The sequence below is a fragment of the Sphaerodactylus townsendi genome, linkage group LG10, assembly GCF_021028975.2.
Source record: "Sphaerodactylus townsendi isolate TG3544 linkage group LG10, MPM_Stown_v2.3, whole genome shotgun sequence".
Taxonomy (NCBI): domain Eukaryota; kingdom Metazoa; phylum Chordata; class Lepidosauria; order Squamata; family Sphaerodactylidae; genus Sphaerodactylus; species Sphaerodactylus townsendi.
In genome coordinates, this window is record NC_059434.1 from 68,970,788 (window position 1) to 69,113,301 (window position 142,514).

General features: G+C 42.1%; 7 protein-coding genes across 15 annotated transcripts; 6 read left to right on the forward strand and 1 right to left on the reverse strand.

The window, feature by feature from the left end:
* The first annotated feature begins 4,106 nt into the window (after window positions 1-4,106).
* TRMT10A (tRNA methyltransferase 10A) lies at window positions 4,107-23,061 on the forward strand. 3 transcript variants are annotated; one of them, XM_048509207.1, is made up of 8 exons: window positions 4,107-4,201; window positions 6,334-6,564; window positions 8,069-8,231; window positions 12,670-12,741; window positions 13,177-13,251; window positions 14,672-14,821; window positions 16,549-16,654; window positions 18,457-23,061. In XM_048509207.1, the coding sequence occupies exons 2-8, from the start codon at window positions 6,365-6,367 to the stop codon at window positions 18,624-18,626; spliced, it is 936 nt and encodes a 311-aa protein (XP_048365164.1). In that variant the 5' UTR covers window positions 4,107-4,201; window positions 6,334-6,364; the 3' UTR covers window positions 18,627-23,061. The 3 variants fall into 3 exon arrangements, with proteins under 3 accessions (XP_048365164.1, XP_048365166.1, XP_048365165.1); XM_048509208.1 differs by having other exon boundaries at window positions 4,129-4,201; window positions 6,325-6,564; XM_048509209.1 differs by lacking the exon at window positions 13,177-13,251.
* Window positions 23,062-26,107: 3,046 nt separating this feature from the next.
* On the reverse strand, window positions 26,108-59,005 carry LG10H4orf17 (linkage group 10 C4orf17 homolog). Of its 4 annotated transcripts, none has more exons than XM_048509204.1 (9): window positions 58,884-59,005; window positions 40,116-40,330; window positions 36,878-37,072; window positions 36,655-36,722; window positions 34,013-34,168; window positions 31,988-32,069; window positions 29,022-29,187; window positions 27,613-27,656; window positions 26,108-26,531 (listed from the first exon to the last, which is right to left on the reverse strand). In XM_048509204.1, the coding sequence occupies exons 2-9, from the start codon at window positions 40,249-40,251 to the stop codon at window positions 26,311-26,313; spliced, it is 1,068 nt and encodes a 355-aa protein (XP_048365161.1). In that variant the 5' UTR covers window positions 40,252-40,330; window positions 58,884-59,005; the 3' UTR covers window positions 26,108-26,310. The 4 variants fall into 4 exon arrangements, with proteins under 4 accessions (XP_048365161.1, XP_048365159.1, XP_048365162.1 ...); XM_048509202.1 differs by lacking the exon at window positions 58,884-59,005 and adding an exon at window positions 42,920-43,081; XM_048509206.1 differs by lacking the exons at window positions 27,613-27,656; window positions 58,884-59,005 and adding an exon at window positions 42,920-43,081 and having other exon boundaries at window positions 26,432-26,531.
* Window positions 57,755-72,775, forward strand: LOC125439881 (alcohol dehydrogenase 1A). Its single transcript, XM_048509201.1, has 9 exons — window positions 57,755-57,882; window positions 63,649-63,750; window positions 64,844-64,982; window positions 66,133-66,220; window positions 67,269-67,488; window positions 68,742-69,005; window positions 69,480-69,615; window positions 71,399-71,537; window positions 72,075-72,775. Exons 1-9 carry the CDS (start codon window positions 57,865-57,867, stop codon window positions 72,097-72,099), a joined length of 1,131 nt encoding a protein of 376 aa, XP_048365158.1. The 5' UTR covers window positions 57,755-57,864; the 3' UTR covers window positions 72,100-72,775.
* A 13,121-nt stretch (window positions 72,776-85,896) lies between these two features.
* On the forward strand, window positions 85,897-103,198 carry LOC125440306 (alcohol dehydrogenase 1-like). Of its 2 annotated transcripts, none has more exons than XM_048510061.1 (9): window positions 85,897-86,157; window positions 91,450-91,551; window positions 93,995-94,133; window positions 95,169-95,256; window positions 95,828-96,047; window positions 98,266-98,526; window positions 100,103-100,238; window positions 101,102-101,240; window positions 102,762-103,198. In XM_048510061.1, the coding sequence occupies exons 1-9, from the start codon at window positions 86,086-86,088 to the stop codon at window positions 102,784-102,786; spliced, it is 1,182 nt and encodes a 393-aa protein (XP_048366018.1). In that variant the 5' UTR covers window positions 85,897-86,085; the 3' UTR covers window positions 102,787-103,198. The 2 variants fall into 2 exon arrangements, with proteins under 2 accessions (XP_048366018.1, XP_048366019.1); XM_048510062.1 differs by having other exon boundaries at window positions 85,900-86,042.
* Window positions 103,199-105,518: 2,320 nt separating this feature from the next.
* On the forward strand, window positions 105,519-114,684 carry LOC125439868 (alcohol dehydrogenase 1-like). The gene is made up of 9 exons (XM_048509178.1): window positions 105,519-105,665; window positions 106,320-106,421; window positions 107,093-107,234; window positions 109,088-109,175; window positions 109,265-109,484; window positions 109,619-109,879; window positions 111,438-111,573; window positions 112,803-112,941; window positions 113,922-114,684. Exons 1-9 carry the CDS (start codon window positions 105,648-105,650, stop codon window positions 113,944-113,946), a joined length of 1,131 nt encoding a protein of 376 aa, XP_048365135.1. The 5' UTR covers window positions 105,519-105,647; the 3' UTR covers window positions 113,947-114,684.
* Window positions 114,685-115,087: 403 nt separating this feature from the next.
* LOC125439871 (alcohol dehydrogenase 1-like) lies at window positions 115,088-125,431 on the forward strand. Of its 2 annotated transcripts, none has more exons than XM_048509181.1 (9): window positions 115,088-115,773; window positions 118,736-118,837; window positions 120,174-120,315; window positions 120,865-120,952; window positions 121,042-121,261; window positions 122,114-122,374; window positions 122,704-122,839; window positions 124,239-124,377; window positions 124,591-125,431. In XM_048509181.1, the coding sequence occupies exons 1-9, from the start codon at window positions 115,756-115,758 to the stop codon at window positions 124,613-124,615; spliced, it is 1,131 nt and encodes a 376-aa protein (XP_048365138.1). In that variant the 5' UTR covers window positions 115,088-115,755; the 3' UTR covers window positions 124,616-125,431. The 2 variants fall into 2 exon arrangements, with proteins under 2 accessions (XP_048365138.1, XP_048365140.1); XM_048509183.1 differs by having other exon boundaries at window positions 120,174-120,219.
* A 6,305-nt stretch (window positions 125,432-131,736) lies between these two features.
* LOC125439870 (alcohol dehydrogenase 1-like) lies at window positions 131,737-142,164 on the forward strand. Of its 2 annotated transcripts, XM_048509179.1 has the most exons (9): window positions 131,737-131,871; window positions 134,889-134,990; window positions 135,594-135,735; window positions 137,268-137,355; window positions 137,667-137,886; window positions 139,166-139,426; window positions 140,409-140,544; window positions 141,042-141,180; window positions 141,452-142,164. In XM_048509179.1, the coding sequence occupies exons 1-9, from the start codon at window positions 131,854-131,856 to the stop codon at window positions 141,474-141,476; spliced, it is 1,131 nt and encodes a 376-aa protein (XP_048365136.1). In that variant the 5' UTR covers window positions 131,737-131,853; the 3' UTR covers window positions 141,477-142,164. The 2 variants fall into 2 exon arrangements, with proteins under 2 accessions (XP_048365136.1, XP_048365137.1); XM_048509180.1 differs by lacking the exon at window positions 137,268-137,355 and having other exon boundaries at window positions 135,594-135,721.
* The last annotated feature ends 350 nt before the right edge of the window (window positions 142,165-142,514 follow it).

Below are 142,514 nucleotides of genomic sequence, written 5' to 3' on the forward strand. Positions count from 1 at the left end.
CTGGAAAACAGAAGTCCATTAAGTCGCTGTTTGTAACCCTGACTTCACATAACGTAGAATAAATGTTTAGTTGGAGATAAATATCACCCACATATTTATTGTTTTTGTAATACTGTTGTTCAAAAAAATGTTCTGATGATCAACTGTTGCTTCCCAATGGGGGTGGTTCTCTGTGTTCATTTATTTGACAATGTTTACATTTTGCCTTTTTGCCCTTATAAGGCAGCTAACAAATTAAAACTTACACACACACGAGATTACATTCTTTTATTTATTTATTTAAAATGTATATCCCGCCCTACCAAGTATCTTCACCTTCCCCCACCCCTTTGCCAGCAGTGATCTCAGCAAGTAACACTAACCAAATGTTGGCTCCAGAAAACGACCATCCTAAGTCTCATTGCTGCTGTGGATGCAACAGCACATCTGTGCCACATGAGTTTTTCTCAGTCTTTTTGCCTCGGTCCTCTATCATCTCTCTCTCTCTCACACACACACACACACACACAAAACAAAGGGCTTTTTAAAAAATCAGTAATTGCTATTATCTGATTATCTGACAAGGGGAGAATGTCTCTCTTGATTCTCCAGGCCCTCTTTATAGTTTTCTGCACAACCACTGGTTCTGTGGGATGGCTTTTCAGCGCCAATGCAAATTATTACTCTTCCCAGAAATTATTTGATTGGGAAAGATCAGACTTGCACAATATTCTCTGTATCTAATCAGACAATACAACTGCCAATTCAAAAGCCAGGATGAACTTTGGAATAACTATACTGTACAGTGTACATTGACTAGTATAGAAAAGGGAAACCAAGATGATTAAGGAGTTGAAGCAATTTTCCTATGAAGGACTTTTCAGCCTAGAAACAAAGTGGCTAAAGAGTGGACAAAACAGAGGTTTACAAATTACACATTAAGTGGAGAAACTGAAAAAGAGAGAGAGCTACTTGTCCCTCTCCCATAACACTAGAAAGACCCCTGTCGTGTGGAGTGGTAAACTGCGGTACTACCGTCAACGTTCTGTTCACGAACTGAGTTCAATTCCAGCAGAAGTGGATTTAGGTAGCCAGCTCAGAGTTGACTCAGCCTTCCATCCTTCTGTTGGTAAAAGGAGTACCCAGCTTGCTGGGGGTAAAGTGTAGATGACTTGGGAAGGCAGTGGCAAGACACCCTGCAAACACAGTCTGCCTAGTAAACATCACGATGTGACAGCACCCCATGAATCAGTAATGGTCTGGTGCTTGCACAGGGGATTACCTTTACCTTTTACCATAATACTAGAAGGCAGGAACACCAAACAAAATAAATTGGCAAAAGGTTCAAGACAGACAAAAGGAAATATTTCTTCAAAAAACAAAATGCTTAATTTTGGAGTTCACTGTCAGTGAATGGCCATGAGCACAGACAGAAAATTAGGTTAGACTGATTTATGGAGGATAAGCTACTAGCCAGGCTGGGCAAAGTATGCAGGTTATCACTGACCTATTACTGAAAGCCTTTCCTAGTTGTCTGTTCTGTCCTCTACACCCCCTTCCAACTCCATGCACAGGGAATTCACAGTACCGTCCAGCATCCAGGACCCATTGAAACCCTTCCCAATGTACCCCCAATCTGCCCATCCTTCATCTGAGCCCAGTGATGTAGGTATAGATTTCTTATGGGAGGGGTTTCGGGGGAAAGGCCACGCCCCACCTGCCCCTGGGGGGCCCTGCTCCTGGCCTCAGAGTCAAAAAAACCAGAGTCCATACACTTTATTGGGGGGTGGGGGCTGAACAGGCACCGGAGCATGGAATCTCTGTTCTCTTGAGGGAAATAGGCATCATTCTTCTGGTGTGGCTTTTCACTGGGGAGGACCAACAGAGTCAGCAGTATGCATACCCTAAATGCTTTCAAAAGTTGGGATTGTTATACAAGAAAGCTTCTGTGTGAAATAGAGGGTCTTTGGTCCAGGCCAGAGATGACACCTGCAGCAAACTATAAAACATAAACGAGGATTGCCAATGGGGTCTTAACACAGTCCAGTTGGCAGCCTTTGGTGGGGGAGGTCTGTGCATCGTTGCCACAAACCTCCACTTCCCCGGCTTCAGACTCACAGCAACCAGTGTTCCATCACCCATCTGCAGCACAGGAATAGGTCCAGGGAGCACAGGTCAAGAGTCCTGCCCCCATGCTCTCCGTCTATTGGGGGTGTCTGGCTGCAAGAGCAGAGAGAACTGTGCACAGCCAAGCATTTGACAACACAATCACCCTCTGGGGATGTGTGCCCCAGCCCTGATGCATCACACACCCTTGTGTTCAGGGGCTATGGTGCATGAAGGCGCTTTTGTTCTTTTGTTCTGCAAGATGCTAGGCACGAGTGTGAAAGCTGCCATGTCTGGGGTGGTTCCCATCCACGGGGGTGAGGGGAGGAGGTTGGGGGAGTAGTCCCTGTCTTACCTGTCAGTGTGCATCCACCCACTGAGTCCTGGCTGAGAAGTACCTGTAAAGATCATGAACTGGGAGAGTTCAGCCACAGAGTGTCTGTGCTTTGCTTTCCCAGTGGTGTTGATGTCAAAGGCTAGCCCTGTGGCACTAACAGCTCTCTCTATGCTTCTCCTGCCACCTAAGTGCCAGGCCACTCACTCTAAGCCTACACAGTATCTCATGCTGAGCACCCTACTTTCTGAAGTGTGGAGCTTCCTAGTTGGGGTTTTTAGATGTCTGAGGTGGGGGATTTGTTCCAGACAGATGCACAGTCTGCACTGGGGAACTACTTGGTTGGTTGGTCCTATGGACCATACCTATTGAGTTGCATTGGTGGTGGAGGGAGGGAGCATTTTAAAAAACGTATGTATTAGATTTGAGTCCACAATCACCTCACTTATTGCACTACTTAAGATATTGTACAGCTTACTGTTCAGCGCGGTCCTATAATGTTGCTTTTACGTACTGCAGACCAGTACTGCACATACTGGGCATCATTACATATTTTCTGCAATTTATTTATTTATTGGATTTATATCCCGCCCAATCCCCGAAGGGCTCTGGGTGGGTTACAACAAGCTTAGATCATTAAAATATAGCACTCAGCTCAAACTGGCTGAACACATCATTAACAACCAGCAACCCATGCTGGAAAATGATGCTCTTCTCAGTCAATGGGAGGCAAACCTTTTCTTGCCCAAAGTAAGTCTCCAACCAGGGCCTGCAACAAACCAAGATCTGTCCTCATATACACTCATTCACTTGTTCCTTTACCAATGTTATACATGCCCTCCAATTCCAGCAGTGCCCTTCCACTCGAACACTGCACATATAGCTCAGTCTCTCCTGTCTGCTCGATCTCCCAGGCTTCAGCTGTCCCTTCCCGACTGACAGCTCCCACTTTTTATCCAGTCTTCGCTGAGTTCTTCAATTTTATTTTTTTTGTTTCACATCTCCCGCCTGCTGCAAACTCCGCTCCTCTCACCTGCTCTCAATCTGCCGTTTATTACCAACCGCTTTCTCTTGTATAGTTCCATTATTTCAGTCTTTATCTTGCTGATTTTTTTTATTTATAAGAGAGTATAGGGGGTTTCCACTCTCCTAGGTTTAAGTTTAAGGGTTGTGAGTTGAGTTGGAATCGGAGCTGCTGAGAGTGCAACTGGTCTCATAGAGGCTTAGATGGAATAACTCCTAAAATGCCGCCTTTTTTCACCTTCACTCAACTGAATTCTTCGTGCACCCTTTCCTGAAACAGGGGCTCTGCCAAAGGTACTTCACCCTCAAATGAAGCTGTTGAATTGATCTGAAATTAATTCTGAAATTAACCAGAATGAGGATCTTTGACTCAGTCCGCCCATTTATTTCTCTCTCATACACTCAACCCTTCCCCCCCCCCCCCCCCGCCTTCCCGGTGCCGCCTATTGGAAATGTAAATCTTTCCCGGGCCTGTCTGGGTTTACAGAGCGCCTCATCACTGGCGCAGCCTTTCCTATTCCGTACCCCAGCCCAGCCGCGCCGTTATGCGGCTGCGTTTCAAACGTCTTACTTCAGCGACCGTCGACGTGAAATCCTCAGAATTCCCCTCCCAGGCCATGTGTCTTCCTTAAATGGAAGAGTTACGTCATTAGAATGCGTCGCTCTGCGTCCTGTCGCCGTGAACGGGCGGAAGTGAGGAGGAGCGCTCGCTGGGCTGCCGAAGTTCGTTGGTGGTGGTTGTTGTCTGCACGCGCGCAGGTGAGCAATTGTCCTCGCGCCCTGTCTGGCCAGCGCGCGAGGCTGTTCTTCTCCATCCCCTTCTGAAGGGCTTCAGGCGGAAAGATGTCAGCAACGGTCTCTAGGAAATGAATAATTATTAACGAATTCTAACAACGTGGCTTGTTTGGGTCCTTCAGCCTTTCACTTTTCAGTTACAAACACAAAGGCTATGGAGCCTCAACGACCGTTGACTTAAAGAGTAATTTTCAGTGTAAATCTAAACCAAGTCAGGCCATTCTAAATCCAGGTTCAGAACAGTGTATAGGGCTGTGCAGTAAAGCCAAGACCTGATAAAATCAGTCTAGGTTGGGCCCTCCAGGTCAGATCGATGTAGTGGCAAGTACTACCTCACAGGGCAGTGATGGCGAACCTTTTCGAGACCGAGTGCCCAAATTGCAACCCAAAACCCACTTATTTATTGCAAAGTGCCAACGTGGCAATTTAACCTGAATAACCTCCTTGATCAGGGGCCAGCCTGCTGTAGCCCCAGCAAGTCCCACATCTGCCACTCTGCACCTCTCTAGCATCTCTGCCGCCTCTGCCCCCCCCCTTCCGCCGGGTAGCAGCCACCTGTAGCACAGGTACCAGGCCCACCAGCCGAGTCCTCTCTGCTCGCTAAGATGCATACACATCAAGTCCAGCGGCCCAGGCCAGCCTAGATGTGTGTGGGGGGAGGGGGCGATTTCAAGACAAACTCTGTGTGCGCGTCCCCACAGAGAGGGCTCTGAGTGCCACCTCTGGCACCCGTGCCATAGGTTCGCCATCACTGTCACAGGGTGTTTGTTGTGAGGGGAAAAGGGCAAGGAGATTGTAAGCCCCTTTGAGTCTCTTACAGGAGTTAAAGGGGGAATATAAATCCAAACTCTTCTTCTTCTAAATGGTTTCTTTCGACCAGCTGTATGTTCAAGTCAAGAAAAAAAGGCATCTGTTCCAAATTTTGGGGATATAAAGAAAAAACTAAGTTATAGCAGTAACCACTGCCAGGTAAAGAACCATTTGTCATTTTTTAGAAGTCACACTAGATAACTAAGGGGGAGCCCCTCCCCCTGAAAACTAAGACCATATAATCCCAAATATGACACAGAAAGAAGGGAGCTCAGATGCCTAAATACCCCTCCCACTTGTTTTCTGGGGTCTTCCTTGAGAAAGTGACATTAGCGTGTGTATATCTGTGTGAGTGTCACTTGAGCTGTGGACGCTTATCTGGGGAACCAGATTAGTTTGTGCACTCCAACACATGCTAGCTGGGTGACCTTGGGCAAGTCACAGTTCTTCGGAGCTCTCTCAGCCCCACCTACCCCACAGGGTGTTTGTTGTGAGTGGGGAAGGGAAAGGAGATTGTAAGCCCCTTTGAGTCTCCTTACAGGAGAGAAAGGGGGGGTATAAATCCAAACTCTTCTTCTTCTAAGCCCAGTAAAGGAAATGTACTGTCAGCCCTCAAATTTTAAGCTGTATTATGTACATTTTCAATTACATGATATATAACATTTATCAGCAGGTGCATTATATTGTATGGGATAGACTACCTACTATTGAGCATTTAGTCCATTGTTTGGTTTATCCAAATTTAGTGGTAAATCACTTTGTTGAGTCTTTAGCTTTAACTATCCTTTGTCATTCCAGATTGTCATTATTATTAATTTTAGAATTGTATGACTAGCTTCTGTTGAACACATGAAGCTGGCTTACATTGAATCAGACTGTTGGTCCAGCAAAATCAGTATTGTCTATTCAGACTTGCAATAACTCTCTAGGGTCTTAAGCAATGGTCTTTCACATCAACTGCTACCTGGTCCTGTAAGTGAAGATGACAGTGAATTGAACCTGGGACCTTCTATTTATCAAGCAGATGCTCTACCACTGGGCCACTGCCCCTTTCCCTTCTCTGTAATGTTAGGTGCTTTAAAGCTTTTGAAATGGGAAGAAGACTTCATGTTTCTAGGGACAACTATTAGTGTTTTAAGTTTGCCATTGATCTTCGGCTGGCATTATGTAGTCCTAGCTTTTAGTGTACATGAGTTTGTAGCCATTTTTTTAACTTGTTGTTTTATGTGCAAGCTAGGATGTAATCATTTTTTTTAAAAAAAACCTAACACTTGTAGTTTTTTCAGCGAACAGCCAGAAAAATATTCAGAAGAACTAATGTCTTCAGAAATGCCACCAGAAAACATTGCATCAGCCAAGATTACTGATGTGGAAGAAAACACAGAATCCAGCATTGATCTGAAAGCAATGAAAGAATCAACACTGAAAAAGATGGAGGGTATTGAAGCTATGTCGAAAAGACAAAGAAAGAAGCTGATGAAGCAGAAACAATGGGAAGAACTGAGAGACTTGCGCAAGTATGATTGGTCCTTTACTACATGTTCAATGTATTGCCTTTTTAATAATGCTGAGCTGGTAACAGGTTGTCTACCATTATTCTTCCCAGAAAAAGGCTAGAAGTGATATTCAGACTTGGATTTCAACTTCTCCATCTCTGAGTCAGTATGATAAAATATGATAAAGCATACTAGAAAACCATCAGTACCTTGATGAATATATTTATCTGCTACTATACTTCTTATGCATGTAATCTACCAGCAGTTGTTTCCTCAAGTAATCTAGCAGATATAACATATTGGTGAAACCTGAGAAGGGAAGTCTTTGTTTCTGATTTTTGACTCTCCCCTACCAAGCGTGGCAGGAGATAATGCAGTTCTGCTCAACCGCATGATAAATATAGTTTAAAAAGAGCACTTTAGTTTTAAACTACCTCCTTTTAAACTCTTCTCCATATCTTCTGTGTTATAATTACTCTATCAAATTGGGGTTTTGTTGTTGATTTTGCTATTAGGATAATCATAAATTATTTTACCGTTCTTGGCAGAGGCAAAGCTTGTATTCTCTTACCCTCTACTCTACACAGACATACTTTGACCAAAGTTGCTATCAATACAACATTTGCCATACTTTTCTCTGGTTTTCAGTCAGTGAAACCATCGTAATAATATCCCATGCCTCAAACTTGCCATGATGTTGAAAAAATCACTGAGTTTTGTGTAGACTAAAGCAATTTTCACTTGGTTGTCTGCCTATACAGTTGGGAAGTGGGTTTTCCTCCTACTTCCCCACAGCATTGTAGTACGTCCTAATGTTTCCCCAGCTTTTCCCCAATTTTTCTCAAACCTGCTTTGCTCTGAAGTTTAGGGAAACATTACAGTAAAGACTGCTTAGTGTGCTGCAAGGGTGGAAAAATAAGATTTTCCCTTTCTATATGGCAGCCATTTACTCACCTTGCTAACAGGGGGCTTTTTACTTTAAAAAATTAGCACTAGAATAACATAGATATACTGTAGCAATAAATGTAACGGGTTCTCTGAATTCTCAGTATTTGTTTTTTAAAAGTCTCCCTTGTATAAAGAGAAGTATAAAGTTAAAAGAGAAGGACATATCTCTGCAATGGAAGAGGCTAGAGACAGTTCAAAGGAGTGAGGTGAGAACAAAAGTCTAAAGAAATCATTGTTAACAAATGTGAATTCTCTTCTCAGTAAACCACTGGTATAGTTTTAAGAACATAAGAACAAGCCAGCTGGATCAGACCAAAGTCCATCTAGTCCAGCTCTCCTACTCGTAGTGGCCCACCAGGTGCCTTTGGGAGAGAGTTTTCTTAGGATAAGAGGAAAAGTATGTCTGGGCTTCCACAAAACTTCATATCTTTTTCTTTAAAGTTGCAGTCTAGTTAGTGTTTCAATGTTTCCTTCTAAACAACTATATGTTACATAATTCTAATGTTGTGTAATTGATTTGACTATATGCTGCTGTATAATGTAATAATTCTTGATATTTAATATTACAACGCTTTAGGAAGAAGCGGAAAGAAAAACGCTTGAAGAGAAAACTGGAGCGCCGATCTGAACTGGAATCAAGCAATGACGGAAGCATCTGGAAACGTCTGCATCGGGACGTTGTTCCTAGTACCCTTCGCCTCATAATAGACTGCAGTTTTGACAGTTTAATGGAGCTGAAGGTAAATGAAAAAAGTACTGGGGTGTTGTGTGGTTTCTGGGCTACATGGCCGTGTTCTAGTACCATTAAGTGCAATTTGTTCTGGCTGCTTTGGCTTCAGTATAATCAAAGAATTGCATAGTTTGAGTCAGTGTCATTCTGGACATTCTGCTTATTAATTCAACCCGGGCAAGGGAGAATTTTCACAGATCACTCAGCCTTAGCTGTCTATACTAATAAAGAGCAATGCAAAGTTAATAAAAGAATTTTCACAGATCACTCAGCCTTAGCTGTCTATACTAATAAAGAGCAATGCAAAGTTAATAAAATCTTGTCACGCAAATTTTATTTTAAAGAAATATGGACAACATGTGTCACTCCTCCTTGGTGAGCACCACCAAGGAAGCCTGCCTCACACTTAAAAAGCAATTTACATGTTGTTTCTAGAAATCTTTTCTATTCTTTTAGGATAACTCTACTGAATTTGATCATGAATGGCAAAATATTTATTCTAATGCTTTAAGGAACTATATGTCACAGTTAGGACAGGAAATTTGGACAGGAAATGTAAATCTTCACTCAACTGAATTCTTCTCTTAAAGTGGTTCTGGTTCTTAAGCTTTCTTATACACACAGGTTCTAATTTACTTCAGCTTTCTCTCCCACAGGTTTCAATTTTTAGTTGTTACAAACACAGACACTAGATTCTCTCTGATCCACACCCTTTCTAGTTCACACAACCACCCAAGTCTTAAGACTGGAAGGACTCTGGCTCAACACTCGCCACCTTCCCTTTCAGTCCCCTGTTAAGGCCTAACTGGCACCTTCATGGACTGGTCTTCTCCTGACTGGGCTTTGAACTGGGGTTGGACAGACACTAGTCTGGACATCCAAGTTGCCAAGCACCTGAGTGGCGGATTCACCTTCCACCAAACCCAGGGCTTTCCCTTGCACTCTCAAGCCTCCTCAGCCTGACTAGAGCAATCTGACTTCTTGTCAGAACACACAAGCAGCGACAGATCTCTCTTCCTGATCTGCACTCTCTGCTCTAGATCTTGGTCCAAGCACAAACCAAGGGAAAAAGATCCTCAGCACTCCAGCTGCCTCCTTTTCTTCCCTGGCAATTTTCCTCCAGCCAATCAGGACTGGGTAGGACTTAACTATGTCAGGGCAGTCTGTCACTGGAAACCACTTCCAAATATGGGCATTTGTCACAGGAGACTCAACGCAGGTTACAAACTCCTTTCTCTTCCTCTCCCCACAGCAGACACTTTTTGAGGTAGAGACTGAGAGAGTTCTGAAGAGCTGGGACTAGCCTAAAGTCATCCAGCAGGCATCATGTGTAGGAGCAGGGAAACAAATCCAGTTCAGTTAAGAGTTTTCCGCATGTGGAGGAGGGGGAATCAAACCTGGCTCTCAAAATTAGACTTCACCACTCTTAACCACTGCATCCTGGCAGGTTCTTGGGCCAACCAAGGATGAAATGGCTCAGAATGTTCCCAAACTGTATTCTAAAACAAATTCAGTATAACTAAACAAGGGAAGGGAAAGAAAAGCAGGCCAAATGGAAACATAGCCATTGCTGCCCTCATCTGTAGGCCAGGTGGAACAGCTCTAGCTTGTAGGCCCTGTGGAACTGAGATAAGTCCCGCAGGACACTAGTTTAATTTGACAAAGCATTCCACCAGGCTGAGGCCAGGGTTAAGAAAACCATGACACTAGTTGAGGACAGCTGGATACTTTTCAGGCACAGGACAACTGGCAGGTTATTATTAGCACAGCAAGTCAGATTAGAAGAAGAAAAAGAGTTTGGATTTATACCCCACCTTTCTCTCCTGTAAGGAGACTCAAGGTGGCTTACAAGCTCCCTTCCCTTCCTCTCCCCAGAACAGATACCTGGTGAGGTAGGTGGGGCTGAGAGAGTTCCGAAGAACTGTGACTAGCCCAGGGTCACACAGCAGGAATGTAGGAGTGCAAGAACACACCTGGTTCACGAGACAAGCCTCCGCCACTCAGGTAGAGAGGAGTGGGGAAACAAACCCGGTTCTCTATATTAGAATCCACCTGCTCTTAACCACTGCACCACACTAGGGCAATGGTGGCGAACCTATGGCACAGGTGCCAGAGGTGGCACTCAGAGCCTTCTCTGTGGGCACGCGCGCACAGAGTTTGTCATGTGGGGGGGCGAGAAGAACTAAAACGTGATCCTTTACCTGGGAGTAAGCTCAGTTATTGGCAGTGGGGCTTGCTTTTGAGTAAACCCTCCTAGGGTTGTGATTCACCCGTTCGAAGTGTTGCACGGTTGCTTCACCAAGCTTACTCCCGAGTAACACGTGCCGTAGAGCCAACCGTTTTTCCTAAACTGAAACCTCAGTATTTAGGTTAAATTGCCGTGTTGGCACTTTGCGATAAATAAGTGGGTTTGGGGTTGCAATTTGGGCACTTGGTCTTGAAAAGGTTCACCATCACTGTGCTAGGATGAGACAGGTAGAGTGCCAGTTACCTCACCTGGTGAAGATGAAAAACTTCAGGCCTGGTGACACTTGTGGCCTGGGCCTCCATAGAGGCCCATAGAAATGGAGGCATCCAGGGTCACATCCAAGTTCTTTACAGAAAGCTTAGGTGTTAATTGTACACTATCAAGGGCCAAGTGCTGGCACCTGTCCCTGCTTCCCCCTGGCCCAGCTACAGGACCTCTGTCTTAATTGGATTCAGCTTCAGTCGGCTCTGCCTCATCCATCCTGCCACGGCCCCCAAGCAACTGGGCAAATTATTTGGGCCAATACTTGGCTAGCTGCTCATAAGCAGATACCGCTGGGTGTCATCAGCTTACTGGTGACAACTCAGCCTGAAATTCTAGACCAACTGTACTAGAGGGCACAGTATATGTTAAAGAGCATTGGGGAAAAGATTGCTCTTTGGAGGACCCCTCATACCAAAGAATGGTGCAATGACGTCCTCTCCGTTAATGCTTCGCTCTGTCCTCAACTCTGGAGAAAGGAGACCAGCCATTTCAAGGCTGTTTCCCTAATACCGTCGCTAGTAAGGCAGTGGTCAAAAATCATGATTGACCAGGTCAGATGCCGCTGTTAGACTGAGAACAGCTAGCAACACTGACCTGCCTTGATCTAGTTGTCTCCAGTGATCATCTGTGAGAGATACAGAGACAGAGCAGATTACCAACTTTTAGAATCTTTCATGAAATATTATCTCTTTAGAATCTGTGAATGAGGCTCCCAGTTGATTAGTTCTTAAATTGCTCCCTATAAATTTTCGAATTTAAAATACTGGATTCAGTGTATATTACTATATATTATGCTACATAAATAATCACACAAAACAAATTGAGCACCTTCCATGCTCTATCTAGTAAGGGTACATATTGTTCAATGCAAATCCCAGCTATCCAGGAAGGAAAGCTGTATAGGAGATCAAAATGGGCTTAATCTTTTCTTAAAATTTCACTCATTTGGACTGTTATCAAGAATTAGAATACAGTAATCTCTTATATAATTATTATACAAGTCCAGTATATATTAGATAATGGGCCAAAGGAATAATGATGCTTTCCTGCACAACCTGATACGAGGGTTTTTTTTTGTCAGCTAGTATCCATTTACAGAATATTTTTCACTCTGAAGCTAGATAACATTTAAATACATTTGGTTAAAACTACCTTCTGTAAAGTTTTGTAAAGTTCTGTAAAGTTTTGTAAAGTTCTGTAAAGTTTTCAAATTGATTCTTGCTTTCTTATTAGCCCCAATGAACTCTGAAAACATTTTCTGTCTTTTATTTCTTACCTAACCATTCAAATTGACAAGTTATCAAATACATTCAGTATTTTACGCGTGGTCATCATTTTCAGGCTTCTGGTTTTCTAAAATATGGAAGCAGTATTGATATCCATCTCTGTAAGTTATGCTTAATTTCACCATAATTTTACACCATTATTTTCAAATAACTGATCTGGATTCAGAGTCAGCTAAGCTTGTAAACATCTGATAGGCTTTGTGGCGCACTCTGAATTCTGTTTTTAGTCTCTTGGTTTATATTTAGATCCATGAGTTTAGTTTTAGGTTTATTCATCTGATAACCTGACACCTTTCCAGATTCAAAAATACATTCTAGGATAGCTTTCAAAGATTGTAAGACATGTAGGCTGATGTTGTGTGTATTTTTGCTACCCATTCCTATGTAACATATTCAAAATGTTTACATTAGAAATAGTAAAAACAAGACAGTGATAAAAAAATCTTTGAAAAGTACTTTACTATTGCTTTGCATGGTTTATGGTTATTGACTTAACTTCTGTTTTACAAAGATAAATGTTGTTCAGAAATACTGTTCGCAGTTAAAAGTTTCCTTTCTCTCTCTTTAGCGTCTCTCTGAATGTCTTGGTTAAAGCATTTTAAGGTGCTTTCTCTGAAGGACAATATAAAAACAAATTGTGTTGTATATAGGATGTCAAGAAACTGCACAAGCAAATTCAGAGGTGTTATGCCGAAAATCGTAAAGCGCTCCATCCTGTACAGGTATGCTAGTGCAAATCTTTTTTTCCTAATTCCCATAAAGTGACTGCTTAGTGATATACATGATAATATGACAGCAGCCACAAAAGGGAAATGTCCTGATTTTCAATGTTGACCCAGTTTGACAGTATTTTTTATCAATATTACATTAAAGACAGAATTAGCATTTCTTTATGGACAAATGACAACACACAGGACCATATATTCCAAAATGTAGGTATAATTTTTGTCATTATTATATTAATACTTTAAGTGTATTGAGGGCCACAGTTTGCACTCAACATGTCTGAGGCAAAACCGTTCTGTGAGATTGACTTAAAGTAGGAACAACTTGTTTGAATTCATCAAAAATAAATTTGTGACTGGAAAGGAGTGGAGAAAACAGGTATTCATTTAGGACTCAAATATTACATACTTTCCCCCTTCCATCTTTCAAAGTTTTACTTGACAAGTCATGGAGGCCAACTGAAACACAACATGGATGAAACTGACAAAGGATGGATAAATTGGAAGGTAAGGTTTATATGTATATGTATATATAAATTGTACTGCAGATCTTCTTCTGTGCTTATCTGTTTCCCTTTCAGTATGCAATGAATCAATAACTGACTACTCTGAGGCTACTTCTATATGGCTGAGGCTCTAGATGACAACTAAAGATTGACAAACTTAGAGCACTGTAAAGTTGCTTGTCTGAAATGACCTTATCATAGTTTTCAACAGTTGAAGGCTAGTCTACACCCAGACTTTTGTTGCTCAGCATGAAGGATAACAGGAACCCATTTCTTGAGCAGGAGATACTTAGTTTAAATGAATAGAGACTATGTAATGTGGAAACCTTTGAATTCTCCCTCAGGGTAGTGAGCCCAAATGTAAAGTAGCTGCCCCAGAGAAAGCCCAAGTGCAGGGGAGAAGAGGGGTAATAAAAATACAGTGGGAATGTAGAGTGACAGGCCTGTTCCACATGGGCCAGTGAAACAGCTGCACACCAGCACACAGGATGCTGGTGGAGCCCCGGGACCATTTGCGTGATTCTGTTCAGGTGACCCTGGAGCAGCCATGGCCCGTGGTTACATCATATTTCCTGTTAAGCCTCCCAAATAACATTGCATTTCACAAATAGCAATCTCCTTGTGGGTCTTGGCCCAAAACCTATCTGGCTGTCCTTGACCAGGGCTAGGACCCCACAGGACCTCTAAGATGAAGATGTTCTGCCACTCTTATGAAGATCACAACAGTTATCTAAACTGACTTCCCCTTCCCCCTTTTCCTCCTCCCCTTTTTTCATTCCCTTTCCCCTCCCTCTCCTCTTTCCTTTCCCTACTTCTCCATCCATTAACATCTTTTGGTTTCCACCAGGGACGTAGGTAAAGGGCAGTTCTCGGTTTTAACCCCCCCCCCCCAATTGCATGTCTGGCGGGGGTGGGCACTCCTGTGCGCCCACACAGGCACAGCTCGCACCACACACTTGCAAGCTGCAAGCCAGCTGGAGCCCGGGAAAGAAAGTCTCGCCTCTTGCAAAGAATGTAAGCCCAGTGTGGCCCCACCCCCTGAGCCCCACTTTCCTGAACCCACCCCATAAAAATTCTATACCTACGCTCCTGGTTCCCACACTGGGCTTACATTCTTGAAACAGTAACTTCTTTGGATAGCAATTATTGATTGCTACTATTCTAGTTTTCAATTATTCATCTGGCATTAATTATTTTAATCGTAATTTTATCCTGTTATCCACTTTGAACACAGCTTTAGTTGGGAAGGGTGGTATAAAAACATTATCATTATTAATTTTATTCTGCAACAAAAATGTAATAAAATCCAGCGTGTACAAAAGACTCACTCCAACCATTAAGTGCACATTTAAGTCAGCCTCATATCCTTGGATTTTAAATGTATTTCCTTTAATATTTTTGCTTGTATTTATGTCTTGAAGGATATCTATATTAAACCAGAACACTACAGTGAATTGATGAAAAAGGAAGACCTTGTGTACCTTACATCAGACTCTCCTGATATCCTGAATGAACTAGATGAGTCCAAAGCGTACATCATAGGTGGCTTGGTGGATCACAATCATCACAAGGTATGCCACTATGGCTTAAATCTAATGCAGATTTACTTGGGAATTAATATATATGAACTTGCTGAGACTCACTGCTGAGTACACGTGCTTAAGATCATGCAGCATAACATTATTTTAAGTTGTTTTGAATCCTAATTCCATGATATCAAAAGGGAGGAGGATATCAACTCTCTTGGTCTTTCAAGTACCCTCTGTTTCCAGGTGATAATAAATCTGTCAACTGATTTATTTGTGGAATTCATCAGCAACCTTTCTTTCTTCAACTACCAATCGAAGCAGTTTGCATACACAAATTCTCTGTGGCAGTTACTGGGAGAGTGACAACATGGAGATGCAGAGAGGTTACACTAACAGCAACTGAACTAGAAGAAGAAACACAGACATTTTTCTCCCCCCTCTTGTACCTGCCTTGAAGTTTTGGGAGAAAAGAGAAGCAGCTAAATGCACAACAACTGCCAGATAAATCCTGTGCTGGGAATGGTGAAAGAAAAGCTGGGACATGAAAGAAAAGAAGAAAATATGGAACAAGCAGGGAATGTTATCATCAATGTGGTCTCTGAAGCAAAGCAGGGCAAGCCCACCGCTGCCACTAAGCTTGTGAAAGGAATTCCCAGTTTTGCCACTTGTTTTCTTCATCCAGCCCCATTCCCTACGAGAGACAGACAATTCTGTTATCAGTTGCTCATGTTGCAGTATGATCCTTAAAACAGTTAAAGCAGGGTCAGCAATGTATCTGTGGCTGCCACAGCTATTAGGAGAGCATCCTAATTCTGATTCTGTTATTTTTAATCATGTTCGTTGCAGCACTGCTAGTTACCAAAGATAGTCTCCTGAATAATGTAGCCCCTGACCAGAGCGAGACACAAACTATGGGGAAATATTTATAATGTGAAGTTAGGGCAAGCTCTTGATTAGTTGAAATTATTATTGTTTGTTTACTTCTGTTAGAAATCTTAAAGAAGATTAAATCAGGTCCGGGCACAGATCAGGGCTGTTTTTCCTTCATTTTACCAGAGCTATAGGATTAGAAGCTCTCCCAGATGCTGGATATAATCCCTGCACCATCCTGGCAATTTTTTTTTACTTTCCTGTTTTGTTTTGTAAAAGAGGTGTGGTTTTGCTTTATTTTTTAATTTGTGAATAGTAGATTCTGCTTATTTGTTAAAATATGTGGGTATTGGAAGATGGTGAGGGAAGTGGGGCTGAAGAAAACTGAATTGAGTCGAGTTGCTAAACTGTCATACAGTGACTTCAGGGAAACATGCAAAAGGATTATACATCTTGCCAGTATAACCTAGTTACCAAACATTTTACTGAAGTTTGTTGTAAGTGTATGAGCTTGGATGCTAAGTCTTGCTTTCACTTGTGCTGCTCTGTGGGGATGGTTCTTCTGGAGCTAGAAGCTGCTGCTAATACAAAAACAAGCATCTCTCCATGAGCTGAAAGACCGAGTCTCAGAGAAAAATGCTGCGCAGTAGAGGACTACTTCTGTGATAAAGCAGGTTACAAATGGAAGTGAGGCTTAAGATCCAATCCACAATTTGTAAGCAGTAATGGAGCTTCTCTTAATAATTGCTCTGTCATAAAATGTGCCTATTTATATATAGATAATTGTAGGAACATTAGGAAGAAAACTCAAATAGTGAAGCTCTGCAAAGTATCCTTGAAATACAAACCTAACTTACCACTGCTGATCAGATAAGTTCTATCCTGTGTCTTCTCTACAGGGCATCACATACAAAAGAGCACAAGAACTGGGAATAAGCCATGCGCAACTTCCCCTGGGGATCTTTGTGAAAATGAACAGCAGGAAAGTTCTAGCAGTGAATCATGGTAAAAGATGATGTTGAAAAAATGAATGTTTCAGAATGCCACAGGTGTCAAAATGTGCACCACATATATCAGCTCTGGGGCTCTTGCACATATTTCAAGATTCCTTCAAGTGGTAGTGATTGCCATCTGTTCTCTTGTACAGCAGAGGCACGGTTTACTTCTCCCCAATTTATTCTTGGTTATTGAAACATTTCAGTAAGTGTGTAAGGGTAGTTTTTTCTTGGTTACAGATGCTGCCTACATGAGATGAATGTCCTAATGGGTGACTTTCTAGTGTTTCTTGGATTTTTAGCTTCAGCTTTTGCAATTTATTTGCTTTGTGTTCATAAACTGCAGGCAGAAATACTGTCAGATTGTGGTGTATGCTGGTTTTTATGACAGCAAATTGCATTTCTATAACAGCTGTGTTTTTCTTTCTTTCTTGTATCCTGGACTTCAGCAACAGTCCAACAAGATTTGGGTTTATTAGATTGATAAACAGTGTATACTATACTATCCTGCCCATTTACATGAGTTATAATACCTGACTGATGAGAATACCTGACTGATGAGGCATTTATTCATTTCATTTTTAATTATTACTTTTGTAGGCTGCCCTTCCCCTCTCGGGCTCAGGGCGGCTTCCAACAATCCACAAAAACACAATAATAGCATAAATATCAATAAAACAAAGAGTTAAAAACTACAAATACCAATCACAACATCAATAACAACAACAACATCGTCATAAAAACTCAAAGGCAGCTTACATTCAGTATTATATAATTAGATTCCTATGGCTATAAACGGGTAGGATAGAACAGTAGAGGAGAGGGAGGCCATAGATGGTACTCCGTTGCTGCCTCAACCATAAGCCTGGTGGAACAACTCTGTCTTACAGGCCCTGAGGAACTCTGTCTTACAGGCCCTGCATCAGATTCCACAGGGCCTAGGCCTCATCCAACAGAGCATTTCACCAGACTGGGGCCAGGAACAAAAACGCCCTGGCCCTGGTTTGACCACCAAATCTCTTTTGAGCAAGGGATAACTAGCATGACTGCAGTGTTCTTCAAAGGGTATAATAGGAGATAGGCTAGCTCCATACCGCTTAGGGCTTTAAAAGTAAGTACTAAAACTTTGAACATGATTCAGTACTCCACCTGGAGCCATTGAAGCTGGCAAAGCACTGGTTGAATGTTCATGCGCCGTAGCATCCCAGTTAGAACTTGCACTGCTGCATTCTGTACCAGTTGGAGTTTCCAGAGCAGCCCTGTGTAGAGCGAGTTACAGTAGTTTAGCCTAGAGGTGACCATTGCATAGATAACTGTGTCTAGATTATGGATCATTTTAGCTAGATTATTTTATCATCTTTATCACTGAGTCTCAAGGTAGATTATAGGATACAAAACTGCAATTGGACAGCGTAAAATAATGTGGTAGGACCAGAATTAGAGAACAGTGAAAAGAGAGAACTATTTCTGGTCCTGAATGTCAAGGGCTGAAATTGTTTTAGCAATGAGAAAAGGCAGATCCTCTACCTTAAAGAATCTAAAAAAAATTTCTGCACACTCCTGCTCAAGGTCTTCAGTATCTGAAAAACGTTCTTGCTCCACCCCTATCTGCACCTCTTCTGAATCGGGTGCCCATAAGGGGTCCGGTAGTGGATCATCCCCCCTATTGCTGGGTGAGATGGAACGAGCTCTAGTCAGAGGCAGATGGCTGGAAAGGGCAGGTCTACTTCCCTCCTGGGCAGGGGTGCCTTTCCAGGAACATCCTTTATTCAAAGAGAGGGAGTATCTGATCTTTCTATCTTTTGGTTGCAGTGTTTGAGATAATACTTGCATACTTGGAGAAAAGAGTGTGGGAAGAAGCATTTTTCACTGTCTTGCCACCCCGGAAAGGAGCCAGGCCACTGAATGAAATAACTGATGCCTCCATACACAAGCTAAAAGAGTCAGAAGAGGTTCAAGATGAAGTGTCTAATCGTGACTAACCTGCAGTGAGAATTTGCATGAAAGTGTCATGGACTATGAGGGGAGGAAACTGGACTGAATATACATGGGTAGCATACTGTGTTAATGATGCAGAATTGCATAATTTGGCAATTGTAAGTGGCCGAATCTGAGCTGTATATTTGTTTTTAGAATATTTGATCTTTAGTAACTTTTTAGCAAATGAAATGACACTTTCCCAGGCCTTAATGTTTCCCAAGGAAGCTGATACTTATTTTCCTCATAAATATTACTATTTATTGTCTTATAAATATTATTATGTAAAATTTGCAGTAGGTTGTTCGTGGTGATGAATAATGCCTTGACTGTAACACTTTTTAATGTGTTCTTCTGTGACTGACATTCTTAAAGCTGCTGTGCTTTGGGGGTATTTTGAAGTGTTTTGGGGCACACATATTCCAGTTGGAACTGTAATGTCTGATTTCTTTCTCAGAAAAAAATTGAGAGAAGGCCTTTGATATACATCTCCCTCTTAATCTTGGTGCAAATTTGTCAGGGCAATACTGAGATTTGTTTTGTCTGTTTACTGTGCTGGAGATAATCCCACAACAGTTCATCTAAAGTCCCTTTTTGTTGTATATGATCTTCTTCCTGCAATACAGTCTTTCCTTCACTCTGAAGGTTTGTCACAACCTGAACCCACGCTGCAGGCACATTCCAGCAGGAGTGACATATTTAGGGAATAACTATAGGATAGGCTCCTTCCATGTGGCCGGAGATCTGGGAGCCCTAAGTACCAAAACAAACTTTGAAACTTTCATAACGACTTGTCTCAATTTCCAGCATGAGCAGTGTGTTCAACTACATTATGTTAGATGCAGTCTTTCTGTGGGATTGTAATGTTGCAGGTGTTGCAGGGCTAAATGTAAGCATAACTGTAGATCTTCAATATGCTTCAGTTTTCAACCATTCAGATTTGCAATAACATTCACTTTGTTAGATGACCTTGGCATGACCTAGCCAAGTTGAACACCTTCAATTCCACTTAGTTCATTTAGGTAGAGTTGATCAATGTGTCTACTGAAATTAACAAGATTTACAAAGCGCTCGACTTCAGCTGGATTGTACCCATAATTCAAAAGATTTGCTGGATGAAAATATTATGGACTATGTAATGTCTGGATAGAATGGATTAGGAGTGTTTTGCCTTGATTTTAGATCATTACTTTTAAAGAAATGTATTGTTCTAAATCATAGCCCCTTTTGTCCTTCATCGTCACTATCACCTTTTCCAGCATGAAATCACCAAACAGGAGGTGACCCAAGAACCTGTCTGTGAAGAGATTAGCTTTTGTGAGAGAATCCACCATACAGTTCTTTAGCCAGAAGTTCCTTCCAACCAGCACTTTGGCTGCGTGAGCTCTTGTGCAAAGTAGGGTGATGTCCTGGGACAGCAGTGAACTGGGCCGTCCTTTGTATTTTAACAAGGAGCAGTAGAGTGTACTCAGATCCATCTCCAGATCCTGAGGCAGGTCACCGACGCTAATGACAATTGCCTTGGAAAAATTGAACTGCACAGCAGATATTCTGCTGGTGAGGGAGGAAGCCTTGTGAGGGTGCATTTATTCTTAACTATCCAGCAGATGTTCTCACCATCTTTAGAGAAGATAACCTCGGAATGCAGAGCCACCACCAATGCATCAACCGGGGCACCTTAATGCCCTTCATTGTGTCCTTGGCTATATTGTGCCTGGCGAAGGCCACTCTGTTTTGATCACCTCATCAAAAAATTCTGGGAAAGGGCAGTCTGAAACCTGTCTGGTAGGTTACTTAAAGCTCCTGGCATCTAACCTGTCTTAGGCCACAGAAGAGGGAAGGGGGAGATCAGGCTCTTCCATTCAGTAGTTCAAGGTGGCAATGACCTTTCTAAGTAGCCTGCCAAAGTGCTCAGTCTGGACAATCGGGTGGAGTCCTCCTGTGATTATGCCTCTTCTCCTGACCACTTGCCCTGTCTGAACCCAACACATTGGAAGATTTTAGGGACAGGGAATCCTGCAGGTAAAACTCCTGGTTGTATCGGTGACATAGCTAGGCTCATTTTGGAGCGAGCTCTGGACTGTTAGAATGCTCCAAGCCAAAGAAAATAGCCACATTGGCATTATTTTCTCCCCCCAGGACCCAGAGTCTGCTGTTTTGTTGTAGCCCATCGTTTATAAACAGAAGGATAGCTTCCCACCACCTCATCAAGTGGGTGAGATGGGTGGGTCTATCCATTGCTCAATCCTGCTTGCTTTGGTCGGGCAGTGTTAAGGGGCCTGATAATTCCTTGCAGGGGGAAAGCCCCCCTCCCCAAGTTAGGTCCTTGCCATGGAAGCCAAGGTTGACCCAATTATTAGAAGCTGGCTAGAAAAAGACCAGAAATTATGGCAGATCTGCCATGTTGACGCTACCTCTATCCAATTGCCTTAAGGCCCAAAATGGAGGCTGACCTGGTGGGGTCATCCCACAAGGAGCTAAGCTGGACCTTCTGTTCCATCCCAGGGTAGGCATGGCTGGTTGTGCATTGGCTGCCATTGTGGCCAATGCACAATGCTGCTTGTCCATTGGCAGGCACTGGCCAACAGCAGCTTGAGGGGGCAGTATGCTTCCAAGCTGCTAATTGCTTTTTCTTTGGAGCAGTTAACCTAGGATAGTGAACACTTCCTGTAGCCCCTGTGCTAAGGATCTCTGGAAGCTAGGGATCAAGAGATTCTGGATGCCTCGTCCTTATCATTTCTGGTGGGCCTTTTTATGTCCCCTCCTCTGGGGAGTAGACACTGTCCTTTATTCATTTATTTATTTAATATTTCTATTTGTACCCTGCCCTCCCCAACAGGGTTCAGGATGGTGAACAACAGCAAATGGTTACAAAATACAAAACAGCAATAAAAACATCCATCAAACATTAAAAGAACTAACATGGTGTCAGGAGAGGGAGCAGGAGGAAGAGAACCGAGGAGGTGGTAGTAGTAGTGGTAGCATCAGCACGATCAGGAGTATTAGTATCAGTAGTATTATCAATAGTAGCAGTATTTTTGTATTGTTATCATTAGTGTTGACATCTAAGGAAAAAGGGGAGGAGGGGGACATCAAAGGAAAGTAGTAGTAGGGAAACAGCAGAAACAGACAGAAGAAGAAAAAGGAGGAGGAAAGGGAATACCCAACCCCCTGACAACCTTGACCACCACCACCACAACCCTAGCTCAGGAGGAGGAGGAGGGCCCAAGAATGCCCCCTTTTTAGGAGACCATTGTGTTCTTTCTGCAGGACTTTTCTTCTTTCATCATAGAGGTAATGAAAATCTTTTAAGTAGGTTTTCAGTAGAAGTGCTCCTCATCAGGCTAACCCACAGTGTTAAGGAGAGTATATACTAACTGAACAGGCAGGGCTATCCAAACTGGAAAATCCAGCCCCGTGTCATAAAGCCAGGAAAGAGGCTACACAAATTTGCAAAGTCTTGCCTGAACTACTGGAGGTGTGACCTAGCCATCTTGGATGACTTTGCGTCATAGTCCATTTTGTCAATAAACCAAAATACTGGAAACAGATTTGCACCTTGACACCTGAAATACTTAATCTCATCAAGGAGTTTGCATATTCCGCATAGTACAACATATTATTTGCATATTTTGTTTTTGCCTTGAAATTGAGACATATTCCAACTATTTCCAGCCACAGAAGTTTTATTAAAGGCATATCAGAACTTCTCATTATTTATGGTGTTTATTTTGTTTAATAATTTACTTCAGTATAGTTTAGTAATAGTGAATTTAAAAATAAAAGGCCCAAAGAAAGTTCATCAGAAAAATGAGCCATTTTTGATAAATTTTCATTTTTCATAATTTAAAAAGAAAAAATTCATGCATGCAATATTAACTAAAATGTATCTTAGCTTCAGCAATATTCTGTACTTAAGAGGGCCTTAAAAGTTCTCCAACAATTTTCCACAGATCCATTTTCCAATATTTGTTCCCTCAATAAGTGTTACGGACCATTTTGTCTTCTGTTGACTCTGGTGAATTATAATCTGCAGGCTTCTTAATGTAGCGATTACCACATCGACCTGCTGTTCTTGGCTTTTTAAAGGACCATCCCTGTTCAGTTTCATGTTGGACAAACATTTGGTCAGCTGTCCAATTTGACTGTACATTTTCAATGGGAAGCTTTTTGGAAGGCTAAAGATGTGACTTCCATTGTCCCAGTAATTAGCTGCCTCTTTTCCACATGCTTTCTCCATGTTTTCTAGTGAGTTTAATTGGAAGAATGTACAAATACAGTTTGTTGCATTTGTTTAGCAACAGGATAGTATTGCTACAACTTTTTCAAATAATTGTTCCCATTACCCTGAATGACTGCGGGCGGGGTGTGTGTGTGCGCGCGCTTTGATTTACTTTGAGATCAGCAAGTTGCTGATACTAAGAACTAAAGAGAGGTGCCCCCCCCCCCCAAAGGACACCAGTGGTAACAGATCACCTGTGCGTGGGAATGCTGGCTAATGTGGTAAGTGCTGCTTGGGATGAAGAGATGCATCCTTAAACGAATGTCTGGGGAAAGTCCACAAAGGGCAGGGGTTTCCAAGGCCATCCAGCTGTGTATACTAAAGACCTTAAAGAACAGCCAGAAGAGAGATGGATTTGATTAGGTGGAGAAGATGTGGAAGGAAGGTTGAAGGACTAGGAGAGAAGAGAGAAGGAACTACTCAGGGTAGGAAGCCTTTGTGCTGAGCCTGAGAGATCAGTAGACTCCAGTGATTCAGCAGAATCCTTGGCTCCTGAAACTATTGTCCTCAAGCTATGAAGTGTAACCCCTTGGCAACTCTGTTTTGGTCCTGGCCTTCTCTTCACATGGGGTAGCCTCATCCAAAACCACCCACCTCATATGTCACTTTTACTATTAGTAAGAGTGTGCAATCTGCCGTTGAATTGTCATAGTACCGTGTTGCTTAGTTATTGGTGGTCATGTACAGCAAAACTAAGCATAGTACAGAACCACGAAACCGTGGTCTGCTAAAAAGTGTTCATGGATGGTAATTGTCATTCTTTGTTTCTCTGTACTATTGCCCTGCTTTTTAAAGGACAGGTTGTATGCTGCCATAATATTGTGGATGTTTACTGTATATTGCACAGGTTTTTTCCTTTTAATGACTCTAGCCAATCTCCTATGACATGTTAATAGCTCCCTGGAGAGAGTTGCATAAATATGTGCCCAGCAATATTAAGTTGCAGTCCGAGTACTTTTATAAAGCATTTGACATGGATGTATGACTGTTTAAATTAGTGTATCACAGCCTTTTCAACAGCTCCAGACAGAGAGGATCTTGAAGACTTCAGACTCAGCTGTTAGTGTCTGGGAGGGGAGAGAGTTTGAAGATAGGCCATATCACTTTATTATAGTACAATGAAATGTGACCATCTCACCAGAATAGTCTTAGAGGGGTAGCTCTCATTTCTGTGCTCTGGTTCTTCTTTTGGTGGAGGACTCGAGTCAGCGGAAAAGCAGGTGCACTTGGGTATTGGGTGGAAGGGGAATTGGAGGGCACAGGCATTACTTTTCCATCATGCAACACTGAGTTGGACAAATAGACCTGTTATGCATGCATTTAGAACATTCAAAACTGGGGCTTGGATCTATGTGGTCATGTGTGATGTTTCAAAAGTGCATTGTGGCAGTTCCCTTTCTACTGTAGCTGTTCAAATTCCTTTTTTTTCCCTGAGCAGTTCCCTGAAGAATGGTAAAGAACCTCATTTTTGATGGCATAAGGAGCTATAGCTAGGTGCACATACAGCACTTTTTGCTTGCACATGGCACTCTTTTGGTCTCAATGTAGATTTCTTGACAAGTGCATTAGGAAACATTACATTACTTTTTAAAACTGATTGTATTGCAATATCTTATAATAACTCTGATATTTGGCAGAGGGTAGTATGGCCTTTTGTGTTTATTTTGTACTTCCATCAACAAATCGATTCAGGCATCTGTCGGTTACAAGTTTGCTTTTTGAGGAATGAACATAGAATCAAACGTTTGAATTAATAACTCTAGAGGTTTTCAGTTGCTGTGGTCCATGCTTCTAGGAAGTATATGGCAGCAGAAGACTGTTGGTAGTGAGTGAACCACTTGAGAATACTTAGAGAAGAGATGTATGTTTGTTTTTCTGCAGTTGGTTGAGCTCACTTAAATACCAGCACTCAAGAGAGTCCTTGCAGAAATGCCAGACATTGAAAAGTTATGTTCTAATGACTGCCAACTTTGCTGTATATGTCTATGAGAGAACACACAGTCCTGAATGTATCTAAACTCTGTTCACCACCAGGATAAAGGCAACGATTCAGGCAAGAACTTCTAGACCACCTTAATTTGCACGTTAGGCAGTTTTTGTTTGGTTTCTCTTTCACACAGAATTCAGATTTATAAACTGTCTTCCTAGGATTGCCATGGCAGCATACAATCAAAACCATCCTACAGTTCATCCTAAAGTCTGAAAACCTTTTAATAGGCCAGGTTCTCTTCCTGAAGACAATGTAAAATTGCGAATCTTATTCCATTACTGAGTTAAGTAATAGTCTCCTTCTAATCATAACAATAGCAAAAAGCAGGCCATTGAATACAACATAAAGGTTTCTACATACTCTCTCCAAACTAGGGAAAATAAGGGCTTGGATTCTGTGCTGCATTTCTATGGGTTAAAAATATTTCTTCCTGGAGAGTGTGTCTTTCTCACCTTCACCCTCTGACTGCACCTTCCAATTGGCTCCTGAAATGCTGTTGGGGGACGGACGGACAGTATTTTGGGCAGCATTTTGCACAGCAGCAAGAAATATGTGCTCCATGGCTAGAAGTCCTTCCACCATGCTCTGTTGGATCCAAGCTTCTGTCACTGCATGATTCCTCATTCTATTTACTGAGGCCCCTCCCACACAGCACCAGGAGTGCAGGTTGCAGGTGGGATAAAGGAAGTGAACAGAGCCCACAGAAGCAATGTGGGCTGCCATCGCGCCTTCGCACAGAGGTGCATATTTTTTTTAAAAAAAAACCCTCACCTCCTGTGCTGTGTAGCTGCAGGTTAGGGGGGAAAATACAAAGTGAACTCACGTTACAAGCAGGATCTGTCAGAAGTTCCCCTCCAACATGGGTTTTCTACCGTGGTTAGCCTGGATTTATTGGCCCATGCGGAAGGGGCCTGAGTTAATATAGCTCCTTTTAGTGTAATTCTCATGCAACAGCTATACGGAAGTGATTTCCATGGCACAATTTATTTGGTTCTAACTTTGCACATATGGAGTTTGTTGACTTTAGTCCCTTTGGTGGATATTATAGAGTTTAAGTGTGACAGAAAATGAAACTATATTGAGTTGTACCCTGTTATCATATTATGAGTCTCAGGGTTGGCCTGTGATATATTAGCTATGAAGTGCTTTCAGTAGAGAAATGTTCCACAATTTCTTCTAGTCAAATATGAGATGCATGCCATGAAATCTAGCAAAGAGGAACAAAAATAATTTATTTAGTATTTAATTTAACATTTCAGTATACTAATATTCAAGAAGGTTTGAAATTTATTTATTGTGCTTATGTATAACCACTCCACAGATCTAAATGTGGAGGACACGACTGCTTTTCTAAAGGACACTTGGGAGACTGACCAAGTACTGTAGGATTTACCATGCATCTTCCAACAGGTCACCTTCACAGCTTCTTAGAAGGAATATTTTCTCCTCTGACAGGTTTTTGCAGCCTAGAGAGGTACCTTTTGTAGATCAGTTGGCCACTATCTTGTGGTATTGCTGGCGAGGTGTGCCTTCTTTCCTCTTTTTTGGGACTACTGGGGGAATGCTCTAAGGACGATGAGTCAGAAGTTGGGATTCTGATTTTCTCTCTTCCGGTGAACAAATTATCGCTTTCCCTATCTGAAAGAGATTTTTGGAAATCCAAGCTATATTATACCACTAAGAAGTTACAATGGAAAACAAATTCTATAGATTTCAGAACACAGAACTGTCTGTCTTTATATCACTATAAAGCAAATACTATTTGCAATCCTTTCTTTAAAAATAAAGTTTATTTCAACTAATGAAAAAAAGAAACTACTGAAAATAGAACCAGAATCCAATTTCATTAAAGAAAAAAGAATATTAAAGAATATACATATGGTATAATAAACTATAAGAATGATATCAAAAATATTAGAAAATAAATGGTGATGAAATAATAGCCATTGGGCAGTGATCATTATAATAATTCTAAACATTGATGTCTAAAATTAATTTCTAGACGTAAGAAAATAAGTTAATCTGTAATTGCCAACTACCTGTTATTCATGTAATTTTTCTCTTGAAATCTTTTGGTACAATAAAGCAAATAATCTGACAACAATACATGACATATACTCTCCTATACCCTTTGTTTTGATTTTTAAAGCCAGTGCTATTCAAATAGAGAGCCTCACAGCCACCGCAAAGGTACTTCAGCTTGCGAGTCTCCCAATGTGTGGCTGCACAGAATATCCACAAAGATGAAATACAGCATTGCACTTACTTTTGTTACTGTAGTTCATTGAATGGGTTTCGGTACAAACACACATTCTCCAGTCCTACCCTGCTGTGCCCTGCTATCTTGTATACTGCACTGCAATTGAATTTCTTTTTCCAGATTTCTTATCTTGCTGTGGCACCAGTAGGAGAACTGAGAGAAGAGCACTCTTCCCCCTCCCATCACGTGACCATTTTTGCGGGAATCTCCCCTCCCGAGGGGAGGGGGAGTATGCGCTGTCCAAAGCTGCAGAGCAGACAGAAAGCTTGTAAATCTTCCAGTGGTAGGCCTACGCAAGCACAACATGTGTCTGCACAGAAACCCCCTCTATGAACTACAGTTACACAGGTCAGTACAACAGTGTATTGCTCTCACTTTTATGTTAATTCTTCCATGCTCACTCTTGAAAATATAGACTCCTATTCTGTCCATTAAAGTTCTAAACATTAAAATGCATACCTGATGTTTTCTCCATGCCGGCTATTGATCTTTGGCTTTTATTCCTATAGAAGAAAGTAGGCTTGCATATTCACTGTATACAGTAAGCACAGTGCAATTTAAGAGAAGGGAGGAGACGATTCAACACATGCAGAGATCAAGAGTTAAAGGCAAAGAAATATAGGGTAGGTTCCAACCAGTTTTCCATTGCTGGAAAAGCAAGGAGGGGTTCCCATTCAACTACCAAATAGACTATGCTGGGGATCATGGGGCTTGCATGAATAAAAGTTAGATCGCATGAGAAAAGAATTAGTGGAGATTGAGAAAAATGTTGAATCCATCCTGTCAAACACAATAGTCTTGCTTACACATTTTTAGTTTTTTTTTTTTTTGGGGGGGGGGGGGTTGGTGATTGTGTTGACTCAGAAAGTATGGATTTGGGAGGAAATGCATAGTGGGGATGGGTTTTACCCAATTTATTATCTCTGTGTTTATTTTGTACAGAACCAAAACCAAAACCAGTAAAATAGGTTGCCTTCACTTGAACAAATATCATTGGTAATAAAAGAACAGAGAGCCAGAGTAGTGTAGTGATCAAAGTGTCCGACTAAGAAATGAGAAACTCAGATTTAAATCCTCATTCTTCCATGGGAACCTGCTGGGTGACCTTGGGCCAGTCATACACTTTCAGCCTTGACCCTGGCAAGTATTTGGATGGGAGACCTCCAAGGAATGTTGGGCATGGCACAGAGGTAGGCAGCAGCAAACTACCTCCAAGCATCTCTTGCCTTGAAAACTCTACAGGATTGCCATAATTCAGTTATGACTAGACAGCAAAAAATAAATAAAAGAACACTAATAACTTTTTTCTTCTTCTTTACTTGTAATATGAAGCTCTGGGTGGGGGATAAATCAGGGGAGCTACAGCATCATCAGCTAAAATAATTCCAACAACATGGTCATATTACAAGGCAGACTGGGGGACTTAAAATGACCCTGGAGCAGGCCAATCTGAGTGATCCCTACATCAGTGCAAGCCAACGCTGTATTGGCCACTCAGTTTGGCACCCACAAGGGGCATTAACTTCCCTGTGACTTTCTCCTGCCAACTAGCAGGTAGTCTGTGAGGCACTTAATGAACTGACACTGTTTAGCATTATCACTATGCTAAGCAGCTTCTAAGATGCTAAGAACGGACTCTGCTTGCATCAAGTCACCAATGGCCCTCAAAGGGAGCTGTCTACCTGGAAATTTATTGGTTAGTGAAATGTCAGTCAGTCTTTGATGTACGATCGACAGTGATGTCATTTTCAGAGGGTGGGTGACTGTGTTGTTTTTGTGAAATTCTAAGATACACCTCTGATAACATATAGATGTCTTCTAGCAGTTTTCCATTTAAACTCTACTGACTGTCATTTCTATTAATTTACCTCAACAGTTTTTCTTCTGATGATTTTATGACTTTCGAACCTTTCAGCATAGCCTGCAAGTTTAGATGTGCTGCTTCACTTCCACTCTGCCCACATCTCGGAGGAAAATTTAATAAATCTCGGGTGGTGATATCAGAGCGTATGAAATTTGATACGTACTCCTTCTCTGAAAGATCAAGAAGAGGAGGGTAGGTCTATATTTTGAACAGGTACAGTGTCAGCTTATAATTATATTTTTAAAATGGCTATCATAGACTACGTTTGCTTGGCCTCCTGCTGGCAAGTCCTGGTGAGTAGCTGTATGAATCACTGGAAACTCTATTATTTTACCATAGAGTTCCAGGTGATTCTTAGAGCTACTATCCTTTGTCACTTCAGGGTAAAACTTAGAAGTGACATTGTAACATTGCCAACATCACATGAACTTCTCATATTTCCACTCCCAGCCTTCCCAAAAGTTGCCAGGCTTGACTTGGCAACCCTACATAGGACTTCTCTGTGGGCATGGAAGAGCAGGGGATTTTCTGATTTTCTTTACAGTTGTTCAGAATACATATTTCGTATGCATGCTAAGAGCTTTGTGTGAATATTAGTGCTCTTGAATATGTAGCAGTCTCAGAGTAAAAGCATGCTCCAATAAATCCACTAGAAATCTCAGCAAGGATGTAATACCGGATAAGAAAAGTGCTTGCTTCCCTCATAAGGGAAATTAAATACATCCTGCATTTTTCACATTTAGTCTGATTTTTCCCCCTCAAATCAGCACTTGAATTTTCTTTATGCATTTTGTTAGAGAGTAGTCTTAAAACTGAGAGATAAAATTTAATATGGGAATAATTGCACAAGGAAAAAAATCAATCCTATATCCTATTTCTAAAACAGCTTCTTTTTCTTGAGAGAAACAGATTGGCATCACTGCAAAATGCTCTCAGAAACCAGTGGCCAAATGGTATTTCTGTTTCATAAAGGATATTTGTATGAAAATAATGGATTTTCTAGACTGATTTGACATGTATCATTTGAATAGACCTTTTTAAGGATGAGAAAATATTACCGCTTTTCAGCTCAGCAACAAGAAGGGATTGAGGCTTCAATCCTAAGCACATTTACTTGGAAGTAAACCCCACTGAATAGCATAGGTCATACTTCTAGTTCAGGGTAGGGAACCTGTGGCTCGAGAGCCGCATGCGGCTCTTCTGCCCTTGCACTGCGACTCCATGAGCCGCCGGCCCCATCCTTGCCTGCCCTGCAGGAGCAGGGCGGGTGCACCAACTGCCTGCGGTCGGCTGGGCCACGCCGCGGGCTTCCCCTCTCGCCCACCCCATTGGAGCGGGGTGGGTGCTTTCCTGGCGGCCGGCGAGGCCGAGCCACTGGCTTCATCCTTGCCCGCCCTGCAGGCAGCAGGGCGGGTGCACCAATGGCCCGCGGCTGGCTGGGCCGCGCCGTGGGTTTCCCCTCTCGCCTTCCCCATTCGAGCGGGGTGGGCACTTTCCCGGCGGCTGGCAAGGCCGAGCCACTGGCCCCATCCTTGCCTGCCCTGCAGGCAGCAGGGCGGACACATTCATGCGCTTCTCAGAATGAGCGGAGTAAAAGGTAAAAAAACCCCAATATATATAGTGTTATCTTTATTTTAAATGTCAAAAATTATTTGCGGCTCCAAGTGTTTTCTTTTCCCGTGGAAAACGGGTCCAAATGGCTCTTTGAGTGTTAAAGGTTCCCTACCCCTGTTTAGTATTAATATTGCTCCCACAATAGTTAGTATTGGTTAATATTGCTCCCACGATGAAGTTAAAGGAGAAAGTATGGACGCTTGGTAAGAACTGGTATGGTCTAAGAATCAGAGAATCTGTCATGACATCAGTATGTGTCTTGATATGCTTAATATTCATTCACAAATATTTCCCCCCGTACAATTACTGTTGGCAGCCCCACTCCAACCAGTGATATTTTAACATCTGTGTTTGGCTGGTTTCAGAGTCCATCAATTGACTAACCAGTTGTTATCAAATATCAATCCTGAATTTTTAAAGCATTTTTGAGAACATAAAAGGTATGTTAATCATCATGTGATTTGATTCATAGGCTAATTATTAGTTATTTATTGTGAAACAATAAAGTAGCCTGAAATTGTAATGAATAAACTAATAGTATGTATAATTGATCTGCGTGATCCCGACGATGAGCCAGAAAAAGTTGGGATCCCTTTGCAAAGCCAGGGTATTAATGGAGATGGGGATAACTCTTCACAGGCACCCTGCTGGCTCCCCCCTTTTGCAAAGCTCGGATCCAGCTTTGCAAACAGGGGTGGTGCTTATGGAGATGGAAAAAACTCTCCCCATCTTCACAGGCACCCTTCTTCCCCTTCTTGGCAAAGTTGGGGTGTTTGGGGGGGCACAATTGCAGTGTTTGCCCCAGGTGCCATTGCCAGCAGATATGCCCCGCCCACATCACTTGCCTTGGAAGGATTAGTTTTCTAGAGTCCATTGTATTTTTTCACACAATGGGCTTTATTGCTAGTAGATGGTAATAGACAAGCTCATTATCAATGTGAATGATTCACAAAGTTCTCTTTCGTTTCTGTCCTGAAACTGCATGGTCAGCCTGAAGTTTCTAAATATTTAGAAAAATGAGGTTAATACTGAAATAAGAAAAAGTAAAGCAGCTGGTTTTAAAAGGCAGGTTTGCTAAATAGGCGGCAAGATAACTCTTCCTGTTTGATGCCTAAAGTTATTTTAAGTATCTGATGGGAAGGGCTTTGCTGTGCTGCTAAGCCTGCCCCTAGCTCCTGCTCTCACTGCTTCCCCTGCTACTGAATGAGACCATCCTAAAAGGAAAAAAAAGGTGATCTGCCACCTACATGGCTGCATCTTTGTTGCTATTTGAGCACAGTCAAATAAAAGATAGTCAGTTGACAACGTTTAGTTGGTTGATTGGCATAGCAAGCCTAGTTCATCTCTTTTTCTTACCGTTCAGATTTGCCTTTGACACCCAGTCCTTTATCTCTCCAATTGAGTCTGTCTGTAAAATATCACCAAGCTTTTCCAGCATCTGGGACAAACCAAAGTGACATAATTGAAGTGTGCTGCTGGATTAGATAGATTTATGGTGCAAATCTTTGTTTGTTGGTTTGTTTTTGGAAAAAATATTTGCTCAAGGTAGACCCAAGTTCAGCGATATATGAAGACAGAGTAAAACTACATAGGTTAGCATATTTCCAAAACTGACAGTTTCATTAGAATTTCTTAACTCAGGGTGTGTACCTCAGGTTGAGTAAGTGAAAATCAAAATCAAAATCGCATGTAAATATAACACAGGTTCATGAAGCTGCCCTTTATTGAGTTAGACGCAGGGGTGTCAAACTCGTGACCCTTCAGATGTTCATGGACTACAATTCCCATCAGTCCCTCCCAACATGAGCATTGGCCATACTGGCAAGGGCTGATGGGAATTGTAGTTCATGAACATATGGGGGGCTGCAAGTTTGACACCTGTGAGTTAGAGCATTGGTCTGTCGAGGACAAGTCTTTTCTACTCTGACTGGCAGCTACTATCCAAGTTTTCAGAGGAGGTCATTTACACAGCTACCTAATCCTTTTAACTGGAGGTGCTGGAGATTGAGCCTGAATACACCTAGGAAGCTGCTTTATATTGAGTCATACCATTAGTTTATCAGTCTCAGTATTGCCTACTCAGACTGGCAGCAACTCTCCAGAGCCTCAAGATGTTTGTCACATCACTTACTACCAGGTTTTTAAAAACTGGCAATGTCAGGGATTGACCCTGCGGCCTTACCTCTACCACTGACCAAGGCCTCTCCCCAGATTTATTTATTTTTTAACTTGGGGCCTTTTGCATGGAAAACATGAACTCAACAACTGATGGTGTTTGCATGGATAAAAGCCAGGTGAGATTGCTGTAGTAAGGAGCTCTCTTGGCCAAAAAATATGGCTAGATCCAATCCGGTGTACCATATTATCTGTTATATCCAGTCCGGTGATACCGTATTATATGCTATAGTAAGGCAAAATGTGAAATTATGATCCATATCTATAATTTTGCCATTATAATTAACCAAGGCCCAATGTGGAATTTTTTAAAAAAATATCAGTCTTTCAACACTGCTTCTGGATTTCCAGGGTCTTTGAGTCCCTTGGCAGGGTTCTTGTCCTGCAAAGGTAAAAAGCAGACTCTATCAAAATTCCCTTCTTGTGCAGCTGTTTGGTACAGACACCATGTCTGGAAAATCAGGTCACATTAGGAATCGAAAGCAGGATGATGAACAGATAATGAACTGAAAATGGCTCCCATATTACCGGTTGAATTTAAAAGCAAACTGTAGGCCGGCAAAAGCCGATTATCATGTTATAATCAGCCTTATCTAAAAGGTTTTTTAAAATGAGATCTTCTAATTTTTTTACTTTACCACCCATCCTTGGCTAACTGGAAAACTATTTTTATTTCCATTATTTATAGTCTACCTTTCCCCCATGTCAGGTCTGCCACTCCCCCCCCCCCCGCAGGAACAGCCCAGGTTGAAACTTGAAACAGGTGCTTGAAAATTGACCCACCTTTCATTGCTTTGACTACTCATTTGACTACTGTGCAAGTAGAGTGTAACAACGTTCCATGCAAAATATCTTTAAAAACTGTAATCTCTCCTTTCTCTGTGGGTGCAGCTCTACTGCTGACTCTTTCATATCTTATTGACAGATTGGTTAGATTCAGTTGTGGAATCGAAATACTTTCTTCCTGTTTCTCTAACTAAATGAAAAAAAATGTGGTGTGGTGGTTAGAAATGGGGGAGTCTAATCTGGAGAACCGGGTTCAATTCTGCACTCCCGCATAAATTCTGCTGGGGGACTTTGGGACAGTCCCAGCACTTTCAGAACTCTCTCAGCCCATGTGAACGTCTCCCTGTAGAGTCACCATAAGTCAACTGTGACTTGATGGCATTTTCCACGACCAGAACAGAACCACGTACTGTCTCTTACTTTTATTTCATGATCCAGGTAGGTTGAGGTATAAGTCGTTTTATCCGTGATTACAGGTCTGTAATGGAAGGCCAAGGTAGGTGGAATGGCACGGACATCGGATATGGGTGGATGTTCTGGAATAGATTTTCTCAGAAGATCTTTCTGATCACAAATCTGCACATTAAAAATGCAAGTGATAGAGATTGGAATAATAACAATATTGTAGCCACTAAGATGTAGTAGCCCATTGTTCAATGCACTTGTATATGTTGCCAGATGTTGAGTGCCTGAGTCCAACACCAGAGGGCTACCTCTGATGTGTGAAGGACGTCTGAATTAACTATTATGTCAACTATAGTATAGAATAGGGTTCTATTTGCATTTATGCTCTTATTATGATGAAAGCACCCCTATTTTCTGTAGTAGCCTTCATTTCAATGTTATTACAGGGGAACCTCAGTTATCGTCGCCTTCGGATAGAGTCATTTTCGGTTTTTGCTGGTTGCCCCTGGCCATTTTTTGCCTTCAGTTTTCGCCGGCACCTTGGTTTTTCGCCTACGCAGTTTGCGTAAATTTACGCTTTTTATGTAAATTTGCTACGCTGTTTGCATAGCGCATGCGCAAACAGCGTAGCCTTGGTTTTCACTGGTTTTGGTTTTCGCCGTGCATCACCAGATGGATTACCGGCGAAAACTGAGGTTCCACAGTACATAATAAAGATGTTTTAATTTTAGATGCAATTAACTGCCTCCAAACATATACACCAGCATGTCCTTTGGCAGAATGTTTTGACATTTCCAACTCAGATTTCTAGTTGGTTTTGCAAATTTCCCTTCCTGTTCTCCCATTCCTGTTGAATTAGCAGGAGAAGGAGAAGACCTCCTCTCTGCAGAAGGAATCACTGAAAATCCCAGCCTGAAAAATCTTAGGCCTCTTCCGCACATGCCGAACAATGCACTCTCAATCCACTTTCACAATTGTTTGCAAGTGGATTTTGCTGTTTTGCACAGTAAAATCCAGCTGCAAACTGCATTGAAAGTGTATTTTTCTGTATGTGCAGAAATAGCCTCAGACTCCTCAGCTTTCCTTTAGCTAGATCAAATCTGAACTCTCACAGAAGTAAAAGCTCAGTTTATGGTTCTTGGATAACAGGGTTCTGGAATACGCTAATGCAGGCTTAAGCAACATACAGATTGCAAAACGTGCACCACCTGCCAGTGATGAAGGGAGAGGAAACTGCGCCCGGGGAATGAACTGCCCACATGCGTGCCCCACCCCCCAAATGCCCCAACACACCCTGCCTTGCCCCTGCCCATGACATGCGACTGCAATGGCAGCACCCGAGGCGAGCTGCCCCAGATGTCCCCATTGCAGCTACGCCCCTGCCAAGATTTTTCCAGACTTTCTCTGTGAATGAGTGCCTGGCCAGTGAGTCATCACATATTAACATCTTGGGAATGCGCAAGCTGTGAGAAGTCCCATTGCTTCTCAGACAGGTGATTTCCTTGATATGGTCCTCATGAGGGGAAAGCATCAATGCCCAACACTCTGGCATGTGACCACATGCGGTGTGGCAAGAAGTGCTTGATGAGATTTAGCCCTTGGCACATGCCACTGCTCCACCTGCTCCACATTTTCCCATTTGAGTTCAGGGGCAAAAGATTTGATGTGCTAGATACAACCCATGAACCTTCTGCTGCAGAGGCGTAGCTAGGGAAAATGGAGCCCAGGGCAAAATCTGAGTTTTCACCCCACCCCACCCTACCCCTGGGGTATGGGTGGCCGCCCTCCCCCACCACGACCAAACAAAGGTTTTTTTGCACCAGGTCATCTCAAAGTAACCATCACATTATAGAACATGCCCCAACTCACAAATCTGGATAAAAGCCGGATCCAGATGATTTTAAACAGATCCTCATGAATTCATATGATTTTTGCATTGGAATGAAATGAAACCACCATGAAACTATAGAACATGTCTTGGTCTACAGGCAGCACCAAAACAATCACGCATCCCACACTCTATGGTGCCGCAGTGGCGCAAAAACCTGCTTGGAAAATATGGATCCTCATGGATACTTATGATTTTTGCACTAAGTTCCCTCTAAATCAGCATCAAATCATAGCCCAAGCCCCTGGCAAGGGGGTGGCTAGGGGTTGGGGGAGGGTGGCAAGAGGTGGGGGGAGGGAAGGCCTCTGCCAGGCCCCTGCAGGCCCAGCTGGCCTTTTGGGGTGGTGGGGGGGAAGGGAAGGCCTCTACTGAGGCCCCACGGGTCTGGGAAGTGCCCCACCCCCTGCACCCCACGTACCTTTACGGTGGTGGTTTCATGTAGCATGGCAGGGCCAGCCTCCTTCTCCCTTGGCCATGGCCCACCAGCTGAAAGAGCAGTCTGGCGGGGTGGGGCCAGGCCGAGAAGGAAGGAGGGGTGGGGCGTGACCTAACCGCAACCATGCCTGGGGTGTTTGTCCCCACCCTGCCCCATTATAGCTCCACCTCTGTTCTGCTGTGCCACCTACATTCTAATAGACAGTGACTATCTCCATTGAAAGCCCCATTGCAGTGAACATGAGATATGGAAAAGTAAAGAAGTTATCAGTGCTTACTGGACATCAGTGCAATGGTCTGAATGACAAAACCTTGCTAAGGTCCATCTCATTACCTTTTTCTTCAAAACGGACGTGTTCCATGTTTTGTTTGTGAACAGGCCAAAGTCTTCTTTCATATCATCTAGAATTCAAAGATTTTAATGAGATTTTGTGTCTGGTGCATTAGTCCCTTCCTCATTCTGCTAGTCCTAGGTAGTCACTTGGGTAGCTTGTCTAGAAAACCAGCCCTGAGCCCATTCACATCTTCTATCTGTATTAAGTAGGGAGGCTACTTACATGAAATTGGCAGTGGGGAACTATGCCTTTTGCTTGTGAGAGACTGCAAATTTATTGTTGTGCCGCCAGGCAAAGAATGGCCCCCAGATATTCTAGTGCACATCTGACTTGGACCCTGTTCTATCCTTGGCATTATGGAGCGTCCTGAAATATGGTCCAAATCCCTCATAACACTTGAAGATTCATCCTTTGATCCTGAGAAAGAAAGAAAAAGAACCCATAATTAGATACCTTAAAAATTCTTCTCAGCTACATGGATGGATTTGGCATATGGACGCATTGCAAACGTGGATTGCAAACCAGAGCATCTGTTTCATGCATGCATGCACATTCCTCAATTGTGCAACATTTGGAGCTGGTTCACACATGAATTGACTGTAATGACAGATGATAACTTACATGAGGGAATTAATCATTTCACCTACCATTTGATCCAACACATATTTCATATATAAGATGGACAAATGTTCAAATAAAAACATCAGGTGATGCACATTCATGTGTAAACTTACTGTGCAATCCAAAGGGGGGGGGGGGGCAAAGCCACATTGGAAGTGGCAGAAAGGTTGTGCTGGTGCCCATGCCACCAGCGCCATGTAAAGTGGGAACGAGGGACTTAGCCTGGCGGTGCTGTACTGCAGTACAGGAACCAGGAAGTGTTCCTCATTGCCATAGTTCCTGCACTGCAGGAGGCTACGCTGGTGTTCCGGGGAAAACTGACTTTAGTCAGCTTCTAAAAGGCTTTCAGTCCGGGAATACCTCCTATGCCAGTAGCTGACTTACACCACCCGTAAAGTGTGGCATAAATCAGCCTTCCCAATGGGATTGTTCAGGTGGCTTCTCACACTGCTTGAAACCCCCACTGGAGGTGGCACAGGTGCACGGCCATGGTGTCATCCCTGGCTGCCACTGCACCCCCATCCCTACCCCGGGCCCTTTGTTTTGGGCTGTCCATGTCTCACGGCTAAATATGGCAACTTATTCCATTGGGAAGTATTGTGTTTGATTTGACATGAAAGCTCCTCACACAGTCATGTGATATTGTAGCAACAATCATTCTTTTGTGAACTGGCCTAATTAAAAAGCCCAAAAGAGAAAGCTGCAGCCTGACGGATCTAATTTGCTAGAAACATCTAGCTTGCTAAACAACTCATTTACAATCTTACTGACTGATTAGTGGTTGCCTGCTTTTCACTGTTAAACAACTTTATGTTTCAGCCCAGCACTTAACCAGTGGAGAGACCCAAATATTTACGAATGAACACTTTAAGGCAGGGGTCTGCAAACTGTGGCTCTCCAGATGTTCATGGACTACAATTCCCATCAGCCCCTGCCAGCATGGCCAAGTGGCAGGGCTGATGGGAATTGTAGTCCATGAACATCTGGAGAGTTACAGTTTGCAGATCCCTTCTCTAAGGCCGTTTCTGCACGGCCACGCTGGGGGTCCCGGTAACGAAAGGGAAGACAGCGTGGCCGTGCCCAATCGACCTACCTGCCCTGCAACCGTCAGACGCGTCGCCGAGGCCAGGGGACACCCCCCCTGCCCTGTGCAACTGCTCCAGACAAGGGCGGGAGGGTGGCGCCAAAAACCTCACTTGGGGAGCGAGGTGGGAAAATGGCAGCTTTGTGCCGCTGGGGAGGAGTGAGGGCAGCGCGGCTGCGAAGCAGCCGCGCCCCCCATGTGAACAGCTCCCTGGGGACAGCATTTTTGCCGTCCCCAGGAAGCTGTATTTGGCCCGTGCAGAAAGGGCCTAAGGCATATAATGAGGTAGCAATCCTCCCCTCCCCCCACAAAATCTTATCATGCCTGGAATGACTTGACCTGAGATCCTAATTATATCTCTCTCCCCATGCTTAGCTGTCAATAAGATGGGCATGGGAGAGGGGGTTTCATGATTAGGACTGTATTCCCAGGTGCATAAGGGTCCTAATTCAGATCAGGACTATGTGGGAATGGAATTTAAGCCTTCCTCCACAATTTTTTCCCTAATCTGAAATGGCTTCAGGGAACTATTTTCCTCACTGGGTAAACCAATGAGCTACACATTTTTTTTCAAGGGAGCAAGCAGTAACTCCCTAGTACTTTTTCAGTTCAGGAAATAGTGCAAGGGAGGAAGGCCTAGACTCCTCTCCCAATAGCCCCATGGTACCAATACAAATTGGTGCTCCATGTTCCTGGCAATTCCGTTTCAAACATGGAATTCTCAGCACATGCCTGATTGACAGGGCCCAGGGGGTCTTGGTGGGGCATAAGGGTAGCACATTGTGTAGTTCTGCACTAAACCCAGAAACAAAGGTCAGAGTATTTCAAAAGTCAAGCAGATAAGATCAGAAGCACAAATGTACAAATTTCTTCCATCAACCAAGATTCAAGTCTAGTAGCACTTTAAAGGCCAACAAGATTTTCAGGGTAAAAGTTTTAAAGAGTCAAAGGCTCCCTTCATCAGACATAAGTAGGAATAGAGATTCTCAACCCCTTATATCCCAGTCAGAAGATTCCTGCAGTGCTCCCTCCCACTTTTTGACTGGGATATAAGGGCTCAGGAATCTCCGTTCCTACTTGTATCTGATGAAGGAGTCTTTGACTCTCAAAAGTTTATAACCTGAAAATTTTGTTGGTCTTTAAGGTACTACTGGACTTGAATCTGGCTATTCTACTACAGATCAACTCAATTACCCACTGGAAACTGTTTCCATAAACCAGTTTATTATTTGAAATTCTGATGTCTGTTATTATTATCAGTATTTTTCACTATGCACTCTTCCTTTTAGTAGAAGAAGAATTTGGATTTATACCCTATTTTTCTTACAAACTCCTTCCTTTTCTCTCTCCACAACAGTCCCTGTGTGAGGTAGGTGGGGCAGCGAGAGTTCTGGGAAAGTAGTGACTAGTCCAGATCACCCTGCAGGCTTCATGTGTAGGAATGGGGAAACAAATTTGGTTCTCTAGATTAGAATCCAACACTCTTAACCACTACACCACACTGATTCTCCCCAGGGAAGTCTTGAGACATCAATGGAAAATTAGTGGTTAGGGTTTGGAAAATGACTATTGCTTTTGATTATTCTCTTTGGAATCAATACCTGTTTTTGCAACCGGAGACTCACTGTGATTGCTTTACATTCTGTTATACTATGTGTATTTTTAAAGAAGAAAAGAGAAAAAAATATTGTAAGGAAACATGTAATTTGTGTTCATACAGGAGTTGGCCATATTAACCTTGAAAGGGTACTTTACCTTTAAGGTTGCACACTGTTCGCCATTGAGCGCTCTTGCGTCTGAAGTTAACGTTCCCTTCATTGGGCCATGACTTTTTAGATTCTTTCTTTGGGCTCAGCAGAGGATCAGCCTGTGTTCTGAAATTGATATTCATCTTAAAGCATTTTTGTCTTCCCTGCAGTTATTCTTGGGACAGCAGATTCCAGCAGCATCTCATTGGGAAGGCCCTAATGCTGAAATAGCAGAGTAATTGGCACAAAGATGACATGCATATTGGAAGGTAAGTTTTACTGCCTGAGTAATACTTCTTTGTGAGTTATTATAAAGCCAACATATGTACTCAGTTTGTCTTGTGTCATTCAGAGGCAAAGGAGAACCTATTAAGTGTGGAGAAGGGGCAGAGAAGTTCACCTGCATGTGTAACACTTTGAGGAGCCTGTGGGATCACAGCTATCTTGGCTGTGGTCACTCCTTTGGGTTGAGCCTCCCGAAGGTGTGGTACCTGTGAGAGTTCTGCAATCAGATGTATTAGCCGCAGAGTATAGACATTTTAGTACTCTTTAGTACCCAGTAGTGCTAAGTGCCCTCCCTGTGCCTTCCCTGCCACCAAAGAGCTACACTGCTTGCTCTCAGTCTGCACAGCAGGAAGCTGTAACACAGAGTTCTGTGTCACAACATGCTCTACCTAATGAATTCTGTGATGTCCTGGCAAGGCTTTTATAGGGCTCGGGGGACATTAATTTGGGGCTGAAGAGTGGTTTAGATGCTACAGGGTAGGGAGGTGACTGGTTGTGCCTGTAGCTGACATCCTATGCGCCTCCAGACCTTTTGGACATGGCCACACCAGTGGGGGGCAGTTGAGGCTTTGGTTTACGTGGGAGCCTAGGGGCTACTTCATGTTTTTTGGTGGTCTAACTTTCCACCACTGATGGGAGCCAACTAATTATGGTTGCACCTGGCCTCCCTCCAGTTCACCCACTTCCACACCAGTGCTGGTATGTATGCCACTGGCCCACTGACTAGGGGTCATCATGGGGCTGTGATGGTAGTGCGGTGCTGGGACATTGCGCCTGCTGTCAGGCATGTGCCTAGTTAATTGAGATGAATTCCTAGTCCGATGTAGTTGCTATAAAATACATTGTTAGGGATTGTGTTTTTGACTTAATAAATAAAAATGGAAACGCCTAGCCTCCTGCCCCCACAAGACAATAGAAACATCCCATTTCCCATGGGGGCAAAAGTGTCAGGGATAAGCCAAATTCCTTCAAGGGTGGACAGTATATTAAATTCAACAAATAAGTAAATAAGTAAATAAATAATCTACTCAATGCATGAAGTCATAAAATATCCCATTACAACAATGATAACATATAACAGACTGATAACATATATCTTATAATTACATTGAGTCCAAAATACATCTCAGTCAACTAGATACAATCCCTGACAATATATTTTATAACAACTGCATCGGACTAGGAATACATCTCAATCAACAAGACACGTCTCTGACACCTGCATAGGTCCAACTTATGAGGGCCTATCTCCAAGATATGCCAGTGTAACAGCTGGTTACCTTTCAGCCTCCTCTCCCCCAGCCTCCCACCCTGATTGCAATGTAAGAAAAAGAAAAAGTCCTCCATTATGTGGAACTGGCAGCCTTGGTGGATTGAGACAGGGAAATTGATGCTGGTATGGGTGAGGCTGGGACAAACTGGCACTTTTCTATGGTGTTGTGGGGTTTCTTTTCCAGTATTGGAACACAGCCATACAGCCCAGAAACCCCACAACACCCCAGTGATTTCGGCCGTGAAAGCCTTTGACAATACATGGCACTTTTCTGTCCTCACAGCATGCACGGACTTCAAAGGCAGCTATAGCAAAGGCAGTTTAGGAGAGGTCAAAGCAAAGCAGGGGAAAAGCCATAAGGTGCACAAATATACCACAATGCCATGTGGAAGTTTTAAAAATAAAATAAAATAAACAATACCCCTACACTTTCAGACCCAAGCTGGACCTAAATGTGAAAGAAACGATAATTAATCCATAGAATTTAACAATTCCTCCTTTTGTTTGTATTGTGCTCATATTTGTTTTCATTAAATGATGAGTCAAAAATGTTGAGCCCCTTACAAAAATCTGCACTACACATTTTTTTAAGGTACTTGCTCAACTGTTGTACAGGAGATTGTACAGGAACACATCTGCAGAAATGCAAGCTGAGCGGCATCCTCGTGTTGTTTTGGATTATATTTTCCTTCTCTTGGAATGGTGGCATTTGTTTTTCTAGGTTAAATTATTTGAACTCAACAAGCAAGGCAATTTTTTTTTTTTGTATACCAAGGCTTCATTGTGTTCAGAAGTTCAGAATTTTCATCTGTTGTTTTTCTCTTTTTATCCTCGCTGGGTCATTTCTTCGCCCAGTGTCCTTAAGAAAGGGCAGCTAAGTAAAAAGTGATTGTAAGTATGGAATTTAAGAATCTTTCCACTCCAGTGTTCTATGGCCAACACAGCTTTTATGACATCTGCCAACCTCATACAATTGTAAACTATCCAATATCCCTCATGTATCTTATTGCAGGGAATAAATAAAATGGAAATCATATAACACTTTAGCCGGTTTTAATATGTTTTTAATTACTTGTTTTCAGTGGCAGTATGCTTTTATTGTATTATTTTAGTTGTCAGCCTCTTCAAACAGGTCTCCAAAGAGACAATCCAAAAAAAAATTCTTGAAAAAATAGACTGAACAAAACTATGCATTTAGGAGACTTAAGAAAACAGAATATAGGAAAATACATGGATATTAGATAACAGCTTACCTGCAGGCCAGGTTACATATGAATGCTCGTTGTTTTATATGTTCTTATATTTATCTAAGAGGAAAACATGCTCTAAAAAATACAGGAAATTGTAAAGCATATTTCTTGGTACAGAAAGCAATAGGAGCTGGGATCATCCAGTCCCATTTTGAACCTCAGGTCTCATGATTAGAATGAAGCCATAGAAAAGAGCTGTCTTGTGATTTTCTAATATTCACTAGTCTCTTAAAATAGCCTGTGTCACATTATAGCTATGGGTAATGTTATTTATTTAGAGAATGTTTGACCTGAAATATTCTCTAACAGGATTAACAAATAATATCCAATTTTTAAAGAAATAGTCTAACTGTGCAATCCACTGGGGGGGGGGCACTTTTGGAAGTCACATGAGGGCATTCCAACATGGGTAACTGCTCCACTAGCACAGGGGGCAAATGCGCTGGCAGAGGGGCTGTTATGCTGGCAGTGGGGCACATCACAATTATGCAGTGCCCAAACACCAAAGCTTCTACACGTGCCAGCACTCCACCAGCATGGATTGGGGCTGACCTGGACTGTTCCTGGGGGTGGAGCAACTTTAGTTGGCTTTCACAGAGCTTTTGACCTTAGCTACCCAGGGACTTACGCCCCATTTTAGCGTGGCATAGTTCATTGGGCAGCAATAGGGTTTTTCATGTTGTCCTAGTAGTTTTATCAATTTTTATGCTACCTATGCCACTGAAACTCTTTAGGAGGTGGTCGGCTGTGCCTTGGTGGTGGTACCCTATGGACATGATGAAACTGCCCTATACTTGTGGATTGCATTCTCGGTGACCTAGTGCAAGACTAGTGATAAAAAACAGGCTCTTGGAAACTCTCTATAACCATGTGTACATATCTATATCTGACAACTGAGATCATAAATCCTGAATCTGTTGAAGTATGCTCTAATTCATGAACTCTCATGTCTTGATAAATTAATCTCCTTTTTTATATGGATATCGCTGCAACCGATGAACATTACGAACCTCCTGGAATTAGTTACTCAACTGGTCTAGAAGAAAACAACATCAGAATTGTGAGAGCGAACTTTAAAAAAGAATTAATTGCTTGTGTCAGTGATTTTTATATAAATAAAGGTTGTCATGAAAGCTAACACAGGAATAATTCCTGTGCCAGCTAATTGAAGACTTGGTCGGTGAATGGATGAAATTACTTTTGTGATTTTAAATAGGTACTGGATTACCTCAGTAATATTTGGTATATAGGGCTATCTACATTTCCACCACATTTTTCAGAGCTCTACTTATTTAACATATTTTGAAAAGCACAGTTCTGTTTAGCTAAGGCCAACTGAAATATGCAATATAGGAACCAGAACGAGAAATTCAGTATATCAATGTGAGTCCAGCACACCACTAGATGGAGCTATCTTACAGATTTTTTTAAACAAATATGGTGCTATCTTACATATGAAACATATGAAGCTCAATTCATGCATTGCAGGAAACAAGGAAGAGAACCTAGCTGATTTTAAGCATACCCCATCATGGGCCAGAACCCACCTCATGAGATGAGTGAAGTGAAACGTCAGTCCACAGAAATAAATTCAATAAAGCCACCAGTGCTATATAGGTGCCACAAGATTTCCTCTTGTTCTCGTGACTGTGGAAGGCTTCTATTCTCCCACCCAAGGACTTCTGGGTTTCTTTTCTGCCTGTTGTGTGTTCTTCTAATTTGCTCTGCAATGACTTGACCTGGACTAGTTCCAAAATAGCATTGTTAAGAGAAATTTCTTTAATTTCTCTTTATCCCATTTCTCCCTGAAGTTTTGCCATCTTTTTATTTTCTTTTTTTTAGGAATCTGGAGTCTATTTTGAATCAGTTCCCTTCTCCATCAAAAGAAAAGAGAGGAGTGACAGAACAGAAGGTTCTGCAGCATTTCAGAATTTCACCCTGCAAATGCTCCAAGATGGCTATGGTTCTCCGTGATGGTCTTCCATCCAAACATTAGCCATGGGTGACCCTGCTTAGCTGCTGAGATCTGATGAGATCATGCTAGCTAGCCTGAGCCATCAGGTCAGAGTCCACCTGCAGTGAATCAAAGGAAATGAAAAATTTGCTTGGATAAGCAATGGATGTGAAATGTTCAAGATAAGCAGTTGCTGTTAAGGTCTCTTCAAAAAGTGAGGCACAGCCATTCCGCATGGCACAATTATACCGGGTTACAATTGGTATCTTACAATCCGGGTGTATTTTATCTCAATTTCTCCCTTTGCATGGCTGCCCATTCCTGTGAAGGAATCAAGTGAAAATTGGGGGGAAATACTGCAGTTTGTTTCGCATGAGCCCGAGTCTTTTGTATTTACACCACAAGCATATCTGCGCATGTGCAAACATTCCTGGTGTCCCACGTTCTGATTGGCTGTTGTTTTTGGGCAGCAGTTTGAATGAACATCTCTGCCCTACCTTTTGAATTGCTGATGCAAGCGCGAGGAAATGAAGTCCCCACCCCTTTTTTTTCCAGCTCTGGATAAGGCCCGGAGCAGGCCTCAACACGGCAAGCGGCAGAAAAAAAAAACCCCAAAACAATGGGGCACAGCATCACATCACATTCCCACTCACGCTCTCATATTTTTGTGGAAAAAGAGAGATCCCCCCAGTGATATGCCCACTAACATTCGACCCAAAGTGCACATCCCCCTAGCTATGTACTCCCAGCAACCAGTACATGTACAGAAAAGAAAACGGGGACATTTTGGGACTCCACTCCTGATTAACCCAGGTGAAATGGCACCCGGTCGATACCATGAGGAGAAAACATGCTTGGGGGAATGTTTTGGGAAGAACCGGCTGCAACAGTAGATGGCTCAGCAGAGTTGAAAACTGACATGACATCAGGTGAGGAGATCAGGGTGGCGGGGGGCAGGGCAGGGCAGGGCAAGGAGATCAGGGGGCTGGGCAATAAAAATTGATTCTCCTGTGGTGTTTGCATGGTAGCAGGTTCAATGAGGGAATTTTGTAAAGAATCACCAAATTGGCGATTTTTGAAAATCCAGGGATGAGGGAAATTTCATAGGACAAACTCGCTTTGAGACTGGGAACTGTGCAAGTTTCTTGGCCAAACCCTGCTCAATCCGGGACATTTGGGCCATGCAGAAACAGCCCATGTGGAAATGCAGATTCCAGTAGGAGCAAATTATTGCACTAGTACAAGCAGTCCCATTTTCTCCATGCTAAGGTATTTTACTCGTAGACCAACATAATATGATGGTTTATTTTAGAGTTGTGATATTACACAGATGTCCAAACAAGTCTTGACAAGGCTAGAGCTGAAGAAACTCCAATATGAAATCCAAGAACACAATGCTTCCTATCCAGCAGTCTTGTTTCTTAGCTGCCCTAGGTCTCTGGAAACAAAGTCTGTTTTCCTTTCCCTCCTGCCCCATCTCCAGAAAAGCATACATTCCTATTCATCTCAAAATATTCAACTATGCCATTTCACACATGAAGCATTCTGCAATCTGAAATGGATGAAACAGACTGTGGTTGTGAGGGAGGTATTATGGATATTTTAGGTTCACTACGTACATGTTTGGAGCCATTGGATTCCGTCAGTATGATTTGGGTGGGTGTGTACATTGTTCTGTTGAAATATACCTGGAGAAAATTTCTGAAGAAATGCACTAATGTAACCCCAGTTCTTGTTTCTGGCAATGACAGTCTTCACAGAAGGATTGGATGGATTCGCACCTCTACCAGTTACTCACTTCATTTATCATTTGCCTTTCTGGCTGAGACTCGCAGTGGGTGATAGAATCTTAAAATAATGCAATAAATACTATAACACTCCCTTCTGTGGAGCCAGAAACGCCTGTGGATTTCTGAAGAGCTTGGGATGATGAAACAGCTGGGCAGACGGTTAGAGATAATACACGGAAGAAAACTCAAAGTGAATGCGGATGGGGCAGGAGGGAACAGATGCTCAGCATGGGACCTGCTGCCCAGCTGAGTGCCACAGTCGTTCAGCTTGGGGCCAGCTGCCCAGCTGAAGTACACCACCATGAAGGGTGACATCTTCCTCTAACGGGATTGGAGGAAAGGCCCGCTGGGCAGAGGCGTACCGGGGATAAGCAGCGCCCGGAGACAAATTGTCTCCAGGACGCCTCCAAGGCTCTGCCCCCCACCCCCCAGCTCCACCCCCTGATGCCCCCAGCCTCCACCCTTCCACTGCCCTCAACCACGCCCATGTCACCATGGACATGGGCAAGGTCTAGGGTACCCACCTCCAGGGAGTCCAGGGTGGGGTTGAGGGTGCTTGGAGGCAGCAGGAAGTCATGCTGCCTCATCGTTTTTGCGCGCCTCGACTGACACGGACAGAGTTGAGGCATGCGAAAACGATGAGGCAGCAGGACTTCCTGGTCACGTGGAGGGCCGATTTTGTGCCCCCCAGGTGACCAGAAGAGTGGCGCCCGGGGACAAGGGGTATCCCTTGTCCCTAGCTAGATACGCCACTGCTGCTGGGGACAGCACTGGGGCTGCCCAGTGTACAGATTGGCTCCCATGCTGCACCCTCACGCTTCCTCGTTCTTATATTGTGTTAATAAATGGTTTTGGCTATGGCTGGAATATTTTCCCACAAAAAGGTTGAGTGTTGAGTGTTTCGAACAGGAACCGGAGCAAGACTGATCCCATCATCAGATGCCAATAAATCCACCTTCTCCCTCTCAATAAACACACACATACTGTAAGGATGAGGAGAAGGGACAAGGAGAGGGAGGGAAAGTGATGCTATCTGATTCAAGATGAGTGAGAAGTGGAGAATCGTGAAGTCCAGCAGAAGTCCAAGGTGGCAGAGTATAGAAGAGAAAAGGGGGAGCCTGTGAAACGGTTGCAGGGGTATCCAGATAGTGGGAGAACCAGGCACACTTTTAACTGACTTGAGCTATTTCTTGTATGGGGAAAAATTCCATAGCGCAACATGGGAACTCACTTTCCCAGGAAGATGATTGGATCAAGAAAGAGAAGTTTAAATTTGACTCAGCAGTTTGAAGGTAACTGCCTGCACAATTGGGCAGGAAGGTCAGAAACTAACACCTGACTTCCAAGGTTGGGAAGTTTTAGTACATTAGCAAAGAAACAGGTGTGAAACCTGTCTTCTTGATAGTTCATCCTGAGCAGATCAGATTTTAGCAGTTTACATGGATTGGGGGTGAAACTTAAGGGCTGCCCAATAACTGGAAATGGTTCATATTGCTTTGATTAAGAACCCTTTGAAACAGGGTATGGTCCTATCATGCATACCTTAAAGCTAAGGGGTATATAAATGCTTTATGTCTCCTGCCTGTATTGAAATGTGCTCTGACCATGGCAGACCAGATGCACTCTCTGAAACTTATTCCAGGGGTCCCAATTGGAGTTAGGCTTTCAAGGGGGTCTCTTCAAAAGTAGTAAGAGGAGATTGGAGGTCAAATTGGGGTATCTCAACTAAGAAGAGGATAGGGACCTTATAGAGACCACCCTGGAACTGATTTCAGGCGGGCTACGGATAGGAAGCTTTATGTGAATTTAGTTTCTTGACTTGCAAAAAATTGAACACCTGTGAATACAAAATTTTAAAGTGTAAGACTGGGTTTTATTTCAAATACAAGAAGGCAGAAATTTTCTCTCCTGCCAACTGCATTTGTTTTAACACAACTGGTGGGTGAATTCTGCATTTATTCCTTTGACATGGGAGGGTGCAGCACAGCAGAAAGAACTGATAAAACAAGCAAAATATTCATAAATGGCAAAAAGAGAGTGCCTAAAGCAGAATACTGTAACCTAAAGGAGAATAATTTACATAGTTAGAAATGTCAGTAGAACAGTCATCTTAACTTTATAACTTTATGATATACATTTACACTCGGCATGATGCAACCACTGAAATCTTACGCCAGTGTGTCAATAGGCTGACTGGTTCACTTCATGTTGCACTATTGGTTATCAGTTTATGTCAACAAGGAGAAAATAAATAAAATGAAGGCTAAGAGAAATCCAGATAAAGATTTTTATCATTCATCAGTTGGGAAACAGCTGGTGAGTCTGCAACTCATCATAGACAACAGTATATGATAACAAAAAGTTGATTTGTTCCATATAAACATCTGCTGCTTACTGATGAGCAGGAATAACTGCTGCACACTAATTTTGCATATATATGCAGCAAACCCCAAACTCTTTTTTAAAAAATCAACAATAGTGGGAAAAAGAAAGATGCTTAACCCTTTCCCGCCAATGATTTTCCCCACTGAAAATCATGCACCAGCGTCTTCATTCTGAGCAGGGTTTTTTTTTAAAAAAGTGAATCGTTTTTAGTAGAAATACTCAGAAACATTACAGGTGCCATCCTTTAAGAGCCCCTCTCCCCTTTTGTGTCATATTGCAAAGGAATGCCACTTCTAAGCCAGCGTGGTGTAGTGGTTAAGAGCAGGTGCACTCTAATCTGGAGAACCAGGTTTGATTCCCCGCTCTGCCGCTTGAGCTGTGGAAGCTTTATCTGGTGAACTAGATTAGCTTGTGCACTCCAACACATGCCAGCCGGGTGACCTTGAGCTAGTCACAGTTCTTTAGAGCACTCTCATGTAAATAATAACTTTTTGAAGGTTTCAAAGCACATCTGTAAGGGTTTGGGGTGGTGAATTGGATTAAGGCTGTGACACTGGGGATCAGTTGTCAGGTTTACCATCATCAAGGTGGATTCTGGAGTTCTCCTAGACAACTGATATCCAGGTTACGTATATTGCCCCTGGAGGAAGTTGCATCTTGGAGAGTGGACTCTATTGCATTCCATCTGCATAGAACTCCTCCCCCTTCCCAAACTCTGTCCTCCCTTAGCTCCACCCCCCTCCAAATTTCCAGGGGTTTCCCAAGCCAAAGGGGGCTACCATATGCTCAGCCCCTTTCCTCTGTGCCATTTCATCAAAGGGGCCTTATACTGGGAGGTGAGGGAAGAGACAGCTTCCTTTACTGTAATCATCTTTTTTCTCTCTTCAGCTAGTGTCAACTCTGGAAAAGGGTACATTTTATTATTTTTTGTTTAATGTATTGTTGAAGGCTTTCATGGCCGGAATCACTGGGGTGTTGTGTGGTTTCCAGGCGGTATGGCCGTGTTCTAGTAGCATTTTCTCCTGATGTTTCACCTGCATCTGTGGCTGGCATCTTCAGAGGATCCGAAGGTGGTAAAGCAAGTGGAGTATATATACCTGAGGATTGTCCAGGGTTCTTTCTCCCACCCTGGACATTTTGTTTGTTTTATTCAGTCTCTCAACAAGTTTGGCTAAGGATGACTTCCGACAGAATTCACATACATGGATAGATTGATTTAAAATCCCAATTACTAATAACACTTAAGGGCACCTAAAACAACAAGAGGTACTAATCAGAGGAGAAGGGATCTAATAGGAAAAACAATAATACCATAATAATCACAAAATGAAAACAAAGTGAAGGGAGTAATGGAGGCCAACAAGACAAAAACTGTTGCTGTCCTCAACCATTGGCCTGGTGGAACATCTCGGTCTTGAAGTTCTGAAGAATTGCATCAGGTCCCACAAGACCCAGGTCTCACTTGAAAGAGAGTTCCACCAGGCCGGGGCCAGAGCTGAGAAGGCTCGAGGGCAGCCAGATGATGTTGGGGCCAGGGACCAACAGTAAGTTGTCAAGCAATGAGTGAATCATTTCAAAAACCAGCCTTATACCACCTCCAATAGACTCAGCAGGGTATCTACTGATATGGTAGATGGCCGGGAAACCAGCCAGATAGCCAAACTTTCTTCTGAGTCCCATACGAGGCCCACACAATTAATACCAGAGATCTTTGGAATGAGGAGTGACCTGAAGGAGAAAGACCCCCAAACAAGTATCACTACCACCACCCAGACCTTTTGTCTGGGACTGATGGAGGATTGAAATGTTTGGTGGGGGAAGCTCCTGCCTCCTGTCATATAAATAGCTTAGACAATTCTAAAAATTTTCTCCACATTCCAGTTTAGTTCCTTTCAGTGACAGCTCTGAAACCTTAAAAACAATGGGTGTGGTCTGATCCTGGATATTTCAAGTAGTATACAGTTTAGCCCTAAAAATAGTGTCTACTGCGGTCAACAACCTAAAACAAAGATGTCCTTTTCTAAAGAACTATTGTTCTTTATCTTTGTCCTGGTGACACTCAAGTGATACTGATACTCTCTTAATCCTAGTAGCAGCACTAGAGTTTTTCATTACCCAGGTCTACCTTGACCCTTTATTCTGTAATCAAACATTTAATACTGACCACTGATTACAATTTCTTGGCTCACTGTTCAGGGCTACCATTTCAGGTTTTAGTCCAAAATCAAAGAGATTACAGACTATAGTGGAGCAGATTCATGGCAAGATTCAAACCCTATTCACACATTACTATTGAATGCATGTACAATCTGTGTATGGTATACACTTGATTTGTATTTATACATATGTTTAGTAATCCTCATGTTATACTGAACACATCTACAGCTGAGTGACTGAAACCGTTGATATAGCCAGGTACTGGCCCTCAATTTCACTCGTAAGGTGGATACGTGTTGACTCTTTCTTACAAACAAAGATACACATATGCAGGACTATACATATGGAAACAACTGCCGTGATCCTAGGAAAACACTTGGCTACATTTTTAATTAGGTGCAACATCACATGGTTGCTGTTTTGTGATGGCACCCACTCTCGTTCTCAAAACTCCAGCAGTAAGAACATACTCAAGACGAGGCACCCTGTGTATACACCAACAGGAGAGAAGTTCTCTTATGCTCCTTTTACAGCTTGTGTATGTGTTAATGTATTGAAAACAACTAAAATATTAATTAAAAACCCCTAATCAGATTAGATATACAGTGCTGGAATGCATAGGCCACGGGACTTGGAGGACAAACACCCCAGGCGCAGGTGCTGGAGCGGGGGGAGAATCACTCCCCCACCCCTCCCTTCAGGCAGACTCTGTGGCCCGGAGCAGCCCTCACGGACCAGAGCAGGCTGCTCTGTCAACTTTAAAAAGGTAAGCAAAGCATGTTTGGGGGGACACCATTTTGCCCGAAACGCCATTTTTCCTTCCTACGGCACTGCTGGCATGACTCAGAATTGGATGTATACATAGAGAGCCTGTTCCATGAGGGTGAAAAGGGTTTGTAACTTAATCATTGATTTAGTTATACATTAATGAATTTATGTTGCACTTTGATACCATTTAATCATATATGCCAAAGATACTAGGTCAGATAACCCAATTCTACTTTACTATGCAGATAATGAAATAATTGGGTGCCCAGTTGGTAAGTCAGTGGTATATAGCAAGGCTTTACAATTCATTGCTACTAAAGCAGGAGCTTTAGGGAGGCAGGTTCAGGGGCGGCCATATGCATACTGTGTCATGAAGTCAGTTCCAGCTTGATGCAGAAACTCCAGCATTGCTCTGGAAGATACTCTAGCACTTGCCCCCAAACTCTGTGATTTCCATAGAATTTTTGAGAATTACTAGAGTGTCCCCTTGGCACAATGCTGGCCCTTCCAGATCAAGCCAGAAGTGACATTATTGCACAGAGTATGCAGATCACTCCCTCCCTTCCATCCATTGGCCTGCTTACACACACTTACCAGTTGAACACTGGAGGGCTGCAGAATAAATTGATGGGCATTGGCTGCCTTTAACAGGCAGCTGTGAATTCTAATACATTACCATTGTGGCAATGATACTGCCAAAAACAGCATTCCTGTGGTAGGTTTTCCACACCTGTAGTCCAACAGTAGAGGCTTTGTAGTGCAGAGGTTGAACTTCTGCTGCCATTTGTCAATGCAAGAATGAACAATGTATTAATCTATCTAATTCTGAACATGGTTCTAGAACACAGATGAAGACTCAGAGTCAGGGCATCTTTATTTTAAGCATCAGCTTCACACCAAGATAACATGAGGTCTCAACTACCTTTCTGGGAGACCAAAACTAAAATATTATAAGCTGTAACTAGAGAACAACTTCTTACAGATAATCAGCTCTATAGCACACTCCTAACTGCAGCCATTAAGATAGAACTGCTATGCACTAATCTTCTGGGTACACACAGCTGGTGATTTTATAACAGCCACCTCCAAATGACTACTTTACCTGGACAGTCAGCTACCTTGCTTACATCAAAACGGTTATTCTTGATGAAAGCACACAAATGGTTGTGGTGGATCTTCCGGGCTGTGTGGCCGTGGTCTGGTGGATCTTGTTCCTAACATTTCGCCTGCATCTGTGGCTGGCATCTTCAGAGGTGTATCACAGAGGGAAGTGACACAGTGTGTAACAGACTTCCCTCTGTGATACACCTCTGAAGATGCCAGCCACAGATGCAGGCGAAACGTTAGGAACAAGATCCACCAGACCACAGCCACACAGCCCGGAAAACCCACCACAACCAGTTGAATCCGGCTGTGAAAGCCTTCGACAATAAAAAGCACACAAAGCTCTCAAATGCAATAGCATTGTCTATACTCCCTTCATTACGAGACAGAAACATTTTCAAGATGTGGGTTAACCTTAAAGTGAAATGAAATAAAACGGTCAAAACAGCACTCCCATCAGGCTAATTTCTATCTCATATTTAGAAGAAAACCCTCCTCTGAAAGAATGTATCGCATTGGCAATATTCAAGGCCAGTGATTGAAAGCAGACTTGTGGACACATACATACATTTTTGAGGTAATTTATCAGGCATGAATTGGCTTTGTCCAGCTGTCTCTTGGGGCTCTTCCAAATTCCAGCAGTTGCTCCCTGCCTGAGGCAGCTCTTTCTTGGAAGAACTTTTACTAGGCCTCTCTCTGGCATGTTTTAAGACTTGGCTTCAAGTTATTGTCAAACACAGCAGAATTAACTTCTAACAAAATGAGTATACAGGGTTGTACTGTTTCATGTTTCAGTTCAAGTAGCACTCCATGGTTTATTGCAGCAGCCATGTTGATTTCAGGATAGAAGAAAGAGGGTGGGGAAGAAAGACATGAGTTAGATACCCTTTTTAATTCACTGGAGCGATGGAAGGGACAAAACAAGACTTCACATCCCTATCATAAAATATAGAAATATCTATCATATAAATCACTGTTCTGCCATCCACAGCCAGCAGAACTGTGAAGGGCAGTTGCACAAACTTGTGACCAAAGAAGTCATTTTCAGAAATATCCCCCTGGTAATTGTAGTGCCTGTGATGGCCCTCATTTTGCTGTAGTAATGGCAACTCCAGTATTAAGTTCAAGACATCATCCACTCCCATTATTCTTCATGGTGCATGAAGTCCTTGACTAATTTAATATCTTCCTGATTTAATCATGGAACTTGACGGAAAGGTGCCATGAATATTTGTGGAATTGTGATTCCAACCGAGGCCTTATGAGTTCAACATTTCCATACGCATTCATGAATTTGGATATGCCAGATGGGGAAATGACAAAATATTGTGATTTCTTAGATATATTAAATGGCCAATAATGCTGTGAAATGACCCCTTAATAGGATTACCAGATTACCCAGCCTCCCCACCCCACTGTCTCTTCTCTACTTTTGGGGAGAAAATGGAAGGGGAGGTGACACCAAGGACACTGAAATATCACTTTCAATTGTGGGACCATGGCATTCTAGGAATTTCCCCTAATCTCTATGGTGCTTACCACAGAAATTAGGAGGGTCTCTAGAACATTATATGACACTTCTTCTGTTCCCTAATCTCCTCTGAATTTAATTACTAGGTTGCTGGATTTACAACCCTTTTATTCTGACTCTGCTGCTTAGATTTAACTCATATATGCTCTGGAGAAGATAATGCAAATATAAACCCACAAGCAGGGCATGAAAGTGACATATTTTACTTTATGTTTGTCTACCCCTGCAACTGGATACAAAGGTCTACAACATAATGTACAGATTGTATAACTATCATGGATTATTTCCTTTAATAAACAATCTCCCCCGAGGTCAGTTAATCACCAATCTTAAACCATTAGTGGCCTACATTGCAAGTTAACAATGCATTTCATGGAGGTGAATCTACTGTTAATCAGTTTCATTAAGTGATCCCAATTTCTTTTGTAATGAGGAATGGAGAAGTATTGCTCCACACCGTAAATAATGTCACAAACCTCTACCGTGCTATCTTTTTCAAATACATGATAACTTTGATTACCCTCTTCGGTATCTTTTGTACATTTATGGTATACATTTGTTTAACAGTATCTAGCAGTTCTTTTTTAAGTCACTTTCACAATAATCCATATTGTAACGGCAGCACATTTTTCTTCTGCCTTGTGCTAAATCAGTGGCAAGTGTCAGAGCAAATATTAGGATTTTGTAACCTCCTCCCAATGCCCTTTGAAAAGTCTGTAGCAAAGGCTGTCCCTAGATGTGTCAGATGAGGGCAAGGCCCATTAATCCATATGGGAAACTTGAGGACTCTCTACATACTATAAATTAAACAGCTTGGGTCTGAGGTTCTCACCCTGTGTTCTGTGTGTCAGACATGTCCGAGTTTGTGTAAGTGAAACCTGTATCTGTGGGTTCTGTGGGGCAGAACTTGGAATGAGTTTGCAACAACAAATTTTAAAAACAAAATGGTTTACTTTCTTAACATATAACATCAAACATCAACATTTAACATCACACTTCAAGGTCCTGTTCAGGTTTCATTTCAAGTCCTTCTAGTTACAGTCTTCTGATATTTGCCAAGTCCAATTCTTCCTGCAAGTGGGTTGGCTCCTGAAGACTCCAAGGTCTTGGTGAACAGGATTCAACATGATGAAGGTTTCCAGGAGAACTCTCACCCATTACAAACACAAAAAACCCTTAACAAGGTGTTAAGGGCTTATACAAATCAAGGTCCGAGTCTGGTAGCCTAGTCTCCTCCAAACTACATGAGCTCTTCAGCCTCCTGCTGCTTTGCGTCTCCACCCCTTTCTGGGTCAACCCATTCAGCACATGGGGGTTACATAAGCAGTGCTCAATTCAGATTGCAACTGTGACTGACACAGAAAACAGGGTTGAGTCTTCACCTTGTACCATTTTGCTGACTTCAAATGTCCCTGGGGTGGTATTTGGTTTCCACCATGGACCAAACAGGACTCCTTCAGGACTGTTTGTGTTCAGGATGGAAATTGGCTGGGAGGGGGGGAGCTCAAAGTCCATTCTCTAAATATACTATGGTCATGATCCAAGTTGAGCTCGACTCACATGGGAATTGAGCATAACTTGCAATTGTGACAGACTGCAAGGAAAAGTGTAATTTTAAACTGCAGTACTGTCTAAGAAAAGAATTATTTACCTTCAGAGTGTGATACAGGAAGCCTAGGAACAGTAGGAACCATCTGATTGGCTGTGGCCTTCTGATGCACAGGTGGGAGGAGGATATCTCCCTTGTGAGTACAATCTGAAAGGCTTTTGGTCCAAATCATTTCTGCTGTTAAGAGCTGATTGCCTTCACTGAGAAAAAATCTGTGAGGGGATAGTTCTGTCAAGTGTATAATAGGAACTATTAACTGCCTGAGTTCTGGGAAAAAGCAATTATACACTGACCAAGTATACTGGTGGGTTAGGTTTAAAGCAGGGCCAAGTGAAGATCTTGTAAACCAGGATAGGAATATCTTCTAGGTAGAGTTCCAGTGAACCAGTGAACCAGTGGGCACTGGGTATAGGGACTTGCATTCAGTTTATCTCAGTGGAGAGTTTATGTTGTGTTTTTGAGGGTTGATCTAACTGGAGGACTGAGTGATTGTACTGAAAATAAGCACCTAGCCTATGTCAGGATCCTATGTATAGAAACCACATGCCAGTACCATCTAAGGTAAAGGGACTGTACAAACTAAGTAACATCTATGAAACCAACATCTAAGCTGAACTGTAAGTGAGAATTGAAACTGAAGAAGTATTCTTAAGTCTGTGCTGTGCCAATAACCAAACACTGATACTCTGCCAAGCCGTTTTTTAAATATGTATTTATTCTGTTTTATTCTGCCCTCCTCCATCCATCTCCAAGTTATGATTGCTCCCTTTGCCATTGCCTGTCTATTAAATAAATCTGTGTTACTGTTTAAGTTTATTTCTGTCTCAGTATATTTACTGAAGTGTGTCCAGTCAGGGGAGTGTCTGGAAAAGAATAAAAAATCAACGGGCATCCTTTGCCTTCCGGGAAATATAACAGAGGAGCGGAAAAGTGCTTCTTGTCACCAAATGCTACCATTTCTGAAACAGCTCAGAAGGAAAAAAGGTGGGAAAATCTGACAAGACCGGTCAGTGAGTGGATGAAGGCGGTGCCGTTGCATCAACTCATGCCTAAATGTTACATAGGACACAGGTTGGAACCTCTGCACACTGTAATCCATCAAGAGGATTGTTGAGGGAATGAAATATGCATGAATCCAGACTGTGTTCTATAGAATGCCATCTTTTCCCCAAACCATTCACCAAGTGTACTTCTGTTTCAGAGCAAGTCACTTAATTCATTTTACATACATGTGCAGAACCAACTGCAGTCATTACTTATAGCCTCAAGAAAGAACCACAACAGACACAGGTATCATTATTGACTAGATAGGTCTAAAGTCATTTGGTTTATAGATTACATGTGGCCAAGGGATCACCTATAATTACCCATAAGCAAAAATTCTTGTGTGTGAACATAGTAGGAACATAGTAAGAAATGACACTCCTATTAAACTGCAACATTCAATAGAGGAGGGGTTTAGTATTCTTCCTTTCTGGGTTTAGGGGTGGGACACCTGAGTTTGCTTATAAAGCTTCAAGCTCTGCTCATGCAGTTGCGACTGGCAGGGGAAGCAGTCAGCAGTCTGTGTAAGACCACTAAAGGACAAGGAGATCGTTCAGGCTCCTGAATTCCTAAAGCAAGAAACAGCAGTCAAGAATCAGAAGCACCATGAGCACCGCAGGCAAAGTAAGTAAACACTTTCCAGCTGGTTCTTTACTGGTGTTCATAGGATAAAATTAATAGTGCATTCTTTATCAAACACAGACATCATAAAGCAAGTTCTGTTTACATCTCTGCTGTGCACACGTTTGTTGCACAGCAGCAGTGGTGTAAGAGGTTAAGAGCTCGTGTATCTAATCTGGAAGAACCGGGTTTGATATTCTGCTCTGCCGCCTGAGCTGTGGAGGCTTATCTGGGGAATTCAGTTTAGCCTGTACACTCCTACAGACGCCAGCTGGGTGACCTTGGGCTAGTCACAGCTTCTCGGAGCTCTCTCAGCCCCACCCACCTCACAGGGTGTTTGTTGTGAGGGGGGAAGGGAAAGGAGGTTGTGAGCCCCTTTGAGTCTCCTGCAGGAGAGAAAGGGGGGATATACATCCAAACAAACAAAAATTATTTTATCCATTGATGCAATAAAAATATAACTCTGAATAAGCACTCTGACTGATATCAAACTCCAGAAGAGCCAGAATTTCTCAAAAAGACTTATAAAGTACAAAACCCATTCACTGGAGAAACAGCATTTGCTGCTATATAGCACAAACCAGAAAGATGGCGCAAGTTTGTAACAGGGGACGTATAGCATCCCAACATAACACTGAGGGAGTGTTTAATATTGAATGTTAAAAACTCATTTGATACAGAGGAGTCCTCAAGCTCAAGTAATAATGCTTTCAAAAGCATATTGCATGGTAAAAGATAGGACATTGTCCCACTGATTTTTGCTAGGAAGGTAAACTCTAACACTTTCTCACTGGAATCAACAACACTGATCAGCTAAATTACGCCTACAATTTACATTTTAATGAAAATATGTTATGTACAATATACCTATTGTTCTGAATGATCATATAGAGAATGGAGTAAACTCAACAGTTTTTGATCCCGTTTTGTTTTCCATGCAGCTGTGTAAATGCACTAACACAAAACATACAGTGTTTTGATAAAAAATTAATGTTTTGCCTCACCTGTTAATGATGTCATCCTGCATTCACTCAATGTCTACATTTTGTAGAGCTTTGCTATGATCTTTCCCAAATTTTGCTTGGTGTGTTTTTGAAAGACTGCAGTCCAAGTATCTCCAAATGCCCTTTGGTTGGGAAAATGAACGTTTTGTGCAGATGCTACTACATTCACCTTTCCCCCAGAGCTCAGCAGAGTATCATGTTCTAAAAGAGAGCTTTTAAAAAACAATCAGCAGTGCTTGATAATGCAATGACATTATAATGGTCTGTTGCCACAATCTACTACTTCTTAGTTTTCACTGAAAGAATAAGGTAACTAAACTTTTTATTGCAGAGTTGTAAGGGGAAATGCCCTTCTTATAATTCTTTACTTAACTTTAATTCCATTTCTATTCCGCCCTATTCACTTTAAAAAAAATGAACACAGGAAACTAGCAAATTGTGGCAACGGATCATTATAACTTTATTGCACTGCAGTAATGTGCCTTTTGAAAAAGGCTCAAAAAGTCCTCTCGTGGGATGGAGGGAAATCTCTGTATGCATTAAACTCCATGTGTATGCATCTCCTTGTGAAAGCAGGCTAAATTAACACAATGTGTTTGAAAAACTAGAAAGATGAGAGTTAATCTTGCAAAAATTTCAGTTTGATCGTATGAAATTAAGATAATAATATAATATTCTAGTTGTGATATAGCTGCCTTTGGAGAGTTAAAAGTATGGTATTGCCAGCTATAAAAAATAATGATTATTTTCCAGTGCTTTCCATTATTTTCCAATGTTCCTGTTTCCTAAGACAAGCTGACCTTTTAACCACAAGAAAACATTTGCACATAATCATCATGCTGCGGTTAACATTTTCTTTGGCTCTTGATTTCCAAAATCAGGACCGAATACAATAAGCTCAGTTTCAACACTAAGAAATACTATTTCACCAAGGTCCAGTCTTGCCAGAAAAAAACATTTGTAACATATATTCAGCAACAAGGATGATTGCTTCTGTTACAGAAATGTTCTGCCAAGCTTAGCTTTTCTGCATGTTAGCCAAAGAAGCTTTGGGCCCCTTCCGCACACGCAAAATAATGCGTTTTCAAACCACTTTCACAACTGTTTGCAAGTGGATTTTGCTATTCCGCACAGCTTCAAAGAGCACTGAAAGCAGTTTGAAACTACATTATTCTGCATGTGCAGAATGAGCCTTATTCTGGATCAGATATTGACTCATCTTTTTCTAATGGCACACTTTTTTTACTATGTGTAATTTCCCACCTGTAACCCATTCTTCTTAGAATGTCCATATAATTTGAAAATGTATATTTTCTGTTCTCTGATGCTGACACATTTTTAAAAATGCCATATCCCACTATCAGATTAAAAGCAACTCTTAATATCACTGGCAATGATATTCTTAGCTTCAGGTTTTTAGAAAAACAAGTTCTGTTACTTCACTCACCAAAACTTCAGGTAGCTAATAATGGACTAGATGGCTGCCAGAATGAGGATCCCAGATATTCTACTGGGACTTAAAGAAGCTGCAAGTTTTATCACTTTTTATTGGCTGTCTGTTAATTAACATAGCAATTTCCTTCAGACGTGTTTGGAAGCTGTAATAGAGTTTAATATGTATTTACAGCTTTGTAAATTATATTTTAACACCCATGATGGCCCCCATGTGCATAAAAATCCACACAATAGGGTCAATCAGGGCTAGGAAATCCCTGATTTGCAGGAAAATCTGAACGGTTTAAAATAAAAATTAGAGGAGAGATTAAAATACCACAAAAATATTAGTTGCGCCTGCACATTCAGACATTGCTAAAAAAAAAAAAGGCTGTGGTTTCCCTCATAGCTTACTTGACTCATGACTCTGTAGCTACCCTTCCCCCCCTTCCTGAACTGCTGAAGGAGTCTTTTGGTTTTCCCTCCCCAAAAATGGCTGATTCTAAACTCTATGGATACGTCTATTAAATTTAGACATATTGCTATCCCTTAAAACTGACAGTTGACATATCCTTGTTGTTTATTATTATAGCAATTTGTCAAAAATTGATTAGGCTCTATCAGCATGTGCATGTCGGGGGAAGCAGATGGGCGCAGGATCTGAATCAAGGAACGTTCAGGGAAAACTGTTGTGTGGATGCTCTGTCATCCCTGCAAATGCTCTATATGAGTTGTGGAATCATTAAATGGCCCAACCTTAGAGACGTATGTATGTATCTAACTAGATTCCATTTGATGCAGAGGAGTCATCAAGCAAGAAACCTGATGGTTGGGCAAAGGAGGACTTACCTCCCAACCTTGCTGATTTCTTTGACTATTGGAATCAGAAACTGTCCAAGGAACGTGACCAAATTGTCCTCTCAACCTTGAGATCATCCTTTCCTTGGTTTTCAAAGGGGTTGCATTCCATGTAGCTGTTAGGTGAAGGAGGGAAGATGGGCCCTTTTTTACCACCCTAAATACCCTTAAATACTTTGCTGGGGTTCATGGGATCTAGATGGACAAAAGCCACACGGAATGTGAGCTGTCAGGAACGGGTTATGGTTATGTGCAGGTTTTAGAGTTTATTGGATTTATTATGTATATTATTGCCTATTTTAAAATTTATGATGTAAACCATTCTGAGTCCCCATAGTGGCAATAGCAGGGTTTAAATTAAACAAATAAATAAAATTAAATAATTAAATAATAAAAAATTAAATAAATAAATTGAAGAGGGGGATCAGAAGACATTGGCCATTTCCACACAGCCCAACTACACCGGGGTAGACCTGGGATCATATATACTGGGGCTACTTTATCCCGGTTTTGCCCTCTGCACGGCTCCCCACTTCTTTCCAAGAGCTGAGGCAGGACTGGGAGGTAATACTCCAGTTTGTTCCGCATGGCCCTGGTCTTTTATATTTACCCCATTGACAAAAGACAGAGGGAAATGGCTCCCCCCCAATTTTCCCTGCACAATCCAAGCAACACCGGCTCCAAAGGCAAGAGGAAACAGCTTCCCCTCCACCCCCTCCACTTCCCGCTTTCCCCTGCATGATCCATGCATTGCCAGCTCCAAAGGCAAGAGGGAACAGGAAAAATATACCGGATCTACTCCTGTGGTGTTTGCATGGCAGTGGGGTCACCCCGGAATCTTTTTAAAAAACTGCCAAACTGACGATTTTTAAAGTCGTGGGCAAAGGAAAAATAGTGGGGCAACACCGGGGCAGACCCTGTGCAGCTTCGGGAACCATGAGGAATTCCTGGCTGCACAGGGATATTTTCTGGGCTCACCCCAGGATATTTTGACCGCGCAGAAATGGCCATTGAGGAGAAAGGTTGGTGAGATCCAGTCCTTTTACTTTAGCCAGCATATTGAGTTGCTACAGTGATCTAAAATACCATGTACAAACACAGTTATGAGGGCCACCAGGAACATATGATTAATCAAAAGGAGAGGAGAGGAAAGGAAAGGAAAGGAAGGAGGAGAGAGGGAAATCAGAGGTGAAACCAAAAGGAAGCATTGGTGGGGGGATGGGGATTACTTCCTTCTGAGCCACACACATTTTCCCTCTCATTTTACTGGGTTATTCTGTATTTTCACAACCAAATAAAATTGCCAGACAAATGATCTTTGTAACATATATTCAGCAACTCGCTGCCTAAAATAGTTTATCATGCTGACTGCCAGTGCTGCGAATTCTTATTTTCTTAGTACCAGCTAAAGACTTTTGACTTTGTAAGATCTGTAAATGTTATCAATATCTTAGCTTTACCATGAGCATAGTCCCTCACAGAATGCTACTGTGCAGAGAGGGAGACGTGGAAACTTCGGGGGCTAGTCACACTGTGCTCGAGAAAACAGCAAAACCAGTAAGGACCTGGTGCCATGATGTGTTCTCTCAGCCACACATTTCTGATGAAATAAAATATTGACTTGTGTGTCCAAGATAGGCTCAACCTAGACAGAAAACAGCATGACTCCACCAGAATTGTGCCAGGTCTCTAGAAGTTCAGGGCTGACAGATTTATATTGTATAGATATTCCCTTTGAAGTCCTTTGAAGTACAACTTGGAGAGAAAGCAGCTTTTAAAAAAGGCAGATGGGAACAGACGTACAAATCGTGGTGGGTGTCAGCTCCCCTCTCCTAACTGTGCTTTTATGTTCTCATCCCCAACTTTATCCTACAATGATTCAGTGGCTCATTCCGCACATGCAGAATAATGCACTTTCAAACTGTTTTCAATGCTCTTTGAAGCTGTGCAGAATGGCAAAATCCACTTGCAAACAGTTGTGAAAGTGGTTTGAAAACGCATTATTTTGCGTGTGTGGAAAGGGCCAGTGGCAACTTCTGTAACAATTGAAATTTGAAGTCATTTTGACCAGCACACCCTGGTTAATAGGAAAGTCTGAAAATGGGACGTTTAATTTTTCTTTCCTGAAATTAGGGCATGAACTTTGCCTCTATCTTGTGGTAAACATTCTACTGCAAAGGTGGATAAGAATGGCTAATGGGTTGTGAGAATTCCTCTGTCTTCTCTTTCTATGCTTGTAGAGTGATTGTGTTCAGTGACAGCTAGGAACATAAAGGTATATTTTAACATGTCTCAGGGAAGGGAGATGTTCAGGGGCAGTCAGAAACTGATCTAGGCTTCCAAAAAGCATTTACTGCTGTTAAGGATGATGGTTTCAGGTTTAAGTGGAGGGTTCTGCTTACTTAACGAATAAAAATTTTAAGCAGGTCACAGTGGGACACACGTACAAATGTGACCTGTGTTGTTTTTACAGGTCATTAAATGCAAAGCAGCTGTTGCTTGGGAGGTTAAAAAACCCATGGTCATTGAGCAAATTGAAGTAGCTCCTCCAAAGGCTCACGAAGTCCGCATTAAGGTAAATGATCTTGAAGTTCATGCTACACAAATGTAGGATAAATTCTTGCAGTTGTATTGTAAAGTTTAAATATGTTACAGAGAAAAAATGTGAAACATATCAAATTGAGTGGACAGTCAAGTTCCACAGATTCCATATTAACGGTGGTTTGCCTTTTCCATTCCAAACAAATTCACAGTTCTGGTTTTCTGGGGTAGTGAATCCCAGTTTGATGTTTCAGATATCATAGGCGGATTCCGCATGGGCCAAAAACAGTGGTGTGAAAACGGTGTAAACTCTTTTACACCGGTTTAAACCATTTTACACTGTTTTCACACCGCTGTTTTTGGCCCATGCGGAATCCGCCATAGCAAATTATGGCTTGAGTTCAGTCACTAACAATGAAGAGTTACTTCAATCTAAATCCAATAGATTTAAATAAGTTTGCATAGGGTTGCATCGTAATTAAAATTCTAAGCATCCAAGGGAAATGGGAAAAGGGGCAAGGACTTGCGAAAGTAGGGCTTGCGCCATGATACCGAATGGTGGTTTCTCAGTCAAGGTGAACCAAGACTTCATGCTATGGTGGTGGCGCACATGCATTTATAGAAATTCACCCAGAGGTGGGATCCAGCAGGTTCTCACAGGTTCCCGAGAGTAGGTTACTAATTATTTGTGTGTGCCCAGAAGGGGTTACTATTTGGTGATTTTGCCACGTGATTTTTTCCTTAGTTACGCCCCTCCTCTCAGCAGTAGCGCGCAGAACTTGGAGCAGTCTAGCAGGGGGTGCACCGGCGTGTGTGGCAGCCTGCGCCTGCGTGCATTCGTTTCCCACCCAAGGACCGGCGCAGCAGCTGCGTCCTTGCCACAGCCCCGCCCAGTAATGCCCCGCCCCTGGAATGGCCGGCCACGCCCCCGTCGTGCCCAGCCCAGCCCCGTTGGTGCTACGCCACAGTTTGAATCCCACCACCATGGGAACCTGTTACTAAATTTTTGGATCCCACCACTGAATTCACCATTTCGTTTTAGATGTTGGATTTCAACTCATGACTTGTTATAGGAAATAAGCAAAAAAAAATATTGACAATGTTTCTTCCTTCTCAACTCTACACAGATTGTGGCCACAGGGATCTGTCGCTCTGATGACCATGTGCTCAGTGGTGCATTTGCTATGCCTCTCCCAATGGTTTTGGGCCATGAAGCAGCTGGAGTTGTGGAAAGTGTGGGAGAGGGAGTAACTTGTGTGAAACCAGGTATGATCACAGATGGTTGTAAGACGGTTTGTATTTTAATGCTCATTTAATCCTGCAGATACGAGGGTGGAACGTTTTTTGTGTGGTACCCTATATGCTGCCACAGCAAACGCTGTTTCCAATGCTGTGAAGACCAAATATTTTTTTTCCAAAACATATTTTACATGTGAAAATGTATGTTTTATCCTATGCAAACCTTATGCCTCAGTAACACTCACGTATCTTTTAGCAACACTCATAGGCTTTGTTGGGAGGGGAGGGCTGCAAATTTAATTTCATTCTTCAATGGGCAAAGTAGTAAGCTGTAGTACAGCAGTTAAAGCTCTAGTCATGACCTGAGTTTGATCCCAATGAAAGTTGGTTTCAGGTTGCAGGCTCAAGGTTGACTCAGCTTTCCATCCTTCTGAGGTCGGTAAAATGAGTGGGTAAAGTATAGACAACTGGGGAAGGCAATGGTAAACTATCATGTAAACATAGTCTGCCTAGTGCAGGGGTCTGCAACCCGTGGCTCCGGAGCCGCATGCGGCTCTTTCAGCCTTATGCTATGGCTCCGCGTGGTCTGGAGGTCGGAGGGTAGCGTGGGCGTGTCCCTCCAGTCCTCCAGAGAAGCGCTGGAAGGAAAGGTGAGTGGAGGGGCCGAACCAGAGCCACAGCCGCTGCCACCCCTCTGCCCCATGGAGCAGGCGACTGCCTGCTCCGTCGGACAGAGGGGGTTTCCCTGCCCAGTGCCTCCGCCTCCCAGTGCTGGAAGGAAAGGTGAGTGGAGGGGCCAAACTGGAGCTGGCTCCATGCTGAGCCACCTCTCTGGCTCGGTAGATCTTCGAGGCTGTGGAAAACGGGTCCAAATGGCTCTTTGCGTGGCAAAGGTTGCCGACCCCTGGCCTTGTGAATGCCGACATCACCCCATGTGTCAGTGTCATGATGTGACATCACCCCATGTGTCAGTAATGACCCAGTGCTTGCACAAGAAACTACTGTTACTGTTTTACCTTTTCTTTGTTGGCTGTCTCCTATTCTTTAATGCTAGTTAGAGAATTTTTCCTTTAAATTATGACTAAACTGTTCCAGTTGCTGGACCCATACATTCCATCTGTAGATTATCTGTAATTGTAAAAGTTGTAATTCTCGGTCAATTTCTTTTCGTTCCTAGGAGACCATGTTATTCCTCTGTTTGTCCCACAGTGTGGAAACTGCAGTTCTTGCCGGAGTACCAAAGGCAACCTTTGTTCTCAAAATGAGTGAGTGTCATTGTTTTTTGTTAATTAGCGCTGTATCCTATGGTGTATCAGGAGACAGTGAAATATCCATGGTTGGATAGAGGGAATATTTCAAATATGATAATACAAGCCATAGAAGCCATCTTGAGGGGTGTGTGATTTTGTCAATCAAAACTAATATTCCCTCGCCTCTCAGTTCAGTGCTTTAGGCCTCAAATTAAAAGAAGGAGTTTGTATTTTCCATTCTATGGTCAGGAACAACCTCTAGAGCACAGTTTGACAGCAGAAACCACTTGGAAGGTTAGACTGCCTGTTTCTCCTCAGCCCATACACAAACTGGGGTATATATTCTGGAATTTACTTGTAAAAGATTTTGACCAATCTGTGGTCTATGTCTCATCTACTTTGATCTTTAGAATCATTTTATGAGGTGAGGCAGGCAACCATAAATCAAACGGAAATGGACCAGAATTAAAATTAAATCTAACTAGTTTTTTCTGTATCTGGGTATTTATGTACTGGATTTTTTATACCCTCAACTGTCGTTTGTAGTAAATGACTAGTGTATATGCAAACGTAACTTCATGGATATGTAAACGTAACTTCACCACCCTCTCTCAAGCTGAAGAGAAGTCATCACCCACCTTCCTTCTCCTTTACATTGTAAGAAGGCAGGAAGCTGTCACTCACCCTACTTCCCATACTGTAGCAAGGCATAAGGGAGTTGTCCCCTTCCTTACTCCCCTGCACGATGATGACTGCCCCCCACGTCACCCCCCCCCCCCAGCACTGCCCCAAAGTGGGAAGCCACTGTCCATGGTCCTCCTGACAAAGAGTGGGAGGGTGGAAGAACCTACTGCCAAGGGTGCCTCCTGGGCAGATAATGATGCCATGGGCAAACAAGGCAGCAATAGGGTTGGTTGATGCCCTTCCAGCTTTACTGATACCCTAGTAAAAATTTGAACTCAGATCTTTCTCATTCAAGTCATGCATTCTATTATACCTTGGTAGCTTGTGCAACATCCTCCTTTTAAACGTCTAATTATTTCCATCTCTTTTCCCCCCAAAGTCTTAGTGAAGGTTCTGGTTTAATGCCTGATGGCACCAGCAGGTTCACTTGCAAAGGGAAGAACCTTCACCATTTCATTAGTACCAGCACCTTCACGGAATACACAGTTGTCCATGAGACTTCAGTGGTCAAAATAGATGCTTCTGCTCCTTTGGAAAAAGTGTGTCTGATTGGTTGCGGATTTTCCACTGGTTATGGAGCGGCTGTTCAGACAGCCAAGGTGAGTTCTAGGAACATGTTGCAACAATATCACCATTTGATATGTCCTTGTAAAGAGAGATATATATATTATCTACATGTTTAAACTAATAAGTGACAACGAAGTGCAAAACATTAATCAAAGACAATATAAAATTATTGTGCCATAGCACTAAAAATAACTTATTTTAAAAACTTGATAACACCATGCCTAAAAAAAACCCCACTATCTTACAATATGATGTGTATTTGTATAACAGTTCTGATAAGAGCACAAGAAAAGTCCTATTGGATTAGGTGAAACTAGCCCACCATTGCCTTTTTCACAGTGGCTAACGTGATGTTCCCCAAACCCAAAAGTGGTACACCAGAAGGAATCAGCCCTCCCCTGTTGCCTCCCAAGAGTTGGAAGCACACATCCTCAAAAATACTACTAACAATTTAAAAAGGTTCTTTTTTTAGTAATTTTATAGCTCTCTAAGGCCCCTTCTGCACATGCAGAATAATGCACTTTAATGCACTTTCAATGCACTTTGCAGCTGGATTTTACTGGGCGGAATAGCAAAATTCACTTGCAAACAATGGTGAAAGTGGATTGAAAGTGCATTATTCTGCGTGTGTGGAAAAGGCCTAAGCCATCTATGCCAACAAATTTAATAAATTAATTCTGTGAATATGTACTTTCTGTTGCTGCCCTGAATCAGTTTCATCATGAGATCCCAAGCTATAGAAAAGAAAAATATATCCATGTTCACCACAAACTATAATTTTATAAGTCTTTATAATTTTTACCGTATTTTTTCTAACCTGAGAAGTACCAGGTGCTCTACTTTCTAGTATGGAAGGTGCTGTAATACCTAGCCCAACCTTTAGCAGCAGCCAACCAGTTTTCCTCAAGTGTAACTGGAAAAATGTTTGGTGTTCAAGACCCAAATAAATATAAAGTATATTGTCCCTTTATGAGTTCAAAATAATAATTCCCAGAATGAGGCTTCACAAACTTGCTCATTAATTGGAGTTCTACAAAAATAACCTAAATGTCTTAAGCCCCTTGTGAAATTCAGCATCTCTCTTGGTTATGCTTGTTTTTAAGCACCTGTGGCCATTATGATGAAAATAGTTAACAAGGAAGATATGTCCATTTAAAATCCTACTGCCAGCAATAAAACATATTTTGACTACAGCATCTCTTCTCGTACATATTGGAAAGGGGCTTTTAAAATCATACTGGGAGCACTGAACCACACAATGTAAGTTGATCTTGTGGGTTTTTAGGTGGAACGTGGAACTACCTGTGCTGTCTTCGGCTTGGGAGGAGTTGGTCTCTCAGCTGTCATGGGATGCAAGTCTGTAGGAGCTTCCCGGATTTTTGGCGTTGACATCAACAAAAGTAAATTTCCCAAAGCTAAAGAACTGGGAGCCACTGATTGTGTCAACCCTCTGGATTACAAGAAGCCCATCAATGAAGTATTGTTTGATTTGACTGATGGTGAAGGTGTAGATTATTCGTTCGAAGTGATTGGACGCACAGATACCATGGTAGGTGATTTCAGAAAGTGTTATACTTATCTGTTAGTTGTGGTCCTTTGGGTAGCGAATATGCTCTACCAGAAGGCGAAAGTTACTTTAATCAGGAGTACCATTAAATTAACCAGACTTGGTACTTCGTGACATGCTTATGAACATAAGAAGAATCAGTGGTCCATCTAATCCAGAATCCTGTCTCACCCAGTGGTTAACAGGGCATAAAGATCAAGGCCTAAAAACAGAAGATGCTTCAAGAGCATCCACAATAGTCACTGCCAAGAGTTATGTTACCAATTGCCCAGTTAGACCTACAAGGAATGCCATGTATTAGGAAGACAGGAGAAGGCGAAATTCAGTGAAAACTTCTAGATAATAGCCATTTTAGTTTATGTCCAGGCTGAGTTAGCAAATTGCTTTCAGAACTTTCTCAACATTCATGTTTAAATGCTGCAATTAAATCAAAATTATGTCCTTGTTTTTCCCCAGACTGCTGCCTTGGCTTCCTGCCACCAGAACTATGGAACCAGTGTAATTGTGGGTGTGCCTCCTTCAGCATCTGAGATCGCCTTTGACCCAATGCTTCTTTTCACTGGCCGTACCTGGAAAGGATCTGTGTTTGGAGGTACAGACAGTCATGAACTTGACAAAATGCATAATCAATTGCTTGCAATGTAATGGTCAAAATATTTTTAGTACTTGTGTGTCCTGAGAAGGAATGATACAGGGAATTATTTTTAAAAAGAGCTACCAGATGCTTGCATATTTGTTCCTTCCTATTACTGCCCTCTGGTGCTGGCAATCTGAGGGTTACTTCCTCTGAACTTGGAGGTTTCATGTAAACCAGCGGTTCTCAACCTGGGGGGTCGGGACCCCTTTGGGGGTCGAACGACCCTTTCACAGGGGTCGCCTAAGACTCTCTGCATCAGTGTTCGCCATCTGTAAAATGGATAAATGTTAGGATTGGGGGTAACCACAACATGAGGAACTGTATTAAAGAGTCGCAGCATTAGGAAGGTTGAGAACCACTGATGTAAACCATCATAGCTATAATTATAGGTGTCCTTGCAAAACCAGCTAAACTGATGGTCATTAAAGCATCCTGTGATAGTGTAATTATTTCTGCAGTGGAAAAAGACTTTCTTTTGCCCATCCTGAATCGACCACTCATTGACCACTCATTCTCTTCATTGGGTATCTGCAAGTTCTACTATTATGGAATTGGGAGGGTGGAAAGCCCCTCTTTTCTGTTTTCTCTCCTACACATATTATTTTATAAACCTCCCTCATGCTTCTTTTATTGAACTATAGAGCCTTAGATCCTTCAATTGCTTGACCAGTATAGGTGCTATTCTCTGCCTTCTTCCAGCTCGAAATTATCCTTTCTGAGATATGAAAACAAGAATTTTACTCAGTATTCCACATGGGGCTACACCACAGACCTATACCAAGATATTACAACACAGTTTTATGGGTGGTTTTTATGTGTGTATTTTTATAAACTGTAACTGTCCATACAGAAATTCTCTAGCTGAATAATATAGCTCCAATATAGGAAACTACTGTGAGTGATAGAGATCCACTATCATGAACTGTTCCAAATACTAGAGCAGGAATATCTGGACTGTGCCTACCGAACTCAGGTGTAAATTGTACCTTGTATTATAATTCTATAAATTATAATTCTATAAATCTAATGCAATTATAACATTAGATCCCTGAAAATCAGCCTTGGTAATGCATATGTCTTCCTCTTTCCCCTCCACTGCCCACTGCAAATTCTTACTGTCCTCCCTGAACCATGATTATGATATATGCACTGGTGCTCACCATGTAAACAGTAATCAAATTTACTTGCTTCCATGGTTTGCAAATCAATATGAGACTCTAGCATCAAATTCTGGTTAAGATGGGAACATAATTAGCATTAAATGTGGTTAGCACCAATGCGGACATAATGTAAACCGTTAGAGAAAACAGAATAAAGGATAGGAAGAATTCACATCATAGGCAAGGAAGGGAAAGGAGAAAGTATGTATTCATAAGGCCATCACTGAATGTGAAAAAAAAGCTCAGAAATGTGAGCCTGGATGAGAAGTGAGTTGCTGGGTTGTATCCAGAGAGAAACAGGTAACTATGTACTTGCCTTAGCCTTCTCTAGTTTTGTGAATATCTTTCCATCACAGATATCTCTGAAATTGAGATGGGAAAGCCTATGACAGACATAAGCATGGTTCTTTCAGGTCTTATGGGCCACAGAGACTAGGATAGCATCATTAATTCCCAAGGTGACTTGTAAAGATCTAATTTAGATCTTCAGGAATATCAAACTCCTTAATAACGTATTGTTCTTGTTCTTGTTTTAATAATATATTCTGAGTAATCTCTCTTTCTTTGGTGGTTTTCAGGCTGGAAGAGCAAGGATTCTGTCCCTAAATTGGTTTCTGATTTCATTGGGAAGAAATTTGTTTTGGATCCATTAATTACCCACACTTTACCTTTCGAGAAAATTAATGAAGGATTTGAACTTCTCCGGTCTGGAAAGAGGTAAATCTCTTTTTTTTTCTTTTTGCAACTATGCTTGTAAATAATTCTCAGTTTCCTGTGTGGTTGGTAGAGTTACTGCTAGGAACTGGTAGTTTCCACAGACTGTTTCCCTGTAGAAGTTCAGGGCTCCTTATTGGATAGCCCCAGGCTAGCCTGATCTAGTGATATCTCAGAAGCTAAACACGGTTGTCCCTGGCTAGTATTTGGATGGGAGACCTCCAAGGACTACCAGGGTTGTGAAGCCAAGGCAGGCAATGGCAAACTACCTCTAAACATCTGTTGCCTTGGAAACCCTATGGGGTCACCATAAGTCAGCTGTGCCTTGAAAGCAAGAAGAAGAAATAGTCCAGGGGCTGATCACGTGAGGACCATCATATGGTCTGAAGAAATACTAATCACAGCATAAGTTCATACTTTTTCCTGTCTCCACTGCCCAAGAACAAATTGAGTAAACGTGGGACATAGTGAAGGGCTAGCAGTTCTCTTGGAATGTGGAGTAGGGCTTACCAAATTCATGTATCTGTCATTTTGTTTCAGCATCCGCACTGTTTTGACATTTTAAGAACCTGAATAAGATTGGACTGATGGTAGCTGAAGATCATTCTCCAAAGCTTTTCTACTGAACCATATGTGCCAGGCTTTTGGTTTCTTCTGCTCTAACGCCCATGTTTGCTTGATGGGCCAAATGAATGCTGAATACTAGGATGAAACTGTGGAATTTATTAGGAAATTTAATTATATTAGCTTTGCTAACCTGCAATGGATTAGATTAGCAAAGCTAAAGAAAGTATGTGCATATCTTGTATACATTGGAGTTTTATATGAAAGTGTTCCAGTCTTGCATTTCATGGCCTTTCTGTTTACGATTTTTCTCTCTGCTCACATGTTTGCCATATATCTGCGAAATAGATATTCATGGATCTGATCAAGTAGGCTCTGGTCCTTGAAAGTTTGTGCCACTGTGAATGTATTAGTCTGAAAAGTAACAAGATTCTTTTTTTGTGTGTGATGCCACTGCATAATGCCACTATCTCTTTGGAATTTGTTGTGAAGCTAAAACATGCTATGTGACTGCAGAGTAAAAAAAAAATCATATAGTTCAAAAGTTTTTGTCTAGGCGATGGCCAAAGTCTTGTCTTTAATACAAACATGCCTTCTTGTGCTTGTAAAATATTTCTTCATGATGATCTTGGTTTGTTTCCAAAAAAATAAATAAATCTCACTTTTTTGGACATTGACTATAATTGTTTGTTTCTGCTTTTATTCCAGAGAAGTACATATTATACTGAATAGAAAGATAAGACTTTGGCTACTTTCACACACGTTGAATAATGCACTTTCAGAGCACTTTCAAATGTACTTTAGTAGTCATATGCAAGTGGATTTTTCCTGTTTCGCTAAAAATGTATTGAAAGTGAATTATTTTTTAAATCTATTTTGTATCTAGTTTAAATTGCTTTATAAACAGTGATCCTGATCTAGACACGTGCACAAAATTTCTCCATCTGCAAAAGTTTCCCCCTTCATTCTAGCAGATGAGCCTACTCTTCCTATCCAAGAGAATGAGTGTAAGAATGCAATTCAGGCTCGTCCATTTATGTGAAAGGGGGCTACCAGCAATCAAGCACTTCAGATCCCCATGTGTACATCTGGGTTGTGGCCACTGTCATTTTTGTTAGTTCCGCTGATCAGCTTAGAGGTAGAAACAAGGAACATTAATTCAACTGCCCCTGAATTAGATAGATACATAAATAGCTTTGAGATTGAAGTTTGTTTTGAAATCTGGCTACGATTTCTAGGCATCCAAGAGAAATACCGTGAGGATATGTAAAGCTGAATGTGAAGACACCAAAATAGAAGTAATCTAACAGCAAATCTAACAGAAGTAATCTAACAGTGTAACAGTGTAAGCCAATCTGCCCAATAAAAAGCAGCAAATCAAAGAAGTTAGATGGACCCCTCTGATAAAAGCGGTTCCCAGCTCCTTTAGAATCCAGCTGCAAAATCTAGCTCCCAACCTCCTCTGACACCCAGTTCCCTCGACATGCAGTTTCACACCTTGAAAGCAGAGGGCACAACTGTTGGGTTAGATATTAATATTCATAATCATGATTCATGTTAACAGAGTAATGCAATGAAAGCAAACAGAGCCAGCACACTGTGAGTGAGATTTTATAAAAATATATTTTACTAAATAATACTAAATATGATGATGAGGAGGAGTAGTTTGGATTTATACCCCACCTTTCTCTCCTGTAAGGAGACTCAAGGTGGCTTACAAACTCCTTTCCCTTCCTCTCCCTACAACAGACACCTTGTGAGGTAGGTGGGACTGAGAGAGTTCCAAGAGAATTGTGACTAGCCCAAGTTCATCCAACAGGAATGTAGGAGTGCGGACACACATCTGGTTCACCAGATAAGCCTCTGCCACTCAGGTGGAGAAGTAGGGAATCAAACCCAGTTCTCCAGATTACAACCCACCTGCTCTTAACCACTACACCACGCTGGCTTTATGAAGGCTACATATGGATATGGAAAATAATATAAACAACTTTTCTAACTAAACTGCATTTTAACTGCATCTTGACTAAACCTGAAAAAGTTAAAAGAGACAGTCTGTGATTGAGGGGAACAAAGAGCAGTTCATCCAAAGCTCACCCTTTCTGTGTACGTGACACAAGGCACATCTGCATAGATATTCAATGGTCAAACATTCATAAAGTGCCAACAAGCATTTTACTAGTTACACATAAAGACACCCACATTCTGGAAAGGACCTGAAAGGTGACCCCCATTTGTTACAAAGTAATTCAATTGATCTTGTTAAATGCAAACAAACAAGCAGCAAATTAACTCTTTCAAAACAGAGAGGGCTGGGCCGGCACTCACAAAATTCAACAACCACCGGAAGTCCTGTGGAGCTTATCTCCAACAATGGATCTAGGGTAGGAAGACGGGACAGATGGCCCAGGTGCCATTTGCCAGGGTTACGTGGGGGGGGGTGCATTTTGGCCACCCCCTCGTTGTGTTTTAGTTTGCAGGTTACTATTTCTGTTGTCTTGTCTGGATTCCTTTTTCTGTGCACATTGAACGTCTGAACCTGCTAAGACTTGTGTGTGGACTATCCTGGGTTCCTGAGGACCTGTCTACGACAATGTGATAGCCAAGGCTGGAAAGACCATGAGGCAGGGCCAGGGCCAGGGCCAGGGAAGGACCATACCTTCCCTGGCTTTGTCTCCACCCCTATGTGTTGCTAGCCTTGGCACAACCCACACAGAGGAAAGAGCACACCCTCCCTGGCTTTCTCCCCACTGTCAGAGTGTTGCCAGCTTCGGCATGCTCAGCTTGAAGAAAGGATTGTTGAATTTGTTGTGGGGAGGTGCATGGGAGGGGGGGAGTTTGGCACAGGGGTGCAGCGGGAGCAGGGGGAGTTCTGCTGGGGGCTGGGCATGGGTGGGCCTGGCACCTGGGTGCAGTTTTGCAAAGGTGCACCACTGCTGATCTCACTTTGCGTGTGGACTTATACAGGAGAGAAAATTCTTTAGGCATGTAGATTCCAGTGCATGGCAAGCTTTACAGGTAAGAAAGACCAGCAGTAAATCAAGAGGAGAATTACAAATAAATCTAATCCTGAATTACAAAGACCAGCATTAAATCAAGAGAAGAATTACAAATAAATCTAATCTATTTTCTGTGTCTGTGCATTTGTATGGTTTCTACGCACTCAACTGTAACTTACTGCACATGCCAAACTAATCATGTAGTCTCTGAAAGGTTTAGAGAGCAGTGAGGTTTGAAGATAAGAGATTTAAAATTTATGGAAATTTGGAAGCCACAGGAGAAAAAGCTGTGTTCTTTTTCATGTTTTTCAGCAGGAGACATTTGGGGGGGGGGGGGAATTATATCTATGTAATATTTACTTTCCTATCAATACTTTCCTAAACTTCTTGTAATGATTGAACATTATAAAATGCATCATTTGCAACTTGGGTTAGCATATAAAACAGTACTACTTGGCACATTTAAAAGTGTAACAGCCCAATTCCGGGGGGTGGGGGGAGCTTATGGAGCTACTGCGGAGATCAGCTGGTGCTTTTGCCCACCTCACCATTATAAGTGGCACTTATGCTGGTGAGGGCAAATTGGGAGATGGGTGGGCGTTGCATAGCTCAGTAGTGCCTAATCTGGAAATGCCTGCCCTCTGAAGAGCTGTGCTGGCCTAAATCTGGCTACCAGTGCAGTTGGCAGTACACTAGGGGCATTCCTAGGGTGGAGCTGATTTTAATTGGCTTTCGCCTGGGTTTTTGAGCTGGGAATTCCCCGGCGTGGGCCTTGGACTTAAAGGGTGGTTTAACACACCCTATTGAGCCCTATGAAGGGCTTTCTAGGCAGTTGGTTTTTCCCCAGTTTTGATGCCTTCCCATGTTGCCTGGAAGCAGGGGTGTACCGGGGGAAAATAGGCCCAGGGGCAACACCTGGCCAAATGCCCCACCCAAAAGCCCCAGTGCCCCCATGTACCCTACTTATGGCGGTGGCTCAGGCAGGGAGGGCAGGAGCGAGGAAGACAGGAGCCCAGAGCACCTCCTTTGCATGGGGGCTCCTGGCTGCATGGTGGGGTGCAGTCTTGGTGCTGGGTGCTGCAGCTGGCATGATCCCTGGCCTTGGGTGCCAGTGCGACCTCCCAGCTGGGGAGGGGCCATCCCGACTGCTTGGCTGGGTCTGGGCCCTGGTACGGGGGGAGCCGTTAGGCACCGGCCGGGTTGCAGGAGGGAGAGGCCCGGCATGGGGACCCGGCCAGTGCCTGGCACTCCCCCCACGTGACCCAATGGCATGCACCCCCACATGTCCCAATGGTTGCTCCATGTCGTCATTAGCCTGAAATCCCTCTGGAAGTGGTGCAGCAGCTGTGGCACCCCTGGCCGCTGAAACCCTGTGGACTGGGCTGTAAGTATGAGATAAATTGAAAACATCCCTAGTACTTGAGAAACAGTTTTAACTGCTGCACCCTATGCTGCCAAACACACACACATTTAATTTTTGCTGTCTGAGCGTAGCTAACATGGAGACACTGTGTGCAGGCTGTACACAAGCAATATTATTCAATGCCATCACATGAAACTCAGCAGCTATCTACTGCTCATGTGATGATGCTAAATAAAAGTAGAAAACAAAGTATGTAGTAAACAGCAAAACTGTATTATACTGTTGAAGGCTTTCACAACCAGAGTCAACTGGCTGTTCAGGGTTTTCCAGAGTGTGCGACCATGGTCTAGTAGTTCTTGCTCATAACATTTCACCTGCATCTATGGCTGGCAACCTCAGAGGAATGTGACAGTAAGGTGTATTTCTCTCTGTAGGAAATACATCTTACTCTGAAGATGCCAGCCATAGATGCAGGTGAAACATTAGGAGAAAAACTACCAGATCATGTCCATGCAGCCTGGAAAACCCACTACAGCCAGAAACTGTATTATTTGCACACACAAAATTGCATAGTTTCACAGTAAATAGGACTGCCAGCATGTTTGGATAATAAACTAAGTTATAACACTGAAAACAGTGAACTGCTTAATAAATATTATCATTAAACACATAGCAGGATAGTTTGGAAGTACAGTCAAGAACTTGAGGAAAAGCACCATGGGATGGGTTGAATTCACATCAAAATGGTGAGAAAGGAAGAGGAGAGAGTATGCATTTGTGAAGCCATCTCTGAATTTGATCAACACAGTCTCAGAGATCTCACAAGCTATGAGTTGCACTGATTGTTCCAAGGTCATGTAACTGTATGGACTTGCCTTGAATTCCAAACTAGATTAGAAGAATCCAATTTAAAACTTCAGGAAAATCAAACTCATTACATATCAGATTGTTCTTGTTTCAGTAATATATTCTGATGGATCTCTCTTTGATTGCTGGAAGAGCAAAGGCTCTATCCCTATGTTCTGATTTCATGTGGAAGACGTTTGTTCTGGATCCATTAATTACGCACACTTATCCTTTTGAGAAAAGCAATTAAGGGTTCGAACTGCCCCGGTCTAAAAAGAGGTGATGCTAATTTCTTCTGTTTGCTAAACTTGATGATAATTCCAAGTTTCCTGTTTGGCACAGTTTGTAGGGTTACCAATAAGCTTGCAATCAGACACTGTGTGCAGGCTGTACACAAGTGGTATGATTCAATGCCATCACATGAAACGCAGCAGCATGTGATGATGCTAGTGTTCACATACGAGGCCAAAATTAGTTCCATACAGTCCAGAGATGGGGATCATTATCATGGGACCAAGAGAAGTATGTATAGCTATATGAATTCATAATGTTCCCTGCCACCACCGCTCAAGAACCAATTAGGTAAGGATGGGGCCTAGTGAAATACTAGCAGTGCTCTTGGAATGTGAAACAAGCACGCCAATCATAACAACAGCTAGAAATCAAAGGCTGATGTTGGTTTGTAAACCTTGGCTGAGAGGGATTTGGTTTACCACAAAACTCCCACACAAAAAAGTAATTCAATCCTAATATGACCACACGACGAGCCTTTACCGTTCACATACCACTCTGACACACATCGCTGATACGCTCTGAGACAACACTCTGATCACAACATCCATATTTTCATTCTAATAGATGTCCAGCACTGCCAGGCAAGAGAGATCAGTTCATCTGGAGCAAATGGCTGATTTGGAAGGTGGACTATATGGCATTTTGCCCCATTGAAGTTGCTTACCTTCCCAAACTCTTCAGGGTCAACTCCCCAAATCACCAGGTATTTCCCAACCCAGAGCAAGCAACCCAAGTTCTCTTTCATATAGATGGATGAATCTGGTTTTCATGTGTACACACACCAATTTTCTTGCAGAGGGAAGAAGGATCATGGCACACAATCTGGTTTTGCTGCATATGTTCCTATAACTTTCCAGAGGAGCAAGTTGCATTCTGTGGTGGGAAGTTAATGCTAGTAGCCCTGCTTGAGTGTCTAGAATGTGGTTTACCAAACTGTTATGTTTATCATTTCATATTTCAGCATCCGCACTGTGCTGACATTTTAAGATCTTGAAGTATAAGGAAGAACATCAGAGCAGCTACCAGCAACTGAAGATTCTGCTGCTGAACAGCTGGATTTTTAATGTCTCCTGTTCTGTCATCATGTTTGTTGGACCAAATGAGAACCTCTGTAGACAACCACATTCAAATCAAGGCTCCTGCCTTAAAATGTTGTTCAGGTGATAGTAGGTGATCTCCAGCTGTAGGCATGATTTGCTCTGGTGCTTTAAAAATATTTCTCACAGTTCTCTCTCTCTCCGCTTTAATAAATAAAAATAGGAGGAATCATGGTTCTGAAGTATTGAACCTTCATGTAAGCCTGATTTATGTGTGTTTGTAGTCTTTGAGGAAATCTGCACAAATGTGAGGATGATCTGGCTGTGACATTTGTCACCTTACTGACCTCCAGGATTGATTTGACCGCAATTCAAGAAGAATATTGACAAGCTGGAATGGGTCCAGAGGAGGGCAACAAAAATGGTAAAAAGTCTGGGTCCATGCCCTATGAAGAGAAGCTTAGGGAGCTGGGGATGTCTAGTCTGGAGAAGCGAAGGTTAAGGGGGACACGATAGCTATGTTTAAATATTTGAAGGGATGCCATGTCAAAGAGGGAGCAAGCTTGTTTTCTGCTGCCTCAGAGACATGGAGTAATGGATTCAAGGTGCAGGAAAAGAGATTCCACCTAAACATTAGGAAGAACTTCCTGACCATCGGGGCTGTTCAACAGTGGAATTCACTGCCTCAGAAAGCTTCTTTAGAGATTTTTAAACAGAGGCTGGATGAACATATGTCGAGAATGCTTTGATTGTGTGTTCCTGTATTGCAGGGGGTTGGACTTGATGGCCCTTGTGGTCTCTTCCAACTTTATGATTCAGTGATTCTATGATTTGGCTGAGCTGGCTGGCTAGGCAGGTATCCCCTGCCTCCCTCACTGCTCCATCTGTATAACCCTCCCAAAGCTGTGTACTCAGTGGAAGAGGATGACCATCCCAGATAGGAGGAGTGTACTGAACTTCAGGTACTTATTTTACCAACATCTCAAGGTTGGAAGACTGAGTCAACCTTGAGCTGATTATATACCTGAAACTGACTTTCAAGTCATGAGTAGAGCTTTTCACTACAGTACTGCAGGTTACTACTCTGCCCCATGGGACTCCTGTCCATTTAACAACCTCGATTTTCCTTATCAGGTTGTTTTATTAGCCTTCGTGCCATAGAAAGCTTCAGCTGTTTATTTCTACACATTGAACTCTAGTGAAGGAACGTGACATTGTTCTCTGTTGGGCAACCTTGTTTTAGTAAAATTCACAGAGCGAGAGGAAGCGTTTCATCCAACTAGATTCCTGTGTTGGTTTTGTGAATGTGGTCTTCATTCAAGGAGTAGTACTACCTTCACATGGACGCGTTGCTTGAGTGCGCATCTGCTTGAACATATGAACACCAGCAAGGGAATCTTCAGAAAATCTTAACTGATGGAACAATATGTATGGCAGCTTTAAAAATTCTGATTCCAGACCATTTAGGCTTTTAAACAATCTTTGGAACAATCTTCAAGGACCGGGCAGTGTAGTAGTTGAGAGCAGTAGACTCCAATTTCTCCAAGGCATTATTGTAGTTTATTTAGGAGCTAACATTACTGGTTAATCAGAAAGAGAAAGAAAGGCAACTGTGCTAACCACATGACATATGAGAGGAAGGAAGAATTCTCTTTCAGGAAGTAGCAGGAAACAGTCAGAGAATAGCATTTCTGGGGACACATGAGGAAAAGACGGTAAGGACCCACTGTCTAGCATTCCATAGGTTGCCCCCTTGCAAGAGTGTCTAAGGCTAGGGCTTCCAAATCTGCCAAGATGGCACCATCTGACTCACACTGTTGCTACTGCCCATTTTTGAGCTTTTACTGTAGCAGTTCCTATGCTTTGGAACAGCTTTCTATTCTTTTTGTAATCAAGCTAGACTCTTAGGGCCAAACAAGATATGTGACACATGTTGTGTCAGCGGTCCTAACGCAAGTTCAGAGAACAAATATTCCTAAGTGGTCTGGGTTCCAAATTGGCTCAGGTATGTGACACTGAGGAAGGAGGGGTTCAGCCATTCCTTCTATTTTGTTTTCCCAAGCTGAAACATCTCTAGAGGAGTCCAGTTTGTCCCTCTGTGGGGCTCCATGTTCTGCAGTACGTGCATGTGGAGCCCCAAACTGGGAAAACACCCCCCCAAGGATATTTCAGCTCAGAAAAGTAATGCTGGGGGGAATGCTGAAACCACTCCCCTCCACACCCCAATCCATTTGAGCCCTGGAGTTCTTGGGAACATTAGTTCCTTAAACTCACTTATGACTGCTTCTCTGCTTCTGAAGGAGTTTAAGCCATTCAAGCGTGCTGCAAACATTTTGGTTCTAGGTCTATGTAAAAAAGGCTGGACAGTGAGGCAAATCCTCTTGGATACTGACTTGCTCATTTCACAGGAGGTGTCGTTGTTTGCCTCGCAGCCTAGAAATGACAGACTAAAATTGTCTCTGAAGAGTGAAATGTTTTAACTTAATCAGCACTTTTACATCTGATTTGGTTTAATGATGTTATTTATGATTTACGTTTTATTTGCCCAATTTTATTACAATCCTAGATCAGCCAGAAATAATATAATCAACAGAGTCAACAACAAATAAAATATTTATATAGCAAAAATTCATAGCCTGGTTAAAGTAATTTGTATGATGCGTGAGTGATTAATGAAAAGATTTAACCAAACGGTCCTTTATTAAAGAGGCCAAAGCGCAAAATTTAGCTATCTTAAGAGTGATTTCATTGGAATGATCTGAAAGGAGATGGAAGGAATATATAAAAGTTATTGGATCTGCCTGGAAAATGGGATAGAATTGGGATGACACAAAAGGAATCAATGTCCTCGTAAAATAAACAAAGCAATAGCACATGTTTAACTGTTTCCATTGAATTAGAATGGCAAGGACAGCCATGCTAATAATAGGGGGCACATGGATTTCTGCTTACCAGAACAGCTGAAGATAAAACATTAAAACAGGCCAAAGTGAATGTTGAGTGGGAACTATGCTGTTCTCCCTGGCATGCTAACTTTCTGTGGGCAGGGAGTGGGTTTTTTTCCTCCAACCACAGTGCAAACTAGGTCAAAGTTTTCGCTGATTCTGATATATCACTGGAAAGCCTCCTGGATACAAACGCACGGCTGAAGTTGCTGCATTTCACAACTCCTGTTTGTATTACAGATTATTGTACATGTCAAAACATGAAATGTTTACTGTCTTTGAAAATCAGTTGGCTGTACTGCATGGCCTTAAAATGAAAATGAGAAGTGTAAAGCATGTGACTAGTTACACCCTGCTAATCCCACTTAGTTCAACAGATGTTAAAGGGTGTGACTCTGCTTGCAACTGGTGGGGGCTTGCGCAGCCAACAGTTGTTGCTCACAGTGTAAATTCCTGCTTCACAATGAAAACAGCAATATAAGAACAGTCCTGGACCAACCAGCCTCCAGGTAGTAGCTGGAGATCTCCTGGGATTACAACTGATCTCCAAGCAACAAAAATCAGTTCACCTGGAGAAAATGGCCACTTTGGAAAGTAAACTCTATGGCATTATTCCCCACTGAAATACCTCCCTTCCCCAAACCCTGCTCTTCTCAGGATTTACCCTAAATCTCCCAGTATTTCCCAACCCAGAGCTGGCAACCCTACCAATGATCCATCTTAATTTTTTATCTGATTTCCCTTAGTGGCCACAGGGTGCTTTGGGTAAATCCACAAAAGGACCTGAAGGCAGCAGCTCTACCTCACTACAGCCCATCATGGCCTTACTATAAAGGTACCCTGTTCCAGGGTCTCCACCAGGTCTAAATATCTGCTGCTGGGAGTTTCCACTTCAAGCTTAGATTCTCAGGCATGTGGGGACCAGCTAGGATCAACACTGCAAAATGAGCACAGCTGATACACCAGCTGAAGCTGGGCAACAGCATTCTGAGACACCACAGCGACCTGGTTTTCAACAGTGAATGCTGTGTCAAGCAGCCCAAGCTGTGAACCCGGCTTTTCAAGAAGAGTATAAACCCATCCAAAACAGGAGAGATTTTGAGTCTCTAGTCTGCTCTTTTATTAACCCAAAGAACCTCTGTCTTGTCAGGATCAAGTTTATGTGTATCCCATCAGTACATTCATTCTACTCCACCTGGAACACGTGCATTTGGCTACTAAATGCCTAATGGTGTACCTGATGATGTATGTTATATCCTACGTGGGAACCCTCAAGGCCTTGAGGGAGGAATCTGCCTTCCCCACTATTTCCTCTTCCCTTTTTTTGAAAACCCAATAGATTCTCCCCTTTTCCTACCTCCTCCTCTGGTTCTCCCCCAACCACCAACCTATATTTATCTGATTGTTTTGGGTTTTCCGGGCTGTGTGGCCGTGGTCTGGTAGATCTTGTTCCTAACGTTTCGCCTGCATCTGTGGCCGGCATGCAGGCAAAACGTTAGGAACAAGATCTACCAGATCACGGCCACACAGCCCTGAAAACCCACAACAACCAGTTGAATCCAGCCATGGAAGCCTTTGACAATATATTTATCTGCCTCTCTGGTTTCTCATTTCCCATTCCCTTCCCAGCAGCCTCAGCAAAACTATGGCTCTGTTATGTGGTGCTCACTGATGGGTCGGACTCACTTGCATGGTAAGGAACCCTCAAGAACTGGCGGGGGTGGGGGACATCTCACTTACCCCTTCCTCACTATTTCCTCTTTCTCTTTCCTGAAAACCCAATAGACTGCCAGCTCTCTCAGCCCCACCTACCTCACAGGGTGTTTGTTGTGAGGGGGGAAGGGCAAGGAGATTGTAAACCCCTTTGAGTCTCCTGCAGGAGAGAAAGGGGGGATATAAATCCAAATTCCTCCTCCTCCTCCTCCTGTAATTCTGGGTGATCTGCAGCCCCTGCTTGGAGGTTTGCAGGTAGCCCTTTTCAGTTTTGTAGAAACATGGTTATTGCCCATTCACTACTCCAATCTCTGGATTTAAGTATCCTCTGATTTGTTTGACATTGCTTGCATGTGTGTGTGTGTGAAGTGCTGTCAAGTTGCAGCCAGCAAGGGGCTTTCAAGGAAAGTGAGAAGCAAACGTAGTTTGCCATTGTCTTCCTCTGCAGGGCCTTTCTTGGTGGTCTCCCTTCCAGGTAGTGACCCTGCTTAAATCTGTCATGATCGGGATTTACCATGTCACCTCCCCACCCCCACCCCCCGACTTCGCTATTAGTACATATAGATTCCAGTGAATGCACCCAAAGGCATGTCTGGTTCACTCATGTACTTTAAAGGTCAACACACTTTACTGTTGTTTAAGCAAGGGCATTGGGTTAATGTTTGTCTAAAACACAAGAATTGTGCATGTAGGGTTTTAGCAGGATGAAAGTGCAAACTATGTTAGACAAATCCTTCCTTAACCCCATCTTTCCCAGTTCTTAATGCAGTGCCTCCAAAAGAGTTCCTGAATAAAATACCCAAGAAGGAAATATGGCCCTTTCTGGGTGATCTAAACCCTCAAAATTAAACAAATACTAGAATCTTGATGCTGATCGTGCATCTTATTATATGTATATCAACAGCACATAAAACATTCAATAGATAACTATGATATTATTCTCTCAACTTCACTTTTCTTAATATCTGCCCTTAGTGATTACATTGGCAGTGGGGAATCTATGTGGGATTTTTTGTGCATACTTTCCTCTATGGGTTGCAATTCCTCCCATATTTTCCCCTGCCATGCCATTGCAGGGCCTTTGTTTTATAAACCAGTGATTGCTATTGCACTTGGGACCAGTGATTGCTATTGCACTGCGTAGGTGGAAAGGTGGCTTTAGAGGGTTTTAAATGAATAAAATTAATATATCATTATAAAAATCTATTAGCACAATCTGCTACCTCCCTCTGAATTACCATCTTTTCCTTTTTAAGAACAGTAACTCTCTAGCGTGGTTTGTGCAGAAGTATGGGTTGGAGTCTTTTCAAAAACTGGAAGCGGTGAATAAAGAGATACTAGAATCTAAATCTAATGGTATGCACTGGGGCTAAATCCTTAAAACATTATTGTTATATAGCTCAGTAGCAATTCCTGGGTGTGTGTTTTTAAGTGACAATAAAAATGGCAACTATAAGAGACTGATGGAAGGATAGTAGCTCTTACGTGGGCATAATTTTGAAAATGTAGGACAGTCAATCTCCAGGAGAAACCTAAAGATCTCTTGGAATTACAACTTATCTCCAAAATACAGATATCATTTTTATTAAAATGGCAGCTTCAGAGGGTGGACTGTATAATATCACTTCTCCACTAAGCTCTGACTGCTCCCCAAACTCCATCATCCCTAGGCAACACCATCAAATCTACAGGAATTTCCAAAACTAGAGTTGGCAAACCTAGACTGCAGAGGACATCACACCTTTGAATGCTTCTCTGCATGAACCCCCTCGAAGCTAATTCATAAATGAGCATATCAGGATGATAGCTAATTGTTAAGGTTTGTCATTCATGTTTCCAAAATTATGTCAACATCTGTGAAACCTAGAATGTTTTAGAATGTTTGCAATGTACAATTTATTTGTTCCTTACTGCCATTATGTGTTGTTGAGTTATAGAGGGCACACAGCTATACCAGGGCACTTATCACCTGACCACTGGGATTCCAAAATGCCACCTGGCACCCTGGAAACATTGGGGGCAGACAAGGGATGGACACAACCAGAGAGGTTCAGAGCATTGGCTGACATGCTGATATCACATCCAACTTCATTTTTGTTCCCATAATTCTGCTGTCAGCACAGAGACAAAAGTAGGTGCTGGCAGCAGAATGTCCACAAGAAGCAGGCAAATAGCACGCTTGATGATCATTCACACTTATCTTTTAATGAAAGCCTCTGTGCGATCATTTTAAAGCTGAATAAACAATTGGAGAAACATTCAACACAGGGGGAGGGTTGCCTCACTGGAGGGAAAGGCTTTCTAAGGCATCTGTTGGCATTCACATTTAATTCTTCTTCCCTTGATTTGACGTGACAAATACTTAGATTTGATTCTCTCCAAAATTTGAACCTAATCCAAAATAGGTATGGTTTTTGAATGCCAAATACCTCCTTAATTTCCTCAGTGGTATCTGAAGCAGTGCACTACCCACAAAAACTACCTTTTCAGCCAACATAAATCCTTCAGAGTTATAAAACTACAGCAGATACTGCTGCGGTAACAATACTGAAAGGTAGTAGAGGAGTGGCTTACTTTCCAAGGGTGGAACTTTGGGAAGGGCATGCAAAGATAAGGCAAAGTGTACTGTTGCACCACAAGCTTTCAAGGAGAACCTTCAGACAGCAAGCAATAAAGGAAGACCTATTGAAAGCCTGTCAAAACAACACAGAGGAGGTAGATCTGTCACGATGAGCACTGCAGGGAAAGTAAGTAGACTAGCACTTACAACATGGCTTGTTGAACCCAGAGATGCATAAGAAAGAAAGAAAGAAAGAAAGAAAGGAAGAAAGGAAGAAAGAAAGAAAGCTGTACTTTGACCAGGTGCAAATAACTAAGTTCAGTCATGGGTCTGTGCTGGTCCAATGAGAATTTTAGCTCTCTTCTCTTTTTTAGCTCTATCTAATCGCAGTCAGTTACAACTGCTTCAGTTCATAGGTTAAAAAGGGCAAGAATCCAGTGGGCTTTATGACATCTGCTTCTGAAGGAATCAACCGAGGCTTGAATTAACTATCTACTTTGTATGGGTTTTGCTTTGCAGCCTATTGTTTTAAAATGTAAAATACTTTGGGTAACTTGGCTGAAAGGCAAGATACAAATGTGGCAAAAAAGAAGAACTGTTGTATTAGTGGTTTGTTTACAGAAAGGGTTCCCAACCTTTTTCAGCCTGTGGGCACATTTGGAATGTGTGCTGCAGCAGGCAGAGCCAGCCACAAAACATCAGGGAGTGAGGCTATGCATAACTTTGACAGTAGCTCCTCAGCATTTCAGGCTAAGTACTGTTTAACAGGATGTCTTTAAAATTAGCGTACTTCTAAAATATTTTCTTTCATACACACAAAGTGTGTGTGTGTGTGTGTGTGTGTGTATAGAGAGAGAGAGAGAGAGAGAGAGAGAGAGAGAGGCTCATTCCACACATGCAGAATAATGCACTTTCAAACTGCTTTCAATGCTCTTTGAAGCTGTGCGGAATAGCAAAATCCACTTGCAAACAGTTGTGAAAGTGGTTTGAAAACACATTATTCTGCGTGTGCAGAAGGGCCTAGAGAGAGCTAAGAAACCCTCGTTGTGCAGTATCTGTCTTCATTTTGCAGACATCTCACACATTTTCAGCAAAAGGGAAAAGAAAAAAAATTGCTTCTCTTGGCTTCTTCTCTGCTTCACATGTGCCCAAGCAGTTTCACCCTATGCTATTTCTTGTATCAATAGCAGTTGATGCTGAAGATGCTAACAGCGGGATTCTAGCAAAAGTTAGATAAGGACATAAATTACTTGATATATTGATGTTTCTGTCAACTTCCACCTGAATTATAAAACATCTAATGACTTCAGTAGCCATTCCAGTTAGGTGTATTAAGCCATGATGACCTATCATGTTTAGTAAGAGGGAAGGCCCACTGTGTTTTTAGAATATCACAGGTAAGGTACTTCATATAAAGCCACTGTCAGCATTATACCGTAAACGTTAGAAATACAAAAAGCCCTACGCAGCTCCATCTACTTCCTTAAAGTGCTTGATGGTCATCAAGAAAGATGTTGGCAGGTGCAGCGCTCATGGGTACCATGCTGGTGATATCTTGAATGTTGGATGAGGGACATTTTCTGAAGTTTCACTGAGTGGGTCTGTGAACAGTCACATTTTCACAGGACTGAGCTGCCAGTTCTGGTTTAGGGGTTCTTTAAGATTGGGGATGGTGCCTGAGAATGGCAGAGTTTGGGGAGAGGAGGTTGTTCAGTTGCAATTTAAGTCTAGGATTTTTTTCAAAAACTCTAGTATACCACAGAGTTCACCCTCGGAAGCTGCTGTTTCATCCTAGGAAACTGATTTCTGTAGTCTAGCAGTCAGTTCTAATTCTAGGAGAACTCCAGGTGCTATCTGGAGGTAAGTAATCCCTACACAGGATTTTTGTGAGGATAAAATGGGCATGGGACATTCAAGTGACTTGAGCTCCTTTAAGGAAAGGCAAGATAAAAATGTACTAAAATATGAATAAAATCCCCCCCCCCCCAAAAAAAAGAATAACAGATATAATGTCAGGGTATAACAGGCTTCTAACAATGAAAAGCAGTAATTAGCAAGTCTTTATTGGCATAGACAACAGTACAACAATAATAAAAAATGAATTAAAAAGCATATACAATACAGGAAATAAATGTTAGGTCGAAGGAAATCTACTGGCGTTTAGTAATTTCCAGGAAAAAGTCTGCCACTATCATACAGAGAGAAGGATCAGGATTGTCCAACAAGTAGTGTAATCTAATTAAATTGGGGAGATCGGGTAAATGTAAAGGAGTAAGATTCACATACTTGGATCTGATTTCCTTGAATCTGAGACAGTGTAGTAATTGGTGGGCCAGAGATTCAACTGAGCCATCGTTACATGGGCACAATCGTTTAGCCTTTTCTTGCTTATTAAATCTGCCATGTAACAAGGCAGAAGGCATAACATTAAACCTGGCGAGCATTATGGCTCTCCTTTGAGCAGGGTTTATTAAGCAATACAGGTAGTGTGCCAAGTGGGAGAGAAAAATGGGAGAGAAAAATACAGGGGGGAGCATGTTTTCTTGGCTGCGGTGATTAGGGTAGAGAACTCTCCAACCAATAGTTGACCTTTTAATTTTCTATGAGCTTCTGAATAGGACAAAGGGCAATGAAAAGCAGTAAATTGTCCCTTCCCAAAGCATTTGTGGTAATATAATGGAATCTATCCATGTTAATTTCGTCACAAAATATTCTACTAGCATTATAAGGGTCTTACCACAGGGAGCTTATCATGTAATTGTGAACTTGTACTTTACTCCCCTTTGGCAAAGATTTTGGTTTTTCTGCTTTCATTATACTTTACGCAACATTTCACATCCGCAATTTTACCACTCTCGGTAGAATTCCAGTACTCATCTTCTGACAAATTCTTTGTTTGTACAAGTACCTCGTTCCCAGCAAATAAAAAGAAAAGCAAATTGCAGCTTGTTTGACAGCTCTTACAGTACAGCATTTAAGAGAACAAATATTTTTTAAGGCAGCGAGTAATATTTCTTGACACAGTAAGAAGCCTGCAAATTTGGCTGGGTTACAGTGCCAATCAAGGACATTCTCAATATCTGAGGGAAAATACTGAGGGATCTCAGGAAATAAATTGTTTATCATAAGAGGACATATGCCTGTTTAGTTGAAGTGAAGGTTGACAACCTCCAGGTGGGGCCTGGAGATCTCCTTGAATTATAACTGATCTCCCCCAGAGTGAATGGCAGCTTCAGAGGGCTGACTCTATTGCATTACCCCTTCTGAGCTCCCTCTCTACCCTCCTTGGTCTCCACGCCCAAAATCTTCATGAATTTCCTAATCAGTTGGCAACCCTCGTTGAAACATTTTACTGATAACAATCGCAAATTCGCATATTCTGAGACACAGAAATAATCAACAGGTTTCATAGGAAAGCTACTAGCAAAGAGGGGAACAAGCAGTAATACTGTGGATTTTAAGGTGACACGCCCTAAGATTAAATGATTGTCCTGTGTAGCAAACCCGTGGTGCCTACTGATATCTTTCCTGGCACCCGCCAAGTGTATTTAGAAAGTGGGTGGTGGATCAGGTGGAGCTTTTGCCCAGCATGACTTCTGACCGGCTGTGCAGATTTTTATGGAGTTGCTTCAGCAGTAGTTGCTACCACAGCACAATTTTAAAAGGCATCCTATTATCAGATTTCTGCTGGAAATGTTGAAGTATTACTATTAGAGTTATATGGCTGCACTGCCTAATATTTTGCTGTTGTCTCCACCTCCGTGGCATCTGTTTTGTGGTTGCACCCACCACTTCGTGTCAGAATTTCAATAGTGCCCACTGGCTTAAAAATGTTGGGGATTCCAACCTTGAGCCACACCGACAGCTTTACCTTCAGTCAGCGAACTTCCGAGAATGCCTCTCCCGATGCACACCTTGAAGGACATCAACGTTCCATAAATAACTTGTTGGAGATCCCTGGCCCAAAAAGTATCCAGCTGTCCTCAACGAGAGCCAAGATCTTTTCTGCCCTGGCCCCAGTGTTGGTATTTTGCAAGAGTCTGTCACAATTCAGTCACTAAAGGGATAACTGTGCTAAGTTCACTGTTTTATTACCTGCCCTATTGATTAGCTATTGGTCAGTGAATCACTATGTGTACGTGCTGACAGCACACAGATCTAAAGTTATAAAGGTAACCTGTTTTCTTAGTTTGAGCCCCACACAGAAGACACAGCCACGAAGTAGAAAGCAAATAGGTAGCTACAAGATGTAGATTACTGACTGTAAATATGTAACAGTGAAATATTAGCTGTTTTTCATTCCATGTAACCCTTCCCTTAGCTACTAAAGTATTTTTATACAAAAGCAACTCAAGGTATCTCTGGCTACCTTCTTTTTCCACCTGCGAGACTGTCTGTGCATCTCTGCTACTTAAGAATCTCTTTGCATATATTAATTCCAACACCCAGACAGTTGGAAAGCCCTATCCAATGAGACCAGGATCCTGCAGGACAGTTCTGCAGGGCCTGGAAGATGAAGCTATTCTGCTGGGCCTACAGTTGAGGACCACTGTGGTAAATTTATTACCCTTTTACCTGGCATTCTTTTACTCCGTTTTTCCTCTTCCTCATCTCTACCATCTGAGAGAAGACTTGTTATTATTTCATCCAATATACCATCTTATATCATTTGACTACTAGAGTGTTTGTAAAGGTTTTATTAATATATTATTATAAACGTTTTTATTATTGGTAAGTTAGTACTTTATCTGACTGTTAGCCACTCTGAGACTGCTTGTGGGGAGAACGGGATATAAACTGAACAAAACTAAAACAAGTGCTTTCATCTTTTATTTGTGCAATATACATAGGTAAGGCAAAGTAGCTTTGTCACTTGAAGGAGTGTCTGCTTTAAAAGCACAGATTGCAAATAAACACAGGTCAAATAAGGACAACCTAACCAGAAGGGAGCAACTAAAGGACCTTAGTTGCTACCCAGGGACATATGGGAAGAGACATGGGTCCTAGATCATGAAGAGTTTGAAGAGCATAGCCAGCACACTGAATTATTCAGAAACAAACTAGAAGCCAATGTAATTGTTTTAATCTATGCAAAATGTACTCTCATTGACTAGCCCCTGACGGTTACAGTTTCTGAGTAGCATTCAAAGGCAGCACTATTATTATAGTTAAATTCAACTATAAGGTTACAAAAAACATGTATTAGCGTAGGCAGGTTGGCTGAGTCTAAAGAAGGGGAAAGTTGGTAAGCCAAATGCAACAGACAGAAAGCTCTCTTGGCTACTTTTTGTACAGCAAGGTGGGTCCTTGAGTGTTCCCAAACTCTTACCATGCTCTATGAATGCCAGCTCCATTCCATCTCAAATAAGGGAGTCTAACCCCTCCAAAACTTGCTTGAGAGGTTTTGCATTTACTCCTCACAAAAATTCTGTGGGATGAATCAGGGTTTATTAGAAGGCTTCAAAGCTAGCTGGCAGTTCTACGGGCTGGAGTCCAAATCTAACAGAGATTGCACGCACCACAATCCCATCTTGTGTCAACAGTTGGTCTTGTTACATGCAGAAATACTATTGGGCTTTCTGTTACCTTTACAGGTCATCAAATGCAAAGCAGCTATTTGCCTAGAGGTTAATAAACCATTTAGCATTGTTGAAATAGAAGTGGCGCCACCAAAGGCACAGGAAGTTCGCATTAAGGTAAGGAAGACGAACAAAAGTTTCATCAGATCTCTGCTAACAAAACTACTCATGTGGTCCTGGCATAGGACCTCTAATGTGTATGCACTGAAGCTACCCAGCCTGGAATAACTTCCTTGTAAGTAGGACCCAAGCTTCCATTTCTTCAACTAAAACAAACAGGAATGCACAGGAACCTTCTATGCACATGTGGCAAAACAAACATTCCACAGATGAACACAAGGATATGTAACATTTGCTGGCTGGTGCAAGCATCATTGGATTGGAAACTAAAGGGCTGGCTTTATTTTTTCATCATGTATAGGGATCTGCAGAATCCCAAGGGAAAAATGCACTCCACATCTAATCACAGATTTAAATTAGAGAAACTTTAGGAGGGGGTTTCTTGAATCTGTATACTAATCTCTGTTAACCTTAACTATATGCTGTCTATACACCTTTGACGTGACAAAATACTGCTGCCTTCTGACTCCTTAGGCACCTCCTTATGAACTGACTGAACAGGGGGATTACTGGGTAATAAAAAAAAGACTGCCTCTTGGGAAACTTTTTAAAGGGATAAAGGCTAACTAAAATTCCCTCCCTTTGGAGACTGTACAGAGGACTAAACCCATGCAAGCTGTGGGAAACTTATACTTAACAATGAAAATAATAAAGGCTTCTGTGGGGGCACGGCAACTTCCATCAAATGGGGACTTATTTAGCCCTGTTTATATAACGCTAGAATGTTTCTGATTATATTCCTTTTAGTGAAACATTCTGCAAGAAGTTGTCCTCTTTTCTGCTGGAATGCCATTTTAATCATAAGTACACTAAATGGATTCTTTTCTGGGTCTGGGTATATAATTAATTGCTTTATTTATCTTCTTTCATGTATCATATGCCCTAACTGGCCCTCTTTGTCTCCCACCCCAGTTCCAACTCCAAGTATAGAATCAAACAAAATGAACAGGAAAAATAAATCATTTACTGGTATAGGGATGCTCGCTATTCCTGGTAATCATTATTTTCGCCTTTTAAGAATGACTTGTTAAAAATTAGCTAGAGTTGGCATATTTTTCAGCAATTAGTTCCCTTCTCTGTGTCTCTGGAAGCTGAACCTCTGAATATATGGGTTGATGAATATTGGCTTTAGTGCGCATGCATATCAGTACATACAGTACATGGACTTGATTATACCATGTAATGCACAGTCTGCTATCCCACACACAGGTGAGGTTTGAATTGGCTTGGAGCAGACTATACTTTGTTCCACAGAAAGATGATAGTATGGCTGTATATTCCTCCATCATGGAACAAAACATGCCAGTCCTTTTTTGTTGTAGAATGCCCTACCTGGGTCCTAATGGTTACCCCACCCTGCTCTCCCCCCAATCCATTTGAAAGTCAAAATACATTTTGGCATAAATACTCTTGTATCAAAATATTATGTTCAAAAATGCACAAAATAATGGTTTTGACAAACACAGCATATAGAAAGAAATTGTAGTTCTCATATCCGTTTGGGACTATATTCTAATTTGGAAGCATACTATTTGCTCAATTGCTGCACCTCAAATGACCAAACTATAGGCTGACCAGCCATCCCGCTTTTGGCGGGACTGTCACGCCTTTGGACAATTTGTCCTGCATCCCCCGGGTTCTACAAATTGTCCCGATTTTTGGGAGGCTGCTGCACTGCCTTGGGGGCGCAAGGCAGTGCGGCAGCCTCCCATGTGCCCGGCCACAGGAGCGCATGGCCTTCTGGGGCTTGCCGTTTGCCACTCTGTCACAGGGCGACAAATGGCAAGCTCCAGAAGCGCGCGCGCGGCCGCTTCCCCGTCCCGCATCACAAAGGTGACCATCTGGTCACCTTACCAAACTATCATCTTTATATGGAACAGAGTATAGTGGACAATTGCATTTTTAAAACACATATCTTTAAGGAATAAATGCCCTCTTGGTTCTAAAGCAGGACAAAGCAGTTCTATTGGTTCTAGAGCAGGACAACAGAAGTAGACAGAAACTTCAGCAAATGCAATAAATTGAGGGAGTGGGTAAAGCGTGGGCAATAATCATTGACATGAAAAATAGAGGTGTTATAAGCACATTCCTATTCTCATCTGTGAAATATTAGAAGATATGATATATGCGTTTAATGGTATGCATCCATTATATAGGATAAGTCTTGTCGCTCTGCCTCGACCTCCTGGCAAATGTTAATACAGTACAGGAACTTTCTTCACCCCAAACTGCTTTTTAAAGCTGTTTTGTCTTGACCACTTCTGGTCATGGAATCACACGAGAGGGGCAGGAAGTATAAACAGTGGAAAGGTTGTGCTTTTCCTCCTGGCTGCCCCAAACCAACACAAGTCTGCAGTAACAGTTTAACCTTACTTGCATAGACATCTGTACTCCAACAAATAGCTAAGCCTCACGTGGCTGATTTCCTTTATCTTCCTAGATTTTGGCTACAGGAATCTGTCGCTCAGATGATCATGCTGTCAATGGCTCACTCTATGCACCTTTCCCCATTATTCTTGGTCATGAAGCAGCTGGGGTTGTGGAGAGTGTTGGGGAAGGAGTTACCAGCGTGAAACCAGGTACTGTAGAGCCTATGAGGGCCAGGCAGAAATGATTTAAACACCACCACCACCGGTTTTGCTATTGAAAACTATCTTCCACCCCCACCCCGCAATTTAAATCTTCTTTAAAAATAGTGTGTGTGGGGAGGGGGGCTGCTTTTTAATAGAGAAATCTCACTGGACAGATCGATCTAATCTCTTCTGTGTTTATTTTATTATGGATTTTTAAAATAAAATAATAAACAAATAGTTTAATCCCTGAACATGCAACAATGATGAGGAAAAGGCTGCTAACTCAGCAAGAAAAGCAGGTTATTTTTTTTTAAAAAAAAAAACACCCTAGGGACCATTGCCAGAATTTTGTATATAAAAGTTTGGATTTGAGGTTAGTTGCTAGAAATGTTTCAAATAAAACAATTCCCGCCCTCCTCAGGCTCCACCCTCAACATCTCCCAGTATTTCCCAACCCGGAGCTGGCAACTTTAATGCTCAGGGGAGAAGGTTTAAATCTTTCTGCCATTTTCCAGACCTGCTGCTTAACCGATTGTGGAAATGTGCACGTGGCCTATTGATACACACAGGCTTCTCCTGGAGGGCAGAAGCGAATCCTTCAAAGTACTTCAGGTTGGAAAAACAGTTTGAGGAAGAACATCCATTCCCGTTATATCCGTTCCTGTTTTACCTGCAGACCGTATCCTGATCTGAATTGGACTCCCATCGTGCCTGAGGATTAAGTTTCAACCCAGAACTCTCAGTACACATCTGGATCAACATAAGCCTGGGATTAACCTGTACAATACATAATAACATAAACACTCCAATGTTTGTTGGACTCTGAGACTGAACGTAGGTGGAGTAGCAGGATCAGCATGCTTGTCATTGCTTGTCCTCTGTACACATTCAGTCTGCCATGGATAGAATCAGTCAACCAATCTCCTAGATGCTCTCCTAAATGCAGCCATCTCTGTGTTTCACTTTTCTTATGCCTGCCTTCATGCTACTAGCTTACATCAAACTTCCAGAGATTGATGATATTTTTCTTGTCATTCCCAGGAGACAAAGTCATCCCACTCTTTGTCCCCCAGTGTGGCGAATGCAACACTTGCTTACATCCGAGAGGCAACCTGTGTACCCGTCATAAGTGAGTTTCTGCTGTATCAGTGATCAGAGAACTGGCATTCTAGAGCGAACGTGGTGTAGTGGTTAAGAACAATAGACTCTAATTTGGAGAACCGGGTTTGTTTCCCCACCCCTTCACATGAAGCCTGCTGGGTGACCTATGTCCAGTCACAATTCTTTCAGAACTCTCTCAGCCCCTCCCACCTGAGCCTTTGGGAGGGTGGTATACAAATATAAATAATAAAACAAATATAAATAATAATAAAAGGTATCTGTTATGGGGAGAGGAAGGGAAGGAGTTTGTAAGCCACTTTGGCTCATTCTGCACATGCAGAATAATGCACTTTCAAACTGCTTTCAGTGCTCTTTGAAGCTGTGCGGAATAGCAAAATCCACTTGCAAACAGTTGTGAAAGTGGTTTGAAAACGCATTATTTTGCGTGTGCGGAAGGGGCCTTTGAGATTCTTTACAGTTGAGGAAAGAGGGCTATAAATCCAAACTCCTCTTCTTCCGGTTAGCATCCATTCCTTTTATTTTCCTTGATCAGAAGAGCAAAAACCTGATTTCCTCCTTCCCTCTTTTGTACCTTTAAGCTTCGCAGATGGTCGTGGATTGATGCCAGATGGCACCAGTAGATTCACATACAAGGGGAAGGCGGTGCACCACTTTGCCTGTACCAGCACCTTCACTGAATATACTGTGGTGCATGAGAGTGCCGTTGCCAAAATCGATGCTGCAGCTCCTCCAGAAAAAATTTGCCTGATTGGCTGTGGATTTTCTACTGGTTACGGGTCTGCCGTTAAAACTGCACAGGTAGAGATGAGGACGTAGGTGGGTGATCTGCAGCATCAGAACGCTGTGGAATGTCTGGAGTCAGGAGAGGGTGGAGGCTGTGTCCATTCCCTGCCTGTGATTTTGGTTCAACCACTTTTAGCCTGTGGCCAACATGCCATTTTTAGGTCTATAACTGCTGTACCCAGTATAGTGTAGAAGCTGAAAGTGTCAAACTACTGTCTGGGAAACCCTGGTTCAAATCTCCACTGGTGCCATGGAAGCTTTCTGGGTGACCTTGGGTCAGTCATATTATCTCAGTCTACTCTAGCCTATCTCCTAGGGCAGGGGCTGATGGGATTTGTAGTCCATTAACATCTGGAGAGCCGCAGGTTGCAGATCCCTGTCATAGGGATAAAATGGGAGGAGGGAAATGGTGTAAATTGCTTTGGGTCCTCAGTAAGGAGAAAGGCAGGGTATAAATGAATTAGATAATGAGCTATTTACTAAAAATTACTTGACATAACTATTCACGCTTTGAAATCATTACAGTTGGTTATCATTCTTATAATTAATACAATTACTGTAAATTAAATCAACAATATCAATGAGCATGGCCTAATACTGGGTCTGATAAACTTTCAGCAAATTTAACAAGTATTCTTTTTGTGTAATTATGTGCATTTCTGGCTTTGTGGGTTTTCCAGGCTATACGTCTGTGGTCTGGAAGTTATTGCTCCTAACATTTTGCCTGTATCTAGGGCTGACATCTTCAGAGGCATGTCACAGTGAGATGTGTTTCCCTCTGAGGCATAATGTGCAAACATTCTACACTGCAAATAGGCCTTACTCTTCTGTGAGGAGGACAAAACATATACCTTCACATGCCTGTGAAGATGGAGCAGAAACTACCTGCCTGAAAAACCCACAACAGCCAGTTGATTCTGGCCATGAAAGCCTTTGACAATACATAGGTGCATTTCCTCGCTTACGGGCAGGGCAAGTCCTGAGGAGCCTACTTTCACTTTCCAGTCTTGTCCAGGTCAGAATGGTTTGTAGAGCAGGGAGAGGGAGACAAGAACCTATGAGAAGCTTTGTGGAGCCTTGGTTGTTGGAGAAAGCCGGTTCTTCATGTGACAGTCTTTTCTTTTCATTTTAAAACAAATTTTTATTTAAAGTTACAACACTAAAATCCAACATAAAGAGAACATGAACATCTAGACATAAATTTACTCAACAGGCTCCCTGTTTTCAGTCCCTCCCCCCATACCCTCTAAACGGATTTCTCCTTCAGTCATTTTAGTTACTTAATGTCCCCCCCAATTATTTTCTAACAAAAATCCGTGACTGTCTTTCAATGCCTGTCTCTTCCAGGCCCAGCACCATGGAGAGATCAAAATGGAATAGACCCAAGTATTTCCATCTATCCTTGCCCAGAGATAACTTCATTTTTGGCTAACAGCTGAAGCTCAAACTTCAGTAGGGTCCATTTTCTGCTAGCATTGCCCAAACAGATGTGAGAAAGAACTATTTTCTTACTGATTTTTAAATACCTGCTTCATCCATCTTAGCTTGCCATCTCAGCTCACTTTCAACATTGGTTTGTATCATAGATGCCAACCATCACATAAGGACAGATGTTCTCCCAACATTACAACTGATCTCCAGAATTTGTAGATTAGTTAGGCTGCCGGAGGGCAGGTTTTATACATTGCATATCCAGTGAGCTTTCTCTGCTCCTCAGACTCCACACTCTCCAAAAAGCATTTCAAAATCATCCGGAATTGCCCAAGCTGCTGTAAGCAACTCTAACCTGAGTCCTACCCAAAGTGACCATATGTGTTCCCAACGGATTGCTCATAAACATTTGATTAACGTCTGATTTCACAGTGGGAACTTCTGAAGGGTATAGCAAAACACATTTCCTGCAATTTACAAGTAAACTGAGCTTTATACAAACAGCTCCATGGGATAGTTTCAGGAGGGAGGGCGTTTGCAGTAGAAGAACTACATTCAAGTCTCATAGCACCTCAGTGACTAAGCTTTTGAGAGTCCAAGCTGCCTTTATCAGATACTTGTACATGACAAAGGAAGTTTTGACTCTCAAAAATGTATATCCCAAAACTTTTGATAGTCTCTCAAGTGATATAGGACTCCAATTTAGCAGTTCCATGGGAGAGGAAAGAACAGCATTGCACTGCAGATATTGTCCATGACTGAAATTCTCAAATGACCTTTTATTATCTTCATGGCGATGTAGGTGGAGCCTGGTTCTACCTGTGCTGTTTTTGGTTTGGGCGGAGTCGGTCTTTCCGTAGTCATGGGCTGCAAGGCTGCAGGAGCTTCCCGAATCATTGGAGTAGACATCAACAAGGATAAATTTGCCAAAGCCAAAGAGCTGGGCGTCACTGATTGCGTCAACCCAAAGGATTTCGATAAGCCCATTCAGGACGTACTCATTGAAATGACCAAGGGTGGTGTTGACTATTCCTTTGAAGTGATTGGGCGCACTGAAACTATGGTACGTGCACTAAGGAATCATTGTTATTATACATGTACAGTTATCCCTTCCACATCATAGGGGTTAAGGGCATGGCACCCCCACAATCTGGAAATCCAAGTAAAAAAATTTGGCCCTACCTTTGTACCAGAGAAGAAGTCTGATTTTTTTTTCCGTTTTCTTTTATTTTAACTTTAAAAAATAAATTGTGTATATTTATGGCATTTTAAGATTAAATATGTTGGCATTATACAATACTATATACATATATTTTATTCATTTCTGCACGAGAGTCGCCCATATTTCTAAAAAAACCCTTCCTTCTGTGTAAATAGGCCTGATCCATGGATTTTAGTCTCCACAGATGGGCCCACACTTCACTATTAGAATATAAGATGTACCGTCAAGTCACAATCTACTTATGGCAATCCTAACAAAGGGAAAGTGAGGAGCATTGTCTTGTTCTGCAAAGTCTTCCTTAGTGGTTTCCCACTGCTTAGCTTCCAAGATCTGATGAAATCAGGCCATCTCTCCTAGCTTAAACCGCTGTGTGTGCTCTCAAATCTACCCAGAATGCTTCTCTGATGATACCACCTGCTCTAATAGTGTGCCTATCCTCTGTGACAAAATGATCCTTTGCAGAACTAGCTATCAAGGGGGTCTGTGCCTCCCTGACGGCATTTAGAAGACTGTTCAAGATAATCTTGTTTCAGAAGGCTTTGATGACTGCTGAAGAAGCTGTATTGCTAACTGATACAATTAAATGTATATGAATAATATTTCTGTAATGCCTTTTTATGCTGTCTTAATTTGCTCACTTTTAAAATCGTTGTTACTGCATGAACTCTCTTGAGCTTTTGAAAAGACAAGATGTAAACAAGGGTCCCAAATTTGAAACTCTACAAGTTAGATCCAGGTGCTTTAACCCTTGGGGAGCTGGGGCAGCTTGCTAACTTAATATCTGCAGCACCATCACTTCAGATGGCCAGAAAGAGAACAGCAGCTTTGAGGCCAGCAAGGAATGAGGTCATTTGTAGAGTCCATAAGGATCTCATCTGGTTTTAGATAACGACAAACCTATTGTTGTAATCTGAGCCCTCATCATTTAGTGCAGTCTGAGCTGCAGTCCGATTGTCTGAATCCCCGCTTTAATTTCTACTGAATAATTTCCTGCCTCTCTCAAAGTTGAATTCCCTAATGCTCAGGAACCTTAGTCTGTGTACATGGATTCTGTAGGCTAAATAACATCCAGATCTCCCAATAGTTCTGTCATGACATGGGTATAATCCACTACAGAACTGTAGTGATGTCCTCATCATTTTGAATCAATTCAGTCAGGGTTTTTTCTTTCTCCATAAGATAATGAGTTAGATCCCATTTTACTATTCTTCCACAGTAACACCATTCCCCGGCAAAAGGTACCTTCCCCTATTAGCAGAACAGATCCATGGAATCCATTCCAATATGTAAGATATGAGTAATACTTGTTTCCTTGTTATCAAAATGGCTTGTAAGAAAAACCATCTGAACTTAAGGGCAAAGCATTTCATGGTGCTAATGGTATGATTAAAGTGCATGAAACTGATTTTTGCCCTAGACGGCTGCCCTGGCTTCGTGCCACATGAATTATGGAACCAGTGTGATAGTGGGATTGGCACCGTCAGCATCCCAGATCACCTTTCACCCAATGCTTCTCTTCACTGGCCGGACTTGGAAAGGAGCTGTGTTTGGAAGTAAGCATTATATTGTGCCTGCATATCTAGGGGAGATGTATTACTGAAGGGTTTTCCCCCTGCTTTTTTCATGCTCCTATTTTCATGGCTTTTTTTGTTTATAATGAAAAGATGACTTAAAGGGAATGTGATTAAAAAGTTTATAAAACAATATGCAGTGTTGAGAACTTTAACAGTTCTTTAACACTAGATGTCTCTCAATGAAAATGATTGACAGAACATTCATAACAAAAAAAAATGAAAATGCTTCATGGTGCACATAAGTTGTTTGTAATTTTAATGACATGCGACATGATGAACACCACGAGCTTAGATGGCTTTAGAAGGGGATTCAGTGAATTCATGGAAGAGAGAACTTGGAATTTCCATGTCAGAGCAAAGCATGTGAGAACTAGTGTGGTACGTGAGGTGATTCCTTAGGACCAAGGAGATCTGAGGGCAAATAGTCACTAAGTTTAGACGGTGATCTTTGGCCTACCTTTCCATGTGTGCATATTGTTGGTCTGGGGAAAATATCAGAGCATTACTATACCTTAAATTCTAGAACTTTCTAAATGTTTGCTTTGTGTAACAAACACTCTTGTGGATACACAATTATCGGTTGAATGGGGGAACATGTATTTTATATGGTGTATTCAAACGTGAAACTTGTTCCTTCAAAAGTCTGGGATCTATTCCCATGCACCAATGCTGTACATACATGGAAAAATATGCACAAACCTGGTATATCTGCAGCTGGAATATCAAAAGTGGATGTGTGATCCTGTAATCCTTTACTGCAAAAGAGGTTTAACTAATTACTATTTTTTTTTTGCATTGTTATTTCAATCCTTTGTCCTAACTGTGCATTTCCTTATCCTCAGGCTGGAAGAGCAAAGAGGCTGTTCCTAAACTGGTTTCAGATTTCATGGCAAAAAAGTTCACTCTTGATCCGTTAATTACCCACACTTTACCTTTTGATAAAATAAATGAAGGGTTTGAACTGCTCAGAACAGGAAAAAGGTAAGACTCCCCCACCCCATCATGGTTATAAATTCTTCCCAAATCTGAATGCAAAACTGCATGAGCCTCTAGGTAGAAGGAAGCCAGCATGATGAGTGGTTAGTGTGTCAGCCTAGAATCTGTGAGAACTGGGTTCGAATCCCAACCCTGCATGCTAATTGACTATGAGACAATCATTTGTTCTAAGCCAAATTTACCCCACCAGGGTGTTGTTGTGAAGCTATAATGAGACAGCCAGCTTGTCCTTTTTGGAAGAAGGGAAGAAAACAAATATACTCGATAGATTGGTAAAGAACTAGACCAGAGTTGCAATGCACTCCAAATTTAACTGGTTGAATAATCATTCCTACTCATCAAGGAATAGTAAGAAATGAAGTTCAGGAGCTCTAAACAACACTAATAGAGCATTCTCAGCACCTTCATTAAATTAGATTCCCTGAATTCTCTAGTCTAAGGGAAGCTATACTAGTTACACTTCTCTTATATAGACATCAATGTAACACGTAGATGTATTTCAGCAGCCCATTTACAAGATACAGCCCGTTTTCTGACCCAGTATGTCATTGCTTTAGTTTTATCTGCAAGTTATTTTTGCCTTTGGAGGATGCATTTCCAGAGGTTAGAACTGTTTAGAATTGCTCAATCAACACTTTCATCACAGATTAGAACATGTCCCAGGGTTATCAGTCAATTTGGTAACAAGCAAAAATGTTGGCAATTTTGCAGGCTGTGTAAATACGCCAATGACCTCACTCTCGCTCCTCGCTCTAGAAATAGCTGGGGGGGCAGGAGCTTTTCTTACCATTTTGTAACCAGAGGTAGTAACTGCCTTCAACAGTAATGGGTTGCTCCTTTAAACTCTAAGAACAGCAACAAAAGTAAGATGGTCTCCTTCCAACCAAAGTTGTCAGGCAGACATCTGTTGGCTGTTTCACCACTTAGGGCAGCCCAGGCCTTTTCTGTTAAGAGTCCAGTTCTGTGAATGGGCTCCCTAAAGAAGTGCTCCCTTAGTGTCATAAAAAGGTACCTACAAAGATGTTTTGCAATATGTGTTAATTAACAAATTAATTAATGGGCTGGGTTGATCCCAGCCACAAGTTTTACCTTGTAGTGACTGTAAGTATCCTAAGAGCACAAATAGATTGAAAGATGATGCATATGAAATGAAAACAATTGTGAAGTCTTGGCCATGATCTAGCTACACATATGAAATTTGTCATGTTTTACATTGTTTTGTATATTTATAGGAAATATCTTTTTTTTCCTGGAAACCTTTGTCGTAATAATTTTTAAAAGAAAATTTAGATCTCGTTTATTTCAGTGGGAGAAGAAGGCCTTTAGCATCTACTGAAATCAATTGGATGTGCTTAATCTTTAGCCAGTCTGTTCCTAGGTTTTGCTGTTTGTCAATGCTTGAAATTTGCCATTCGATCTTAATCTTCAGAAAAGTTAGCGGCATGTGCTTTGACAAACAGAACTGAGTTCATAATTCCTAACTTTAAACTTCTTCTGCCATTTCAGCATTCGCACTGTCCTACTATTTTGAAGTCCATGCTGAGTGAGGAAAAATACACCAGAAAGACCTTTGGCAACTGAACTGCCTTGATCAATGGATTGCATTTTGTATAACAGGGAATCTGTGGAAATGACTGGACTCTGCCGCATGTTCCAATTTCACAGCAATATTGCCTCATTCACATTTAGTTGATGTATAACAGAAGACAACTGTAAATTCAAGGTGTTTCTTATGATTAAACATTTCTGTAATGATGTAAAAATGCAGAGAAGGAGCACAAAGAAAAGAATCCATTAATTCCACCATGGGGAAAAAAAATAGGAATAATCAGCATAATGTTGAAATGGTTCCAGCAAACAATTTGGTACCTTTTTACGTTATTGTTAGCAGTTTGTAATAACGGTTGCAAATTTGTAATAAAGCTTTCTCTCTTAAAATCTCACTGGCCTGACATTACGGATATGTTTCTTTTTCCATGCAGCTTTGAATATGAAAATATGAATGGGAAGTAATCGGGGGCGGAGCGAGGGGGAACTGCGCCCTGCCCCCCTGCCCCCCCTAGAACCCCATGCCCCCAGAACGCCATGCCCTCGCAGGGGCACGCACCCTGTGCGTTGTGCACCCCCCTGTCCCCTTGGCACTACGCCACTGGAAGTAATAGATACAATCCTAAAACATATGAAAAGTCACTGTGCACACATCTCTATGATGTCTTTTTCAAATGCATTAGAATCTTGAGAGAACCTTATCCTAGATCTTTTAATGCAATCCAGTGTCTTACAAATCTTACCAGACACATCCTTCCAATCATTTTTGGGGTGGGGGGTGGGGGGGATTATAATGATCTTCTAAGTCTGTTTATGGATCCTAGTTCCAGAATTTTGTTATCTCGCAAACCAGCTCTTATAAGCAGCACAGGATTATGGGAGTTCTTTATTTAAGGGTGGTATATTTTTCTGCTGCAGAACCATCTTTGCTTCTTTCATTATTGCTGCAGTTGCAATCTGGCATGTCATAGGTTTGCCAGTCTCTAGGTAGTCAGCTAAATGCAATTGTGCAAATATTGGCTGGCAGTCAGATTAACTTAGAAAACTTTAAATATGTTTAATGCTATTTACAACAAAAATATTTCTCACTCTAGTTCCCAATAAAGTGTATGGAACTTTCCTCAGTCTCCAATAAACATAACAAGAATGCTTATCACCAAATCACTTGACAGAGAATGACTAGGACTTCCCTCAGTCTCTAATACACATGTAATATTCAAACAAAGGTCTATAGTTCGAGTCTTTTCACTGACGCATAAATGTCCATAAATGTGGCAGTGAAAAGACTCTGTGATAGATTGCAGTCCAAGATTATGTCTATGAATTTGTGAGAGTGTGTGACACTCAGACAGCATGAATACATTTCAAACCTCTGAAGTCATATCAAGGTCAGGCAACAACCCAGGAGCCAACTAGTTCGAACTATTCACTTTAAATCTAAGAATCTTGCAGAACCTTAAAATAGACCTATACGAATGTGCTGCTGGCCAATGGACTCGGAATATTTCTTTCAATATTTGTAGGGATTTTGCACGTGTCTTTCACAACTCTATTATCAAAGGGTTAACTGTATGCAAACAAGTTGCTGAAGACGAAGTCACTGTTTATGACCTGATCTATTGTTTAGCTATTGATCAGTCAGATAGCCATTGCTTACATATTAGTAAGCACGTACATCTGTAGTTATAAAGTTAACTGTTTCTTTGTTTGAGCAGACATGACACCATTACAAGCACAAGACAGCAGATAGTACCAACACGTAACCAAACGTACAGTAATGTAGACGTGTAACAGGAAAGAAAGGATTTCTTATTTTATCTCCATGTAACAATATAAAAAGCAACTGAGAATCTGTCTCTTCTGTTCTATTCTGCTAATCTCTCTCTCTCTATACACACACACAGAGAGACTGAGGGAAATCCCACGCATTCTCTGTCAAGTGATTTCATGATATTCTTGTTGTTGTGTGTACTGGAGACTGAGGGAAGTTCCACACACTTCATTTGGAAGTGTAAGGGAGAAATACTTTTGTTGTAAATAGCATTAAACGTATTTAAAGTTTTCTAAGTCAAACCATCCTTTGACTACCAGTCAATATTTCTGCAATTGCATTTGGCTGTATGCTTGTTGCACTAACCCCCAAGTACTGCAAATATCGGGGACCCTCCAGGTAGCAAGAGTTCCTGCTATTTACAGCTGATCTCCAAACTCAGATCAGTCCCCTTAGAAAAAATGGCTTTCTTGAAAGGACTAAAACTAAAAATAGTGATTTAATTTTATGACATTATACCCTGCTGAAGTTTTTCCCCTCCCCAAACCCCACCCTCCACAGATGCCACCACCCAGATATACGGCTATTTCTCATCCCAGAGTTGGCAACCCTAAGTTGCATGGGTATTTTTGTCATGTGCAAACTCGTGCAAACTTACCTGGTGACCCTAGGCTAGTCACTTTCAGCCTACCTCATACGGTTGTTGATAGGGATAAAATGAAGGACGGGGAGAAAAGTGGGGTATGCCTAAATAAAGAAACCCATTCCAACCTGCTGACCACTCTTACTGCAAGGTACGGTGCCTCCTGTTCAGGGAACACGCAGGTAAATCAAACAGGGCTGTGCTTGCAGAACAAAGCAATTTACTACATTCCCCAGAATTCCTCGCGACTTGACTACGGTGAGTCACGCGGTCCAATTCACTTAAGATTTTTTTTTGTTGTAAAGGAATTCAGGCGCTGAGAGTCCAGTTCATCGATCTGCTGATTAGAAACAGCTATTTCTTTTCAGTTTCCAAGCCGAAATCGGGACAGATTGCAAAACAATTTCTGTGGGGAAAATATTTAGCAAGCATGAGCACCTCTGGAAAAGTAAGAGGAAATTGATCTTTGTAAGTTAAAAGGTAGCCCATTAAGGCTGCAATTCCCTCCCGCATGTGTATTACGGAACAAACGACAATTATGCGTGCCCACGGCTGCCTGTGAGTAAAACCCATTGAACGCATTGGGAATTACTCCGGAGTAAACGCATTGAGTAAAGCAGGCATACTTTCATGGTTCTTGATCTTGCAAGTATTTCAAGTGTGAAGTGCTGAAAATATTTCAAGTGTGTGGGGTGCTGAATTGTGGGCTGAAAGATGGAGTAAAGGTACCTTTCAGGAAGGTATATATTTTCCCTTCCCTGTTTTGTCCTCACAACAACGTTGTGAGATAGGTTACGTTGGCAAAGTCTTGTGCATCATTCAGGACACTGAATCGGTTAAGGGTGCCAAAAGCTTTGTTTATGGAACTAACAAACGGGAACTAACAAATCTGTGGAGTTAAACAGCTGCTGCCCAACCAATGTTTCTGAAAACCTGCATACCTAATAAAATCTCCAGTGGCCAATCAGAGCTCTTGCTGACCCCACTCGCTTTGCAGCATTTTAGTGGGTGTAAAAATGTTCATGCTCTTGATCCCATCCACTTTTTGACTTGCATTGCAGGCCACAGGAAGAGGCCAAAAATCTCTCTTTTTTGAAAACAGGTTATCAAGTGCAAAGCTGCCATTGTCTGGGAAGTAGGCAAGCCTCTTTCTATTGAAGAGGTAGAAGTTGCTCCACCAAAGTCTCATGAAGTCCGTGTGAAGGTAAACCAAACAGTTTGCAGCCACTGATCCTGTGTCTCATCTGTGTAATTTCTTTATGCACGTGTATCTTGCATCTATCCTTCAGTTTCTCATGCAGTTTGTGAAAGAGGTTGTCCTAGATTTTATTATGCATGCAAGTGTCGGAGGCTAGAAGAAGGGAAGCGCCTAAGTAAGGTTTCATTCTACGTTCCAACTTGAACATTAAAGAAACCAAACAAAACAACCAGCATGCAGCTGCTGCCAAAATGATAATGTTCATGAGACTTCCTTCTGCTGAGTCAGATCCTTGATCTAACCTGAGCCAGGTTTGTTTCCCTGCTCCTCCACATGCCGTCTGCTGGGTGACCAGTTCTCTCTGAACTCTCTCAGTCCCACCTATCTCACAAGGTGCCTGTTGTGGCAGGCGGGGGCGCGCAAAGATGATTGTAAGCCGCTTTGAGACTACGCTCTGTAAAGAAAAGCAGAGTATAAAAACCAACTTGTCTTCTGCAAACAAATTGTGTGCTTTTTTGAGCCATGGATCCTGCCCGTAAATTATTATCCCTTTAGATTCCAATGGATTGTCTGTATCCATACAGGTTCCAAGCAACCTTTCACTCGTGCCACAATGCATGACATTGCTGATAGCTTCTTATTTGTGAGACTGGCCCATTGGTTTTGTTTTCTTACAGATAATCGCCACAGGGATATGCGGCACGGATGAGCATGTTCTGACTGGCTCTTTCCCGAAAGTAGAGTATCCTGTTATTCCTGGCCATGAAGGAGCTGGAATTGTGGAGAGTATCGGTGAGGGGGTGACTTGTGTGAAACCAGGTGTGTGCAGGGTACGATTCATTATTATAAACTGTATTTCAGGATCCTCGACAGCAAGTAATTGCAGTAAGAAAGTCATGCACATTAAGAACATAAGAACAAGCCAGCTGGATCAGACCAGAGTCCATCTAGTCCAGCTCTCTGCTACTCGCAGCGGCCCACCAGGTGCCATTGGGAGCTCACATGCAGGATGTGAAAGCAATGGCCTTCTGCGGCTGTTGCTCCTGAGCACCTGGTCTGTTAAGGCATTTGCAATCTCAGATCAAAGAGGATCAAGATTGGTAGCCATAAATCGACTTCTCCTCTATAAATCTGTCCAAGCCCCTTTTAAAGCTATCCAGGTTAGTGGCCATCACCACCTCCTGTGGCAGCATATTCCAAACACCAATCACATTAGAAGATTCAGAGTTTTCCAATTTCTCTTTCACATACCTGTTTATTCTTTATAATCCTGGGAATGAACAGCAGCTATTTCTTAAACATGTGCCTTTCAGCTTTCCATTGAGAGTTCTTGTATTTAACGTAACTTCAGTATCAGTGAATAATGTTTGTGTTGTGTGTGGGTGGATCTGAGCAATTTCAGTGGAAGAGTGTAGGCCAGTACATAGAACCCTTCTCTGTGGAATGTTAAAGTACGTTAGCCTTTATTTTTTTAGTTTTCAGACAAAATGACTGAAGAAAGATTTGATGAAAGAAGGATAAAAAGAGAGTTTTTCCACTTCTCTCTGCTTTCTCCATCCCTTCCTCAGCCAAATCTTCCCTGAGTTATCTTTTCTATAAATGTTTTTCTCCTTCAGAATTCCCAGGAACACCCAAGAACCTGATAATTAGGAAATTATGGACAAACAGAAGGAAGTGCAGTCAAACAGTATTTAACTTGTAGAGTTTCCTCTCATGGGATGTAATGATAGCATCTGGTTTAGGTGGTTTGAAAAAGGAAATCAGCCAGTTCATGGAGGAAAGATCCATGAGTGGCTATTATCCGTGATGGTTCGATGGAGGCAGTAACTTGAATCTCAGTGCAATAACAAGGAAGGCTTGGGTCTGAGGCCCCTTCTGCGCACGCAGAATAATGCACTTTCAATCCACTTTCATAATTGTTTGCAAGTGGATTTTGCTATTTTGCACAGTAAAATCCAGCTGAAAAGTGCATTGAAAGTGCATTCTGCATGTGGAGACGGGACCGGAGTTCTGCTTGTCAGGCTTCTAGGAGCAGCCTCTTTTGCTCTGTAAAGGAAGGTTTGTTTTTTGTATTTGAGGATAGGATTAAATGCCACTTCATTTGGTTGACCTATTCTCCCTGGTAGTTTTCTACATGCAATGAGATTTTTTAATGGAAAGACACTGTTCAAATATATAAATACTGTCTGGAAGGGCATATTCCAGCGGAAATCTGTGCTTGGTTCCTTATTTGCTTGTGCCGAAGTGGACAGTAGACAGGAGTGTTTGCCATTCAGGTTCTAGTTGGACTGCACTTTTCCATCTCTCCTTACCTCTTTATATATTGATACTTCAGCTTTCTGTTAACACGGATAACCTGAAGGTAGACACTTTCTCCTTGGAGTAAGGTACACGGAGTGGAACTCTTGCTTTTTTTTCTGGGTGATTGTGTTGTGGCAGAACTTTGTATGTGTTGTGACATGTTGATGATCACAGGTTGCTGCCTCATGCTTCTATTCCTTTCATTCGCCCCTCCCCCCAAAAATTCATTATTAAGGAGCATTGAAAAGCCTGCTTTCTAAAAGTCCCATAAAAGATCAATGTGTGGTGTCTTTGCCGTGTATAAATAACTGTATAATAGGATCTTGTCATCAGACACTTCTAGATTCTTTCCCTCCCCTTTACATTTCCAGGAGACAAAGTGATCCCCCTTTGCCTGCCTCAGTGTGGAACATGTAACTCTTGTTTGAAATGGAACACCAACTGTTGTCTGCAAACCCAGTGAGTTTTGTTTTCGGAAGTTTCTCTTGCATTTCATGGTGCAAAGCTTGAGTTTCTTTCCCCTTACTGATGAGATCTTTCTAAAACAGCCTTTGCAACCCACAAAACCTGATGCCAGACAAAACTAGCAGGTTCACCTGCAAAGGGAAGCAAATTCATCACTTCCTTTGGATAAGCACCTTTTCGGAATACACAGTCATGCCTGACTCAACTGTGGTTAGAATTGATGATGCTGCCCCTCTGGATAAAGTCTGTCTCTTTGGCTGTGGCTTTTCCACAGGGTATGGAGCTGCCATCAACACAGCTAAGGTGAGAAGGCATGTGGTCCTTGAGTGTTCCTTGGTGCCGTTTATTCAATTCAATGCAGCATTTGCTCTGTGGGTTACAGTGCCACATGCGATGATTGGAAATTAACCAGCTCCCCTTTTTTCATTGCTGTGTAGGTCACTCCTGGGTCTACCTGTGCCATCTTTGGCTTAGGAGGAGTTGGTCTTTCTGTTGTCATGGGATGCCGAGCAGCAGGAGCATCCCGGATTCTTGGGATTGATATTAACAAGGAGAAATTTGGAAAGGCTAAGGAACTAGGAGCCACAGAGTGCTTGGACCCTCAGGATTATAAGAAGCCCATTCAGGAAGTTCTGGTTGAAATGACTGGCCACGGTGTTGACTATGCCTTTGAAGTCGTGGGATGCTTGGATACACTGGTATGTGCTGTGTTTGGTCAGTGATTTCTGACTGTATCCACAGGGGTGCTCTAAACAGATTTTCTGCAGGTGCAAAAGGAAGGATTGCCAAAAATGCTGTCATGGGGACCATAGAATGTGCAAGCGCAATAACCATGCACTTTGCAATTGGATTTTATTATGTGAAATAGCGAAATCCACTTGTGAATGGTTGCTAAAGTGCATTGAAATTGGACTGGAAGTGGATTATTCAGCATGTGTGAAAGCGCCATGAACTGGGTCCAACCCACTGTTTGATATCGGATTTTGCTGGAACCAAAATACTGTGCAGCGTTTTGTTTTGTTTTTTGGTTGCCTTTTTTCCTCTGCCAGCATGCAAATCATTGTCCATGAACATCTGAAAGGCCAGAGTTGAACACTCCTGCTTTAAACAATCATATGGAGATTCAAACCTCTTTGAATGAATTTTAAAAGTGTATTAGCCACCAAATGATGCTTGGTAACTGAACGCTCTATTAAAGTACTCAATCTGTATAGGGCACCGCCTTCAATCTCTAAGATAGATACTGGGGTTTATTTGTTCAAAGTTCAAAGTGGAGCTATGTATTATCAGCCAATGAGGTCAATGTATTAATTAAAACTCGTATTCATAAATGTTCTGATCACTTTAGATCTGAGTGGACAGAACACTGGCATCCCCCATAACTTTATTCAGATTTCTGATCTGTGCTGTTTAAAGACACCTCTAAGGATCCCATTGTTGAAAACTCTGTTCCACTTGGGATTTATTCTGTGTAGAAAGCCATTTATTTATAAGTGCATAGATCATTTATTCATTCTTCAAGGTCAAAAACTGTAAATTAACTAGAACACTGGAAAAAGTGCATGTTTGCAGATTTTTACACAAGGGCCGAAAGCAAACTCTTAGGCCTACAGTATCAAAAACCTTCTGAACAGTGAGTCAGTGATAAAATCTCCAACACTAACAAACTAAATCTAAAGTGCCAGACACAAAATGGGTACAGTGAAGACGCTGGTTCTTACAGGATTTGTTGTGCTTAATACCCACAATAGTCATAATTGTGTGCTGCCAAGTCACAACCAACTCCTGGCAACCCCAGGCCCCTGGGCTTTTCAAGTCAAGGGATGAGTAGAGGTGGTTTGCCATTGCCTTCCTCTGCATTTGGGTCTCCCACCCAAATACTAATCATGGCTGACCCTCCTTAGCTTCCAAGCACTGATGAGAATGGGCTTGGTTGGGCTATTGAGCTGCACATACAATACCAGCCATATGTTTGTCTTTATGTAACCTGCCTTGAGATCCATATTGTTGGGAAAGGTGACCTAATAACCTGAAAAAAGTAGCTCATAATGGCCAAACAGTGGTGGCCACCTGAGTGATCTGAGTTGTGGACACTGAGGAGCTAGTTGGGGAAGAAGATGTGACTCTAGATTGCAGAAAACTGGATTGTGATCATTACATCGCTTTTTCCCTTCTTCAGACCTGCTGTGCCATGCATCAGGTTCCTCTGCATGATATCAGCCTGTTTAACTGTAATTAATTGACTTCTTCAATTAGACAGCTGCTCTGGCGTCCTGTCACATGGGCTGTGGAGTCTGCGTGATGGTTGGCGTCCCTCCTGCGGGCTCACTCCTCTCCTTCAATCCTTTGCTGCTTCTTACTGGACGCACGTTGAAAGGGAGCTTCATTGGAGGTGCGAAGATGAGTATTTACAGTTCCATTAACAATGAATGAACAGTTTCTGTGTTCAGGAATACAAAATTATGATGGAGCGGTCATTATATTTGAAGATAAAGAAGCAGGAATGCTTACAAAGGTGGCATCGCACATCACATCTTCAGTGTGTGGCCATTTATTTGCTGTGTTTTGATGGCTTATAGATCTCAGACAGAAGAGGAGGCTGAACTACAACTTTCAATCTACTACCAGATGGACCATGCATGCTAGAGCCTCGGAAACCCTGTCTGGCTGCAGGAGTTTATGTTTCATGTGATTTATGATGCTGTTGAGTTTGTACAGCTATCACATGTCATGCATACAGTGCTTATTTTTAGCTGGTAATGCTGGGATTGGCTCCATTGTATATTTCACAGATTTATGGCGTCCAGATAAAAGACTTCTGGAATTTGTGTTTGCTCCTCACAGTGTCAAAGAGATGGTGATCAAACATCACAGGCAGAGTGGCTATGCTGTAGGATACCTCACACTCAACAGTGGGAGGTTCTGTGGTTCAGTGACAGAGCCTCTGCTTGGCATTCAGAAGGTTCCAGGTTCAATTCCGACCATCTCCAAGGAAATGGATCGGATGGAAAGACACCTGCATGAGATCCCAGAGAGCTGCCAATCTGAGTAGACAATGTTGATCTTGATGGATTAGTCATTTGGTTCTGTATGGCAGCATCATGTCTTCATAGTAGTTCAGTATTTATTTAAGGACTTCTGTCCCACACTGTCTGCCCTGACAACATATCACACTTTCCCCTTCAAACCATTAAGCAACCAAAGTAAGGTGTAAAGAACTTAACAGTGCACGTACTTAGCAACCTTTGTGCTACAATAGATATCTCACCCTGCTTTGTTGGCACAGAATCCTAAGCAGTGCAAGCAGAATCACTCTTCAGGGAAGCAAAATCCCTGTCTCCCTCCTCCCATGGCACTCTTCTTTTCCTCCTAAAATTGTGCTCTTGCAGGTCAGTCCTCCTTGCCCCCAGAGCAGTGCTGCCAAGTGGGAGTCTGCAGCAGAGCAAACTGCGATTCTGTCTTAAGAACTATTGTGCTGATGGGGATGCAGCTTAGGAAATAAGCCACTGTGTTTACAAAAGTCAGTGCCATTGCAGGCTGGGCTGTATCTATAAAAATGATCCTTAGAAAACAGACAGTAGAAGTTCTAAGGTTTTGTGGGGTTTGTTCTTCTTTTCCCAGGCTGGAAGATGAAAGATTCAATTCCTCAACTGGTATCCAGTTACATGGAGGGAAAACTGAAAACAGATGTTTTAATTACTCACACTTTGTCATTCAACGAGATTGGTGAAGGGTTTAATTTGCTTCGTGCTGGAAACAGGTGAGAGTTCCAACTTGGTGCGTGCTTTTAATGAAGGGAGATTTGCTGGGGAATCCATTATCTGCTGGTGCTTGCTTTTAGTGAATGGCAGTTTGGTGCTGAATCCAGAATGTCAACATATAACAGCGGAGTTTAAGAGCTGTAGGTAGTAAGGAGCTGGCCTTTGACATCTTGGGGGGCAGGGGGGTTGCTAAGAGAATCTGTTGAACCAACTTACCACTCGTTTCAGGAAAGTCTTGATCTCACTCTTTATTGTTGCTGTATAGCCCGACTTTCTCACTCAGACTCAAGGTGGATTGCAAAAGCTGAAAAGCGCTTCAGTCAGACAGCAAAAACCTCCAATCAATAGAGCAGTAGAACTAGGGTTACAGAATGGGTAAGGCAATGCAACAAAAACTGTCCAAGGCAGAATATTGAAGGAGGATTAGAAAGGTAGCTGCTTGTAAGCCAAAATCAAGATGACAACTACTACTACATGGTGGAATGTCCACTCAAGCTACAGTTGACTTATGGCAACTCAGTAGGGTTTTCAAGGTCAGAGATAAATAGAGGTGGTTTGCCATTGTTTGCCTCTGCATAGCAGCCCTAGACCTCCTTGGTGGTCTCCAATCCAAGTACTAACCAGGTCTGACCCTGCTTAGCTTCTGAGATCTGACAAGATCAGGCTATGTAGGGCCATCTAGGTGAAGACACAGTCCCCAAGGGTCTGGTTACCTATGCTTTATCATGCCTCTGAAACCAGTTGGGTAACAGAGTAACATAAATGCTGTCCTGACTGCATGACCTCAAAATATGGCCCAAGTACAATTACATTTTCCTACTGGAAGTCTGCCTCCCTGAGGCTCCAGAGTTTTGGCAGCAGTGTCTTATCATCAGCACTGTGAAAATAAAAATAGTGGGATGAGTGTCCTGAAATAAGATGTTTTATTACTTTTCCTGCCACAGAATCTGTAAAATTTGCTCTTCTTTTTCTCTTTCAGTGTCCGTATTGTCCTGCTGTTTTAAGCTGCTGTATGAGTGCTTTCAGCCTGAAGTATTTGGGGAACAATGCTAATATTCCAAATCTTTTTCCTGTTTGAGTACAAAGTCTACGGAAATATCACAGTTATCAAGAAGGCTGAGAGCTAGTTTTATTTTGACCCAAATTCTTAAGAATTGTAAAACAAGCTCTGAACTCTGAGAAATGAGCGTCCTAAACTGGAACTTCAAACTAAAGCAAAGAGAAATAAAACCAGTCAACGGAAAGTTTATGTAAAATTATGTGATTGTCATAAGGGAATCGGTATTGCTTATCTTAGCATCAGGCATATTTTTATTTCACTGTTTGTGTACATATTTGGTTGACATCCATGCCTGATATATGCTGACTCCTTAGGAGTTCTTCTGGGTAAATCTTCCTTTGGGAAAACAAAAACCATTCATTCTTGTGTCTTGAGAGTTCCAACTCTGCTTTTTTATGATGACCATCATTTTTGGTGAACAACTTGGGATCAGTTGTGTACAGGCGCCTAGTTTTGTTGGGAGCACTGAAAACTTCCCAGACATGGGAATCCAGAATTTGGGAAATAAACTCTAGCATCTTCCTGTGGGTCAAAAGTGTATTTCTGACTTTGCAGGTATTAAAGCTTGGTTCTTGGAAATGATTCTTGGGAAATGATGAGTGAATTAATTACAGTATTTGAACACTGATTTGCTTCCTCTGTTGTAAATGAGCAACTGCTAATAATAAATGTTCTTTATGGAGATGTATTGTCAAAGTGTCAACACTTGCTCCCCTTGTAAGCAAACTGGGTCCTTGATAAATGACTGCAGTTGTGTGGGCTGTGGGTTTTGCGGTAATGCAATGTGGTGCATCTGCCAGCCACAGATGCAGGCAAAACATTAGGAGAAAATGCTACTGGAAGCTCAGAAACCACACAACATCCCAGTGATTCCGGCCGTGAAAGCCTTCGACAATTAATGTTTCTCTCCCTCAACTTCATCTAAATCTTACTCAGTTTTCCTTATGACGTGTTCTGCGTATACCGTGTTTCCCCAAAAATAAGACAGTGTCTTATATTAATTTTTGCTCCCAAAGATGCACTATGTCTTATTTTCAGGGGATGTCTTATTTTTCTGTGTTCTGTTCGTCGGGCATGCTTCCAAACAAAAACTTTGCTACTTTTGGGGGATGCCTTATATTTCGCACTTCAGCAAAACCTCTACTACGTCTTATTTTCAGGGGATGTCTTATATTTGGGGAAACAGGGTAGATTGAAAAGATAGGGAGATACAATATGTCTTTGCCTGACCCCTTTGCTAATTGGAAACCATTCTGTTTCTCCTAACAGTAGCCTCTTATCCAGATACAGATTGCACATCAATGGTAAACCACTTCTGACCAGGCCTTACCTCGAAACCTCTACAATGAGACTGTGTGATTATGCACTATTAACTGAGAGGGACAGTCTGGATCAGAGGCATTTTTTCTACCTAGTAAATATAAGTTGTTAATAAGAAAGACTGAATGAATGACTTTAAAAAGTCTTCTGACAGTTGACAGTGGGTAAATTAGATGCCCGATCGTTCAAGAGAACATTAACTTAATCCAAACAGCTGGGAAGTGACCTTTGGCAGTAAAGGACTTCATCAGATTTGCAGACTGGCCACCCCCTTTTACAGCTGGCCTATCAAAATTTATACCTTGTGTGTGTCTGTGTCTGTTGTACAGAGGGGAGTGGCCTATGTACCTCTGTGCCTATATGCTGTTACCAGAGCCAAAGTGAAGAAGAAGAGGAGACGTTTGCAAAAGAGTTTGGCAAGGAATCCTGACACATGGCAACTGCAGGGAAGGTAAGACACTGTCTGAACCCATTGTGAAAGAGAGAATGTGCCAGTTCCAAAGCAGCCATTGCTCAGCTCTTGCAAACTGAGCGATTGAAGGAAGGATTGCAACATAGGGTGCACTGCTATATCTATATGTGCAAGCGGTATATTCTGGAGATCTTCCACAATTATAATGGATCTCCAGACAGCCAAGATCAATTCCCCTGGAGAAAATGACTTCTTTGGAAGGTGGATTCTGTGGCATTAGACTCTTCTGAGGTCCTTCCTTCTCAAAACCCCACTCTTCCCCAGTCCCCCCCCCCCCCCCCCCAAATCTCTGGCTCATTCCGCACATGCAGAATAAGGCACTTTCAAACTGCTTTCAGTGCTCTTTGAAGCTGTGCGGAATGGCGAAATCCACTTGCAAACAGTTGTGAAAGTGGTTTGAAAACGCATTATTTTGCGTGTGCGGAAGGGGCCTCTATGTTTCACAACCCAGAGCTAGAAGCCCTAGCTATATCACTTTTGGGGGTGTAACACAGAAGACTGTCCTGCCCCTGAAGGGAAAATCAGCCATTCAAATGAACCTGCAGAGACTGCACAGGTCTGGCTCAGGGAAAAAGAACAGATAAAGTGAGGATAGCTCTGCCTGGCTGAATGGCAGAGCATTTTATCTCTATTTCTGGAAGAGAAGAGAGTGTTCGATTGTTAGGCCTGTCTCTGGTGATACATGTACAATTGTACAGCATGTACAATTTACTCTGACTCTGGCAAAAGGGCAGTGAAATCCTGTATGTGAGAGAGGATCCAACCTAGTGGCTAGTTAATAAAGGTCTGTGCCTGAAAGCATTGTAGAAGATCTTTAACTGATCTCTGAAGTCATAACCAGTTTAAAAACTTTTGTGCCTCAGCCAGGTTTCTACTTTGTCTACCTGGAGATCTGTGTTGCTGGTTTGTTTCTTTAAAGCCAGCCTCTAAATAAATAGATCTTCTTAGTTGTTTATATATTAATCAAGCCTCAGAGATCTCAATAATTTCCTTGTGCACCACAAAACATACTTCACAGCAGCAAACACAAAGCCTGTACACTTGCTACCTGTACGGCACCTGGAAACTGAGGGGAAGGTTTATAGTTCAAAACGAACCTAGATCTGAAAAATCTTAGGAGGCTGTATGCATTGTCTCAGTAGGAGCAAAGGGCTTGTCTCAGAGGGAAACCTGGAACTGCTGTTGGTTAGTTCTAGGAATTCCTGGAAATTCTATGGTAAAATTGTAAAGTTTCTGGCAATTCCTAAAGGAAATCTATGTCATGTCTGGGTTTTTCCCGGAAATGATGGAGCAGCACGCACCCCATAAGTGTTTTACACATTAGACGATTACACACTTTTTTTAACTGTCCAAAATATGCCACAGCCAGGGAGAAATTTCTTATAAAGTGGCCACTAAATACTCAGCTACCCCAAATGTTCACTAATTCAGGTTATTTTTAAGTGGCTATAGCAAGAACTTGGCTAAATTTAGTAGTGCTGTTATTTCTGTTTTGTAAATTCTTTTGACATATGGCCTATGGGCTGCTAAACCTTAATAAAGCAAAGATCAATACTGCACAAAGGATTATCGGCTGCCCTCTCCCCTCCTTGGAAGAAATCTATAATGCCCGAAGTCTAAATAAAGCCCAAAATATTCTAAGGGACCCGTCTCATCCAGCACACTCTCTTTTTAAACTGCTACCATCTGGCAGACGATACAGGGCCCTCAGAACTAGGACAAAGAGGCTTAGAGACAGCTTCTACTCTAGAGCTGTGGCTATGCTAAACTCCGCTGCTTCATATTGATGTATTTGGGGCTATGTAGGGATGGGTGGAGGATGATGATGTATGAGTCTGAAATTGCATGAGTCTGAAATTGTATGAGTCTGAAATTGTGTGCATCGAGGAATGCTGCTGTAAATTTCGTTGTGCGTGCACAATGACAATAAAATGCTTATGCTTATGCTTATGCTTATAGTGCTGTTATTTCTGTTTTGTAAATTCTTTTGACATATGGCCTATGGGCTGCTAAACCTTAATAAAGCAAAGTCTGCCCATTTAATTGTATAACAAGATTGGCCCCAAAAGGAGCACTTGCCTAACTTTAGGTTAAAGTCCTCAACAAACTGGACTCTGATTCAGTACAATAGATTATCAGAGAAAAACAGCTCCTGTTAATTATGAGTTGCATATACATTTCTATATAATATGAACTGCTGGGCATATTGTTTCATTCTTTGATGCATCTCTTGTGTGAACTCTTCCTAAGTGCACTAAACTCTTCCTAACTCTTCCTAAGTGCACTAAATGCCTATCTAAGTGGGCCCTTCTCACAGGCTGGGTGTCTGCCTGCCCATCCTTTGTCCTATATTGTAGGTAAACTACATGAACAAGCCGACTTGTGTAGACATTTCTGAAGGCAGGAACAAGTATGAGTTATCAAAGTAAATTAAACTGATAGTGGTCCCTTCCACACATGCAGAATAATGCCCTTTCAGTCCACTTTCACAATTGTTTGCAAGTGGATTTGGCTATTCCGCACAGTAAAACTCAGCTGCAAAGTGCAGTGAATGTGGATTGAAAGTGCATTATTCTGCAAATATGGAAGGGGCCAGTGCCATCTTAAGCAAAGTTACATCTTTTAAGTGCTAGAGATTTTGAAAAATGTAATTCTGCTTAGATTGGCCCTAGCAGTTGTTTTCACTGTGTCTCATTTCAGCCAACACAGCCATACATTCCTGAGTTCTGTCCTGGGGAAAACCCAATCCTCCAATCAACCTGATTTTAGCCGCTCAATTTATTTTTGTTTTGTTTTGCAGCTAAAGCTGAAACCCAGCGTAGGCATTTCAACAAAGCAGCTTGTTTAAGTTGTATATAAACATTTGCATTTTTGACACTCTGTAGTGTATGATGACAACAAAAACTAGTGTAATCTATTCCGATGATGTACATTTTCACAGGTGATTAAATGCAGAGCTGCAGTCATCTGGGAAGCAGGCCAAATGCCTTCTCTTGAAGAGGTAGAGGTGGCACCACCAAGAGCCCATGAGATTCGAGTGAAGGTAAACATGCTTACTGCAAGAAGATGGAAACCCTTTTTCTTAGTCTGAATGATTATTGCAGTGAATGAATCTGAGGAGGAATGTCTTCTTCTCTCCCTCCCCCCCCCCCCCATTCCAATTCCACATGCTTGGCTACAGAGTTGGTTGGTGCAGTGTTTATATGTGCTAGGGTTGGTTAAGTCTCCTAGTACAGCAGGGGTTTAGGCGAATCCTGCAGTTTTGCACTGACATGATGACATCATTTCCTGATCACAGTGCCAATCAGGCAGGTTCCTGCCCCCTCAGTCTCCCATCAGGTACCAATACCAGGCTGACAATTGGAAACCAAAAGGAGAACCTAAAGGGATAGGAATAGAAGGAGTTGTCAGAGGAACTCCCAGTTTAGACAAGAAGCACACTGGCCCTTTCCACACAGCATAATTGTAATGCCTTGCGAACACTGGTTTTTTTTAAGTCATGGATTTTGTCCACAAAGGGGCCTTTCATACCATTCTGAAGCTTCAGAAAATAATTTGGGTTGGTTTGGCTCGTTCACACAGAAAACGCTTTTCTCCCCCTGCATGTATAGCTTTGAAGCCGCAAAGACAGGAATCTTTGCAGCCATGCCAATTTTCCAGCAATCCGATTGGTTGTTACTTGTTGCCCGCGCTATGTTGTTCCCTGCCTCCTTTGCTTCAGTTGGTTCCCACCCTCAAATTAGAGAAGACTTCCGAATGGTGGTGACTTCCCAAAGCAGACTTGAGGGGCCCCTCCTTTTTCTCCAATACAGTACAGCACTTTAACAATGGAAAGAATTCCCCATCCCCTATCCTTCTTAAAAATCAATAAAACAATAAAAAATCAATATAATCAATAAAAATATAATGTAAAGAAATGCAAGCATCTTCCTCATCTCCTCACAAACCGTCCTCATAGCTACCCTCGTGAGCAACTTTGCAGCTTCACATTTTCAACAGACAAAATAAAAACAAAAAAGGAAAAGGGTACTTTCATCAAACAGGCATGCTGTAATGCTTGTGTCACTATAGTTCGCTGAGGGAAATGGCGGACAGCATCGCTGCCAGGGAAGAAAATGTGCTTGGGGAACTTCACAAAATGGCAGGTGGGTAGAGGATCTACCTAAAATGGTGGGTGGCAGTACAAACGTAAGTAGCAGAGTGGAAGAAGGGGAGGTTCAAATTTGGGCAGGAGAAATAAAACGTTTCCTGCCCGGTGAAAGGTTGCACCATTCAGCTGTTGCACTTTTTTTCAGTACCAGGTTCTTCAAAATGTATGTAAGAGGTATATGACTAGGCAGTACAAATACTGAAGTTCTGTTGTACTTATTTTCACACAGATAGTGGCCACCGGGATCTGTCGGACAGATGACAATGTACGAGCAGGTGTTTTTCCTAACATCGACTACCCAGTTATTGCAGGCCATGAAGCAGCTGGTATTGTTGAAAGTGTTGGGCCCAAAGTCACATGTGTAACGCCAGGTAAAGGAGATATTGTGAAAGCATAGGGTTGCCACTCTCCAGGTCGTGGCTGGAGGTCTCCCAGAATTACAACTAGTCTCCAGGTAACAGAGATCTGTTCTCCTGGAAAAAACTGGCTATTTTGGACATTGGTCTACATGACATTATACCTTGCTGAACTCCTTCCCTTGGCATAATTTTTAGCCTGAATTAAAATTCAAAATATAAAAATGTTTCTGCTTTATTTGCATGAACGTATATAAAATTGAAACTGCAATCAGACCAGTCTAAATCCATTGACATCAACAGATCGGAATTAACTCAGAAGGGAATGGCACAGTCAATAGTCCCTTTAGTCGTTTCCCACCACTGCCCAGAATTTCCTATCATTGATCAGAACTGAATTGCCTGGGAAAGCTCCCCGAGTTGGGGACTGTGCAGTACCAATATGGTGACCTGCACAGCTTACAGGGAACATTGTTCACAGTTGATTATTTGTGTCCAAAATATTTTTTGATGTGCTTCATGCAAGCAAGGTTTAGCCTAAAAACTATTCTTTCCCCCCGCAAGGTGACAAAGTCATTCCTTTATGTCTTGCCCAGTGTGGAGAATGCACCTCCTGTCTGAATCCTAAAACAAATTTTTGCCTCAAAATCCAGTAAGTCTTTTGGACTCTATTAATACTCTTTTGGGCTTGTTAGTCAGTTGAGGCTATGATACAGACCCCGTCTGGATCTTTTCAAACAGCTTCTTTCAATCTCAAAACCTGATGCCGGACAAAACAAGCCGATTTACCTGCAAAGGGAAGCAAGTTTACCACTTTCTGTGGACAAGCACCTTCTCTGAATACACAGTTATGCCAGAAGCTTCCATTGCAAAGATTGACAATGCTGCTCCTCTGGAGAAAGTCTGTCTGTTTGGCTGCGGGTTTTCTACTGGCTATGGGGCTGCCATCAATTCAGCCAAGGTAAAAAAAATCCATGACTGCGTGCACTTCCATAAACACCTGAAATAATGGTTTGCTTCCATCCTACTGGAGAAATTATACAATCAAGAATCATACCTGATTCTTTCAGGTGCAAGTAGAGCTAAGACTACTTAAGCTTTATTGCTGCCGCTAATTCCATCTTCCCAGCCGCTGCTCTCATAGGAATTACGAACATACTGCCACTATAGTGATTTCATGTTTACATTCCCTAGGACAGGGCCCCCCATATTTTTTCAGCCTGTGGGCACCTTTGGAATTCTTTCATAGGTCACAACCAAGAAATGGAATCAACCACATAATGGCTGCCAGATTTCAGAACACAAACTAACCAGGTTTGAGGGATGACCTCCCCGGTCGAATCCCCACTACCGTCTTAGCCAGGTTTCAGAACACAAATGACCTTAGTTTGTGTTTTGAAACCTGGCTAAGACGGTAGTGGGGATTCGACCTCTGTGTGCCTCTGAAGAGACGGGATCTTCACTGAGTTGGCTCCCCACTCATGGAGCTCATTCTCTGCAGCTTGCCTGGTACCCCTTTAGACTTTTAGACATGCTAAGAACATTTTTAAATTCTCCTTGGTGATCACTAACAGTTATTCCATGTCTTCGTTCATTTTTAATGGATGTTTGCTCGCTTTTGATCATTGACTACCAGCTGCTTTGGGGAAATATATGTATATTTATAACCATCTGCTTCTCATGCATTTGCCCATTATATTGAAGTTTTTTGTAAAGCAGCCCAAGAATTTTGGATGGGAGACAGTCTAAAATGTTCCAAATGATAATGTCCTGCAAATGCTGAACCCTGGATTCTTGTCTTTACGGTTCTCAGGTTGAGCCGGGTTCTACCTGTGCCATCTTTGGCTTGGGTGGTGTTGGTCTGTCCATTATCATGGGCTGCAAAACAGCAGGGGCATCCAGAATTATTGGGATTGACATCAACAAAGAAAAATTTGCTAAAGCAAAAGAGTTAGGAGCCACCGAGTGTATCTCTCCGAATGATTTCAACAAACCCATTGAGAAGGTGCTTGTGGAGATGACCGGTCTTGGTGTGGACTATTCATTTGAAGCAATCGGGCATATTGACACACAGGTAAGTAATTCTTCTTTTCTATAATCTCTTATATTATAACTGAGAACTAGCATCTGATATTATCCAAAATCTCCAAAAGGAGGATATGTGAGTTACTTATGCGTCCACTTTCCACACTCCTGGGTAGTGAAGATGCATGTAGATGTTTACATTGGATTTCCCTTTGCAGGACCCCACACACCAGTGAATGGTGTGTTGAAGTCCTCTCTGCAAGTGCTACCTTCTGTCCCCGACCCTGGCAAAATGAAATCAGCCAAAACTGTAGTGGGAATCTGCCTGGAAGGCTCCTTCATTTCTGTTCTTTGCAGATTTTGTTGTGTTTCCAACAGGTAGCTGCCCTGACCTCTTCCCGCTTGGATTCTGGAACCTGCGTCCTGGTAGGGGAGCCTCCTTCAGGATTGGAGCTGAGTTTCGCCCCTGAACTGATCCTCTGCGGGAGGAAACTGATAGGGTCCTTACTTGGAGGTGGGGATTGCTTAAAACGGATCATATCATATGATAGGAGAAGATGTGGTTTTTATACCCTGCTTTTCTCTATCCTTAAAGAGAATCAAAATAGCTTACAATCACCTTCCCTTTCCCACCCCACCCCATATACCTTGTGAGGTGGTGGGACTGAGAGAGTTCAAAGAGAACTACATGTTGCCCACAATCATCCAGCAGGCTTCGCGTGTACGAGTGGGGAACAAACCTGGTTCACCAGATTAGAATCTGCTGCTGATGTGGAAGAGTGGGAATCAAATCTAGTTCTCCAGATTAGAGTCTGCAGCTCTTAACCACCACACCACATATGTTACATTCACCATTCTCTGAAACAGGATGCAACTCCTCTCAATGGACTTACAATTTTATTAATTTTTTTTGTACCTGGCATACTAATGGTACACATAAAGACAATTCTGGTACCCAGTGATTTCACAGTACACTCTCTATAATAGAGCCTTCTATTTGAATCATGTAGTAAAGGTCCAAAAATGCTAATAGACCATATAGCATAAAAGGAAAAAAGCAAGCAAATTGTATACTTCCTGGAAATGTGTGATGTGGGCATAGTGATTTGATTACTGCAGTATACTTTACGTGGGGCTGCCTTTGAAGATCGTTCAGAAGCTTTAGTTACTGCAGAGAATAACTGCAAGACTGCTGAGTGGTAAAAACTCTCTGAGAAAACATCTGGCCAGCACAGACAGAGCATCACTGGCTGCCAAATAATTTCCATGCAGAACTCAAAAGGACAGCTTCCTTATTGTAAGGGCCAGAGTTGATGGCTGAGCTCATTGTAGGAGATTCTTTTTCATGTGCTCCCAACTTATCTCTGAAATAGCTTCCTTACACATCTCCTGCAGGCTATTCTTTCACGTTTCAGCAGGAGATTTGCTATTTCATATTGTGTATTTGTTAAGAGTCCTGAAATGCTAATATTTATTCAGTGACAAGCAGATACACAAGCAGAAATGCAAATGGATTGATCATACTGGTTCTGGAGGGTTTTCTGGACTGTGTGGCCGTGGTCACACAGGCCGGAAAACCCTCCAGAACCAGTTGAATCCATCCGTGAAAGCCTTTGACAATACATGGACTGAGCATAGTTCTACTTGCACCATATCTATAATTCATAAGGCCAAGGAATTGATTGCACAAAATCTTGAGCAAGATGAAATGCACATGGAGTCTTAATAAGTCTGACCTAATGTAAGCAGCTACCTGTGGTCTAACTCAAGTGGAATGTTTTTTGCTTCATTCAACCTATAGTTTTTGCTGTCGAAAGGAGTTCCCTCCTTAGCAATGTCTTCCCTCCTTAAAAACAAACAAAAAATAAGCGACGCATAGGGACTGACCTACTGTTTTTTGGTCACTTATTCAGGTTGGAAGTCAAAAGAAGCTCTCCCCAAACTGATTTCTGATTATCTGAACAAGAAATGTAATCCAGATGCTTTAATAAGTCACACATTACCCTTCGAGAAAATAACTGAAGGCTTTGAGCTTCTGCATGCAGGTAAAAGGTAATGAACCCACATTTTGCCATTAATTTTACAAGACAAAAAGGACCTGCTGTTTCTCTGAAAAAGCCCGAGAAGCTCTGGTAACCTGCAATATTGTATGTGTAATAAGAGATGTGGGCTTGTAAACGGAGTCACAATTGTGTCTTGATATATATTTGGGCATTGTTAAGGATCCTTTTGGAAATGGTTTAATCTCTTTCCATTCTCTTTCAGTATTCGCTGCATCTTGATGTTCTAAAGTTCCAACAGCAACCAGTCACTGGGGCTTCAGCTCAAGATAGTGTCTCATTCTTCAGATCCTTCACATACCTGCCTAAATTTTGCAGTCATTGACCCTTGCAAAATTCCAACTAATACCAACATATTTTAACACTGAAACTGTTAACTTTTACAGCCAAAAAGAGAGCAAGACTCAGTAGCATCTTAGAGCCCAATAAGATTTTTGTCAGAAAGAAGCACTTTGTATATCAGCTGTAACTGTAAGGACCTTTGATGGAACATGTTTGCTACACGTTTGTCATGATTAGTCAATCACACACCACCTCACCATCACCTGCTTCAGTGAACCACAGGACAAGAAAGGGAGGACCATGAACCCCTTTCTGCACTTGTAAGCCTCCCTGTACCCACATACATCAGCCCTTGTTCCCCTAGACAGAATCTGGACATGAGGGCAATCTGGCTGTGACATCTGCCATCCCATTGATTGCCAGGGGTGATCTGACTGGGTTAGGCTATTGAACAATAAAACATAAAACAGGAAGACCTTAAGTGGTGTATTATTCTTGACCCATAGACAGTGCAGATAGAGGGACAGGAACTGGCAGACCTCCCTCAAGCATCATGAAGACTTGGTAAGGAGGAAGAGCCTGAACTGTACATATTTGATGTTCAAAGCTCAGAGGTGGTGTGGCCTCACCCATAAATTCAGGGATGCACAAACAAGAGGTGCCCTGACTCTTCTGCATTGGACCAATCGCTTGCACTATAAATGGGTCTGAAATTGATTTTGGCTCATGGGTATAGCAGATACTCTTTGATCCATGTAAATAAATAATTGAATAAATTATTTGTTGGCCCTTTTTATTTCCCACCAGAGGTCTTGGCTCACTTTATTCTATCTGTTGGCAAAGCATCCTAGGCCCCTTCCGCACACGCAAAATAATGGGTTTTCAAACCACTTTCACAACTGTTTGCAAGTGGATTTTGCCATTCCGCACAGCTTGAGAGCACTGAAAGCAGTTTGAAAGTGCATTATTCTGCATGTGTGGAATGAGCCTTAGTTTTAAGTCACTGTGGTTATGAAAGCCAATACCACAGCTCCAAGCTATGTTTGTGATTTGTAAAAATGATCCTTGGGAAATAAACAGATTGATTCAGGATTTGCTCTTTTGTTCCCAGACTGGAAGATGTCCATTCCTCAGCTGGTGTTTAGTTACAGGGGGGGAAACTGAAAACAGATGTTTTAATTACACACACTTTGTAATTCAGCAAGATTGGTGAAAGGTTTAATTTGCTTTGTTCTAGAAAGAGGAGATTTCCAACTTATTGATAGTTGCTTTTAATGAATGCAGATTTGGTGTTGAATCCATTATCTCTTGGTATTTAATTTTAATTGAAGTTTGGTGTGGAACCCAGAATGTCAACAAATAACTGAAGAGTTTAAGAGTTTGACTTAGTAAGGAGCTAACCTCTGAGATCCAAGGGAAGCCCTAAGAGAACAAGAGAACAGACTTATTTAATTAAAGCCTTGATTTCAATCTTTACTGTCTCTGCATAGCTTGACTCTCTCACTCAGACTCAAGGTGGATTACTCAATATGAAAAGCAAGTCAGTCAGACAGCAAAAACCTCTGATCAGCAGAGAAGTAGGACAAGGATTACAGAACTGAAAAACAATGCAGCAAAAATTGTCAACGGCAACGTAATGAAGAAGGGTTAGAAAGGTAGGGGATATTCCAATAGCCAGGGAGGTAGTATGAATAATAAATCCTTATAGAAGCTGTCTCCTGAGTTGTTCCATTATACTATGATTCTAATCCTTTTAAAATGCGCTCCTGGACATTTCTGATTAGTGCATTGCGTTCTGCAAAATAAGTAGGGATTGGGTTTCTTGATCATCTTTAACAGGTTGTTCCACAAAGCAGGAGTCACCACAGAGAATGCCCATAAACAGGCAGATACTGAACGTACCCTTTTGCATAACTGATTTGTCTGAAAGCTTATTCAGATGAGCTTTGTTGTATGTAGAGTAAAATTGCTCTCTTTGGGATTGGCATCACAATTTGGACAGTTCAAGGGGTTCTAAAAGACCCAGAGGCGTAGCAAGGGGGGAAAGCACCCGGTACACTGGTGTGTCCTCCGCTCTCGTCCCGCCCTGGAATGCCCTCATCCCGTCCAGAAACAACCCCGCCATGCCCCCGGAACGCCCTCACCCCCCACACACAGGGGTGCACGCCTGGTGCGTTGTGACCTCCCCGCCCCCCTTGGAGCTATACCTCTGAAAAGACCCTCTCCTTCAGGGCTTTCCATGAATTAGGCTCTCTTGACAAAAAAAATAGGGACAAGATGTTTTGAAAGTGGAATCTCGCTGGCAATATCTTATGCAAGCTGGCATCACCATGCAGACTTTTTTTTATATGTACAAGTCCTTTCTTAATCAGACCACTGGTTCATCAGGATTCTGCTTCCTACAGTGGCCCGTCAGATACAGCCAGGGAATTGTCCAGACCTCCCTTCAGCCTGATGATGCCCCCTTAGCAGCTGATACTCAGAGGCACACTGTCTCTGATATGGAGGTTCCATTCATCCAAGATGACTGATAGTCCTTGACTGTCCCTGTTCTCCATTCATTTCTCATATGCAACTGTTGGAATAGAACCTGAATGGGTGAATGTGGTTGGGAATCAAATACAGCTTCTTGGCTTCTCGACAGTGTGCTATCTTGGGTTCTTAGTAGCTGAAGAAATAGACAAATCTAGAATAAAGCTCTTCAAGCTGATTGAGTTGGACATACTCCTGTCTGGTGGTAGGAAATCATAGCCAAAACTTTGTGCTGGCAAACTATCTTAATGCTTTAGAATTCCCCAAATATCACAGAACTTTCCCCCTAGCCTGTTTAAAGTGCCTGTCCTCAGTGCTACTGGAAAGGCAATATTAGTGTATCCCCTACTCTCAACATCTGTGTTCCTGCTAATTGAATACAGTCGAAACAGTGGAACAAATGTTATTGTATTGCCCATTTCATGCTCTTAAATTGATGCTGGCTGATCTCTTTCTTATAACAACTGTTGATTGATTAGTTGGTTAAAAAATGTACTTGTAATGATATTGCCTTGGACCCTACAAATATGTTTCATACACACTGAAAAAAATATTTGCAGTGAAGCACACATCCTCCTTTATTAAAACTTTCATTTGTGCAAAGACCCACTGAAATTCATTGATCTCGTGCAAAAGGAAAATTCACCAGAAAGGAAACATGCTCTGTGGCAAAAATCTAGTGCATATGGAACTGGTTCATTGGTTCCAAATCACAGTCAGAACACTGAATCTAAGAAGTGAAACCCACACTCTTCATAGATATGCCATGGATATGAAGATGTATTTTGCTAGTATCTTAGTTCCAAATCACATTGGTTCCAAATCACAGTCAGAACACTGGTAGCATTGGTTCCAAATCACAGTCAAACACTGTATCGAACAAGTGAAACCTACACTCTCCATAGATATGGCATGGATAGAAATATGAAGATGTCTTTTGCTAGTATCTACAAACTGTCAGTCAGAAAAAAATAACTGAATCAGTTTTAATTAAATATGTAGAATCTGGTAGTAGCTGGATTTCGCTGCTTGTTCTAAAAGGAGATCCATTTAGCCAAATGGGGATAGATTACTGTCTGCAGAAAAGAACATGCAGCTGCAAACAGGCGTATCCCTTCAACAGCTGACCTCTCATGCACTATATGTTTTCTGAGAAAAGAGTTGTTTGTGCAATCCAGGTCCAATGATCTTGCCAAACTAATCAGCAAGAGAGGGCAGTCAGGGTAGATTAAGTCAAAGAACATGACACACAGCAATCATAGCATAAGTAAAATTATTCTTAGGTTTATCTAACTCCCTCTGAACAGCTTATTTAAAATGATTTGTGCTACAACTGAATTGCTATACAGCTAGAGAACCAACTATGGACATTGTCTAAAGAAGGATTATGTGGGATGTATTGAGAACAGCTCGCAACGTGGCAGCTGCTTCGTGTGTTTCCCGATGCTCATATCTTTCTTCTCCAAACCACGCCTTTCCCAGACAAGTTGCGGATCATGGCTTTCCTCTACCTCTTACGAGCAGAAAATGCTTCAGAACAGCGCAGGAGGCACCACATTTGTGTCTCCAGGGAGGGCTCAGTCAGAAATAGCTGCTTCCGCTGCAGGATGGGAGATGCTTAACTTGGAATCGCCACAAATTCCACAAGGTTCTGGACTCCCAGTTTAGAAAATACGCATGGCCAGAGAGAGGAAACAATAAAACAGTCATAATGCAATTCAAAATTCAATTAAAATAAATTTAATAAAGCTAACCCCATCAGTATAAAACTATCCCAAATTTTAGCAATTATAAATAATCACAAATCCATAAAAGCAGCATAGAACAGGTGACGGGTAAATGATAACAAACGTCAGATAGACATGAGATAGGAATCGACAAACAACTAAAAACTATGGGTTTGCAGATGCACTTTATTGATCGAGTTGTGGAAATTTCTCTGCTATTTGAGGGCTGTCAAATTGAAGCAAAATCTGCTGTCACTCACACTCACACTTCCTTTCACACTGCTGTGAAAGGAAGGGCCCACAGGGATGGGAGATTCCCCTGCCTGCAGCAGGAATATAATAGCCCTACCTGTAATTCATGCTTGTAGGGTTTTCACATGCAATGAATGCTCTTCATGTGACAGACCTGACAGGAGGCCTGATTTAGGTAACAAGTGCCACCACAAAATGGCTGCCGTGGATGATGTAGTGAATAGAATGGCTGAAATGGAGGGATGGGACAAATCAAAATTTTAGTTTTAGAGATTCTACGAAAGCTGTATGAAGTGCAACGCATACTACTGCATCATCAGTGACTAGGATTAAGTTAACCTGTGGCCTGTAGAGCCAGATGTGGAATCAAATATGACACTTTTAAACAGAAAACAAAATCTTTAGGTTAGGGTATATTGGAAGGCGAGGGCATGCTAGAATAGCAACAAGAGTTTGGATTTATATTCTGTCTTTCTCTCCTGTAAAGAGTCTCAAAGTGATTGCAATTGCATTCCCTTCCTCTCCCCACAACAGTCACCTTCTGAGGTAGGTGGGGCTGAGAGAGTTCTGAGAGAACTGTGACCAGCCCAAGGTCACCTAGCAGGCTTCATGTGGAGGAGTGGGGAATCAAACCCCGTTCTCCAGTTTAGAGTCCACCACTCTTAACCACTCTACCACAATAGCTCTCAGCATGGGGAAAAAACGAAAGGCAAAGATTTGTATGGGATTTAAGGGCTTTTTCAAGCTGTTTTACAGAAAGGGACATTTATCATGGTGAACTGCTGCCAGCAATCCAAGGCTGTTTCCGCACAGTCAAAATATCCTGGGTTGAGCAAGAAAAGTATTCCTGTGCAGTCAAAAATTCCACACTGTTCCCTGTGTTAAAGCGGGCCTGCTCCGGTGTTGCCCCAAAATATTTCCCTTATCCCAGGATTTTCAAATGCACCAGTTTGGAGATTCTTTTTAAAAATCCTGGTGTGACCCTGCTTGTACCTGCTGCTGTGCGAAAACCAATCGGGAGCAGGACCGGTTTATTTTTCCCACCCAGCTGCCTGATCTCCCCGCCTGACATTCATTCAAGCTGCCACTCAAAGACAACAGCCAATCAGAATGTGGGACACTGGGCATGCTCAGAGGTATTTGAAGCTGCCACTCAAAAAACAATAGCCAATCAGAATGTGGGACACCGGGCATGCTCAAATATGCTTCCAAAATAAATACAGAGGTCCTAGACTTATGCGAAAGAAACTGGAGTATTTCCTCCCAGTTTTCAATGGATTCCTTCAAAATGCAGGAAGCCAAACGGGCAGACATTCCAGGATAAAATAGATCCGGGTTAAAAAGAACACAATGGTGCACAGGTATAATTTTGCTGTGCAGAAACGACCCAAGTGAAAACATTGCCTAGGATCCAGTCAGCTTTTCCTCTTAATCTCCTCCAGTTCTCCCCTAAAACCTATACATCATTCATCACACAACATGCACAAAAACAATACAGTACCTATCACACAATATGCACTAAAAACTATTGTGTGGAATGCTCCTTTGTATATCCTGAAGCCTTGTGTTTGCAACTTCCTGCTTGGCCTGCAGAAACTTTATGTGTTATTGATCCACATGCCAGTTGTCAGTAATGTTAAAGTGTATATTTCAAGAAGGCAAAATGTTTTTTCTTATTCTGGCTCTTCGCTTATTTCTTGTGCTGAAGTTTGTAACTTGGCTCTTTAATTACAGAAAGGTTGCTGACTTCTGTTGTGGTTTGTCACTACTCCCACTCCCATTCCCTGCATAATGCAGTCACAGGTGGATTGCCCATGGAACTGAGGCCCTCCAGCGCATGAAAAATAATTCACTTTCAATCCACTTTCCCAATTGTTTGCAAGTGGATTTTGCTATTCTACACAGCTTCAAAGTGCATTGAAAGTGGATTGAACGTGCACTGTTCTGCATGTGCGTAAGGGGCCTGACCCTCGGGCACTGAGCCAGGATCAATCAAGATTTCCCAGTACAGGATGCTGAGTTTTCATTACACACTGTTCACACTTTACATATCTCCTGTGCAAAACACTGATGTGTCATGGCACAGCCAAGGCAAAATTATTGATATATAAAATGCAACACAGATTTAACAGCTATTCTTTTGAGATTTGTTAGCAAAAGGCACTTCCAGTTTTTGACTTTACAAGTCTCTGTGCTCCCAGTTTTGTGCACATCAGGAAAATCTGTTTGGACTGTAGTGTAAATGCACTGAATGATTACACACTATTAAATTAGCTGAATGGGACAACCTGAATCAGAGTAATTTCCCCCCCTAATAAGTAGAAGTTGTTAAGGAGAAAGACATACTGAATGAATGACTTTAAAAAACAACTTTTATTCTTCTGACTGTTGATAGTGGTTACATTTGATGCTTGTTTGTTCGGGAGAACATTAACTTAGTTCAAACATCTGAGGTGGTGACATTCGGCAATGAAGGACTTCATCAGATTTGCAGATGGGCCGTCCCCTTCCCTAGCTGGCCTATCATCGTTTATTCATTGTGTGTATGAGTGTGTTGTGTTGGGGAGGGTGGTGAGAGTGGCTCATGTATCACTGTTCCTGTATGTTCTTGCCAGAGCCAAAGTGAAAGAGAAGAGAAGACTTTTGTGGAAGAATTTGGGCAGGAATTCTGACACATGGCAACTGCAGGGAAGGTAAGACATTCTTTGGTCTCTGCCTAAACCTATTGCAAAAGTACATGTTAAAAGCATTTGTGTGTGTGTGTGTGTGTGTGTGTGTGTGTGTGTGTGTGTGTGTGTGTGTGTGTGTGTGTGTGTTAGATTGCTCTAAGATTAAAAAATAAAATCTTTATTAGTTTCCATTACCTAAGGGCATTCTGTGGGTTGTATTTGTGCAGATTCATTTCACAATGCAAAGATGAAGCTGTGGGGATTGAATCCACATTTGTGTGTTCAAAATGTAAGCCTGCTTCAAAGTGAAATGACACTATCATACATCAGTATTGTTTGAAGTTGCTGATGCAACACAGTAGCCAAGTTTGCAAGCTTTAAAATATGAAATCCTTCGTTTAAATTTTGCCTCATCCACTAACTAACCAAATTAAACACGTGGTCTTTCTCTCAGCCTCCACTGGCAATATATACTAACATTGGCCTACATCACAGAGTTGTTGTAAGGACATCTGGGGTTAATTAATGTCTTTAATTAGGCTATATCTCAGGGGTCTCTCTCAGATACCTTTGGAGTATGTCAAGTATGACATTTGAGATTTTGGGGCAGCCAAGTTAACACTCCCCTCTCAAGCAGAGTTATACCCTTGTAAGCCCCTTTCTTAGAAAGGGATAACTCTGTTTAGCATGGCACTGTAAGTCTGTAACCAGATCAATTCTTACCTTTTTTAATTGTAAAGGCTCCATCTATCAAGCAGAATGTATTTAAATCTTTGTGAAATTTCCAAATAAAACGATTTCACTTAATGCACAGTTCTGGTGATGTGAGAGCACAGAAGTAAACCAACTAAACATTCTTCACATAAAACAGGAGGAAACTTTGATCTCGGGGCAGCTTCACCACGAACAGTTGCAAAAAAAATGCATTATATATCTTCTGGTGGACTATGAAAGGGTACTTTTCATACAGTGCCCCTGAAACAACGGGAAACACCACACCCTAGCATTTCCTCTTTCCCTGTTTTGTTTTTACATGCAAAGCTCGTTTTTGTTGAACATAGGTCAAGGGATATTAAACACAGAGAGAGAGCATCAAATAGCAAATTAAGTTATCTTGGGACTAAATGTCAACCGCTTCTTCTGCCCAATGTGCCAGTTTTCTATGAGCAGGTAATTATTTGATACAAAGGACCTGCAGTCTGAACAATGCATTACAACTGAACAATGCATTATAGCCTAGACAATGCATTACAACTGCATAGGATAGCCAGGTCATTCCTGGCAATTGCTGGAAGATTTGGGGACAGGGACATGTGGGGGGGGTAATGCAACATTGGGTGTATCACAATATCTAGTCTCTGGGTGGTACTTTGAGATTCATTATTACAATAGACCTCCAGACAACCAAGACCAGTTGCCCTGGAGAAAATGGTTGCTTTGGAGGGTGGATTCTACGGCATTATAACACTTAATTTCTGGACCCATGTCAGTCAGGTTTCAGGCATGGTCATAGTACTGAGACTGCCTTGTTCGCCTTGATGGATGAATGGCTTTCAGTACCATTGACCATAGTATTCTCCTGGACTGCAGGGGCTGGGAGGCACCATATTATCGTGGTTCTCCTCCTACCTCAGGAGGAGGTTCCAGATAATAGTAGTGGGGGACATGTTCTTTAATATCTATTTTGTTTAACATCTACCTGAGACCACTGGAAGGGTGAGTTGTCAACAGTAAGTTGATGACACCCGGCTCTTGGTTCCATCTGCATTTGGTGAGAAGTTGTTGGTGTTGGTCCAATATCTGAAAACTGTCAGGGGCTGGATGAGCGTAAATAAAGTGAAAATGAATCCCAACAAGACAGAAGTGTTCTGTGTGCTGGGTCTCAAGGTTTGGGAGATTAAGGGGCATCCAGCACCGAACTGGATGGTTTTACCCCAGAAAGATGAGTGAGAAACTGGGGGGGGGGTAATTCTTGATCCGTCACTGTCATTGGAATCCCATATGGCAGTGGTGGTGAGGAAGACCCTACCAGGGCCTCCAGCTAGTTTGCCAGATCCACCTTTACTTGGAATAGGGTGACCTGGCCACAGTCATCCATGTGGTGGAACCTCCTGGTTAGACTATTGTAACATGCTCTGCATGGACCCTGCGGGGAAAGGGCGGGATATATATGTAACAAAAATAGATAGACGGACGGACGGACGGACGGACGGACAGACGGATGATAGGGCTGCCCTTGAAAACAGTCCGGAAGTTCAAGCTGGTGCAGAACATAGCAGCTCGGCTTCTAGCGGAGATTCCAGGATTCATGACACAACATCTGTCCTGAGGGAACTTCATGGCTCCCTATTTGTTACCAGGCCCAATTCAAGGTTTTGCTACTGATGTACAAAGCCTTACATGACCTGGGTCCTATATACCTGCAGGAACACCTCTTCCCATACAGACCAGCTCAGGTGCTGAGGTCCATTGGGGGGAGCCTTCCTGGTGGCTTCATCACCTTCTGAGATTTAGGCAGTGGGGGCCACTCAAAGGGTCTTCTCGGCAGTGGTCCCAGCGCTTTGGAACACTCTCCCCCTGGAGGTCCGCCAGCTTGCCAAAGTTGTATACAGATATCTGCATTTTTGTGCGTTATACTGTTATTGTGAGTCCAAACACTAGAGTGATCGGATACAGAACAATGTAGGATCATATGGGGTCAACCAGAGAGACTGACTTAAAATATCTTTTAAGGCATTTTCTGATTTCCTTCCTCCATACTTTCCTCCCCAAACCAGATGTTTTTGCCAATTTCCCCCCCCCAGTTTTGAACTGTGGGAAAGCCAAATGGAGCTGTAATAGTTGTTGGCATGTGTGGTGATGGAGGACTCAATTCCAGAAGTACTAACATTTCTGTTTTGGACTTTCCCCCCACTTATTTTCTCTTGTTTTTCATTTTCAACCATCTCAGTTGCTTGGAGAAGTGTCCCTCATTGCAACTGATATGAGGGACACCAAGGAATTTTTTCTGTAATCTGCTCTGATGATGTACATTTTCCCAGGTGATTAAATGCAGAGCCGCCGTCATCTGGGAAGCGGGCCAGATGCCTTCCCTTGAAGAGGTAGAGGTGGCACCACCAAGAACCCATGAGGTTCGAGTGAAGGTAAACATTCTTATTTCAAGAGGGAGGGGACCTTTTCCTCAGTCCAAATGATTATTGCAATGAATGAATGTCTGGCCCCTTCTGCACATGCAAAATAATGCAATTTCAAAGCACTTTCACAACTGTTTGCAAGTGGATTTTGCTATTCCGCACAGCTTCAAAGAGCACTGAAAGCAGTTTGAAAGTGCATTATTCCGCATGTGCGGAATGAGCCTCTGACAGCTTGGTAGGAGTATCAGAGAAAGTAGAGTTCAGAGTAATATAAATATTATTCAGAGTTTCTGTCTTCTTTGGCAGTATCTCTTGATGAGAAGGCTACAGACAAAGCTGTATATATTCCATTAAAATCCAGATTCTACATCGAAGCAAAAAAAATTGCATCCCTAAGAACACATGCAGCGGATACATTTTCCTGGAAAATTAGTTTTTGCACGGATTAAATTTGCATAGCAATATGAGAAAAAAGGTCTGATTGAAAGATGCACAATAAGACAATGTAATAAACAGTTTTGTAATCTTTTAAAGAACATTTTGGAATAGTGGGATTCCCCACCAGCATCACATCTACTGTACTTATTTTCTATTTTACTTATTTTCACATAGATAGTGGCCACTGGGATCTGTGGGACAGATAACCATGTACGGGCAGGTTTCTTTCCTGATATCGACTACCCAGTGATTGCAGGCCATGAAGCAGCTGGTATTGTTGAAAGCGTTGGGCCAGAAGTCACGTATGTAAAGCCAGGTAAGGGTGACATTGTGAGAGCAGCAAACAAAACTTGAGACACTTCTGTTCTTTGCAAGAAAGTATTATTTATCTATGTATCCTGGAAGAGCAGCTGGTCATTTAGATGGCTTCCTCCTGGGTCCTTCAGCTTCCTTTCTTTGTCTGAGTTAATTATTTGCTGTTTCTCCATATAACACTTATGAAGCAGTTTACAATTAAACCAAATTTTTAAAATCAGGTGAAAAATAACTCTGAGTATCTTGTGGCATTCCCAGTGCTACTAAACTGCTCTGTCACTGCTCAGTACAAACGTAATTTTGAATCCTTCAGAAGCACAATATTTGTAGAATTTTTATTTCAGAAATGAAAAAAACTATCAAAGCCTGCATTTCCTTTGTGCTGTTTAAATGCTGAGAGAGAGAGAGTTGTTTAGTGGTCAAAGTTTTGCTGAATGACCTTAAGCCAGTTACATATTCTGAATGTCTCTTGCCTTGAAAACCCTGTGTGGGGTCACCATAGGTCAGCTGGGATTCGATGGCAAAAAAATCTAAATGCAGTCTAGATTTGACTGATATTCATTCTTTCTTCAGGAAAACCAATAGAAAAGCCCTTCCACTCGCTTGGAATGTGCAAAGCTACTCTGGTAGCTTTAAAAGGCTACAATTTAATTATTGTTTTAATTTTTATTCTGTTTTCTACTATTTATTTATTCATAAATATTTATACCTCACCTTATATCAATGTCTCTAGGTGACTTACACAGGTTAAAAACAATAAAAAACCCACAATAAAACATCATAAATAAAATATAACAATAAAAACAACAATTAAAATAGCATTAAAATAACCTCAACCCCCACTCTCCCATTCCCACCCTCCAAACCAACAGCTGTAGAGGGTGTTTCCAGGGACACTAGCCAAATGCCTGGACGAAGAGGAAGGTCTTTCCTATGTGCCTAAACCCATAAAAAGTAGGTACATGGCGAATCTTCAAGTGGATTCTATTCCACAACCTAGGGGCAAACTTTCTATGTGCTCCCGCACCTCAGCAGGGGGAGGTACCACCAGGAGTACCTCGCTCTGTGACCTCAGTGTCCAGGTTGGTATATACAGGTGCAGGCGCACCTTCATGTAGGCAGGACCCAAACTATTTAGAGGTTCATACATTAACATCCAATATCTTGAATTGGGCCTGGGAGTGAATGGAGACCCAGTGCAGCTCCTTAAGGACTGGTGATGAAATTGTGCTGGACCATTTATTTTCCATCTCCTTCTGCTCTTACCTCTGCTGCTTTAAGTATGTCTTAAGTCCACATAACCTGGCATAATTTTTAGCCTAAATGAAAATTCAAAATATGAAAATACTTATGTTCTGTCTGCATGAACATATACAAAACTGGAAATCAGGCCAGTCTAAATCAGTTGACTTCAATTGACTGGAATTAACTCAGCAGAGAGTTGCACAGTTGATTGTTCTGTCCAAAATAATGTTTTTATGTACTTCATTAAAGCAAGGTTTAACCTAAAAATTATTTTTTTCCCCCTGCAAGGTGACAAAGTCATTCCTTTGTGCGTTCCCCAGTGTGGAGAATGTGCCTCCTGTCTGAATCCTAAAACAAATTGTTGCCTCAAAGGCCAGTAAGTCTGTTTGAATCCTTTATTGAGGTTGCCAGCTCAGGGTTGAGAAATACCTGGAGATGTTGGGGGTGGAGCCTAAGGAGGGTGGGGGTTGGGAAGGGGAGGGATCTCAATATAATATAATGCCATACTGCTCACCCTCCAAAGCAGTAATTTTCTCCAGGGAAACTCATCTTGGTTGGCGGGAGATCAATTATAACAGAGGTAGATCTCTAGGTGCCACCTGGAAATTGACAACCCTGATTATTCATTTGGGTTTGCTAGTAAGTTCAGTAGTATGATACAGACCCTGGCTGGATCTCTTCAAACAGCATCTGTGAATCTCAAAATCTGATGCCAGATAAAACAAGCCGATTTACCTGCAAAGGGAAGCAAGTTTACCACTTCCTGTGGACAAGCACCTTCTCCGAATACACAGTTATGCCAGAAGCTTCCATTGCAAAGATTGACAACGCTGCTCCTCTGGAGAAAGTCTGTCTGTTTGGCTGCGGGTTTTCTACTGGCTATGGGGCTGCCATCAATACGGCCAAGGTAAAAATCCATAAATGTGTGTGCTTCCTTAGGCGCTTGAAGTAATGGTTTGCTTCTGCCTTGCTGGAGAAATTATGCAAATGGGAATCAACTTTCAGACTTGCATTGATACCTTCAGGTGCAAGCAGAGCTGAGACCACTCAAGCTTTCTTTCCATCTTCCCAGCAGCTGCTGTAGTGATCTCATGTTTGCATGCCCTAGGACAGGGCTCCCCATATTTTTTCAGCCTGTGGGCACCTTTGGAATTCTATCGTAGGGCTGTGGTCACCACCACAAAACAGCAGCCACAAGAAATGGAATGAACCACAAAATGGCTGCTACAAGAGGCAGAGGCAACCATCATATGTGAGGGAGAGAGGTCATTTTTACCACTTCATCATTTCAGGCTGAAGGCCTGTTTGACAGGATGTCTTTTAAAAGGAACATTTTTTTCATATATTTTCTTCCAGCCATACTGTTTACTTGCAGTCATACAGTGAAGATCCTTTTGTTGTGGTAGCAGACAAAGTTTTTAAAATCTGTCAATCAGCTTTTCAGTGGCCAGTAAACAGCCCTGCTGGGCAACAGCCCCTTCTGGCCTTACCCACCTTCTAAAAACACTTGGCAGGCACCAGGAAAACCCATGTTTGCCCCCATGAGGACTCTTGTCCTTTCTATTTGTCCCAGTTGTCCTGTTTTGTTCTTTTTCTTGCACTGCCCTCTTCCTTCCACTACTCCTTTTTTTTCTATTTTGTTTTTACACTGAATTCTTCATGCCTGATCCTGTCACTGTGTCCATTATTTTCCTGACTTCCTTGACTTTGTCTTGCCTCAACTTTCTGCCTTGGCTCATGATTTTGTGGCGTTATTTATATCTTGTAAAGATCACCATCAGACACTCTACTCTGCGTGCCTCTAAAGTGTGAAGCCACACGAGACGGGACCTTCTCTGAGTTGATTCCCCACTCATGGAGCTCACTCTCTGCAACTTACCTGGTACCACTTTAGACTTTTAGACATGCTAGGGACATTTTTAAATTCTCCCTGGTGATCACTAACAGTTATTCCATGTCTTCGTTCATTTTTAATGCGTGTTTGATGGCTTTTGATCTTTGACTGCCTGCTGCTTTGGGGAGATATATGTATATTTATAACCATCTGCTTCTCATGCATTTGCACATCATGTTGAAATTTCTTGTAAAGCAGCCCTAGAATTTTGGATGGGAGACAGTCTAAAATGTTCCAAATGATAATGTCCTACAAATGCTGAACCCGGCACTCTTGTTTTTACGGTTCTCAGGTTGAGCCGGGTTCTACCTGTGCCATCTTTGGCTTGGGAGGTGTTGGTCTGTCCGTTATCATGGGCTGCAAAACAGCAGGGGCATCCAGGATTATTGGCATTGACATCAACAAAGAAAAATTTGCTAAAGCAAAAGAGTTAGGAGCCACCGAGTGCATCTCTCCTAATGATTTCAACAAACCCATTGAGAAGGTGCTTGTGGAGATGACTGGTCTTGGCGTGGACTATTCATTTGAGGTGATCGGGCGAATTGATACAGAGGTAAGAAGAAGAAGAGTCTGGATTCATACCCTATCCTTTTCTCTTGTAAGGGATCTCAAAGCGGCTTACAAACTCCTTTCCTTCCTCTCCTCACAACAGACACCTTGAGAGGTAGATGGGGCTGATAGAGATAGAGAGCTTTGAGAGAACTGTGACTAGCCCAAGATCACCCAGCAGGTTTAAGTGTAGGAGCGGAGAAACAAATCCAGTTCACCAGATAAGAGTGTACTGTTTATGTGGAGGAGTGGGGAATCAAACCCAGTTCCCCAAATTACAGTCCACCACCCTTAATCATTACACCAGACTTCTTCTTTTCTGTAATGTCATATTATAGCTGAGAGCGTGTGTCTGATACTATCAAGAATCTCTGAAAAGAGGTTACGTGAATTAATTATGCATCCTCTGTTGATACTCCCAGTGGTGGGATCCAAGAATTTTAGTGACAGGTTCCCATGGTGGTGGGATTCAAACTGTGGCGTAGTGCCAATGGGGCTGGGCGGAGCACAACGGGGGTGGGGGCGGGCATTCCCGGGATGGGGCATTCCTAGGCAGGGCTGTGGCAAGGACACGGGAAACGAATGCACGCAGGCGCAGGCTGCCACACACGCCGGTGCACCTCCTGCTAGACTGCTTCAAGTTCTGCACGCTACTGCTGAGAGGAGGGAGTAACTAAGGCAAAAATCACATGGCAAAATCACCAATTAGTAACCCCCTCTTGGCACACACAAATAATTAGTAACCTACTCTCGGGAACTTGTGAGAACCTGCTGGATCCCACCTCTGGATACTCCCCTAACCCTTATTTCAAGCGGCAGGGACCTATGCATTAGCTTTTGCCGGGCTCAAATTCTAGAGCTTTTCAAATTTTCATTATCTGTCTTTAAATAAATTTTGGACTATGCCAAAACTGTAATGGAAATATGAATGGAAGGCTCACTTCATCATTTCTATTTCTTAGTTTATTTTGTTGTGTTTCCAACAGATAGCTGCCCTTGCTTCTTCCCGCTTGGGTTCTGGAACCTGTGTGCTGGTAGGAGCGCCTCCTTCAGGATCGGAGCTCACTTTTGATCCCAAACTGGTCCTTACGGGGAGGAAACTGATAGGGTCCTTCCTTGGAGGTGGGAGTTGCTTAAAACAGTCCATACATTATAGTTACTGTGTGTGTGTGTGTTACATTTACTTAAATAGGATGTATCTCCTCTTAATGTACATACAGTTTTATTTATTTAGTACATTTTTTTAATCTCACCCTTTCTTTATTCGGTGACTTAGATCATATGATGCATAAGCAGAAACATAAATAGACTGAACATAGTTCCACTTGCACCATATTTTATTCAACACCTAGTGCTTTTTCCCCTAGTTCAACACCTAGTGCATTAAAAGGCCAAGGAATTGATTGCACAAAATCTTGAGCAAGAAGAAATGCACATGGAGTTATACTGACTTAGTACAAGCAGCTATACTGTGATCTAACTCAAGTGGAAAACTTTTGCTGGATCTAAACCATGTTTTTTGCTGTATTTTGGTTCCACCCAACAATGTCTTTCCTCCTTAAACAACAAATAAGTGGCACATAGGGACTGACCTATTGCTGTTTTGGTCACTTACCCAGGTTGGAAGTTAAAAGAAGCTCTCCCCAAACTGGTTTCTGATTATCTGAACAAGAAATGTAATCCAGATGCTTTAATAAGTCACACGTTACCCTTTGAGAAAATTGCTGAAGGCTTTGAGCTTCTGCACACTGGTAAAAGGTAATAAACCCAAATTTCTCTGTTAATTTTCCAAGAAAAAGGAATCTGCTGTTTCTCTTGAAGAGCCCGAGAGGAAAACACCCATCTTCTTTTCACATGCACTGAGGGTAGTGGGACAAGGCTTTGACCAAAGACAGATCCCTAGTAACCTACAATTTTGTTTGTGTATTAAGAAATGTGCACTTGTAAACGGAGTCACAATTGTGTCTTAATATACTGAGCATTAAGGATCTTTTTGGAAAAGATTTAATCTTCCTTCTTTCTCTTACAGTATTCGCTGTGTCTTGTTGTTCTAAAGTTCCCGTGGCAACCAGTCGCTGGAGTATCAGCTCAAAACAGTGTCTCATTCTGCAGATCCTTCATGTACCAGCTCAAATTCAACAGTCATTGATGCTTCCAAAATGTCAACAAATACCAATATATGTTTACACTGAAACTGTTAACATTTGCCCAAAGAAGCAAATAGCTTCAATCCCTTGTGGCCTCATTCTTCAATTTGTGGTGTCCTATAGTGGAGCATCATAAAATACCCTTTTCTGAAACATTTCTTATCGCTTCCTCCTCCTCCTCCTCCTCCTCCTCCTCCTCCTCCTCCTCCTCAGCCTTCTTTCCTGGTCGTCTGTTAAAGGATTCTCTCCAGTTGGTTCTTTGACAATTTGTGGATGGATTCTTCTTACATGATGACTCATTTCTGACAGAAGTACTTCGTTGGCAATTAAATATGGATCAAAGGAAAAACAACACAATGACATAGAGTTAACCAAAAAAGAATAGTGTGTAGGCTAGATATTTGAAAAGCACTTCTTGTTTAAACCTTATTCTTATCAACGTACTAGTACTATATCACAAAAAATTCTAATTGGCACAAACTTATAGATACATAATAAAGAATTTATATCAACCCAAATCTGTTGTTTCACAATATTTCATGTTTAATGTTCCACTTGTAATATATTACATTAAAGTAAACATGAAAAAGGTGATATCTATTGCTTTACAGTAACACAGTATAATATATTAGAAAATTCCTGAAAAGTTTACATTCATAAAGTTTATAAAGGTTTATAATACCAAAATACCAGTATTGCAGAGCTTAAGCTAACTGCTAGTCAGTTCCAACTACTGATAATGTTCAAGACAGCCCCGTGTTATTGCAGACAGTAATTTTAGTCAAGTCAGAGGTGGTTTTTGCATGGTAAAAATATCCTGGGATGAGCATGGAAAGCAGCCAGGAATTCTGCGTGGCTCCTGAAGCTGCACAGGGTCTGCCCCAATGTTGCCCCACAATATTTCCTTTTCCTTGTGACTTTCAAAAAAATCACCAAGTTGGCGGT

Excerpts from the sequence above, each read along its gene's own strand:
- TRMT10A (XM_048509207.1), top strand. The coding sequence starts at position 6,365 with ATGTCTTCAGAAATGCCACCAGAAAACATTGCATCAGCCAAGATTACT. Across the intron at positions 6,565-8,068 it reads GAACTGAGAGACTTGCGCAA|GAAGAAGCGGAAAGAAAAAC; the intron begins GTATGATTGGTC and ends ACAACGCTTTAG. Across the intron at positions 8,232-12,669 it reads ACAGTTTAATGGAGCTGAAG|GATGTCAAGAAACTGCACAA; the intron begins GTAAATGAAAAA and ends TGTTGTATATAG.
- LG10H4orf17 (XM_048509204.1), bottom strand. The coding sequence starts at position 40,251 with ATGAATATCAATTTCAGAACACAGGCTGATCCTCTGCTGAGCCCAAAG. Across the intron at positions 36,723-36,877 it reads TTCCCCACTGCCAATTTCAT|ATGATATGAAAGAAGACTTT; the intron begins GTAAGTAGCCTC and ends TTTGAATTCTAG. Across the intron at positions 32,070-34,012 it reads ACCTGGATCATGAAATAAAA|ATGCTGGAAAAGCTTGGTGA; the intron begins GTAAGAGACAGT and ends GGTTTGTCCCAG.
- LOC125439881 (XM_048509201.1), top strand. Across the intron at positions 67,489-68,741 it reads CGGCTGTTCAGACAGCCAAG|GTGGAACGTGGAACTACCTG; the intron begins GTGAGTTCTAGG and ends GTGGGTTTTTAG. Across the intron at positions 69,006-69,479 it reads TTGGACGCACAGATACCATG|ACTGCTGCCTTGGCTTCCTG; the intron begins GTAGGTGATTTC and ends GTTTTTCCCCAG.
- LOC125440306 (XM_048510061.1), top strand. The coding sequence starts at position 86,086 with ATGCATAAGAAAGAAAGAAAGAAAGAAAGAAAGGAAGAAAGGAAGAAA. Across the intron at positions 86,158-91,449 it reads GAAAGCTGTACTTTGACCAG|GTCATCAAATGCAAAGCAGC; the intron begins GTGCAAATAACT and ends TTACCTTTACAG. Across the intron at positions 91,552-93,994 it reads CACAGGAAGTTCGCATTAAG|ATTTTGGCTACAGGAATCTG; the intron begins GTAAGGAAGACG and ends TTATCTTCCTAG.
- LOC125439868 (XM_048509178.1), top strand. Across the intron at positions 109,880-111,437 it reads TGGGATGCTTGGATACACTG|ACAGCTGCTCTGGCGTCCTG; the intron begins GTATGTGCTGTG and ends TTCTTCAATTAG. Across the intron at positions 111,574-112,802 it reads GAAAGGGAGCTTCATTGGAG|GCTGGAAGATGAAAGATTCA; the intron begins GTGCGAAGATGA and ends TTCTTTTCCCAG.
- LOC125439871 (XM_048509181.1), top strand. Across the intron at positions 120,953-121,041 it reads AATTTTTGCCTCAAAATCCA|CTTCTTTCAATCTCAAAACC; the intron begins GTAAGTCTTTTG and ends CTTTTCAAACAG. Across the intron at positions 124,378-124,590 it reads CTTCTGCATGCAGGTAAAAG|TATTCGCTGCATCTTGATGT; the intron begins GTAATGAACCCA and ends ATTCTCTTTCAG.
- LOC125439870 (XM_048509179.1), top strand. Across the intron at positions 134,991-135,593 it reads CCCATGAGGTTCGAGTGAAG|ATAGTGGCCACTGGGATCTG; the intron begins GTAAACATTCTT and ends ATTTTCACATAG. Across the intron at positions 141,181-141,451 it reads CTTCTGCACACTGGTAAAAG|TATTCGCTGTGTCTTGTTGT; the intron begins GTAATAAACCCA and ends TTTCTCTTACAG.